Here is a 130,564-nt window from a genome sequence, read left to right as displayed (position 1 = left end):
ACTGTGTCTGCTTTTTCTTACATTTCAAATTGAATTTGAAAAATTTTTTTGTTTGGTAAAAAATTATAAAAGCTGTTTGTATCAGATGCAGCAGTAGCAAGGACGAAAAGCATGAAGTAAAAATTAGAGTTTCACTTGTATTAGATGAATCAGATCACCAGTAACAGTATTGACGTCTGTCTGATTATTTTCCAATCAAAGTGACTTTTAACGACGAGTTTTAATGGCAAGTTGCTGCTCTTGTCTTCAGCCTCCTCCAGGCATCAGGAAGGCTGATTTCATAGGCTGCCAGATATCAGCATGAAATTTTAACGAGGATGTCACCAGCAGATACTTTTAACTTAAAAACAATAGCTCACTCCGAGAACATACAGCCTTTCAGCCAGGTCATTCTTTGTAGGGCTGAATTATTCAAAATGTTCACCATCTTAAAGGATGGCAGCTCAGATGTACTTAAATAATGTAAGGCTTTGAGTCTGAAAATAATATTTTATTATTTTATTAACTTTTACATTTGGACAAATGGTTATTTAAGTTAGCCTTGGCTTGTGAATGTAATTTAAATCATGCACACATCTTCTGAACTAACACCTATATACAGTCATAAAGAATGTTATGACAGTCTAATGTTTAAATAACAATTCATTGTTCTAACTATTACATGTTATATTCCTATTGAGAAGGATGGATTCTGGGCTCTGTCACCTAATCAGCTGTCATTGTCAGCTAAATTTAATCCCTGCTTGTTTTAACAGCAGCAGCAGTACCATATTTTTGAGAGAGAGCTCTGTTTCTTTGTAGTTTTGACAGTTTCATCCAAAAAAATCTCAACCGTGTGAGTTTTATACACTTAGTTGTGCACCATAAAAGGCATGTCAGTCCAGAGCCTTTTGGGGTCTTGGTCTTCAGGTCTTCTATTCACCCAACCATGGCATTCCTGGTCAGCAGCACATTAGGATCAGATATTGTAACATTTCATGAAGTGTGTTTTCAGTGCTGCATATCTGGGAGTCTTCCTCACATTTTTAGCCATGCTAGATGGCAGAGTCGGTGCGTTATTCAGTCGGTACACCATTTTGATCCAGATATCTCAAAGAGTATCCCATAGAATTTTGTAGATTTTGTACATTAATCCTAATGACTTTGGTGATCCCCTGACTTTTCCTCGCCATCATTAGGTCAAATTTGCCCAATACTTTGGTTTATGACCAAACATCTGGGAAAGTAATTACATTTCACTTGTACTTTCGTGTTTAGTGCTAATTAGTAAATGTTAACATGCTAGGCTAAACTAAGATGGTGAGCCTGGTAAATATAACCTGCTACACATCAGCATGTTAGCTTTGTCACCTGTGATTAAAGCAGCATTTAGCTCAAAGTACCGCTGTGCCTCACAGAGCTGCTAACTGCGGACTCTTAGTCTTGTTGGTATACAGTGACAGCTGTCATGATTTCATTGCATCTGCATTAATGAAAAGAAATAATAAAACATTAAAATGACAGTTTGTTAGCTTACTTCAGTCAAAATGTCAGTCCAGAGCAGCGTTTTTTTAAGATGAGTCACTCAGTAAAATCGAGAAAGAAAGAAATGGTGTTGTTTCACCTGTTAGGATCATATAGTGAGAATGTCACTGTGGGGTTATACATTTCTCCACCTCTGCAGTAAATTAGGTCAATAAAACTCTACAAATCGAAAAAGCAGACCAACTTTGAAGATTTGTGGGTGAGATGTGATCACACCACAAGTGTAACAACAAATGCTGCAAATATTGTCCTCCAAAACACAACTGCAGTCAAACCACAAAAGCACAAGCTTGTCAGAGATGAAAATTCAGTGCTGTTTTTTTTTTGTAAGCTCCCCCACCCTTTTGTCTCTTAGGAAGCTGCAGCTTGAGTCAGCTTCTGGTGCTGTGACAGTCTTCTTCTATGATATACTATATCAGAGAGGGATTCACGCTGCAGGCTCATACATACTCCAGTCCTGTGAGTTAGGAACGCTTTTACTGATGTGGCTGACAGACTTCAGGCATGAAGTAAATCTCTCAAGATGTCGTAACTCCTCTCAGTCAGACGGTTTATCTCTGTCTGACCATAAATGGAAGGTTATGGAAGACGATGCCATGTCTAAATATATCTGCACTCGAAGGACTTAGAGATTGCTTGTAGCAGTACAGATGTTCTTTCCAGTTTTTGTGACATTTTTTTGGGCAACATCCATTTCTATGAGAGAGGATCAGCATGCTAACAATGGCGTGGACCCTCTCAGTGTCACCATCCTTTACTCTGGGTCAACACCTCTGAATTAATATGAGAGTAGAGGTGGAGATGCTGCTGTCGCATCCTAATCAGAGCCGCGGTTGAGTGGTAAGCACCATAATCTTTAATTTAGGGAAGGAGCTGGATTGTATACTGTCACGCATACTACATGTGACACACCGTGAAGAGAACTTTACTGTGAAGTTCAGCGCCTGTTTTTGCTTTTTCCCCACTCTTTTGTCTGTGAGTGTTGAGCTAAGCTGTGACTCTACTCTGCGTCCTGATGAGCTGGTGTTGAGTTATGAGGCTGTCAGGATCCCCCCACACTGAACATAACAAAGGAGAGGATCTCTGCCACGCTCAGAGCAGACAAGAGAAAGAAATAGAAATGGAGAGAGGGCGGACGGGGGTGTGGGGAAGGGAGGGAGCTTGTGGCGGATGTGGTTGATTAGCAGGATGCGGTGTTTGTGAGAGTGTGTCATACAGAGCCTGTCACTTTTCAGGCCGTAGTACATGAATGAAAAGACACTCTATGTGACAGGAAGTTTCTGAGGGGGGACTCTTATCTGTCTCTCCCTCATTATTAGAATCATAACTCAGCAAGCGTTTTCTCTGAGGGTGAATATGATGAGCAAAGAAGGCTTCAAACGCCGTTTCATACTGTTAAAAATGTAAGATTACAGATAGCGGAGAGAGACGGGCACGCTTTAAGCCCAGCAGCCTGAGCCTGGTTTTTGGAGTGGCTCCCTCTGGCCTTGGCAACCTTTCACCACGATGCCTTAAGCAGATCAGGAGCAGGCGTGACCATCTGTGTGTGTCTCTTTCAGAGAGGGTGTGGCCGCACACACACACTGGACTGTGTTTATATTTATGTAGCCCAATATCACAAATCACAATTTGCCTCAAGGGGCTTTACAATCTGTACAGCATCCAGCACCCTCTGCCCATAGACCCTCATTCGAATGAGGAAAAACTCCCCCAAAAAAAACCTTTAAACATGGAAAAATTGGAAGAAACATCAGGAAGAGCAACAGAGGAGGGATCCCTCTCACAGGACGGACAGACATGCAATAGATGCCGTGTTAGATCGATAGATTCACAACAGAAAATCATAGTATATACAATTATTATGACAAAATGTAGATCATAAAACATAAGTGAGGAGGATGGATCCATGAGGACTGAACAGCTTCAGGTGGTGCCCACGAAGTAGGATCTGAGCCACACCACCTCCTCTCCATCATTGAGACCTGGAAAGAGGACAGACCACACAAGACAACAGCATTCACGCAGAAAAGAGAACAATCAAACACAGAGAGGGAGAGAGAGCCATGATATGCAAACTCGGGAGAGAGAAGGGGAGAGGCTGAATCTCCTGGGCGACGAAGATCCAAATCAACGACTGGAGGAGGCACTGACAGCAAGGAGAGACAGAGAGGTCCCAGGATGATGGTCCAGCACAGAGAGGTCTGAGTGCAAGAGAGGAGAAGGAGTAGCGGCTAGAGAGAGAGAAGTGGGGCATGCACAGCTTGGCATAGACGTGGGCTGGCAAACATTACCCTGCTTGGTCAAGAGATGTACTAATGAATAATAGATCTCATGTTGGGATGAAGCCAGTTTTGTCTCTGTGTCAGTCCTGCTGGGTGCTGCCATGCTGACCCGTGATACTGCTTGAAGAATATATTTTAAGAAAGAAACACTTCTAGACTCTGTGGTGCCCTGATTCTGCCGATGGATTTGAGAAGTCCCAGCTACACTTTTCAGGGCAGAAGTAATAACTGGAGAAGGCGATTAATGACTGTGCCTGATAAAAGTCACAGTCTTTCACTGGAGAAAAGACTTTAAAGACTTCACTGTTTCCTGTGCAGTTGCCCGTGTTCTCCTCACTATGATGACTCTTCAGGCTTGGATAAGAAGCTGACTCAGACGCGGTTACCTCTGCTCTTCGATTGATTGCAGCCTGTTGAAGGACCTTATCAGCTCTGAATGACACAATATTGCATTCTTGTCTTCCTCTCTTATGTCGGCCCAGACACTATTTGGTGTTGTCGTCATTTCAAGAAGTTTGATTACTGAAAAGTGTGAGACAGCATTGATTAGAGAATGAAGAGAGCGTTCAGTCATCTCTGTTTGCTGCTGAAGAAATTAGATTGCCATTTAGATTTTGAGATCATGTTCATAACTGCTGTGCATAATAATTCATCTTCACACAAGTGCTCTGACTGAGTTTCAGAAAAATGACAACTGGCATTTGAAGTCTTGTAAGTTTGAAACGCCTTAAAGCTATAGTTCGACATTTTGGGAAATACGTTTATTGGCCTTTTTGCCAAGAGTTAGATGAGAAAATCGATACCATGTATGTGGGATGGATATGAAGCTACAGCAAGCAGCCTGTTAGCTTAGCTTAGCATAAAGACTGGAAACAGGGGACTAGCCTGGCTCTGTCCATAGGTATCAAAATCCACCTACCAATACCTCTAAAGCTCACTAATGAACACGTCATATCTTGTTTGTTTAATCTGAACAAAAAACAAAGTGTAGCTAGCTGTTTCCTCCTGTGTCTTAATGCTAAGATAAGCTAACCAGCTATAGCTTCATATTTAATGGACAAATATGAGAGTTGTATCAATCTTCTCCTCTTACTCTCTGATGAAAACAAATAAAGGTATTTCTCAAAATGTCAAACTTTTACTTCCCCTCCGAGACTTTACATCAGCTTGCTACTGCTGTCAAAGTAAATTATGGAATAATAAAAAGCAGGTTTATTGCAGTATTAAATTACAGTACTCAAATTATTTCATTATAATTATTTCATTGCGGCCAAAGTGTATGGTTAACATTGTTTTCTGCTGATTTCTGATCCCGCCCTTTCCTTTACTCCTTGTATGTCAGGGTTTCTTTTCCCCTTCCAAGAAAGAGCTGTTCTGCATTTCAATAATGGAATAACAAAGACTGAGTGGCACCATCCCAGCAGAGTAATGCACAGATGTAATAAGATTACTGATATTAAACTGGTAACTTTAAGATGCAGCAAATGAGATCCCAGTGTCTCCTTTGGTGGGTAGCAGCTATTAGAAAATGTTCTTAATGACTCTGCTGTTTCCAAAGCAAACAGGAAGAATAATCTGTGTGCTCATGACAAACCAGCTTCTGGTGGGTTTATCCTGCAGAGGAAAATTAAAGGTAATCAAAATTAAGCAAGGGCTTCTGATTTGGGTGTATCCTGATGGATGGATGGCAGCATTAGAGGAAAGGTAAATGACTCTCTGCTTTCCCCACCGGGGTTACCCGAGTTTGCTTTGTCGCTAAAGAGCTTTGTTTTCAGAGGAATGATCTGACACAGGGTGGCTGCTGGACTGCAGAGATAAAGTGGTTACCACAACACCATGTTAGGTGTGTTTGGTGAACGCAGTTTGTTTTGTCAAGTTTAGTCTGATTGTTCCAGAGCTGAAAAGACCAGAGAGAAGTTCAGAGCAGATTTTGCCTCTTGGAGCAATTCTAAATCAACATTGATTTTCTTCTACTTGGACAATTTGGTTTCATCAAACCAGCCCATCACATATCAAAAGGAGATTCAAGCTGCATTCAAGCTGAAAAGCCATTCTTTTTATCTGATAAAATAAAACTTTTTTTATTTATAGTCTTTCCCGCAGCTTTGTCTTGCTTTATGCATAAACATTGGCTATTTTATAAACATAGGCCTCTTAAACATCTGGAGCAACTGCTTTTCCTGGCTTGGAATTGGATTATAATTCAACTCTTACTGCTGAGTTTTGCATATGAAATGTTATTTAAGAGATTATATAAACCTCAATGTTCTTAAAGGTTATCTAAATATCATCTTATCAGCTTGGTAAAAGTCAATATTCCATCTATATTTTAAGATGAGTCATTTTTCACCTGGGGCCATGGCTGCCTCAGAAGTAGCTGCAGGCACACTTTCTCTCACCTGTCATTACTGAACACCCGCAGTATTGTGTCTCTCCTCAAATCAGCTACACTCTACTTTCACTTCATGTTTCTGAGCAGTGGGAGTCTGTTTCAGAGTCTGTGTGATTTACTTCAGTGTGTGCTGTCATTTTTGCAAACATTACTCTATTTCCTAAGAAAGCTGTACTGTGGGGGTTCAACCATGAGACGTTTATTCTGGTGAGTCACATCCTAATGATGCCTGAAAGCCTGTTAGGCTTCTCAGCCCTTTGACAGACTCTGGAGAGAGTGGAGGGACAGAGGAACATCTGCAACATGAACTGCAGAATGTAATAGAGGGCTTTCAGCTTCTGTCAATCTTGTTAGTGCAGCTTAAAAGGACATTAAGTCATCTACAACTTTCAACTGAGATCCATAGCTGACCATGGATTTGTTGACAATCCTCTGGTTCCTTAAACTGACAAACCAAGGAGAGTTTGTGACTGGTCTCCACCTGCAGACCTTTGTTCCATGTAGAGCTGAAACGACAGGTCGATTGACTATTTTGATAATCGTTCAAGTAATTTTACAAGCAAAAATGCCCATTATTCATTAATTTTCTCAGTTTTGTGTGATATACTGTTTTATGTTAATCAGACAACAAGCAATTTCAAGACCTCACATAGGACCTCAGCAAATTTTGTCAGTTTTCTGACCTGTCATAGATCAAACGATCATTCAGATGGTGCTTTGAACTAGATGCTAACATTGTCATGGTGACATACTCACCATGACAATGCTAACATGCTAATGTTTAGCAGGTAAAATGTTTACCATTGTCAGCATCTTATTGTAGCATTTGCTAATTAGCACTAAACTAAAACAATAGTTTGATGCTGATGGCAGTACATTAAAAGTCAGCGGATCAAAGCGATTACAATTCAACCTGAGTGAGACATGATTGTTGGCACCAAATTTCATGGCAATCTATCCAACAGTAAACTTGAAACCACAAATGTCAACCGCATGATGGCGCTAGATGAAAAGTCAGGGGATCACCAATGGATTCATCCTCTGTCAACCATGAATGTCTCTATGAAGTTCCATGGTAATCCATCAAATAGTTGTTAAGATATTTTAGTCTGGACCAAAGTGGTGGCTGACCGACCAAGAAACCGACATTGCCATCCCCAGAGCCCCAAAAAATGCTAATAGTTACTGCTTCCCCAGAACGATTTAAAATCAGAATCAGAAATACTTTATTGGTCCCCGGGGGGAAATTGTACAGTACCGGTGCTCCCATTCAAGAGTAGAAAGTAGCAAACTTTAGAACTAAAAGTATGTACAAAATATAAAGATAAGAAATAGAAAATAAATATAAACAAATATAAATATACACATTTACAATATTTAAGTGAAAAATACAAGTAAAAAATTGTATATATATGTATTGCACTGTTGTGTATGACTATATATGTATTGCACTGAAAATTTAAAGAATAAATAATAATGAGGTAGTATGTGTAGGAACAGGTCCAGTGTCAGTGACACTCAGTTGAACAGTTTGACGGCCACAGGCAGGAATGATTTCCTGTGGCACTCTGTTGTACATTTGGGAGGAATGAGTCTCCCAATGAACAACATTATATAAACATTTTGGATGTAGTCTTTTTTGCTGCTAGGTGAGAAAAGCAGGACAGCCAGTTTTAGTTTCAAGCTCCTGCTAGTTACACATCTGTCTCCTCCAAGTGTCATGCTGGTTTCTCATTATAGAACAGTTGCGGGTGCCACCCACCCACACTTTACTGGAATATTCAAGAGATTTCTGTCACCTCTCCACACAAACCGTTTAGCCTTTTGTGTAAGAGACACTTTGAAAAGAACATCTGCATGTATATCTGTTCCTTTAACAAAGAGATTACAGGGTGTAATAAGCGTGGCCTGCAAACTTGCCAGTAATGATTTACATGAGTGATTATATTATACTACAAACAGACTGAACTCAAGTTAGCTTGTCACTCAGATAAATTACAGCTTTACTGTAACATGCAGAGAGTCTGAAGAGATGTATAATGATGCCTCGCTCTTAGATATTTCTCTGTATTTACTTAATTAATTTTATCCAGCCCAGAAAATAGGTCATTATCATTGATCATCTGTCCAAATGATATTTGCATTGTGACAAAACTTCTCATTTGAAGATATTATGGGCACAGTTGTTTTGAATACTAGAGGGTATACTGTATAATATTCAGTTGTTGTCCACTAAAACTTCAGCACCAATTTACTCAATGTATAGAAAATGAATTTGACTTCTTCATATGTTTTTTTTTGCTGTGATGTGTATCAGAATGTGGATTTTGTCTATACTGCCTGGTAAATATTTAATTTGATTTAATGGGATCCATGAATCATTCTTTGTAAGGGTCAGTACCATCTTTATCACAAACGAGTCTTTTCTTCAAATACAGCAGTCAGCAGCATAAGACAGCTCTTTATTTATAATCGCTTTTTTGTTTTTTATCTTCACCATGCCAAAACAACACGAAAAGTGTCTGCTTCCATTAGATCAGTAGTCCTGATCCCAAAACCTTGCATTTGTTTGTACATCTTTGTGTTCATGTATATGCACTATACGTGTCTTTTTGTGTTCCTGCATTCGTACCTGAAAGGGAGGCCGTCTTGGTGACAGTAGAACTTTCCCTGTAGCCTGTGTTTATCTTTTTCTTTTGTCCTCAATAGCTGTCAGTGTTCATGTGATCCCCTCTGTTTCTTTGACCACTCAGCACTCACTGCCTGTCAGTGTCCCCCTTTATTACCAAGCTGTGGTCTCACACATGACTCTTCTGCTCATTAGTATGAACCACAACCACTTCTGTTAGACTACACTGTCTTCATGTTAGACTACACTGCCTTCATGTGTCTACTTTTTTCCAATATTCTCATGTCTGTTTAGTTGTGTTCCTCGGTCTGTAAATGACAGCAACAACTGTCAAGTGAAGTAAAAATCCATACTAACAGTAACCCCAACCCCTGCAGCACAACTCCTCTGTAATCTAATACAGTTTTATTGCAATCACTTACTGCATTTCTTCATTGCCATCGAAGCGCGTGTGCTGCTCAGTGTGAAAGGGTAATTGCTGGAGCTGTGACGTCTAACACTGCTGTCACCCCAATGAAAGCCCGAGAAGTGGTGTTGTTGTATCAGATGAAAGGGTGCCCTGAAGGGTGACAGTGGGACAGACCTGCGCATAGCTGGTGTGATCAGTGGAGAGTGGATGAATAAATCATAGGGGATGGAGAGGAGGATAGATAGATAGATAGATAGATAGATAGATAGATAGATAGATAGATAGATAGATAGATAGATAGATAGATAGATGTACAAAAGATGTGCTGTTGGAGTCCTCTGTTGTCCTGCCACTTTGATCCATTGTTGTGGCTGCATTTTGGGCGCCGTGCTCTATCGGTGTAAACCGCGGCCTGTAGTCCGCAGACAGAGCGGTGGTGGAGGGTTGGCCGAAGGACAGAGGTTTCACATGACTACGCCTTTGTCTCTCCAACACAAGAGGCTGTGGCCATTATGCAGCACAAAGCTTGCGGATGCAGAGCAGGTAATGTGATTAACCTTGCTGCTGCTTCAAAGTGGTTGTCAACACGTGGCGTGTCTGATTCAGTACAAGCCGGCGGTGGACACTGTTTGTATGTTTTGTATAGTTTTCACAGGTAGAAAGAAAATGGAAAAGAAAAAACTAAAAACCCTAAACCAAGTCCACTTACAAGGTTTTTAAAGCTTTTAAAATGTCACAGTCTTCATCAATGGATGGAGTTTGCTCAGTTGTCATGTAACATAGTGTTTCAACATTGTACCATATTGTGACAAAATAATATGTATTTTTATTAGAATATGCCAAGTGGTTTCTAACTCAAGCATAGACCAGAAGTTGGGCACTTTTCACTGTTTTTTTCTTTACCTTTCATATATTAAATGATTAATAGATTACTACAAAGATAACAATGATTGTTAGTTGCAGCCCTACATAGAATATAAGTGTGATTATTTTATGTAGGATGTTGCCATGCCATATCGCAATATACAGTATGTTCATATGGTGAAATATTCTTAATAATATTGTAGTATTTCATTTCAACATAAGAACACATATTCTTATTTAGCCACACCTAAAGCTATGAAAGAAAACATGGAATCTCACAGATGGTCATTTAATACAGCGATGAACTCAGTGCTGCTATGCAGTAAAGCTAAACTAATGACCTGCTGCTTGTCGCCAAGTGGACCAACATGATTTACACAATTGTGCCTGGCCGTTAATCAGCACTCTGACAAACTGCCACTCACAATGCATTAGCCAAATGTGGCTCTGTGTGCTGACGCGATAGACCAGGCGCATAATGATAATTAGTCTGTGTGAAGCGTGGCAGTTGACTGAAGGTTGCCATTTCCTGTAAAAGGGCCCAGTTATTTTCACACTCTGTTGAAGTGATGATATTACATTTCACAGATGATCTCACATCTCACTGCATCATTACATATGACACTTGCCTTTTATTCCCCCATCACTGAGCTGCTGTGGAGTCAGATCAGCCACCGCTCAGTGGCATTTACTCAAATACTGAAGCATGAGTTGAAATTCAGCTTCAGAAAGAGCTGACACCCACTGATTTGAAGAATACATATTCAATTGAGTGTATATCAGCGGTAGAAAGTTACTAAGTACTTTTACTCGAGTATTATTTAGGGTCTGAATACGTCTTCCAACACTGCTGTGCCTCGTACTTCTAGTGGGTACTTTAGATTCATATGATCCTTAAATGCTGACAATCCATCACTCTCTGTAAGGATAAAATATGAATTATTTAAACCTGCGGTCTCTTCACTTGCAGACCAATTTATGTCCTCCAGTCTTGTCTTGTCAAGTTCGTGTGCTGATGTTGAGAACTCTCCCGTGCAGTTTTTCTCATTACATCCCATATTCTGCTACATGAAGATGGAAAAACTAATCACTCTAAATAACCTAATGCATTTTTCAGTGAGACAGAGCTAAAAGGCTTTTAAAGGGCTTGCTTCTAAAAGCCGTCTTTGTCTCCGCCCTCTCTCCTCCTGACCCCTTCTCCACCACTTCTTCTCTTAGCAGAGGAATGTTCCTGGTACTCCAGCATTAACCTGCACTGGCCAGTCTGCAGCGTGATGGGCTCAGAGGAGCGCAGCTCAGCCATGTCACAGAAGATATCCTCCCTGTCACGCAGCAACAGCAGCTCCTCATCCAAACATGACAGCCGACAGGTAACACATGCCAGCTGAAGACACTGTAGGACATCACTAACGAACATCCGGCTTCTCCATCATGCACTGTTCACGGGTTAAATAAGTCTCTGTGATCACGTTATACTTACCATTCCCCTAGTATCACACATCCGCAAGGGGTAAAGTTTGAACTATTAGCTTCTCTGCAGTCTTTTTTTCTGATCATACAGTTTTTATATTGCAAATAAAGCAACTGCTGGTTCTCTGGGATTTCTCTGTGTCATGGGAAGAGATTGACCTAACAGTAAATGCCTTAACCACACATACTTGTACTTATAATACTTATACTACTCATAATAAAACCTGCGGTTTTAGCAAGGCTCTGTTTGGCTCTTTATAAATAACAAGCCTGAGGAGACAGCCTCATCTGAGCTTGTCTTTGCATTTTATATCTCCAGCAGCAAGGACTAAATGCTGCCAACTTGAGAGAGACTTTTTCTATTAGAGAGTTTCCGTCACTGCCTCAGTCCCAGACCACAGTGTTTTCTCCAAACATTTAGAGTGCCCTGAATTACTAAAATGCAATTTTGCAACAATTCCCTCAAAGGTAGTTCTCTCACACACAAATTGGGGAAGATATTAGCACCATGAACAAACTGTTCTTGCATTTGCCTTGAGTGTTTATCTGGAGGCTTATATTTTTTTCATTAGCTGCAACAGCTTTTCCATTTGGAAATGAAAGTAATAAAGTTTCTCACCAGTTTTGCCGACAGGACACAGTGGTCCATCACTTTAGAGTAACAACAAATACAGGGACTGAAAAAGGTTTTGTGTTTTCATTAGCAAAGAACCACTAAACAAATTAACAAATGAATATTCTCAAACCGCTTAAGCCTTAAGTGTGAATGCCATGTCAAAAAACTTAATGAGTCACTAATTGTTTCCTTTACACCCACTGATCTACACAGTGTGCTTTATACCGGACAGAACATAACATAGCTCAGTTTAGTGTAAAGACTGGAAACAGGAGGGAAACAGCAAGCCAGCTAAGTAACAAAATCTACCTACCAGCACCTCTAAACGTCAGTAATGTATAAATTGTTTGTTTAATCTGTAGAAGAAACAAAGTGTAATAACGATTTCTTGATGTAACTTCCTGGAACCCATAACCCACACTTCTTTTCTGTACGGATTAAAGAAAACAAGATATAATGTGTTGATTAGTGTGCTGATTTTTTGCAGATTAAGTTTAGCATCTGCTGGCTGTAGGTCTCATATTTACCACACAGATATGAGAGTGGTCAGTCTTCTCATTTAAGTCTTGGCAAGAAAGTGAATGAGCATTTAAACCTGGGTACACGTTCATGTTTTAGTTTTGGAAGGATGTTTTCATTCTTCACACAAACCATCCTAAAGCTGCAGCAGGACGTACACCATGTTGGACAACTTCAGGAACATTCTTGATTTGATTTTTCTAATACTGAGAGCTATAACTGTAAGTATACATGTCTTCTTGTCAGTTATGTCACTCCTTTCTCTATGAAAGTGGCTCGTGACCTTGAGGAAATGTGCTCAGGCAGTTTGTGACAATGACTCACTGTGTGACTGTGTCAGTGGGAACTGTGACGAGCGCTCAGAGAAAGGGAAAGAACAACCCACAAGCCACGCCCTCTCCATCCCCCAACCCCCGTCAGAAATGAGGGGTTTATTTTAGACGGCCTCACCTCCAGCAGTCAGCCTCCCTGACTGATACAGTTTGTTTAGCCAGAACTGGAACAGTCAGGGACACAGTGAGATAACAAACCCTGTGTCACCTCAAACGTCTGCCAAGAACCCAGAGTCCCTCTGGATAGCTGTGATGTGAACATCATTTGTGCTCAAATTTGTTTCCCACTTGGATACATTTATGAAGGTATAATCCTTAAATACTGCATTACAAGCATAATGGATTTATACAAACAAGTGGCTGCACCTTTGTGATTATTTTCATTATCAGTTAATCTTCTATTTGCTTATTTTGTCCATTCAGCAGCACCTAAATATATTCCCTTTACAATGATGTAAAACAGAGAAGATCTTGTTTGGTTAACTGGAACCAGGAAGTGTTTTTTGTTTTTGCTCCATAAATTACTCCAGCAGCTTATTATTGCACTTCCTTAAAGTTGGGAGACTCACAAGAAATAGATTTCCAGCCTTTGTTGCATATGATACCCCCCACCCCCCCCAATCTTTTCTGTCTATTCCTACACAGTCATGTGGTCAAAGATGAAGCAACAGAAGATGTCCTGACTTTTAGTCCCTAATAAGGATCAAGCTCCAAAAACACTGCATCCTACATTTCCCTCAGTGCAACTTAATAGTGTGTGTCATTTAACCCTCCCGCGCTCCAAGATGACGCCCCTTTGATTCCTAAGAAAGTTGTTCACAGGGTGTTTACACTGAAAAAGCCTATAGAGCAGATGTACTAGGGTGCATGCGCATTAGAGTTTTGCTTTGGATGAGCTCTTGACTTCCTGTTAGCTGCTGCTCCTTTTCTAAATACTTTAAAAAAGGTATTTTTGATCAGTGTGAATCACATGATACTGCAATACCAAATGTGACCTCTATGCCAAAATTGCTTCACAGCCCAGCATTTCTCCTGGGGGCTTGTCCTTTCCTGGTAAATACCCATGTCTTCTCCAACTCCACGCCCCCTATTTCTGTTAAAAAAGTATAATGTCCCTGCCCAAACCAAAAAAACCCAGATGACATCATCAGGGGTTCTTTTTTCAGACTTTTGAATGCTCCCTTCAGAGCCGAAAAAGACATTATACAACTGTTTTTACAAGATAAGTAGTATTACTCATGACGAGTAAACTGACCTTTATGTGTAAAATCGGTGGAGTGTCCCTTTAATAATGGCTAATTAATTGCTAATGGTAATTGATTAATCTACTAATTTAAACTAATATAAACTAAAAGCAATATCAACCACGAATGATGCAATATTCTCTCTGTCCACAAACATACTACAAAACCTTCTGTTTATGCTGTTTATGCCGCCTTCCTGGAATTCCCACTGCTGAAGTACACAACAGAGCTATCTGGATTAGTCTGTGATGAAATATCATCTAAATCTCTGTATTTGCGGGGGATTTGGATTTGAGCGTTTTAATCTCAGTCAGGAAATGATTATTGTGAAGCGTCAGATTAGACAGGTAAGCTAATTTTGTAAATGGGACCATGAGGTGAAAGTAGTGTGTGAAGCCGCACGCTGGACACCAAACCTCACCGGGCTGCATTTTCCCTCAGCAATGAAACTCTCGTCTCCCACTCCCACAGCCTCCCACTGACACTACATTGAAGGAGAGACTGAAAATCTAAACAGCATCAACAGCCGCAAATTACAAAATGCTTTTGACTCAGACCTTGACACTACTATGTGGATGATTCATTTATTTTGTGTTACCAAACCTCCCGCCAACTTTGATCTGCATGTGCGTGCAGAAGTTGAGCGTCTGCTATCGTCTGTCTAAAACATCTGTGCCCACAGGACAGCTGGGAAATAGTGGAGGGCCTGCGCGGAGGCTTCAGCAATGTCCTGGAGCCCCAGAAACAGGAGGGCTACATGCTAAAGAGAAGAAAGTGGCCCATGAAGGGCTGGCATAAGGTATAATCCAACACGTGCGAGGTCCTTAAATGACCCGTGTTACCTTCCACTGACTCATCTCTCAGAGTGACAGACTTCATGATGTATTTTTAGACATACTTGACCAATGAACTTTTCCATTTCCCGGTTTTATCCTACATTTTCCAGGTTCCTTCTACAAAAAAATCTGCTGACATGACTCATTTGTGTTTTAAACTAATTGAATGAGTTTATTCGGCGGAGGATTTCACCCACAGAGGAGTCACATGTGACCTGGGTCAGTGCCTGTCCATGCTCTGTCTAAAAGCTTTCACTGGGATGATGCCGCCTAAATATCTTGGTGTTCCTCTCCGATGCATTAGCTGATGGCCTGTTGGTTAACAGAGCTGTATACATTTAGTATTGACTTATAGTCAGAGCTTTTCAGCTCTTTGTGCTTTCAACAGTCTGATTCTGGTGATGCACAGTAAGAGCACCGAGAATCACATTCACAAAGAGAGTGGAGGAGAGAGATTGCAACAGAATGAGAGTAAGAGTAATAGAGACAGAAAAGAGCCCGGGATGACAACATCTCAGTGCAGAGACATTAACAACTTACATTAACAAGAGGCTGTCATGGTCACAGAGTCATAACAGTGACTTCAGACTTGCTGTCAGGGATGTTGCATATCATCCCGGCTGCATCTCATTCGCTCATTGTTCTCCCCTGTCCCTACAGAGATACTTTTTCCTGGACAAGGGCATCCTGAAGTATGGCAAGTGCAGTGCTGATGTGAGTACAAAAGCCTACTGGCTGCATTACAATGTGGGTAACAGAAGATTACAAAGGACGCAACAATGTTCTTGTTGTACTGCTGGCTGTCTTTCCCCAGCAATCTATCTGTGCCTGTAGAAACAAAATGCCATCATTCCCTCACAATCTCATTATCATTTAAGAAATAACATGGTGCAATGTACCTGCCAATCTGGGCTCTACTTGGCCAGGGCTGAGCCAATAAAAGGATTATTATTACTGCTTTCAACACAGAATAGTGCATTTTAAAACTGAACAGCGTCCTGTTGCATTTGTATTATCTCCAGTCCAACGTATTCATGACATTGTGTGTTGACTTGTGTTGACCGTGCAGATTGAGAAAGGGAAGCTGCACGGCTGCATCGACGTGGGTCTCTCTGTCATGGCCATTAAGAAGAAAGCCAAGTGCATCGATCTTGACGCAGAGGAAAACATCTATCACCTGAAGGTAAAACGCAAGGCTAATGAATATAAGGCACTCCCCACAGACTTACAGGAAGTGGGGTAAAACATTAGATTATCCCTTTTTGATTCCCGGAACATTAAAAATGACTTTAAAATGACCTCATGTGTTGTATGTGTGGGTGAGGGAGAATTACAGCACCTGCGTGTGTTTTTCAACCTTCACGCCTCCTCCACCTTACTTGTCCTTGTGTTGATCTCTGATTGTGGTATCTGCTCTGCAGATTAAGTCACAGGAGCTGTTTGATGAATGGGTGTCCAAGCTGCGTCACCATCGGCTCTATCGGCAAAATGAGATTGCCATGTACCCTAACGAGAAGTCCTTCTACTATCCCCACTACCCCTCCCCCAACTCCCCCAGCGTGGCTGAGAGTGCCTCTATCAGAAAGGTATACCTGTGCACTATACAACACACTGTTAATGAAAACTGGTCTGTTTAAAGTAGAAACTCACTAAATGCTTTCTGCTGTTTCTGCTCATGAATACCATTGTTCTATCTGCAATATTTATATAAGTTAAAGCCCCCCTACTGAATATTTTTATGAAGGAAGCAAATTGTTATTGGACTGACCTTTAGGCCTGTTTGCTATTGCAGTGCATGTCATTACGAAGGCAGTCCACAGTGCATTCTGCAGCAGCCTTCCCTTTAAGCTGCAACAGCCAGGCCAAAGTAGCAGCCTGGCTCCAGTCATCTGACGACATGGGCAAGTGCTCCAAAGGTGAGACAACAGAGCTGATGCACTCCTCACTTCTTTTGTTGATTTTATATCATTTCATTTGACTTCCCTCCTTTCTCCCTCAGTTTCTCAGCAAGATGATAACATGTTAAGATCCAATTTTGCTGAGATTTGGTTAAATTTTGTTTGGATCTTGAATTTCCAAAATGAGATAATTTGCACTTAAGCTATAAGATGCATTCTTGTGCTGGTGGATGAGTTAGACATCTGGACACTTCAAGTTGGATGCTAAAAGCTGTTTTGTTGGAAAATCAAACCTGAGAAAAATAATGAATAAACATAAACCCACATAGAGGTTGCTGCTTCTAAGTTGGAGAATTATGCAGTGTTCGGGAAGGTTTGTGCTAGAGTTGCCAATGACAGTGCGAGAGGCAGGAGATCTGACCTTGGTGAGTCCAGCTTTTTCATTTGTACATTTGTCAGATGCTTCAGTTACTTCCAATGAATCTGTTTAGACAGAACTGGCATGGTGTTGTTGTTTATAAAGAAAGGAGGCTGACGTTATGATTTTCTACACCAGAAAGCTTGGAAAATGTACACAACTGCTAGGTCATATATTTATAAACTTCTGAAGCACTGTCCAAGCCAGGGCTTAAGAGGGAAAGTGGTCTACACAAACAATATAAACCCCTCAAGGAAGCTTCCCCCAACCTGCTGTCTGTTAAGGAAGCTTTGTTGCTAACAGCAAGTGAGTGTCTTGTGTTCTCTATTAGTCCACCTGAGCCCCTTGGTCATCTGTCCTTTGTCCCTACAAACATCAGAGTCTCAAACAACTTGATACGTTCTTCTCTTTGACCCACCTTCTCCTGTTTCTGAGGCGGACAGAGTTGGGAGTTGTTGTGGTTGTTGTGCTTCAAAAGGATGCAAAAGCAGAGCAATGCCATCTTAAGCCTATGGAGTTTATTTGAACAAAGAATACATGTTGTAACCATGGTTCTATGTCACCTTGGGGCATCTGGAGTCACTTCATGTATGGAAGGTTAGGGTATATCAGCCCTTTGACCAGTCTGTACAGGGAGTGTTTGATGGGTCTGTCTTTATTGGCCAAACTGCTACATGCATTTTGTCTGATCATTTTTCTCTTTCTTTTACTATCTTCCCACATCTTAACCTTCTTATCTCAGTGTGGATCTTGTTCCTACTCTCCACAGATTTGTCAGTCTGTGAGGCCTACCTGCTGGAGCTCAACCACCTGCTTCAAAGTATGGAAGTCCTCCACCGTACCTATTCTGCTCCATCTATCCAAGCGCTGCAGGTCAGCACTTTCCTTTAGCTTCTTTTCACCTTTACATGCAGAGCAGATTTGTTCATCCAAATCAGATTCCAAACTACTAGATGTCCCAGAATTGTATGCAAAGTAACATGTCTTATTTCGTCTTCATCATTTTTTATTATATTCTCTCTACCAATCATTTTTGTTGCTACTACGTATAGACTATATTGCATCCTCGCTGACAGCGATGAAAACATTTCATATGAAAAGCTTTCCTTAAAAGAAAAACTACTCTCTGTCTTGAACATCAGTATCTTCCCTTATGTTCACCAGGCATCTACATTCGACAGCCCCAAGAAGGAAAAGAGACTTCCTAGGAAATGGCGCACTAAAAACTACAACAAAGATGTCAAAACAACTCTGCAGGTAATCAACGTGACAAAAAACGTGTTATAATGCTTAATCTTTTTTTAGAACAAGTCCCTCCAAGCTTTGTTCCTGCTGCTCTACTGTAGGTACCCAGCTGCATCTCCACAGGCTCTATCCGCCTCCATGCCTCCAACCCCAACCTCTCCACCGCTGCACTCGGCAATGACAAGGCCGACCCCGAATCCCTGGACTCCCCTTTTGACGTGGCCAAGCTGCAGGAGGACTTCTGCCGTGTTGCCACCAACTGTGAGTAGAATTTCATGAGCTGGTCATTTTAATTACACATTTTGTATTTGTTTGAGTATGAGTGACACATTCAGGATTTTATGGATGTGTTTTTGTTAAGTGAGAGAAACATTTGTCAGACGCTTCAGTTACTTCAAAATAAATCTGTTTGCCTGCTGTCTTATTAACAAGCAAGCTTGGACTGGCATGGTGTTGTAGTTTTTAGTGAATGGATGTGACAATAGTGCAGCCATGGCAGCTGTCACTACTGATAAACTATTTGTGTCAGTTTTCATTCATTAGGATTCTGATGATGTACCCTAAGTGAGAAGTTTACATTTTCTAAACCACAAAACTTGGAAAATAGGGGTCTTAATTTGTTTTCTGTCACTCCTCATTGAAATTATATTCAGATACCTGATGCTTGACATGACATAATGAGAATGATTTATGTTTTACATAATGGCATCACGATTCCCACTTTATCTGTAAAACTGGTTTAAAGTTGCCCTTGGGAACAGCTCTTGATTCTGCTGGCATCCAAATTGCCAAATTTATGCACATTCAAAATGATGATGCTATGGCTTTGTGATGGGCTTAATATAATACAGTGATGCATTAATATTGCCAGCGCCTTCAATAATGTAGCTTCCCAAGCACCGATTATGAAGTGTGTGGTAAAATGAATGTCATAAAACAAAGATAGTGGCTTGCTGAGCGATAGGAGATGATCACACTTCCTCACTTGTTTCATTTTATTAGAAGCGTGGTGTGATAGACTCACTGGATCTACTGTGACTGGATCTACATTCTTTTTCTCTCACAGTGTATGCGACCATGAAGTCGGCCGTGAGTTCACTGACATCTGAGAGAGAGAGATTAAAACAATGTCTAGACCACGAAACGTGTGCCCCTACCTCACCACAGGTTGTTGGTTTGAAGAACTCACTGACAACGGTACGAGAAATAACACACATTCACACACACACTCAGAAATGTTATCAGTCAGAAGAAATAGGTTAGGTTTTCCACTTTCTTTTAGGCTGTTATACACTCCTCTCAGATGCCGTGTCCTCCCACACCACTTGTCAGGCGTGACACATTGACTAGCCTCTTAGAGGGATTACTAGCTGCTAGTGTGAAGTCTGCCCACCTGAACCATGTTCAACAGTCATGTTTCCTGTGGCTGCTGCCTCCCACCCAGAGGCCTTTTCTATTTTCTGTCGTTTTGGTTGCACACACATTGTTCACGCTGATTTCTTTCGCCACATTAGAACTTCTGTGCTCTCTACGCCCACACATTCCTTTAACTTTAAATACCCTGCTGGGTGTTAGCTTTTCTTCCTGATTACTCAGCTTCTACCTACTCCACCTCGCACGGGGTCAGCAATGGGTGAGTAATTTAGTTTAGACTCCTGCTACCTGTCTGATGTCTGCAGTGATAACACATGCACATGTCTCTATAGTCAACATAAATGGCATGTTTATAGCCTGATTCTGAGACCATTTAGCTGAGGGGAAACACATTTCAGAGATGGAAATTTGTTTATTAGAGTAAATACAGAGCATTTTTGGGTGGGTGTGTGCTCTAACCAATGTTTACACTGGCTATTTTTCCAGGCTTTAGCCCAGAACTCTGAGCTGAGAGAGCGCCTGTGCAAGATTCATGCCGAGTCCCACATCGTAGAGCCCACACTAATAAATCTCTCTGCCCCTGCGCAGGTGGGTGCGGGAATGCAGTGACTCTACTCCCTTTCCCCCACCATCACGATGATTATTATTGTCTCCGTCTTTATTTTCATCCCACCCTGTCTAGAATTTGCCACAGAATGAATGAGCTGTCCTTTCCTTCTGATCCAGATTCAACAAATGTCGCTCTCCTCTCACCCCCTCACTTTGTTTTATAATGACAATGACTTCACTGCACACTTTTCAGGACACACTGCCCCCTCAAATAAAATGTATTTGCATTCTTTGGTATGAGAAAGTGCCTCCTCTCTCGGTCCTGTGGTTGTGTACACGCATCTCACCATCACACGGCTCAGGGGAAGACTTCTCACTACCTGCCACATTATTGTCTCCTAAAGGAAGCTTTTTGCTCACTTAATCAGATTTGGTGACCAGAGAGTGTGACCTGATCTCCTTAATCATGTCCATGGAAATTTGTTGAACACACAGTGCAAAACTAATGCGCCTCCTCTGGGATTATCTCCGGGGTAATTAATCAGCTTCAGCAATAACAAAGGATGGAGGGGCGTGCTCACTTCCATGTGTGGTTCTGTGGAAAATACTTTATGTTTGTAATTGATTATGTCATGTTTTGAGTTGCTTATGAGTCCCTTTTAAATGTGCACCTTGTTTTATGTCAATAATATCAACTTGTCAGACAGAATTTGCAATATTGCTCAAGAGTGGGTATGCACACTTGTTGCACTTCTGACTGGCTCTTAGTGATTAACACAGTAACATACTGTGATACAGTCTCTAGAAATATGTTTGACCTGTAGCAGAATACATTTTTTACCTTTGTCCACATTTTAATTCTGAAGTGTTCAGAAGGTCATCACTTGGCCAGTTTATGGCTGTTTTTATTTAAACTATAAGGTGCAAATGATGGCACACATGAACATGTTGCTGATTGTTAAAAAGAAAGAGACTCTGTGCTCTTTGTTGCACAATGTTACAATTCATATATAAATATCTATGAAACTGAAATGCATTTCATAACGCAGTGAATAGATATAGTGTACTGTAATTTGTAATATACCGTATTATAGATGACTGTCTTTCAATATATTGCAATCAAATTCTTGTGACGTGTTGTGATTCTCTCATTATCCACACATTGTGATTGTATCGTATTCTGAATGACCCTGTGATCGCCGCCCCTCCTGGCTATGATGATGTTGCCCTTTTCCTTGTACTTAATTATGGCTGCGAACACTGTGTCTCCTAGAAACAGAATTCTATAGACGAATCCCGTCCCCTCGTACACCAAGTGTCCAATGAGAGCAGAGCTTCAATCACAGAGTCTTTGTCTGAGTTCTTTGATGCACAGGAAGTTCTGTTGTCTGCTAGTTCCTCTGAAAATGAGGTAAGTCTGGAAGCTTAAGTGTTACCATTAGCAGTTGTACTGATGTGTCTGTCAACACTGGTGTCTAGGGCTGCATTATGGAATTATAATTACTTTTGATGTTTGGAGTGATGTGTTAATGCCATCTCTGCTGCAACTATTGTTTGCTGAGAAGAGCGGCATGAAAAAATTAAGAGAAAAAATTAATCCAGATAGTTGGGTCTAAAACAAAATTACCAGCAGAGGTTCTTAATTGATTTATTGCCCATCACCCGAGATTTCATCCATTCTGTCTGAAAAATGTGTTAAATTTTTAAGCACATTGTGAGAGTTCAGTGCTGTTCTAATGCAAAGAGGAAAAACATGCCTTTTTAAGTTAACATCATCTTAAAGTCTTGTAGCTAAAGTTTTTATGACGTGTGTCATAAAACAAGTCTGCCCTCTGTTACTTCAGTCTCCTCTTCCTTCAGTGTTCATACAGCATGCCTGATCAGACAGCAGCTGAAGCGGAAGCAACGTGAAAATGAAAGTTAATTACTTTAATCTAAAAATACAGCAAGCCAAAGTGCAAATTTGCCACCAGGTCCTAAGGGACCATTCATCTCTCTAACGCATTAGATCTTCTGCTGACGTGACAGGATGTTGAAAGAGACCTGCCCAGTCCCCTGCTGCAGGTGGTATTAAAAATATTTCTATTATCTGTTAGCTGAAGTTTGGATGTTTTTTTTAGGTATCAGAGGATGACTCATACATTAGTGACATTAGTGACAACATATCCATGGACAACTTCAGCAACGAGACAGAAAGTGAGAGACCAAACCCAGGTAAACTATGGGACATGTACTGTAGGCTACGTTCAATGAAAATGTAAATACAATACTTCAGTACACTAATAGCTGTCAGTGTCTTTCCTGACCTCTTGTGCCATCTGTGCCCAGGCTCTGTGGAGGAGGGCACTGTCCTTTGTCAGCGTAGATCCTGCCTGCCCTCGTCCAGCCCCAACAACAGCACCATCAGCCTGTGGAACATCCTCAGGAACAACATCGGCAAAGACCTGTCCAAAGTGGCGATGCCTGTCCAGCTTAACGAGCCACTAAACACCCTGCAGAGACTGTGTGAGGAGCTGGAGTACAGCGAGCTGCTGGACAGGGCTGCTAACACGCAGGACCCTTTTCAACGGATGGTGAGAAGGCAAATTTACTGTTTGCTCTTTGAGAGTCAAAGGCTTTAGGATTTGTCAAAACGGAAACTAGTTTTCAAAGATGTAAATGGATTTTCTTTGCAGTTAGAAATGAGGGAAAGCCTTCATCACATCCTGGGCCAGAAAGAGCCAAGTTTATACTGTAGAGTATATGCTGCTTGTGCATGTGATGTGTCCATGTTAAATGAGAAAAGTTTATAGTTAGTAACTTTATTAAAAGAATAGTTCGACATTTTGGGAAATACGCTTAAGCAAAGCTTGCAGAGAGTTAGATGAGAAGATTTATGTCATAACTTTCGATTAAGTGTAAAGCTGGAGCCAGCTTAGTTTAGTTTAGCCTGTTATACCTTCTTTGTTTAATCTGCACACAAACAGATTTTTTAAACATGGGATAGAGCCAGGCTAGCTGTTTCCCCCTGTTTCCAGTCTTTATGCTAAGCTAAGCTAATCACCGGCTGCCTCTAGCTTCATATTCAGCACAAAGACATGAGAGTGGTATCAATCTTCTCATGTAATTCAAGCGAATTAGTGTATTACCCATAACTGTCAAACTATTCTTTAACTGCAATGTCAGAACCTAGAAAAGTCCATCAATACAAAAAAACGTGTACAGCATCTATTACAAGCAATAACTGACAATTACAGCAGGCCCGAGGCAGATTTAAGTGACTATTAAGCACGATTGTAGGAGTACCCATTACTTGCTGGCTGTTATTCCTTTAGGCCAGGGACTCCAGCAGCCTGCTGGCTGAGGTATTGTCCAGTGCTATAGGTCTTGCCAGCCCTAATTATTACTCTTCATGTGGGAGAAACCTGAATCTCTGTCTGTAGATTTCCAGCATGATTCTGCCTCTTTCACTGTTGCTAGCATTTGCATTGACTGACTTTGGAGTGATGGAGTTTGTTGTTTGTGTGGGAGGTGTAGATATACAGCCTGTGGAGTTATAAAGAACAAGTGTGCAATATACGGTAAATAAATGTGAAATGAAAAGCAGCTGAAGTCGTTGTCAGCTCCAATCTGTGACCTCCCAGTATGATGTTGAAGTAATTATCAGTGCTCTCTTGGCTCAGTGCAATTATTAGAGGAGTGTTCAGACAGTTACTCTGCTCATTACAGTAAAATGAAGAGGAAATTAAAACTGCTGAGAATCAGAATGTCATTTGAAACACATTATGAACCAATGATAAATGGTACTTTAATTGATGATATATCTCAGACGGTTCAATGATCTGGTGGTCTCAAGGATCTTTTTGTATCACAAGATATATTTTATGTCTCAGTTATGCTTTTTGCTCCACCTCAGCTGAGGTGACTCATTATTCTGTCATAATGACAAATAAAGCACTACTAACTGTATTGGCTTCTCTTTGTGTAGATATACATAGCTACGTTCGTTGTATCTGGCTATGCATCCAGCTACTACAGAACTGGGGGAAAGCCTTTTAACCCCATCCTGGGAGAGACATACGAATGTGACCGTCCAGATAAAGGCTTTCGATTTGTTGCAGAGCAGGTGAATACCAATTTCTGACAATCACAGTGTTCTAATAAAAACCCACTGAAAGCATTCATTGAATCACTTTACTAATCTAGCTGTTTGTTCGCGTTCACGTCGTCAGGTCAGCCATCACCCACCGATCTCAGCTTGCCATGCAGAGTCTAAAAACTTCATCTTCTGGCAAGGTAGTGGAATATAGAAAATAGTTGGATCCATTGTCAATAGTCGGTCGTCCAAGCTGAATGTTAATGTGTACAATTGCTTTTTTCTGATTTTGTAGATGTGAGGTGTAAGAACAAGTTCTGGGGGAAATCAATGGAGATTGTTCCTGTTGGTACCACTCATGTAACTCTGCCAGGGTGAGTCTCTGCTGCCTCATTTAGTGTGGGACTTGACACACACACATACACACAGATTGTACAAACCAATGACCATATCACATTCAGAAGCAATATCTACAGGTGTCAAGTTAAAAGGAATGATCTCAATTCCCTTTTTGTAGATTCGGAGACCACTACGAGTGGAACAAGGTGACGTCCTGCATCCACAACATTCTCAGTGGACAGCGCTGGATTGAGCACTATGGGGAGATCTCCATCAGAAACTCCAGCAGCGATATTTGTCAGTGCAAGATCACTTTTGTTAAGGTGAGGCAAACATGTGAAAAAGTCATACTTAGTATAGCTTTAGCTGTTGTGGTTGCAGTAGATGCCTTGATGTGTTTTATAGTTCAATATATGATTTGACCTTTGACTGTCGTAGCATTTTCACAACAGCAGATAGATTTGTAATGCATTATCAGTTGGTGTCTTGCATTCATTATATACCAGAAGTAATTGTGTTTGCATTCACTTTGGGCTGGAGAGTTCTTAAACTTTGTCCATGTTTACTTCACTATCAACAAACACGCTGGCTCTGTAGACATGGAAACATATGGAAGCCCAACTAGACCAAGAACAGTTACATTTCTGAATTCCGCTGAGAAGCATTCAGCCTTAAGGACTGATGTCACACCTGCATACCACTTCCATCAAGTGTATCCATTACTCTGAAATATAGTGATACATAAGACACAATGTCTAAGTATATTCTTTGTAGTGTAACGCTCTCTTTCTTTCCACCATATGTTTGTGTTGGTAGACATCCCTCTGTGAACCCCAGGGGGTTTGATCAAACATGCTTGATGTATGGAAGCCTTCACTGAGAGGAGAAGGTTAATTGGTTTAGTGTGTGCCCATTTGAAAGACCTCCTGAAGCTGTGCAGGATATCAAGTCAAGACATGTCAGAAGTCATTATGCATCCTCATCTCTGGTTAAACACACCAGCCTAGTAACACACACACAAGATGGTTCAGGAAGGTTTATGCAACAGCAGCACCTGCTGACTGAAAGAGGACATTATCATGATCTCTGCATTGTCACTTGTAATGGCATACTCCTCTCTGTGAGCCAAGGACATACCTGTTGTCTAACACTATGTTCTTCTCACAGGCCAAATACTGGAATTCAAGTGTGAATGAGGTGGAGGGAACCATCACAGATAATAAAGGGAAGGTCATCCACAGACTCTTTGGAAAGTGGCACGAAGCAGTTTTCTGTGGAGACCCGCCCTCAGCCACATGCATCTGGAGAGCACGTATGACAAATTGTCTTTCATGAGAACGCACTGAAAGCCTTTTTACAATGCATATCTCCCTATTACAGTGTCTGATGCAATGGATGTTATTTGTGTTCAATGTAGATGCAATGCCAGTAGACCATGAGCAGTACTATGGTTTCACCAAGTTTGCTATTGAACTGAACGAGATGGACCCGTCCTGGAAACTGCTGCTACCACCCACAGACACCAGACTACGTGTGGACCAAAGGTAAGAGAAAAAAACATCAGTGTATTAGTATATAATAAGTAACTGCAGAGGCTTTCAGATTCATGAAACTAATTTTAGCTCACATTTTTAGAGTTTAAAAGTCTGTAAACTGTAATTTATTGCCACAAGGCGCCATAGACAGAAGAAACACTTTGCCATTAAAACAAAAAATGACTCTCTGCTTCTAGTAGAGTTATGTGTTTTCCACAATTTATCCATAATCGGGTGATCTTCCTGTACTGATGAGTAACCAAAAAAACATGAGTGAAGATTAAACATGAATATTGAAGATGAATGTTTTACCGTGTCTGCATAATGAATGTGTCTGTGTCTCGCTGGCAGACTGCTGGAGGAGGGGAACCTGGAGGCTGCAGAGGAGCACAAACAGAGGATTGAACAGCTGCAGAGAGAGAGACGGAGAGTCCTGGAAGACAACAACGTAACACATCAACCTAAATTCTTCAGGTAGTCTAAATATCCAGATGTGTTAGCTTCCTACTAAGAACGTCTTTTATGGGAAAGTGAGCGTATCACTGTAACAGCAGCCTGTGTCACAATTTTCAGTTTCAACACACTCAGCTATCTTTCACAGTGTTCACTACTCTCTTGCTTTTCTTCTGCCTCCGCAGGAAGTCAAAGGATGACACCTGGGTGAGCAACAACACATACTGGGAGCTGAGGAAGGACCCTGACTTCACCCACATAGATTTTCCTACACTGTGGTGACCCCCTGAACTGCAGATCACACACACACACGTCAACCTGCACAGCCTCTACTGTGAACCTGGCTGGTTCTGGTGATGTCTGTATCCCAGTCTTACCATCCACATTCAGTATTGGTCTTCTTTATTGCAGTTCATCGAAGTTATTGCCTTAATAGCAAGTGCTTATATAAGTTGTGTAAACATGTTTATGCAAACATATTATGAGAATGTTGATACATTTTGGCAGATTTTGCCCCTATTTTAACCTGATATGTTTCACTGTATCACTTAAACTGAGAAAAGGAATACTACTTGGTATAATAACTGGTCTACACTGGCTTAAAATGTACAGAACAACTGGTCACTTTAGCTGTTGTCTTATCATGGACATTCTCTACCTCTGAGATAAACTGGCTTTGATATGCCATTGACTAAGTGTACACATCCAATATTTATTCTGCACCTGCCTGATGCCTTACTCGTTGTACTCATACTGTTCATACTGTTATTTTTGTTGCATCTCTGAGATCTTTTTAAAACAAATTGTGTTTTGTAAGGAATGCTTAAGACCAAACAAGAACAGTTCAAACGATCTTTAAATCCTTACTCACCTTTTCTTTCTGTCTCATACTGTAACAGTAATTACTGCTTTTTGCTATGACGGTGTGAATGATTGTGCAACTATGAGCAGCAGTAGCAAATATCAAATCCAGCCATTTTTCACTCTATCCATTGCACCATTGTCTACCTGGACCCTGGGCTTTGGGACCAAAAGTGTCCAAAACTACGCTCCATGAGCTCAAATAAAATCTCTAATGCTTTCTTTGTGTGGACTCATTTGTGATTGTTTTTTCAAAACACTGAAAGCAACAGCTATGAAGACCATTATGATCATTTTCATCGCAAATGTTGGTTGAATTTACCAACAGGAAAAGCGATAACATGTGAATCATCAAGTTTAAACCTCACATGTCTACAGAGGAGGAAGTACATGTTGTGCCTTCAGAGCAGCCCCATTCTTCCTCTCAATACCCCATGAAAGTTAAGTTATGTTTGCGCTGGTACTGTGGGAGGCACTTGCAAAGTTCAGTGTATATGGGAGCATTGTCAGCTTGAAAGAGGGCTTTCCAATGAGCTGCCTTGGTTGTTACACAACTATACATGTTAATTATCTCATGTAACAGCTCTCTAAGGTGAGTCTCCATAACATTATTGATCCACCACTGGGTGTGGGACAAGGGTGAAAGATCACTCAATAAATGATGCAGTTTTCACTCAAGATCTGCAGGTTTTGGGCTCCTCCCACCATGGTGATTTGGGTTGGGCTCAGATAGTGTTTTCCAATGCTGTTGAGTATTTCTGACTACTTGTCCATCCTGCTGTATGTTTTGCTATAATATAACCAAAGTCCAAGGATAATATACCAATTATTCAGCCTTGAAACAAGTAAAGGGTATCAGACAAGTCAAAAACGTAACTGAATACATCAATAAATAATACTGAATAAAGTAATGATAAATTAATGATAATCCATGTTACACTGATGCCACAACACTAAAAGAGAAATATATCACCAGTGGCCCCTAGAGCCTGCAATGTTTATTACATCCCACAGTACAAAAGTTTTAGACAGAAGGAACAAGATGCTGATGCCAGAGCCTTTTCCAGTTATGTGGTAGGAAAATGTAAGGTTTGTCCCAAATGATAGGAAAAGGGTCATTAAAATCAAAAGAATCTGCACAGAGTTAAATAGTAACTACTAAATCAATAATATGTGTACACAATGCAATGTGTAAAGTGAAGCTGGTGCACCCGAACCAGCCACTGGGTGGCAACAAACAGCCATCAATGGTGCACAGATTGTCTGCAAAAGTCCATTTAAACAAAACAGTTGACCTGCTGTCCAACATGAGGTCACAGTTTTCTTTAAAAAAAAACACATAACCCAGGGGAGGCTGTTATAGTGTAAATAACGAGCATTAATTAATAACATTAATGTGGTTAAGACCAGCCATTCACTGATGATTTTCACTTTAGCATGAACAGTCAAAGGAGTCCAGAACAAAGAAAGACATTTAATACAGCTCTGTCTGCAAATCATGCCTGTCTAAAAATACAGAGAAAAGTATTATTAATATTATTATTATTATTACTATTATTATTATCATTGTTGTTGTTGTTATTATATATTTTTTTATTGTGGTGTTCAGTAACACACCCACAGCTTCCAGTGGAGAGGAGGCGGAGCGTCTGAGCGCCTTTTGTCCAAAACAGAGAGATCTCCACTGTACAGCTGAGACTGATGAGGGGAAACGTTGTCTGCTCTGAAAGTCTGGCCACAAAGTTCCTCGTTTGGTTTATTACTAAAACAAGGACTTCGGGTAAGCCGTAACACATGTAGCATTTGTTTCACTTGGGATGGTATATTTGCTCTTCGAGTAGACGAACTTTCGACTGAAGGCTAATTGTGTTTTGCTGGCGCTACTAGCATGTAGCTACTTTACAATGCGATGATATGTTTGCTAGTGGCTATATGCTGTAAAAGTACAGTAAGTGTCAGAGTGAACCGCTGTAGTGTTATGAGGACTTTTTTAAAGAAAGGGAGGGATGATGGATGGACAGTTGAATCAGCAGCCGCACCAGTTTTCAGTCAGTTTTTGGCCTGACGGAGGAGCTCACACGGGTGGCACTTTCTTCTCTAGACTGATGAGCAAACAAGTCCTCTCTCTAAGCTTGCTTCATTATCACCCTCACAGGTTTTTATCCAGCTGGGAGATGTTTGCCACAGCTGCCAGGAACTTTGTGGAGGAGGTGGATCAGGGAGGTTTGCTGATCCCAGTGTCCAGCCTGAATGACACTATTGGTCTTCTGACAGTGGTGGTGAAGCGCAAGCGTTTCTGGTTGTGGCAGAGGCCCAAGTATCTTCCCACTGATTTTAACCTCAGTGATATATTAACAGGAGACGCACCCATAAAGCCAGGTAAACATCTTCAGTATATTAATGAGTTGTGTTGATTTATTCTTTTAAGATCACAGAAAAACCTAAATGTTCCACTGTCCGCAGGTGTCATAGAGACAGACTTCATCAAATACAATGGGACATATGGTGACAACATTCAGGGAAACCTGGATGCAAATTTTGTCCACTCCAACGTGAGCCTGGAGGGTAAAGACTCTTCCAAACTCCAATCATCCTTTGGTAGTTTGAAGAAAGAGGAAGTGGATGTGCAGAAGCTGCTGCGAGACTCCAAAAACAGGTTGGTTCCTCGTCTGTTTCCACTGTCCAGTTTCATGCAGTTAAAATGAAAGAAAAATTCTGTATTTATCACCTGACAATCAGTTCGTTAAAGATCTGCTAACAGCAGGAGTGATCTTTGTCCAACCCTAAAGTTGCACCCACAGCACGAGGCTCGGTTGAATATTAACGCTCGCAAGAAGATTTCTTGTTTTGTTTTTTTGTGTTTATTTGTGCCTACTAATTTTAAAATTCACTTCCCGTTGTCTGTGTAAATTTCATATTTCCAAGAATGTTCCCTGTGAAACATAACACCGGCGTTTTTGTGAATTGAATTGTCTCAGGTTCCTGGACATGTCCCATGGTCTGGTCCAGCAGACGAAGGAGAAGCACAGACAGGTGTTTGGGATTGTGAAGGAGCGTATTGTGACCACTCAGCCCTGTTCGGTCATAGAGGAGGTGCAGCAGGGAGCACAGTGTGGAGGAGGACTGAGCCTCTGCGGGCCTAAGAGCCCAAAGGTGCAGTATTGGCACATCACAACAGAAAATCACTCTTTCACTGTTATATAATCAACATCTGATAGTCCTGGAGTTACTAGTGATGAAATAATTTTGTTATGCCTACTCTCCCTCACTACGTTTTGGTATTTCCTCCTCAGTTAGTGGTATCCTACTTTTCCCAGAATGAGTTTCAGTTCTGCATGCAAAGCTGTGAGCAAACACAGCAATATTCTTTCTAGTTAAGAAGTGACATTTGTGCCATTTTATACTGCACATTCTTGCCAACTGTTGGTGGAAAATTAGATTCCTCTTCCTCTTTAATAATTTGGTTCCTCTCTTGAGTTGTGCTCAATTGTTGTTCAGCCTAGGGAGAAACCTTTTTGATTCAGAGAGACTGAAATCGAAACTGGGCGTTAACTGTTCATGTCTGAGATAGATGAAAAGGTTTCTTATTTTAAATTCCTTTGTAGCCACGTGGGAGATATCAAATCGACTCAGATACACCAGCAAGTCGGTCTACAAATGTACCACGCATCTCCAACAACTATTATTCAGCAGTAATACATTGTTTTAGTGGATATTTCCTTTAACACACAGAGTTTTGTTTGAATGTGTGTGTTTGGTCTCACATGTCTGCTGCAGGTTTCATTGAAGGATAATGGGAGCTTGAGTAAAGACAGTAACGTTACCATGGAGATTCCCGTCCATACTACCATTGCCTATGCTCTTTTAGAGCTAGAGATCAAACATGATGGACGCTATGGTGAGAAATCATTCACTAAATCCACACATTAACTGGCTAGTCTTGTGCAGATTTGACAAGAACTGTTGGTTAAACTGCTGTTACATTTCATATGTGGGTATTTGAAATGCAAAGTGTTGTATTTTCCACAGATCTGTGTCTGATGTCAGACACAACTGGAGGTTTTGAAGTAGATGGCCCTGCTCAGACTGGACTGTCCCGTGTCTCGGGAGCTTCTGCGTACGCCTCTGAAAATAGCCGCCTTAGAGAAGGTAAATTACTGTTTTCTCTCTGCAGCCGTAAAACGTCTGAATGCAGATTATTATTATTATTATTATTAGTGTTGTAGCTGATGACGTGTTCAGAAAAGCATGTTGTTTTCAAGTCACAAAGGGCCTCTAGAGATTGGAAGTCCAGTGTTGTCTTATCAGAACAGTGTGATAACTGTCTTTGTGCTTTGACCTACATTATAAAGTCTCTTTAAACCAAGAATTCATGTGGTTTGTCTACATTGTGCTGTTAATTTTTTTTGCCTGGTTCAGTCTCTGTTTTTAGTGACCTGCTGTATAAAGTGTGTCCATTTAGTGTTTTATTTTTCCATTGGCAGAGCTGGCGCAACTGAGGGATAATTTCCAGCTGCTTTCAGCTCTTCCTGTCACCACAAGGTCCTCTCTGCTCCAGCAAATCACTAAAGTTATGGAGGACCGAGGGGCCATCAGTTCACTTCAGTGTGTGGTAAGCAGGACAGAGAGGTCACTATTATAATGTCAAGTTAGCACTGGGAACTTCTGTTAGATCGGCTTTTAAATATGGGTGTCTTCCTCTGTCTCAGCTGGACCAGATGTGCCTGGATAAGAGACCTGCCCTGGGTGATGTTTCAACGACAGACTCTCAAAAGCAGAACTTCCAAGCAATTCTGGACCTTTTGGAGCAGTCTGGTCAGGTGGAGTCAGCTCAGGCAGGCCAGTCCACATCAGTTCTGACAGCCCTTCACCTCATTACCAGCGCCATGGATGGTGAGAAAGCTGTGCTCTGTGCAGCCTTTATTACTTAGCCCATTACTTAAGTGAAGTCCTCAATCTGTGAAGAGTTCCCACTGCATGCAGAATGTCCTGAAAACCTGATTTCCTTAAGGTCTGTTTTTATCCCATATCTGGGTCTTTGTCTTTCAGAGATGACAAATGATTGTCTTGCTGTCTTGGGAATGTGCTGCAGCCTCACAGTGTTACAGGCTCTGGAGCTACTGGTTAGTGAAGTCAGTTTTTACAAAGATGAATTAAACTTTTTTTTTCAAATTATGCATCACATTGATTTAGCTGCCATTTTATCTTCCTGTCACACTTGTTCTAGGTGCAGTGTGTATCGGGGAAGGGAGAGATGCCTCTAAGCAGCGCAGGCCTCGCTGCACTGACAGACGATGTCTATGAAAAGACTGAACATCTGTTTGCGTCCTCTAACGTGTCCCTGAAGAGAGACGTGGACACGGTGGAGACAGAAATAAACCACCAGCCAGGAAACCTTCCTCTGGTCCTGTGTATCGCTGTTAGAGGTCTTGCCTCATTGGCCCACGGTGATTGAACTGACGACGCCATTATATCCACTGGAAACTCTAACTACTTCACTGGAATGAGGTAAAGGGGATCACATCGTGTTATTTATCAGTATGTTTTACTCTTTTTGGTCTTCGAAAACACTATTGCATTTTACTGTAGGTTAATTATATAAATGTACTAGTGTTGAAACAAGTAGTCAATTAATGCTTTAGTCAATCAACAGACAAAAGTCGATCGACGACAAATTCAAAAAAGAATTGACAATTAATTTAGGTCAGGGATTTTAGACTGTTGGACAGAACAAGCATTTTGAAGACCTCACCTTAGGCTCAGGGAAATTTTGAGGTTATGTCAAAAAACAATTAATTGATTATAATTTTGAGATTATTCAAGTACGGGATAATACCCAACAAGTTGTGCATTACTAAAAGTTAATCCACACCATCAAGTCAATCAAAACCTAGAATTTTCAGTGGCCATGATGAAAAATAATTAGCTGCCGACCTGAAATATACTATGATATGGTCACAACCGAATTCTGATTCATGTCTTTGATGCATAACTTTTGATTAAAATATTCAACTTTGTATCTGCTGGTGGCATCAGCTTCAATATACACTATTCAGGATTTTAGACTGAATGAAAATTACCGTCTGATTTTGGGTAATGCCACGACAGATGAATGTGCCTAGTATCTGAAAGATGCATCACTTTTTTATTATGTGCTCCTGTAATTACATTTTATCTACAGTAAGATTTGTACAGAATTCTCATTTGTCAGTGTCATGAAAACCTCATGTTTTAAAATATACATTAATGAATTATTTGATGTAGTGTCATGTCTGTGGGATATCTTGTACCACATTCTTTGTGGCTTCAAATTGTCTGTTATAATTTACTTCCTCATTTTCCTCTGTTAAATATTTGTTTTTGTTTCCACGCAAAACCATGGCATTGTCCTCCAAAGAGATGAATCTTCGGAGCTGTTTTTAATGTAAACTACAAACCTCATTGTGAACCACTTGAGCACATTGGTGTATGTATATTTAAACTTTAAACGTCGTTTGATTGCACACCCGTCTTAATGCACACTGAATGTGGATTACTATTTCAAGTTTCATATTGTGAGCCTGTAAACACTATTGGAAATGGTTTGGCTTGGTGTGTCATTTTTGTATGTTTATCTTTATGCAAAAGAAGGAAAAAAACATCATTGATTGTTATTATTTTTTTCTCTGCAAGTTTGCAAACAGTCAACACAACAAAGCAAAACTACAGCGGATCATTAGAAAACACCAGTTATTTATTTGACATCTGAAAATACAACTTTTCTGAAATCTTGTAAAATATACCTTTTTTTTAAGTCAATATGAACTTTATTTAAAACAGTTAAGTTTTAGTAATATCACATCAAAAGGGATGGTTCGCTGAGATGCAGTACCCTGTTCAAGAGTCCTGTGGAAAGATTTTCTTCCAAACAAACACACACAAAGCACCATATCGACGGGTCTAACAGTCAGAAACATGTACATGATCGAAATGTCTGACAAACAATCAACACAATTAATGTAATCTGTTGTGCTTGACTGAAAGAGAAATAATGGGTGAACACTACAGTATTACTTTTCTTTCTGTACAACATCGAACAGTGACTGGCATGACATTTCCCATTTATGAGGTTTAACTGCAAAGACGCCAGGGCATAACTGAAGCCCTGAGGAGGAAAAAGATCTCAGAAATATGAAGCAACTCTACATGAATGAGTTTGAAAGTTTTTACAGTGGTGACAAAATGAGATGAATTATTGGAGGCATATGCACTGTAAACTGTGACACTGAGGTATCTTTCTTTTCAATGAGCAAGCCCTCCTCATTTCTTCACAATAAATAACCTATCTTACATACAGATGTAAAATTAAAACGGGACATGACAAAAAAAAAATTGCATTTGCTTTTAAAACATCCTGACACAAGGGGCCAGTATTTTCTTCCAATCCACATGAATAGAAAGAATTCTTTAAAAAATATTTTGCCAATAAATAAGTACACTTCCTGTGTGTTGTGAGTTGCATAGTGTGCTAGAAAGGAATCTGGCAATTCATATCAAGGTGACTCAGCTTTATGATGCAGCTTTGTGCGAAAACCAAATTCACACAGAGCTGATGTCCAACACTTTGTCCGTGTGTGAAGTACAGTGTTGAATCCTCCGTCCCCTCAGGTTTCCCCTTTCATCCCAGGCCTTGCAGCTTGGACAGCCACGTCTGCCCAGCAGGGAGTGAAACATCAGTAGACCCAGCTCACTGGAACCCACTGCGGCTCTATGAATAATCGCTCCACCACCTCCTGCAGCTTGTCAAAGGCCTTGTCCAGATTGTCATTGACAATAGTCAGGTCAAAGTAGTGGCTGTATGCCCGGCGGATTCTGGCACTCTCGTCCACAGTCTTCTTCAAATCGTTCTCCTGTTGCAGAAAAGAGATTCAGCCCGTTTGGACGATGGAAGCAACAGCATGAGTAAAAACCACTGAAATGTCCATCAAGTATTTATAAATCCTCTGAAAACTTACCGTGAGTAGTTTGGTAGTAAGTCCAGCATCTATCACAGCTTTGTGCATAGCTCTTAGTGTGTCCAGTTCGGGAGCAGCAATAAACACCACAAATGGCATAAACTCAGCAGTCTTCAACACTTTCAGGGCCTGGGCAGAAAATATAGTGTCACAACCAGAGCTTTAGGGAAAAAAACATCTATACACACAATCTATGTGCCTTTGCCTAACCTGGGGGTTCACATCCAAGATGCAGGTACGGCCTGCATCCACCACTTCATGGATAGAGTCGATCTTGGTGCCATAGAGGTTGCCATCGTACTCGCCGTGCTCCAGGTAACGGCTCTCCTTGATGTCCTTCTCCATCTCTTCCCGCGTCACAAAGCAGTAGTTCTGGCCATCTCTCTCCTCTTCCCTCGGACGGCGTGACGTGACTAGAGGTAAAAGGTAAGGAGCGGTGTTACATGTACCCTGGCAGGAAATCTACTAGTTACCTCAGCTGTCTGTCTCATACTCACAGGGTACAGTGGTTCCATATCGTAGAGGGTTCATGACAATAAGTCTGTTCTTCAGGCTCCGCCTCCCAACTCCCTGGGCCCCAATCAGAATCAGCGTTTTCCTCTGAAACGGCGGCATCTTGGCTACTTCCTCATAGATCTGCAGCTCATAACGGTCAAATTCTGTTCAGGGCAATACACAGGCTGGATGAGTACCATATTGTCATCTATGGACCTGCAACTTTCCAAGAAAGATTAGAACTAGTGGTAAAACACACCTGCATTCTTTGAAGTGAGGTACATCATTTTTTTCTTCTTTTTCTTGGAAGTGCGAGTTCCGCAGAGCATCCCTGAGACAAATAATACAAAGTATCACCACATGGTGGTGCTAAAGGCAAGGGTTTTCTGACTGTCATGACAACAAAACAAGAGCAGCTGAGGGCATGGTCTGAGTGTAGTGACCTGTATCAGAAGTGTCCCATTCTTTTCTCACAAAAGCTTTCCTCTTCTCCTCCAAGAACTGACTGGGGATGAGACCAGTGGCTCCACCAACAACTTTGCGTGCCTACGTGGAAGTAGTTGAGAGATGATTGGTTTAAATATTTCACATAGAAAAGGAATACCATCACAAACATCTTCCTCCTCATCTTTAGCTGCCTCTTGCAGCTTTCAACAGTCAATTTTTACACCCCACTTCTAATTAGCTGTGCAGCTCTGGTCAAAGCAGCACTGTCCTTCATCACTGCTGAGCAAAATGTGCCTACTCACCTGCCACCAGTTGGGGTCCTCCTTGTTGACTACATGAAGGATGTCTCCCTTGGAAAAGGCCAAGCCTGCCTCTTTACAGGGGATCAAGTTGTCTGTGGCCGGATTATAGTTGAAGTGTGGCTTCAGATAAACCTACAATTTAGGTTGTCAACAAGATATCAGACAACTAATTTATACAAACAGCATACACAAGATTGAGCAATACCTTAAATCCCTATTAAAATATATTGTCCCGTATATTGGTTCCTAAATGATGTCCACTTCCCTTTACACTCGTCATATTCAATTAGGCAGTTATATTTCAAGCTCTCATGTTCCCTTTCCCAACTGCTGCCGTTATCTGTGTTTACACTGTGCTTTTTTTCTGTGTCACGTTTGATGATTATTAAACAACTCTTTCAGTATCAGATTTTATTGTCTGCTCTGTATTTGTACTTTCTGCAACTTTGACGAGAGACCAGTGTGAGCAGTCAGGAAGGTTTTTAACCAAACAATGACATGATCAAAATACAGTTGTTGACAGATTCATTGCATGTCTATCAGTGAATTTTTACTACCTGGGCGTAATTCACAAGAACTCTAACCCTACCTGAAAGCACACAAACAAACAGTAGAATTGGATCATTCGATCCTCCCCTGCACAAAGGTCAGTGTTTGACATAACCCCACATACTGCTCCTCAGTGTCAGCTGCTGTGTGTGCCTGTTACTGTAAGAAGGAGAGGGGGTGTCCACTGCATAGAATGGTGTATGCCCCAGATAGTGTGTGAAGTGTTATTAATAGACCCTCTCTGGGCTCAATTTTCAGAAGCCTGGTATTCTGAGATCACCCAGGTCAGGCAGCTCTCACCCAGTCCCTGACAGGTACAGTACGACTCCTAACAGCCTTGTACACCCCTTGACTAACACATCAACATATCCTGTACACTGAGCAAAAACACCTAGTACTCAATATTACAGATTTTCCTGTGTAACAAGATTATTAGTTTCCCGCAGGTGAAAAGCATGACAGGAACACATAAAATGCAGCCTCCTTTGTCCTCACCTGTGGAGGTGCCGGTGTGTCTCTGTAGCTGGGCAAGACCTTGAGTGTGATGCTCCCACTGCAGTCCCTCAGCAGCTCCTGGAGTTCATGGGGTTTGCTTCCGACCTCACGACCGTTCACCTCGCGGATTATGTCCCCTGTGTGCAGCATGCCCTGCCTGTCAATCGAGCTGCCGTGCAAGATCCGTGCTATCACCATCTCTCCCCGCTCCACGCGGAACGTCACCCCCTGAAAGAGAGTAAGAGTCATTTAGTATCGTACATCCGCACTTCATAAATCACACAGGAGGTCTGTTTCATGGGTCGGTCTGTCTGGTTGCTGTGAAAGAAGCAACTCATGTTGAGTTACTATATAAAACTGAGTCACGCTGTAATAACAGATGGCCAGTGAAAGAGGACATGAGTAAAACACTTCACAGCCCAACAGTAGCATTACATGTTTCCTCTGCAGAGCTGTGGTGGATATAAATGCCTGGCTAACTTACCAGTGGTTCCCCAGCTTTCTTCTGGATGCCAATCATCCTGACAGCATCAGCTGGCATGAGTGAACTCGTCAACAAGGCATCGCTGTTCACCGCAGCGTGGGGCATTTCATAGCACTTTGCAGCCACTTTGTCATGAGCCTCTATCAAAGACTGAGGCATAAAAAAAGAGGAAGGAGAGTGAGACAGAAGTAAAACTAAGTCTGGTTCACAATCTCTGTACTTTAAAAGTACATTTCCGAAACCTTTTTCTGAGCAAGAAAATCAACAATCACCGCTATCATCCACCAAAATAATAAATGTGACTGACACTGCAACACGCATTGGATATATTACCATGAAAGACATAAATCACTTTACCATACACATTCCTTTATAAAAAAGAGACTGTTATGACCGATGACAGATGACTAACTGATATATAGAGAAGATAAGTCAGTCTTCTTACCCTAGCAGCCACAACATAGCGTTAGCACTGGTCAGAGACTACAAACTGCATCAGCAAATGTGAAGATTTACTGAAACAGTAGGTGACACAGTTTTCTCCCCCTGACTTTACCCACATAACTCAGCCTGCTATTGGCCCAAGGGAATACACCCCCACTCTCCCATGTCACAGCTTATAAGTGGTCGAGAATAAAAAGGGCGACAAAGAAGCAGAGCTGCCTGACTTCCTGAGCTGCTGGCACTTCAGAGAATGTCAGGCAATGGTTGGTGTAAAAAGCTCCGACATCCACTCCCACATGATTAGCACACAAACTAGACCATTCACTCTACAAATCTCTGGTCTGTTCACCCCCATTAAACCCAGCAACAACTGTATACAAGATGAATGATGTCCAAGATACCTTAAAGTGAGGCTCCTGAAGCAGTTTGACAAGCTCAGCAGTGGCAGCATCTTTTTCTGGCAGGTTGTTCAGGGAATCCAGGATCTCTGTGACCAGCTGAACATTATCATCCCGCACAGCTTGTAACTTGACTTCCTCTAAACGCTCATGGGCCTACACACACACACACACACACACACACACACACACACACACACACACACACACACACACCAAACAAATGACCACTTTATCAACCTGTTTGTGGAGAGCTTGAAGCCAATCAACCTCTTCATTTGTGTTAGGGATGGGAAAGATTTGGTTAGAGTTACAAATCATGATTTCTGAACCCCAGATCATATGGTTTATCCTCAACTGATGTTGCTATTGTTGTGTCCACATACTGTACATCCAATAACAGAAGCAAGACACATTGAAAATGCCATGTTCTTGTGACTTTTATGCTACATAGTAATGGCTCTTGAATCAAACTATTCCTGTGACAAAAGGAAATTAACAGCTCAATATACAGTTTATATTACCACATTCAAGGGGTTCTATTTGATTTGACATTACACCAGAAACTACATACAGGCCCATCTAACAGGGGAAAAATATCTATTAATACCCAAGGAAAGCAGTGCCCTGTTTGTTAGAAATGAGGACAAGAGCTTGCCTTTGTGACAGGTTTTCTATGGAAATCATTCTATTCATAGATTTAGTAGATGAACCTAATGACCTCAATCTGCAATCTGATTTTTTTTTACTGTTATGTAAGCCATTTGCTCATCATGCTGTCAACCTCTTTTAGCTATGTGAAACATTGATTTAACTGGTGTTAAAAGGAACGTTTTTTGGAGGAAGAAATACTACCTTACGTTCTGGAGAATGTTTTACATTCCTGGGTAAAAACTACAGGAGGTGTGCTGTACCACCCTGCACAAAGCAAATCTGCTTGTTCCTTCTTCTTTTTCTTTTTTTTACAAATTTTTGCCTTTATTTGATAGTGACAGCTGAAAAGAGACAGGAAAGGCGGGAGAGAGAAAGGGGATGACATGCAGAAAAGGGCCCGGGCCGCTGCAGTAAGGACTCAGCCTTAGTAAATGCTACGTGCTCTACCAGGTGAGCTCCCAGGGCACACTTGTTTCTCTCTTCTAATGATAAGCACAGTTATGCCTCACACTGGCCAGGAGACATTTCCTGCCTGTAATTTAAACCTCGACACCAGAACAGAGGGCACACTGCAAGATTAGTTAACGTCCCACGGTAGCACATTACAAGATGCTGTTTGTTTGTGGTTACACAAGCGTGTTCAAAAATCATGTGTCTTAGAGAGAGAGAGATCTCGGCCTGAAGTATTTCTCAGTCCAGCCCACAAAAAATAAGCATTTGCCCATTGCCTACTTAGTTGAAACATGTTGTTGAGCCTCATAGGGTACACTGCCAGGAAGAGTTAAGTCATATTGGACGTGTGGTGACATGTGACACTTACTACACCTTCATTTCCTCTGGCTCATAGTGACATTTGCGCCTCTTCTTGACTAGAGCTTGATGAGCAGCTAATGAGATTACAACTGTGTGTCTGGGAGAACAACGTAGCTCTGGAGTAGTTTAAGTGAGTGTGTGTTACCTTGGCAAGGGAGCGGACGATGGGGCTCTCCATGATGCCTCTGAGGAAGATGAGGTCAATATCTTTGGCTCCTGTGCCTGATGGCAGGTCTTTCAGGTTGTCCAGTACCTGCTGCATGGCTGAGGGGGAAAAATACAGGTCAAAAACTGGGCGAACAGAATGCCAACCACTCTCTTTACTTCTTATGAGCTTGCAAATTACTGCTTTGTGAATGCAGGCAGAAATGTTATGACAAACAAAGTGCATTGCCAGTAATGAAAATAATTAAAATTCTGAGCCAATGAAAACACTGGTGAAAAAAAACAACAACAAAATGCGACTATAATAAGAGCTTACAAAGCAAGAACAATAAGTGGACAGTCAATCAATGGGCCAATTCACAGAGAACATCCCTTATTTCCATTGCAGCAGAAACAAGCACACAGAGTGACAAAGGAATTGTTCTACTAACAGATCTGCCTTGTAAGGCTGAGAGCACACAGCAAAAAACTGGAGCCAAAAATCCTGACACATACAGCCAGTTGTTTGATTAATTAGTCATCTTGACACAATAAAATTAATAATATCTTTATTATTGCTTGCATCTGCCTATTTTTCCAGACAGTTTGAAAATAGAAGTAGAGAGCAAGGGAAGCCAAAACATTTGGCTGTTCTGCAAGTAAATCACATGTAAAAAATAAATAAATAAATAAAACATTGTTTTTTTTGCTATGTGTGGTTATTGTATTTCACAGGGAAACAAATGAGACGGCTCAGAGGCAGCATCAAAAACACCCACACAACAATCTCTGGGTAGTGGGCGCATTACCATTCAAATGGTAATGAAATGTCAAATATTAATTTCTGTACACAACATTGCAACAGTTCCTGTGCGAAAGATTAGTTAGGACGTCTGTCTTTGATAGCTTACCTGTGCCAGACTTTGCATTGGCCACAGTCATGTTAAATATTCCTCAGGACGGTGAAACTCTCTTAACACGGTCAAAAGCCGCCCAACTGCCCGCTTACAGAAACCAGAGCAACTGGATGGCTGGAGAAGGTAGGAAACCCGCTCAAGTCAGTATACTGTCCGCTAAGATCACCACACTGTACAAGCCATGTCATGACATGAAGCAAGCTGACATTTACTAACATGTGTTGTTGTTGAACAAAGGCAGATACAGTAAGAAGCATGAGACACAAAATAGCACAGAAAACATTTGCCTGTCTTGGTGTTTTTTGTGCATGTTAGCACAGAGGGCTCTTATGAAAGAAGGGAATGACAAAGAGGGCCATTGAGTGACAAAGGATGAGTCTACCATCCTTCTGGCTTAAGTTTGTGCCAGCCACACACATGGAGGCCCCTGGGGACTCTACAAACATGATCTCCAAACAGACAGAGTCAAAAACAGCCCTGCCAATGCCTTAGTGGATAGGTGAACAAACAAATGTATGGGCTTTTTGAGCATAGGCAGCCCCATTTAACTGTTAACTGTATAAACAACACAACACACAATGTCAAATCCACTGCCAAAAAGAAATAAGAACGACACAACTCACCTACGAACTGTGTTCAAATCATTAGTGCAGCACTCCGACAGGGAGCCCCACGTTTTCTACAGAACTCATCTGGCACTTCTGGACTAAAAAGAAAATGGAAAGAAAAAAAAGATAATATTCTCAGTAATTTAGTGAAATTGTTGGCAGCCTACAAACCCTCCTAGGTATTAATAAAAGCAGCTCATGCAGGTAAGTAAGCGCCTTTCTTCCACAACCTGACTTCATTGCCCAGACTTCTCCTGTTAATTCAGTAGTATTGTAATACAGCCATCATGATTGGTCAAGTCAATCACATGACCAGTGCCTTTTTAAAAAGATGTGTTCCTTCCACCAATGCAGATAAAGCTCAGCTCAGACAGACTGGAGTATAAACAGTGTTCTGTGGATTTAAAAAGCTCAATGTTGTTACTAAAAGAACTTTTACATTTTATGGTACAACATTTTGTGGCTTATTTAACTGAATTACTATGAAGTAGCTTTATACACAGCATATTCCAGCATATATGCAGACACATGCATGGTTTTCAGCTATTTGTGTCTAATATGTCAATGTTCTCAAAATTTATTTAAGACAACAGTTTCCAAGTTGTTGAAGTACATCAAGAACAATTCATAATTTAAATTACCAACAATATTCCTTATAATTAAAGAATAACATTGAGTTAAAAAATAAAACATAAAACAGGCAAACTGGGTTTTTTTTTATTTTGTCCTCTCTTCTGCAGTCATCTCGTCGTGGATCTTACAAAGGCTCCCTCTGCCTAACGCCGATAGAAGTCATCTAACTTATAATGAAGGTCTAACAGATTTAGTTTATCCTCCTCACCCCGACCCCCACTTGGAGCTCATTCACATGTCCCCCGAAGAAAGGGGCTCAGTTTGGGCAAAAAGCACACAGTTGTTTGAGACAGTTAACGTTACACCGCATATCAACCACACGAGGAGCAGCCAGGTGGGAAGTGAACGCTAGGTGCTCATGGTGGCAGATAAGTTACTAACTAGTAGTTCTTGCTTCATGGAAGGACACCAAAGTAACCTAACGTTACAGTGGAGCTAAACCAAAATCAGCCTTAAAGAAACGTGTTGGCTGCGGTGATTTATATTTGCTGTCAAGCTACACGCGGGGCACTGGGCACGTGTAACCGCTTCCAATGTGAGGCATTGGTATGCAATTAGCGGTGGTAAACACTAGTTTTAGCAGTAACACACAACGATCAGTTATTATTTGATATATGTTAAATTGCAGCTACATGTTGTCAGGTCCTCATTAGCGTTAATTTCACCAGTGCCCGTCCCGTACCAAGTTGGTGCTAGCCGTTGCTAGTTTGTGGCTCATATGTAGGCAAGTTAGCAATGCTAATGATTGCTAGCAAACACTGGCATGCGCTTACACATTTAAACTATCTTTGAGGCTGACAAATATCCTTACCACAAACTAAAAATGAAGCCAACTAATTTCGCTTGTTAATGTTCTTTTGTGAAATGGTAGTAGTGAGGTACAGTTAGCTGCAAGTCCAGTAATTAGCTAGTAGCTAACAGTAACATCATGTGGTTCCGACTAGCTAGCTAACGTTAGCTTGGTGAGCAGCGATAACCGAGAAACTAGAGGGTCCCATGATGAGACTGTGGCTTAAGTGTCTGGTAATGAATGAATGATACTTTACCTAATTTATTCATTATCATCCGGTCACGCTTTCATTCTTCCCTCCATTTCAGAGCTTCCTAATTCGCTGATCACTTGCGCAATAGTAACTTGTGCATTTCCAGTGAGCCTGCCTGCGCCCCTTGCCTCAGTTCCCCGTCCAGACAGACTGTGCCATGCTAATGACATCCAATGCCTTTCAAGTTATATGTAACCCATTGAAATCCTGCACAACCCAGCCATGTAATTTACTGAAAACTTGACCATAAATAAATACCGGTAGTTAAGAAAAGGTGTGCTCAAATAAACTGCATCCATGGTTTCATCAACCATTGTTTCCCCATCAAATCCAATGACCCCTAAACATACATGTGAAATACCCTCTGGCTGCTTTTGATTGTAGACTGTACACACTCACTGCAAATTGTGAATTGACAGACCAATAAAACTATTTGGTCCCCATAAAATCAAACATACAGGAGCCCTTTGACCTTTTTCTATTTGTCCAGTTACAGGGACTTCAAATCTGTAGTTTTGAAGTTGAAAATATGCCAAAATTAGAAAGCTTTGCTGATTCTACTCATTGTCAGTGGAGTAGTGCTCTGGCAAAACATCATGCACCATGTAAATAGCTAGTATTGCATGGTAAACTACATATTTAAGAATTCAACTTTGAGGATGCACTTACCCCATGGGGAAGATATACTGTAGATCTTGCTACCATTAATGGCACCTGTAATATACTATCCCCCACATCTGGCTACAAATAATCTCATTTGGACCATCCATCAACTGCTGAAGCTTCTTTATAGAGGACCAGATTTGCCAGCATGCACAGTTATAGATAGCCAGTAGCTTGGACCAGGTGTCATAACAGAGTTAACCAAATTCTCAGTGCTGCGTGATTCGCTTTTGATGTATCCAGGTCACTTGACAGGATTAAACTGTTAATCTGTTTTCAGGCAGGGTGCAGGTACATCTCAGCAGGCTTGATATAACAGGTGAAATAAATGCAACACTGGTGTGCTCAATTTACAGCTAATTTATATTTTACTCTCACCCAAATGGCACATTAGCAGCTAACATGAATTATAAGCTATTTGCCCCACTTGAAAAAATCTCAAAATATCTAGATACTGGACTACCAATAGAGAGCGCTGTTACTCCATCAGTGAATGACACACAAGACATTGTTCAATATACCTATACTGTAGATACTAAACAGGCTAGGTAGTAATAATAAGCGCTTGTCAAGCCAAGTGAGTAAGATGACGGGCACACTCATCAAAAGTGTGTTTTAGAAACACTGGCAACATTACACACCAAAGTGTATGCATTACACAATGTTTATTCCATGCAGCACAAGTTCATTTCATGTCAGTAACAGACATGGCCGCACCTCCGTGGTAAAGTCAGCCTGGATATGACAGCTCCGGCAGCGTCACCACAATGGCAGCCCATCATACCTGCAACATAAGGAAGTTAAGTAAAAAGTGTGTTTTTGACAAACATTAAAATCCCTGTAAGATGTTTTCTTGTCCCTATTTACATATCAGAAGAAGTATAAAGAGTATTAGAAACATCTCATCTCGTAGTAAGATTCAATCAAATACAGTACCACCACGAACTACAACCTTAGAAATCAACACTTCATTGACTCAGTGTGAACATTATCAGCTCATCTCATTTTACATGTTTTGTCATGCAAATCTATACATTGCATAAAACTGACATAGACAACACAAATTAGTGTAAAAAAATGTATAAAAAGCAAGCTAGCACTGAAATGTTGAAATAATTTACCCAACATAGTTTGTTCCTGGAATACTCTCTGTGCTCTCCCTCACCAACACATCTGAAAATACTGTATCGGGGGTGTCTCTTTTCCCATACCTATGCATAAAAAAAGAGTCAAATGTCACATGTCAATACTTCTTTGCATGTAAGTTTAAAACTTTCTGAACCTACAGCATTTTATAGAAATTCAAGAACTAACCTCTGTCTTGTAATGAGATTGATGTAGTGTCTTAGTGCAGAATAATATTTGGCAAGCTCCTCAGGTGGTGCGCCTTCCCGGGGACTGGCAGGCTTGGCTGGATATGCATTTATGCCAGAGTGAATACAAGCCAGCAGGCAGAGAGCCAGAATACTCAGCGACATCACAGTGCTGGAGCGAATCCTGGATCACAGGGAAAATGAATAGTCAAAATGCATAAAAAAGCGATATCACAATACCAAAATCAAAAATAGAAGCTCCATATTGGATTTATACTCCACCATTAAAGCTGCCAGATCCAACATTACTTACTGACTTTAGATTTAAAAAATGTGCCTTTAAATTAAACAGTGAGAAATAAAAAAAAGTTTGCTTACATTATAATGCAACACTTGAAATTACTGCTGTAGTCGGTTTTCTCGCTGTTCAAGGCACCTCTGTCAGATTCCCAACATTGTCCGTGTTTTATACAGTGTGTGTCAGATGGGGAGGGAGGGTGATTCCATTCACTTTTAGGGTACTCCTGAGAAATATCTACTGCCTCAGTAGTTTAGACATCCCTGCATGTCAAGACATTGAAACAAATGGAGACACTCAGTTATTGTGAAAAGACCAAAACATGTAAATTGTCACGGCATTAGATTCATTAAAATGTTCATTATTTGACTTGATGGTGTACATGTTCTAAATATACAGCAGATGGTCAACATGTGCTTTGAGGATTTAATTATTCCTAAATTACATTACCACAAATTTGACACAATCTACTCCTTTGCAGCAAACAATGAGTTTAATTATACATAAACTCACAGAGGCGCACATAATTGATTCATATCAATTTGCAAAGTTGTTATTTTATCTTTAATCATTCTTGTTTTTACATTAAGCACACTAGGAAGGCCTTAAATGTTTGAAGGGTAGAAAGCAGTACACTTGATCGCAGCAAATTTCCCTTTTGTTCAAAATAAATAGATAATTTTAAGTGGAGTGATGTTGGCAAAGTACTGGCACAAGCGGAGACAAACCTTTATTAAGTTGGAGAGTCCACTTCTCAACCAGCATGACAAGTCTCAATAAAACCGATGGTGCATAACTTCAGATGGCTGATGATGGTCTGTTGGTTTCACATTAAGATGAAATACGTTCCCCAGCTGTTTGGAAAGATGGTGTTTTTGGTTTATAGAGAAAAGCAGAGGGGGTCTGCATCAAGAAACAAAACTATTCATTAATTTAATTATGCATAAATAATCTGAAATGTATAATCCAACTGTTAGAATTAAAAGAAAGGGCAGCTATAGTCCTTGTTATCACGTGATGATAGAAGTGTCTTTTTCTGCAGGGTCTTGGTATAATACTTAGAATACTTACTTGTACTCAAACTCTAATAACTGTTCCATTCTCTTAAGATTGCATCTTATGTATCTAATCTACATGAATGCAAGACAGTGGCACTGTACCTCCACTTCACACGCTACTGACTGACATACAGTTGTCTTAAGACAATAACTAAACCACTTTGTCCAAACCAGCAAGCAAAGCTCCAAATTACACCAAATCCTACAAGAATGGGCAGTAAATCGCTCAAACCAATATATTTTCAATTCCAGCTGATAGAGGGCACAAAAAGCTTTCAGACCCTAAATGGTGAGATGACTTTAATGGCAACCATTTTCTTTGAAGAGCACTCCACTGAAATTTGACAGTAGATTGGTGCTGTTGTTTCCAATGACAGTCATATGAGAACTCTATTCCAGAGCTTTGCAGAGAGTCTTTGCAGGGAAAGTACACAAACTAAAAACCTTCACATTATACACCAAATATCTGGATCTTGCTAGAATTAGTTCTTTCATTCAGCAAGAAGTGTTTGTATTTAAATACATTTATTTCAATAGACAGCACAAATCAGAGTATCACTCCCAGGCTATCCTGTTGATGGTCAATCAACAAATCTGTCAACATGAATGCTCCAAAATGTCTAGAGAGCAAAGTAATGAAACACTTTCAAAACTGAAATGAATTGGATATGCAGTGAAGAATATAATTTCCCTTTCTATTCCTCCACAGAAGTGACTCCTTGTTCCTACATGAAGAGCTTAAGGAGTAGAATTATCAGTTTGCATGCTTGTAACAATAAAAACAAAAGAAAAAAATAAATAAAAATATGCAATTATACTTTACTGTTATATACTGGTCATACATGATGAAGAACCATTCAGCCTTTATTTCTGAAATAATGGATGTGCTGTATGGAGAATGGAATTATTAATAAATGCCTGATTTAAATACTTAGTTGCATCAGCCTGCGCAGTATCTTGCTGACAAATGAGGGCCAGGTGGATAAAGCACAGAACCCTTCAAGTGTCATGTCTGATACGGTTGATGTGCTCTCTGGTAATAGATGTCATAAAACACCCTCCACTGAGAGAGACTGCAGCCAAGTGCCGACCCAGCTGCAGGACACAGACCCATATCAAAGAACCTAAATACTCACTTCTTTTACTTGTTTTTATACTGCAAATACAATGGTGGAACGCTAACAGCATAGAGGGCAGATGGGCTCTTAGCAGAGGATTGCAGCTGAAAGTCTTGGTTGGGGGTTGTAGAGATAAATGATTTATTCCCAGCCAATTGCATACCAGGGAGTAATGAACAGCTACCGATTAATTTGGTCTTTTCTTTGTGCAACATATGATTGCCATGCACATCCACAGATGGAATTATATCTGCATGCGGGATAAGCTTTATACTGTATGTTTCCACTTTATTAAGCACAATGAAATGAACAGTTTTATGCCACCTTGTGTTACCTTATACAGCAATGAATCCACTATGCAAGACAGATACTCTGCTACTGCAGTTTCCAAAAGCTAACTAATCTCCCTTTTATGCACAAGCTCCTCCATCATAGAGTATATTAACACAATGGCCATTAAAGGCTGCACAACAGCGGGTAAAATGGCTGTGCAGTTAATGAGAACATTAGCCACAGTAGCAACTTTTGAGTCCAACACAGAATCTTTTTAACTTGTTTCAATTTTCCCTCTAGAGTCATTTTGCCAGTCCATTAGAAAGCAGCTGGTTTCATACTGTGACACTAAAGGTCCAAAGGTGAAGCAAAGGATTGCAATAATTGGTTTTGTCTTCATCTCACACGTGCCACCATTATCTCTACATAGCTGCAAATAGTGCAATTTAAAACAGTTATTTGACTGTCTTTTTGTTCAACTATAAATGTATGATTAACAATAGTTTCTGTGGGTTTTTGATGGTTGTTAAGCTGGAAACTCTGTTGTGAAGCAGTTGAGATTCACTATTATCCTATTATTGTGAATCATTATTCATTTCCAGACCATGTAAGTACAACAACACAACCGCAAGGCACAAAAACATTCAAATAACAAGTCCTGTCACGCTCTGCGAAGACATCTCCTGCTTCATTACATTTTTACATTTAGCTAATGTTCTGATCCAGTATGACTTACAACAAGTCAATGAAGCGGAATGGTCATTTGCTCGGACGTTATGAGGGTATAGTGTGTGAGTGTGTGTGTGTGTATACACTCATGTAGTATCTGTGCTTGTGTGACAGTGGTTCCACCTTCAGGCTCTGATTCTCCACAAAAAAGCAGGTATTTGGAGCTTCAGTGTTTATTTCAATGTGATGTCATGACAGAAACGTCAACGTTGTACAAACATCAGTGATGGAAAAATGTTCACCCACCAGTTTCATGATGTAATCAAAACACACAGGACATTTTTTTAATAGCATAGCACGGTATCCTAAATGCTGGTTATTTGCCAGCGAATAAACAGTTGCAGATTGTAGAAGCTCTTTGAGTTGCACAAGTGCTGACCGACCCACCTGTGAGTTACCAATTCACTGAGCAATCTCCTTCCAGGAAGAAGAGAACTCAGCACTTACATGTGCTAAGTTCTCTTCTTCCTGGAAGGAGCAATTGGCTTGTTTGATTTGGTTTAAAGCATCAATTGGAATGGGCTTGTTTTGGTGACCCCACATAATCATTTCTTCGGAAAAATGTTCTTAAAACTTGCTCTTCACAGACAACAAACTGCTCAGTGAATGGGAACCACAGGTGGACGGTGAGAGAGTGCACTTACTGTAGTCATGTGCTTTTTTGAAAATTCCCTTTTCATGAGACTTTATTCTTTATCTCCACATAATCTCACTTTTTAAGTAAATATATCAAAGATGTATAATAAGAAAAAGTGACCACTCTTTGCCATGAGTAGTATTTAGCTACTGGTTGGTTCAAATGTTAAAAAGGCTCTAAAACACCAATCTGTGGCTACAGCAACATCATCTTTAGATGCAGACACAGAAAAGTAGTTTGTTGTTATTGTGCCATTTTATTTCATTTTATTTTGTTATAATTTACTACCGATGTCTTTTACTCGCCATTGTTATGCCGTTCACTTCATTTTGTACAGCACTTTGGTCATCTCTGGTTGTTTTTAAACATGCTATATAAATAAATTTGATTTGATAACCTTTTGATAATGTTTTTAATGCCTTTATACAACTAAAATTAATCTTAACAGAGCAAATGAGCAATTATAAAAACCCTATCATATTACAAGGAAATATTTAGAGAAACATTTTAAGATATCTAGAGTGGTATTAAAATATATATTTTTTTTACCATCAAAATATGTTAAAACATACATATTTTATTCAGCAGACTGAAAAATCATTCAAACATAATGATGTCCATTTGACGCCCTGTGATGGTCGAATAATATGAAAAAGAAACCTTTTACTTCTACTCAGGGATAGGAAAGGATGCATCCAAAGTTACAAAGAAGTAGTAAAGTCTGTGTACAAGAAACGATGACTCGTCTTATGTCGTCACTTTGTGACTTCAACATCATATATAAAGTCCTCTGGTAGCGTCTCAGCGGGGATGCTCTTCAGCTGCTCATCAAAGATGCGCAAAGTCCAGAGTTTCTCCAGTTCATACACTTCTCTGGTCTCTGGCAGCATGAAGTGGACAACCATGTTCCCTGAGACGGGGAAAGGAGCAGGAAAGTGAACACCAACTGTCTATCTATCTAAATTGGACATTAGAAGAAAGGATCTCTAAGTTTTACATACCGAAGTCAATACACATCCAGTCCTCTGCATCCTTTCCCTCAATCTTGATATTCGGCTCTCCGTCTTTCTTCAGAAACTTGTACTAGAGAAAAAATCATCCTTTGTGTAAGTTTTAAAAACAAACACAGGTCACACATATCAACAAAAGAAAACAAATGATAGTTACCACTTTGATGGCATAAAGTGCCATTGCGCGGAGGTGTCTCGGTGATACTCCGCTGACAACAATGAAATACTCTGCGTATTTGATCTGCTCTGGTACTTTAATCACACAGATGTCCACTGCATTTTCCTGACGCAGTAGAGACACCAGCACGTCCAGAGTGAATTTCTCAGAGGATCCTGGAGAAAACAAGGGTGGAACATTTTGTCTGACAATATTCAAGCAATAAATGTGACTCAACATTTATGAATGCTACAGTATATCTTTTATTCTCATTACATGGTAGCTAGTGAAATGCAGCTCTAACAATTTCCCAGAGCCCAAGGTGTCTTTTTTATGCTTTATTCAACAAACAAAAACCCAAGACATTAAATTTAGGGTTGCTACAAACTACTATTTTCATTATAGATTAATCTGCCAATTATTTTTCTCAATCACATATCATTTGGTCTGTTAAATGTCAGAAAACAATGAAGACAAGCAGCAAATCCTCACATTTAAGAGGATAAAATCCTAAAATTTGATTCTTTTTTTCCTCCCTTGAAATTACTTCAATTATCAATCGATTAACAAATGAGTTGCTGATTAATTTTAAGTCAACTGACTAATTGATTCCTGAGTCAAATTACTATAATATAAAACAAGGAAAAGGAACATATTCTCACATTTAACAAGCTAGAACCATCAAATCTTTGGCACTTTACCTTTAAAATTACATTACAAAAACAGATAACGAGAAATATGTCTGTCGATCATTTAATATATTAGTAACTAAAAAAACAGCTAACAGTTACTTACTTTGACTGGGGGCACTGCTGACACTCTCATGTAATTCCTCTTGACACGAGCCAGTGCTCCTCTTTGAATTACTGCTTTCACTACACATCTCTGAATAAAATCTTTTTGCGTCTAGGTGATAGGTGGATACATGATTCGGATATGAGGATACATTTGTTGTAAAACGTCGAGGCAAACACTGACTGTGACAGCGAGCACTGGGGAACGAACAGACGCTTCTTAAAACACCCGTGTGCGCCAGTAAAACGCTGCTTTTAAACACCGAAGATATCAGTTTCTTGGAGCAACTGAGAATACTCATGATTTTAACTTTTAAAACATCACAATATCACAGGTAATGCTATCCACGAGTCTATCAAGGGCTAAAAACAGGAAGTGACTCTCGTCCTTGGCTTTTGATTGGTTCGTACGGCTTCCTCGTTGGTTTCTGGGCCTGCAATAAAAGAAGAGTACCCCCTATAGACCACAAAGGATATTGACCTCAGAACTCAGGTCGTTGATTTTGTATACGAGTGTATTGCATACTGAATTTCAGGATTAAGACTTTGCCTTAGCCTGGTGATACTGCTTTAAATCTGTAAAACAAAACCTTAATATTAGTTATAATATATGATATGTCATTCACTCATGTCATCTGGTAATGCTTGCTCATCCTGCTTTGTGAATTGTTCCTCTGAGCAGCAAACATCTTTGACAATCTTGCTCTTAAGACAGTGACTGAATTGTTTTATGTGGTAAATTACTTCTCCTGTGTCACTGTGTCAGATGGGCATAGTCAACTCATAATTGATGGCAAATGAAAAGCAAGAGTCATGGTACAAAATTAATTCTTTACATTTATTTCTTTAGGAAAAAAAATCGGAATAGAAAATCCTAAAAATGTATCATTTTACAAAGGCAATACTTCTGCCCTGAACAAGCCATAATGTATAAAATTGTAAACATTATAAAACGTCAATAAATCCATATAAATTCCTGAGGTACAATCTCATTGGTCAGTATATTTTCATTGAAATCACAAATTCAATTATGTAAACAAAACATTGTTGTACCTGAATAGATCAGAGCAATGTACATTTTTGTATATTTTGTTCCCTTTGTTTGAACATGACGCTGTGTTCACTTTAGTTCTCATTCATCAGCACAGTCAGAGTCCATAATTACATTCAGTCTCAAGCCAACAGGAATATGGTCCGTGAGGCCAGCCAGCTGGGTTATAAAAGTCATCTCTTCAATTTCCTGGATGGAGACAAAGAGAACATGATTTTTTTTAATGACACTTTATGCTTCTTAATGCAGGATAACTTGTGTTTTAAGACGTTTTCTATAAGAACTGACTGTCAGTAGTTTTGCCAAATGCAAATGTTTCATGAATTATTTGCGGTATCTCAAAGTAACTTCAAGGAGACAAAAGTAGTTGAAAAGAGGGAGAAGACCGAGTAACGGAAAGAGTAAAAACACACAGGGACACGTACTGTTCTACAGTGCTTTGAAATTGAGTTTTCGCGGTACAGGATGTAGTCGATCCGACGGCCAACCCACGGCTCGCCAGTCTCAGGGTAAACCAACGGGAAGTCCTCTGAAGGAATAGGAGGGGAGATATACTGCTTTCTCAGCTCCTCTATCTCTAAAGTCCTACACAGAAAAAACAGACTGGATCTTTAAATCAGCTTCAATGAATCAACAGTGAGTGAGAAGGTCTGGTCATATGACAATAGTAGAGCTGTGCGACAGAGGCTGAAGGATGTACCTTTGTAGATTTTCTGGGGTGTTTATGTCATCCTCATATAACGTGGGCTGCTCTAGCAGAGTACCTTAAGATGCAAATGACATACCCAATGAATTGTCATCATTTGTCTTGTATGTATGCAGTATTATACTGTAGTCTAATGGTTTAAAATGGTATGCACCAATGACCCAGGGCCTCTCTTTTCCAGGCCCTGCCCTGCAAGGATCTCTGTATTCCTCAAACAGACAGTGATTCTGTTCCAGGGTGTCATCTAAACAAACAGAGAGAAACATGAATAAATCCCCCCAAAAAAAAAAAAAAAAAATATATATATATATATATATAACAAAAGAATAGAAAATTGCCAGAGACACACCGGGTGAGCAGTTGTCAAAGTTGAAATCTCCACAGAGCACATCAAAAACAATGTCCTCGTCGTCCTGTCTGTTGGCAGCTTGAAAATCTCCAATCCACTTGGTTACCATGTTCAACTGCTCACAACGAATTTCCCCTTCACCTGAGTAAAAAGCACAGACCAGCTATCACAGACCGAGCTTATCTTTGTTCTCTTAAAAGGAAAATACCAAATTTTGAGTTGTCTGAGCAGAGTGGCTTGCCTTCTGGTGCATGAAGATGTGTACAGTTAAAATAGCCGACCACCTTCTTCTGTTTCTTATTCTGCCCGATCAGCACCTGAGAATGTTAAAAACATCATCATATTTCCACTGTGACAAAAGCATGAGTAATTAATATGAATTTTGGAACACAGCAATAACTGACAGCGGCTTAATTTATGATATTAACCAAGGTACCTTAGCAGAAAGGAGGCCCTTGGCGGCCAGAGCGTCTTCCCCACGGCTGTTGGGAAAGCAGTGGTACTGGGCCTCAAGTACAGGGAATCGACTGGCTAGGAACAGGCCACTGTTGAAGAACTTGAAAGAGGAACAGCAGCACGGTGGTTGGCAAGCATACACACCAATGTCATACAGTATGTGTCCAAACACGGGCTTTAGTGCCTGGGTGAGCTTCTGTGCTGCCCTCTTATCAAACACCTCTTCTAGGCACAGTATGTCCACATTGGCTGGAAACAATGACGACACTTCCCAGGGTACATTGTCCTGCTGGCGGAGACCCTGGGAGAGCAAAGCTCGGGGAGCACTCCGGTGCCCTGCTCGGCCCTGCTGATTGGAGTTCTGATTGGAATTGAGATGGGGAGAAGGCGGCTCAGTCGAGGGCTCTTCTGTATCATCACAGGGCACACAAACCACGTGACTATTGGACTTTGGAATTGAAACATGTCCTTCAGCTGAGTCTGAATGGTGACCCACTGGGGGCTGTGCCTGTCTATCTGTAGCCCCATATGTAGATGAGTTAACTGAGGGGAGTAAGCTGTTGGAGGGGCTGAGAGTCCCACAGCTGCTGGGGGAGTCAACAAAGATGCGGATATGGGGTCGACACACACCCTGCACAATGCGCTGACCAATGACAGCCGCCCTGTGCTGGGTGTGCCCTAGGTTGTTGAAACGAGCCAGGCTGTCAGGCAACAGACAAAGGTTGGCTGTGGCAAATCCAAATGATGCCTTTCCTACCAGCTCAAAGCCCCTGTGTGTCTCCTTCTCTGGTGAGGATGGTGTCTCTCTATGGTAGTGAAAGGGCCTGCGGCAGGCCTGAAGAGGTGCCCAGAGCAGAAAGCCCAGGAAGGCCAAGGGAACTGTGGCGAGAAAAAGAATGAAGAAGGTAATGGAGCCGAAGAAGACCTTGAGGGGATGGAGGTAGCATTCCTGCTCCAGTTGCTGGGTTTGCTCCAGGGTGGTGGACTTGCACACAGCAATGAGGCGATCAAGAAACCAGAAACAAGGCAGGATGAGTGCCCATCCCACAGCATGGATTCCTGCAACAAACCCATTAGGAAATGGAGACACCTCCAGGGCCATGCCTCCGTCCCTTCTCTACGCAACAATCAGGATAAACAACATCAGGACTTCCTGTTCTGCCCTCATTCCTGTCTCTCCTTCATGGGCTCCACTGGGCACTAAGACAGGAGAAAGACATTTAAAAAGTTGTGACATGGCTCTACTCTCCCCATATAAACATTTACACTGTGGGCTCTCAGGAATAACTGGCTTTTACTCTCACATTGACTTCATGTCCAGACATGCAGCTGTGAAAAACATGAAGCAACTGACAGCTGTACTGACATGAATGCAATGCAGTCAGATGCAGAGGGAATGACTGGCTTGTATCATGATCACTCTTAAGGAGGCAAAGAGAAAAACATGGTGTAAACAGCCTTTAATCCAGCTGTCACCATCTGCAGTGTTGCTAACCACTGGCTATATGAAAAGCCTGTCTGAACACCACACCTTTTTATATATTTACAGATTAATTATAAAGTCATTGGGTGTGTCAAAGGTAAAACCTTACACAAATATGTTTCTAATCTTGCACTGATACACTTAAACATAATATCTCAAATATAATACATTTCCAACGTGTGATACAATTACATCAATCCAAGGAGTCTGGATACTATGTATTTTACTGTGCAAAATTAGACCATTTAAACACAGTTTTTAGTGTGGATTAGCTCTTTAACGTTAGTGCGTTGCATTCAAGCGTCCACTCCCATTGCAGACCGAGACACAGCTGGACAAAATAGTACAGTCATTCACAAAATACAACCAGGACGTTGCAAACCCCCTAACACCGCGACATACACATGCATGTAATTCAAAGCAAGCTACCATAACTTCAACCATCATGTAGTCTCTAAATACTCATGGGATGCGAGCTTCTTGTATCATTGAGTCTGTTCAGTCGACACTCATACAGGTAGATTAGACTTCAGCAATGGTACTCTGTTCACCCGTGCGCAGGTATGCTAAGCTAATAGTTTCACTTTTTTTTCCACTTCACGATTCAGAAAGACTTTCATATCTACATAAATGTTGGTGTGCATGACCGGATAGCGTTGCTGTCACATTACAGCACCTTGATATTGAAATCTCACGCCTTACATACATTTTAGCTATTACAAATGAAGGCTGCCACCTGTCCTGTTGCGTAGCTAGCTTAAAACACTCAGCTAACGTGGCAGCCCAGATGGTCTTACCTTAGCACGGAAACTGGGGCAGTCCGTCTGATGAAGCCATACAGCGAGCAACCTACTAAAGTACTTATTGTATTACATGTATTTATTAGGTTGTCACATGTTCAAAGGAAATGTACAGTTTTTGTCTTGAAAACAGTTCAGCAAAGGAGTTCCCTTGAAGATACACCGACCCTGCTCTTAGCGGCTCATCACACTGGCATTATTAAGCCACACCCTAATGGCGTTGCCATGGTGTCGGGCCAGTCTGACACGTGACCTCACCTGAGGCGTCCTGTCACAGGTTATCCTATTAGGATAGTCACTATAACTGAAAAAGTGAGTACTTTTTGAATATTCTCAGCTTTTACTAAATTAAACACTAAAAGATAATATGGTTAAAGACTGAGTCACATCATTAAAAATAGTTAATGTATAATGTTTTATTTCCCATCCCTGTATTTTTTGCACTGACTGCTTGATTTACACATGGTTGCAAGCTAAATACATGTTTATATTGTTTGTTTCTGTTTTGACAAAACGTTCATTCATTTCTTGCTAATAATCTGTAACTTAAGTTAAGTATTAACCAACAGGTAATTTGTATTGTTAAGAAAGGCCAAGGCCAAGACAAGAATAAAGTACCTGCTGGAACAATTAGGTATTGTTGTGAGAGAACAGGAAGGCCCCTCAAGTTATATTACTCCAACCCTTGACTAATCACTTGTCAACTTAACAGCATTTTTTCCAAATGAAGATCCATAATAGTCTGGTTCAAGACCTCTGAACTGCCGACCAAATCTGTTTCTCTGTGTGCACAAAATCATAGCCACACTAAAGTTATCATGTCAAGTCATTTAGCAGTGTTTATTTCCAATTTGTGGACGGTGTTGGTGCGTCTTTGGATGCAATCACATCTACCAGAGAAGGAGATGCTTTCTATCCATCTTGGCCATGTTGCAGAGGCAGGTGAGCACAAGCAGCAGGTCCGTCTGAAGTTTTCTCGGAGCTGTGCTCATTATCACCTTCCTCAGAAAATCTGGATTATTGAAGTCCAATGCCTGGGTGCTGTATTCATCAGACCTATCCCTCAGGATCCCATAGGTGTTGACAATAAATTCAGAGAAATGAGGATGAAGTGTTGTTTTATACCCGAGCTGGTTCAACCTCTCCATAAGGCTAGCATGCCTCTGAGTGAGATGAAGCCGATAGCCTTCATCTACCTTCCCTGTCAGAGGGTGTGTGGTTACCTGCAAGAGAGGATAAACGTGCTTGTGACTTCCTTCTGAGTCACATGAATGGAATATTTATACTGATAATGGGACAGAAAGTTACAGTTGAAACAATACTCAGATTTCATCTCTTATCTGTGCACTGCAAAGTCAAAAAAGGAGTATGTTTTAACAGTGCACAACCAGTTTTTTGATAAATAAATACAAGCCTTTCTTTCTAACCTCTGTTATTTTGTCTGGTATATTGAGCAGCGTGAAACCATAAAGCCTCTTATGGCCCTGGAAGATGTGGGACAGAATCCTCCTATCCAGTTGGTAGGCAATCTCTCCCAGCAGCCTGTCTGGACCTGCAATGAAATCATTACAATAAATAGAAAATAAATCTGTTTCTTTTTGGCAACAGCAAGGTTTCTGGTCTAAGATTTCTGCATGTCAGGCACCGCTCACCTTTGACCTCAAGAGGAACGTCAGCCTGGCAGCTTTGAAACTCTGCTTTCTCGCTTGTGTCTGTGTACACTGAGCTTTGGATGAAATACTTGAAGTCGACGGGGGATGAGGTTCGGTGGTCGTGTTTCAAATTGGTTTGAGACAATTCTTTTCTGAATTGTCTCTCATCAAAGGTGTTTTGCCACAGGCTGGATGGTTGTCTTCCTGAGGGAGAGCAAACCGATAAAAATAAAGTGAAGCTCCTCATTTGAATAGACTTAATTTTATAATTTGTTGATGTTTTGCTGATGTGGACTTTGTAACTTAGGTTTTTGAAAAGTGCTCTCTTAAAATTACAATTACTGTTATTACTGATATGTGAAGATACATGCCAAAGTGAGTGGTAATCAGAATATAAAATAACACAATACCTACTTTAACAATTAAGCATTAATTAATTTTACAGATCTGAAATATACTAACAAAATAATATATTCCTATTGATGATTTGGAGGAGTTACCTATTGCAATGCTCACATTGAGGAGCTTTGTATGAAAAATAGCATGGCTTACAGTATTTATATTCTGCATAACCAACAAAGTTAAAGAAATTAATTTAAAAATTGTTTCCAAAATATATCCCTGTAACAGTATGATTAGAAACTTTACTGACATTGATAATATTTGAAGAATCATTAATACATTTATTCTATGATTATGACTTTACCCTGAAGTTTTAGAAAGATTTAGAGGGATATTTAGGTGATATAGGTATATGTTGTATACAGCTAAGGAATATCAAAACCTTTGCTTACTTTGATTGTAATCAAAGTAAGGTTGTGATTTGTTGGGTCTGTTGATTTCCTTGTCAGCTGTTATTATAAAAAGCTTACACTTTACTGTATGTCACAGAGATAGGTAATTACATGATGAAAGCAGTACACAATGCAAATATTACTCTGGTTTAAAAACAAAAGCAACCAGAACTCAAACACTGACCTCAGCTCATGTGTTTTAACACCTAAGTTAGCTCATTCGAGTTAATCATGTTCAAATTCTTTGCCAATACACTGACAACTCTGATCTGCACCCTGGCTGCCATCTAGAGGCAGAGAAAAACACTTACAGTACCTGTTAATTCCTCCAGAGTGTCATTGTTGAAGCTGTGCACCCTGGCTCTCAGGTCTATGTTTTCCTTGGCTACACTCAGCATCGACTTCAATTGATCATTTTCCTGCCCGAGTTGTTGGTTTTTTGACAGCAAGGCAGCAATGGTTTGGTCCAGGTCCATTCTGGGGCTCCCAGTTTCACAGCCGAGACACAGACACCCAAAACTTTCTGGACACTGACGGAATCACATATCAAATCAAAACAGAAAAGTCCTCTGGGGGGACGTGATTCTGTTAGGATTGTTTTGCTCCATGAAAAGAACAGAGATCAGGTTTAGAAAACAGCCTTTATTCATGGTTATTCTGTGCCTTGGAAATAGTATGACAAAAATCCCAAATCAAGGTCCACTTTACTAGCTTTGTCTAGGGCTTTCAACCATATCACACAGTCTTCACCATGTAGTTTGCTCAGTCGTCATGGTGATGGATTTGTTGACGTGTAAGTTCAGCAGCTGTTATGATTTCATCCTCTGCACCTTTTTTAAAATTTTTCTTTTTAGCTCTTCTCAGCCTTGCTGGCTTGTACAGACGAGGGACAAATTAAATGGAAAACCTTAATGACAGAGTGGAGAAACATATCAAATGCAGATGCTTCGGGGCATCAGGGCTCACTGACTGGTTTGGTGAGTAAGAAAATGATGCGAATAAAATGCTACAGCCTTTACAGTCACCAGATCGCAACCCAGTTTCACACCTATGGAAGATTTTGGAAGGCAATGCTCTCCACCACCATCTCCATAACGCTCACTCCATAGTGACATAATATAAACTTTCATCTTCAAATCTCTTTAGTGATGTCTGTAACTGTCTCTGATGCTGTATGTCCTTTTGGTATGTCTGTCTTTCTTTGTTTTTCTTTCTATCTGCTGTTCTCAGGTCTCTCTTGAAAAAGAGATCTTGATCGTGGTGGCCTGACTCCATACTAACACACTTCATGTTAGTTTTTCCTTTAATTTGTCACCCATCTGTAGATTAAGGGTGAAGATTCAATCTTGACTCTGGAAACAGTAGTTTGACAAAACAATCCCAACTCAAGGTCCACTTATAAGCTTTTTCCATAGTTTTAACCACATAATGATACAGTGGAAAGCCCTGGGGAAAGCTAGTGTCAAATCTTTACAGCGTTTAATGAAATGGCATAAGATATAATAAAGTTTTTTACAACAGGTCATATACCCCATAGAGCTTTAACAAACCCCCAAACTACAACATAGACAATCTATTTATATTATCATAAAAATAACATTTACACTGGGTGAAGCAAAAAATTCTTGAACTACGTGAGTGCACACTACAAGACAAAATAATAATCAAGACTATGGGAACTCACTTCTAGACATGAACTCAAAACAATTTTCCCGTCAGAATTTCTATCTGTTGTTCCTCCAGCTCAGCTCCCCCTGGCTCTTCCAATGAACGCAAGAATATAGAGGAAGATGTTGATGATATCCGTGTACAGGTTCAGAGCAGCAAAGATATATTCTTCTGGACTCAGGGCCAGTTCCTTGTTGCCAAGCAGCAGCTGCGTGTCCACCGCCAAGAACTGTAACATAGAAGAAATTTGCAATGGGTCAAACATGTGAGTGCGTGTTTTAATTAGTGAAACATGTTGTAACTCACAAATGATGTCAAATCAGTCACAATCAGGTTTTGAATCATTTGGCATGTTCTTGGCTTTAAGACTTGGCTCACCTAAATGGCAAAAATCATATTTTCTCACTTATTTCTAGTAATAGTTTGGTTTTATTTGTCCAAATTTCATGCTACTCATACAGCTCCTCTTGATTTCAATGCATTTCAGAATTACTTTTAACAAGGCCAATACTGATGAGTACTGTCGTCGTCATCATCATCATATACAGTAAAGCTGGTGGACAATTGTTTGTCAAAGAACTTACACAGGTGAAGAGCAAGGCTCCCAGTCCAGCATACACAATGTGCAGAATCCTGTCACGGATGAAGATGCAGAGGAGGCCGAAGATGACCAGGACAATTAAACAGACGAACAGCACACCATAACAGGAGGTGAAGTCGTACTTGGTCTGTGGGAGGAAGCCAAGAGTGACACTTTCACATCAAGAGTTACTTTCACATCAGAGTACGACTGTTGTACATGAGGCAGCGACTGACGGACACAAACCTGCAGAGAGAAGACGACCACTGTGAAGCACACGACTGCTGTGATGCCCACTGCCATGACCACCGTGTCAGTGTCATGGAAGCTGGCGATCATTCCCACCATGTAGGACATACTGAGAGTCAGGACAGACTGAAAACAAGAAACACAAATAAATTAGCATTGCTGCACATGTTTGAGTGGAGATCGGTTTCATGGCATAAGTAAGAAATGGAAAATCATACAACTAGCTACAACTTTGATTTGAGAGGCAGAATTTGAATCTAATCTGTGCAACCTTTTACGAATAAGGAAGTATTATATCGTAACTGTAGGCTGAAAACAAAATGTCAGCTTTTCAGCAAGGAAGTAGTCTTATCTCACTTTACTATGGCAGAACATGTTGTTTATCCAATTCAATAGAAAAATTTAAACTTTGAACCAGAACGCCCACACAATGATGATCACATCACATCACATCACATCAGATAACACGGTACTTCCTGAGCAGGAACTCCTGTTTTCCATTTGGAAAAAAACAAAGTCTGAGCAGGCTTACTAATGCAACCAGGTTCCAAGGATGTCTTCGGCGAACACTTCCACAGCAGCTGATCACACAGACCGACACAAAGAATATCGCATAGGACACCACATAGGTCCAGGTGTTCACCATGACGAACACCTTGACCTCTTCCACAAAGGTGAAAACAGCCACAAAGGCGAATGTCACCATCAGCTGAGCAGTTAGCACCAAGAATACCTGGAGGGAAGAGTACATTATTAGGCAGCAGACAGATATTTTTTTAGATCTCAAGTTGTACCAAAATACATGATTAACTCCACCAAGGAGGTTATGTTTTAGGTTTTTTGTTTGCTAGTCAGCAGGATATGTCATAAACCTGAGTTTAATGAAATTTGGTGGAAAGCAGGACGAGATGGCAAGACTTATTTTGGTGCAAATTTCAGTAATTCTTAGAGGTTTTTTTAACATTAAAAGATTGTGCACTACTGCACATACATGTATGTCATGATAAAGTGGCCTAATCACTACATGCAGTAGATGCAGATTTTATTAGAATAAGTTTTAAGATAACACATTTGGAGGATTGTACAGCACTGGCAGGAAATAATGTTATGAGGTCTCTATGTCGGAGTGAGCATTATGGATCAAGTCCTCTGTCATTGTATATACAACTTCATATCGCAATATCGATATATATTGTGGTGTAGTGCATACAGACACTGTTAATGGATAAAATATAAAACAGGTATAGCTGTTGTTGACAAATCCAGAAAATGTACATGCAGGTACTTCATTGCTTTGCTGAAAAAAAATATATTAATAGAAATTCAGTCCTGCTCACTGCCTACAATGGCCTCACACACCCATCCATGTTCATTTTTCCCTTTTCTTCAACGCAACACAGTCTCCTTACCTTTCGGATGAAGGCTCTCCTTATGCTCTTGTTATCTAATCCAAAATCAAAGTTTTGATTCTCATGAAAGGGTGGCGGATCCTCCTCGTTATGGTAAACATCATCTGAAGTGGCACCAACCAGAAACATCAAATTAGTTCAATTACACTAAGAATCCAATCACACTTTTAAAAAGAAATACCACAACGTCAGAAATACTAACCACTGAAGTTGCCATTGAAGCCCTGGCCTGGTGGAGAATATGGTGAAGAAGAGGGGTTGGGGCCATATCCTGAGCCACCTTGAGGGTTCATAGGCATTCCGAAAGCTCCAGGAACACCCGGTCCAAAAGCAGTCGGTGGAGGGAAAGGGGGACCAACAGGAGCAGGGAAACCACCAGGAGCAGAGAAACCACCAGGAGCAGGGAAACCACCAGGAGCAGAGAAACCACCAGGAGCAGATAAACCACCAGGAGCAGATAAACCACCAGGAGCAGATAAACCACCAGCAGCAGGGAAACCACCAGGAGCAGGGAAACCACCAGGAGCAGATAAACCACCAGGAGCAGATAAACCACCAGGAGCAGATAAACCACCAGGAGCAGGGAAACCACCAGGAGCAGGGAAACCACCAGGAGCAGAGAAACCACCAGGAGCAGAGAAACCACCAGGAGCAGGGCCTCCGTACATGTTTGGGCCTAGCATGTTCGTGTCAAATGCGACAGGAAACGCTGGCTGTCCGGGGAGCGAGGGTGGAGAGGGTCCCCCCTCCACGGGAGCGTATGTAGTCTTCTCGGTGGTCATCTCTAGCTTAGATCCGGAACAGAGACCGACTGGAGGGTTGGACTACTGGGATAGATCTGAAAAGTATAAAATAAAGAGGAGAAGTCATATGAATGGTTGTTAATGGTAAAATAAACAGCACTGTTTAGATGATGACGCTTGACGGACGCCGTGAGTGAAGTCCACAGAGCGTTACGCTGTAACGTCACATGGCGTTGCTGACTTCCGGTAGATATCATAATTGATATGCATCGATCGACACCTGAATTAATATGTACATGATTTATACATACTGTCTGGTTTTCTATCACTAAAATCACGTCACTATTGTGATTGTGAAACGAAGGTTTACATCAATGAACAGCATTTACATTTCCCCGAGTTTCCACGGAGACTCGCGAGGTTTTAGCACATAGGCCACAAATTTCACTTTCAGCCTGGAAACGGCCATTTAGCCCATAACACCTAGCCACATTCAGCGAACCATTTGAGTTAAAACAACAGATAGGCTTACCTGATAAGTTGATAAAGACCGAGTAAAGATGTTTTTTGTTAAATCGCACAACACAATATGGCCATGTTTTTCCACCAAACAATAACGGTAGGCAATACTGCTGGACAACGGAAAGGCAACAGAGATCAACGAAGTTAGGATAGCTAAAGTCTTTCAAAACTACTCACATTGCCTGAAATCAACGTTTCAATCCCAGCTGCTTTCCTGTAAAAAAATATTTGTGGTATTTTATTTCAGGTTCCGTCCCACTTTCATTGTTTTTTTTTGTCCACTCTCACTGCCAGTAAACTCCGTGCGTCGCCGCCCCCAGGATGCGGAATGCCGCATTCAGGCCACATGAAATGTGAGAGATACTCATGTAAACGGCGTGAGATCGTTCACTTCGTCGGGCACCTCACGGTTGTATGATTATGATTGATGAGTTGGTCGTGTGAAAAATAGTGTGCATTAACAATATAGCACAATATAGCACAATATCCACTAAACAAGTGCCAATTCGAATATATCAGAGCTTTCAGAAAAGTCCGACTTTCCCAGTGGTCAACTTGGATGTTTGACGCTCCTCTGTCGTACCCCAGGTCACATCACAAGTTTCTTCACCGCTGAAACACAGGTGGTTGGGACTGTAGTGAAGGATTGTAAACAGGTGAACAAAACAGGGCATATAGAAACATTGCAAACATGACTAACACTTCAGGTTATTCAGAGGTTGATTCCTTTCATTTGGTCAGAGTGATGAAACCTGGCAAAAAAACAGCTTCTGTCCACTAATGGTTATGTAACCTTGGAAGAGGAACTTCACCTACTTACTATTTTGGAGTCACAGCAGGCTGGATTCATGTTACACAAACATCTTGGTTGATTTGTAATGTAAACAGAGACAAGCATCAAACTCTCCAGATCAATTCCCCAAAATGTGTAATCAATTATTATTATTAGATATATGTTGCCTCACTGCACACGGTCTTTTTGGCTGCCATTTACATGCATTATTTTGTATGTGTGTGTGTGTGTATATATATATATATATATATATATATATATATATATATATATATATATATATATATATATATACATATTTCATCAAACAAAGGCTGTGAGCAACACAGACATTACACATACCACAGGAGAATTAAACAAGTTGAAGGTAAATTTCCTTTTATTTCACATATTAAATGTTTGCATTATTTTGACTCATGCATGACAAAATGCAAGGTGAAACAGGTGATGCCCTTGCATTAGAAAACATTTCATGTCTAATGACATAAAATGTAGAAAATTTAAAAAGTTAACAGTTCTCACACTGCCCTTTATCAAACTGGTCAAGTATAAAAAGCGACATTAAATAATTAAGAATCTATTTGAAACAATAACATTAAATCTACAGAAAACAGAAAATGGGGTTGGACTTATTGCTACCTTTCCACTCATATTTTGTTCTTTATACACAGTGTATTGCTTCGTTAAGCCAAGTTTAAACATCCATCACATGCTCTTGATCATTATGCAGCAGCACATGTGGACATGTTCTATAGTAGGCTTCATACTAACACAAGGACACAAAATAAAGGGTTTATTGCTGTACGGCTCCATAATAAATACATAAATAGCATAATTCAAAAGGCACATTCTGTCAAAATGAAAGATTCACATTCAACGATGTTTCTTCCCTTTTGCTGAGTTTACTTGAGGTGCAATTTAAAAAGGGAAGATAAGTGAGTGCTCTTACCAGCCTCAGCTGTCACTTGAACATTTTGTCTTATATCTGATCAAGAAAATACATTTTAAAGGGAACTAGTTGAGGGTATCTAATCTAATTTCACTCCAAACAGTTATGAAAAAAAAAAAAGAGAACAATCCTAACAAAACACTGACTTCTATATCAATGTCTGCATAGCTTTTAACAAAATACTGGTCCAAAACGATCAAATACTGAAAACTGCACACACTGTTCTCATATGTGTGCATGTGTTTTGGTTTGTTTTCAAAGAAGTGGGGAAGAGACCTGATCATAAGACGTGAATGCACTTGGGAATTTTATACAAATTCCACTGTAGTATATATACAGAATTCAGCAATGGTCGACACGAGGTCCAGTGAGTCTACTTTAATTAACATTAAATATTTTCCTGCTGAATAAATATTAAATATTCATATATATTCAATAGTGACAAAATACTGATCTCACTTGAATAAAACATACAGTAATTCCTCTCCACATTTTTGGTGATTTTCTTCAGACTCTTTGGTAGAAGGACTGCAAAGTTAAAACCTGGTAATGACAGCCATCATTCAGCCCCTATGGTCTTCCCCCTCCTAACTTTGTTCTCTTCATGGGAGGAGGTGACCTCCCCTGCTTTCCTCCTTTAAGGTAGTTTTCACAGTTTCACTGCATGCGATCTGTCTGGAGCTGCTGAGGTTGGTATTGGCTGAAGGCGGCAGCAGCGGCGGCAGCTCCTGGGGTGGCAGCAGTGGTGAGTGGTTGCTGGACAGCGTACCCGTACCCTGCTGTAGTCATGTAGCTTGTTGGTGCTGGTGAGGCCGCATATGGATACTGCTCATATGCAGCAGCGGCAGCGGCAGCGGTGGCAGCCGCTGAGTATTGGGCATATGCTGCTCCAGTATAGTCAAGGTATGGGGAAGTGGCAGCAGCAGCTGTTGCTGTAGCAGCAGAAGGTTGTACATGAGGGATCACCACGCTGGGCTGGACAAAGGCCTGAGGGTAGACGTAGTGGGCAGGGACTCTGTAGGACACAAAGACACATGGGGTCAAAGCAGAGCCTCAGCCAGTCATCTTTCCAACGCTGAAACTAAATTCTGGAAAACTGAAAAGCAAGCGCCACAAATACATCAATCCAGTCCTCAGAACACAGCAAATCCATTCATTAACAACTGAAAAACCCTACCTAGAAATGAAAAGTTAAGGAAGCAGCAAAACAAGCGCAGCTTTTAATTTCAAAAAGCACTTGAATCTGAGACACAGTAAGGCATTAAAAGAAGACACAGCCCAGCTCTGCACCAAAAGTTTCACTGAAAAGGGTATTTGACAAAATGCGAGCTTATCGCACAACAACACAACATATCAAGAAAAGAAGTGGACATCCACATGTCTGTCCACATACTGTCACACCAACACCACACATACTGGCATGCCCACACATGTTAATAGGTCCTTAAACACAAACAAATAGGGTGAAGAAAGGATTTTGGTTTCTTTAAAATGGAGCAGCTAAAAAATGCAATAAATTGCAATGCAGTGAATTAACCATATGATATCTTATCAAGTGGGATCTTTGTTGTTTTAGGTTCTGCAGAGGCCCTGTTGGGTATATTTGTTCAAAAAAGAAATCCATTTAACTATTTTAAAGTGGAAAAATTGTGTAAGAGTAAGAGATCTCCATTGGAAGAGCAATATTCTATATATAGAACAGGGTATAAATGGATAAATACAAGCCTGGGTATCTGGGTAAATTTGGCCCCACTTTAAACTTGTGTTAAAGTCACCCTCAGTAAATATATTGAGGAGCAGGTGTGAAACTGTTATATCTGTCCATAGACAAGTGCCCCCTCCCCCTCTTACAGACATACACCCCCACACAAACATACACACGCCAACTTGACTGACAAGGGAGTCTGGAAGCATGCTATTTTTGCTCCTCTTGTCATCTCCAAAGGACAAGCTGATCCCCTCCTTCAGTAACACATGGCAGGGCACTCGTCAACTGTAATGGCTGCCTGTGCCACTCTACTGTCACAGTGACTTTCCTGAATTGACTTCTTTATTATCAGACTGGAGGTGTCCTGGCTGATCAAAGAGTGTTGCCCTTGTTACGAAGTGGGATGCTAGATCCACTGCTGTAAACAAGAGCTAACTGTTCTGTACTATAGTTGCATAATGATCACAGAAAATGTTACAATTCTTGTATTAAACGTGACAAATTTCCGACTTGACAAGACCGACATGCTGGTGTCCTTTCTCTGTGATATGACCTTGTTTTAATATCAACAGTTCAAGCACTGAAAGGGCACAGCTGACTTAAGCCACCTCTATTGAAAGAGATGGGTTGAACATTTTGTGGTCCTGCGAGTCGAGAGCTAAATAAAGGTGCTTTGTAAATCACCAGGACACATGGGTAATCCCCAGCACATAACCAAAAGGCTTCACGGGGCACATGGCTCGGCCCACCTGTTGTCCGCAGCCGAGCGGCCTTGTCTGTGCCATACATTATTAACAGCGCTGCTGAGTGACTCCCATTTTCCATCTGAATTTGAGAGGCCGTGGAGATCACTGTAGCCAACAGCTGCTGCCTAAGAGACCGGCTAAGATCTCTGTCTCCAACCTATAGTGCAGTGAACACTGGAGTGTGTCTATGTATAAAAAAAGACTGGCTTTTTGGGGTTATTGCAATCTAAACCTATCACATCTAAAGTTAGGTCACATCTAAAAATTGTTTTATACAGACAGTGATCCACCTTTAATTTGGAGCCTCGATGTTTTCAGTTTACTTTAAACTGAAACTGTAGCTTTGCTAATAAAGTACCAACATGGAGGCAATTACACGTATTCTTCTGTGTTTGTTTTCATCCCCCTCGAACATTTTAATGTTATTCTAAATGACAGCGGCGGGAGTGATGAGAGAAATACAAAACAAAGGATGTTTTGGGTTTTTCAGAAATATGCTCAGTATCGTGTACCTGTAGATGTAAGCTACAAGTGAAAGCAATGGGTTAATAAAAACAAAAACAAAAAAAAACACAGCATCATGGGTAAGGAAACGGAAAAAGAACTCCCACATGCAAGCCAGTGTTTGTTTTGTTGCAGGGGATCGATTTTGAAATCAACAAAATGAGTGATCATCAGCCCCCTTTTCACAACAAAACACAATCAACTTGATGTTAACAAGAAACCGGGGAGGGGGAGGGGGGAAATAAACCACAGGCTAAAGCACAAATCAATCATTAAAAAAGGGAAAAGAACCAGCACCCCATTACAGTTACAACTCCCTATCGAAACGCACAAAAAGTCTGCACAAAAACCTCCTGCACCCCCCATCTCCCCCACTGCAAGTATAAATAAGCACACAGTTAAGCTGAACACCACATCATACTGAAAACAAGGCACACACAAATCTATGTACTATGGAAAACTGGAAAAGAAAAACAGAAGACTTCCATGCATCTAGTCACCATTTCAGTGCGTTTGTGTATGTCAGAGTATACAGGTAACACTTTAGTGCTCTGCCCAATGCAGACTCAGCTATTCCTCAAATCATCATGTCCCTTCATCAGCTATTTTAACCGTTACCGACCCTGTCAGATCAGAGAGAGATAGACAACATGAAGTCAAGTCCAGCAGTGGCTCTGGGACAAACGTTCACTTCCTTCACAGTCAACGCCAAGCAGAGGAGCACACATCAACACTCACATGTCCTCATTCAGGATATAACAGGTGGAGGCAATGATAGATGACATGTTTACAACAATAAAAACAGATTATGCAAAAGATCATAAAAAGACAATAGCTGATTTTTGCCATTTCATACAGACAGGTTTTGTGAAAGAAGTGTACATTTCTGCAGCTTAACATACCCATAAGGTCTTTGGATGAATGCTGGATGGATCTGAGGAACACCAAATGCAAACCCTAGAATGAAAACATACACTTGATGATTAAAGTGATGATTGGTGATTTTAAGACAGTGCTCTGATCCTTTGCAAGATGGCTTGTCATTTCCTAGAGAAAAAAAACGACAACTGACATGTCAGTCTACAGTGAGCTTTCATCACCCTGATATCAACATGAATATCTACTTATTCTTAGTTCTGTCTTAGATTTACTTTCATCTAGTCATTTCATTACATCCTGTTATATGTGAGCATGAAATAAAGCTGTGGTCCAGTGCCTCACCTGGCTGTATGACCCTGGGCTTGGCCCCCAGGTAGGCCAGGTTCACATTGGCTTTCCTGCCGTCTATTATGGGGTTAGGGTCCTTGCAGGCCCTGTCAGCAGAGGCCCGGTCTGCCATGGTCACCTGAAGGAAATAGCACATTTTCCAATGACCTCATGGAGACTTCATGTTGGACAGTGTGGTCACAGAGATTTAGATCACAAATGATGGATCATTTAGTTTATCTTAGAGTAGCCTGGTCATATTTAACTGAGGGTAACTCCGTGGTTTGATTGTCCAATAAGTGCTAACAAATGAGCCGTTTCTGTCCTGGCTGTCACACAGAACAGGAGACCGTATAATGGACTCTCAGCCTTTAGGTGCCGATACTGCCTCAATTGACCTCGCACGTGTGCAGGCAACTTTAAAATGGCAACTCAAAAACTGGCTGCAGGTTGTTACTCACAAATCCATAACCTCTGGACTTCCCCGTCTGCCGATCAGTGATGACAACAGCCTCCTCGATGTCTCCAAACACCTCGAAGTATTTCCTGAGACTTGAGTCCGTTGTGTGATAAGGAAGACCTCCCACAAAGATCTTAGTGTATGTGGTGTCTTTCTGTGCCGAGTGCATCATTTGTGTATATATATGTATATATATATATTCAAGTGATTTCCTGGAAGTTGTAAGGTCAGATAAAGTAGAGAAACGCGTTCGTATCGGTTGAGGGAGAGAGTCTGCGGCGCGGACAGGCAGCCCCCCGGTGATGTGGACTGAGGATCTGAAGGAGGAGGAGGAGGAGGAGGAGGACACCTGTTAGTTTGTTGCGGGAGATTTCCCAGTTGTCAGTGTGTGACACACATACTTAACTCCACCCAGATCCAGACCACCACCCTGCGCTCAGGTTGCCTACTGCCGCACAGCTGCTAAAACAGTGGCAGGGACTCACTGTGCAAAATAAGTAAAGAAAAAACTCTCTGTAATAAAGTTTACGGCAACCACAGGTCAGGGATATTTAGGCTTTGAGACTAGATGATGTAATGTTTTGTACTTCAGTGGAAAATCATGACTTGATGATTTCCTGTGCATTTTACTCCCCAACACGAAGGTCTAAATGTTGTTTTAAAGTCCCCACACTGCCAGGAACCACATCCTGGAGGGACATACTGAAATCCTTATTCATGTGTTTGGCCTAAATGTGGTCAGACATAAAATGATCTAAAATGACTGGAATCATCCTGTATAATACTCATCATTTGTCAGTTTTTTAATTGTACAATGTAGCTCCCCCTAGGTTGCTAAATGCTAATGCTAGTTACAGCTCCTACAAGTCTCTTATTAGTTCAGTAGTCTACTGTATACAATTGCTTTATAGTCTGTGCTTATCTTTAAAACTTTGAATTTAGGGCTGACCTGCAATCATCAAAAAAAATGCCCACTCATTGTTGACACATGAATATTCATTTATGTAATATAGCACACGTTTCGAAAAAGTGCACCAGTTGACCCATGGGGGCACTATAATTACATTAAATTAACTCAAATGTCACATTTGAGGCACCACCGGCCTAATTATTAGAAAACTGGGAAGGACCATGCATTGTGGCAGTGTTTGCAAAACTATACGCATTGCTACAACTAATAATGGGTCAAGATTTGAAACAATAACAGGCTTTCAATTTAGTGGCACATCTCGTGCATGGTGCAGTCTATGATTGGCCTACATTGTGGGGGACAACATGTTTACATGTCTGCATTTGCCTGCAAGTTCCGGGGGACCACAAATCTGCAAGTGACAGGAGACATTTTTGCCCCACATTAAGATGCCATAAAGTGGAACAAACACCACTGTTGACATCTCTTCCTCGAGATGAAGTAAATAATCACACTCCACTGTGATGTTAATGTTGGTAGGATATTTTTGTTCATAATCAAATTTCAGTAAGAGCAAAATCCACTGCAGACCTATTCCCTCTTTCTGTACCTTGGAAGGATCCAGGAATACAACCCCCGAGCGACAAAGGTAAGAGTAGTTTTGAAAAGACATTGCATTTAAAATGACATATTATTACATTTAGATAAAGAGTAATTAGACAAGCATGTTTTCCACTGAGAAACGATCCCCTCATGAGTAAATTATGGAAAGGGTTTTTAATAGCAGATGTTTCTATTAAAAGAGATTTTTAGGCCTCCTTTAAAATCTTAAATTTACCTTTGACCACAAATTCTTCACAAATGTATTTTGATGTTGTTTTGAAGCACAAGAGAATGAATACTGCGTATACTCAGTGTCTGCTGTACTAAAATACTATACTATACTCCTAAATCATACTAAAATATGCAATCAAGGTCAGCTCGAACGAGCCAAATGAAGAGTCGACACAGCACACTGATTGTAAATGTTCTATTCTAGAACATTTTGTACCAATTACAACAGTTTGAGATACATTATAAATACAATTCTGTACATTATAATAGTGTAAATACTATGTTCAAATACATTTCTATTTACAACTCCTTATGAGGGAGAGCAGCTTTGTTCTCTTCTTTTAAAGTAAGGTCTTGGGTTTGTTTCATTTACTCAAAATTACAGCTCGGATATAGAACTATTTCTAGTCAGCTCCAAAGTTCAACACGTCCATAAAAATATAAGTTCATAGGACAAGTCTTCTACTTTTGCACCGTCTTCTGTAACCTGATACAGTCCGTCACCCATTCATCCAATCCGCCATGTGAAAAAAATGCATTATTGAGTACCTTTTAACATGTAGTGTTATATATCAGTTAACATATAAAATGCAGATGGACAATCAGTTAACAAGGTATTCTATCAGTCAGTCAGCGAGGCTGGGTGGCATTTTGAATGCATCGTAATATACATACACAGGTTTCAGGTCCACACAGTTAGTTTAAAACTCAGTGAACTTGTTATGGAGTTCATTAAGTGGGCTTTATGTGCCTGCCTTTATGGACAGGGCATTAAGGCATCAGTACATCCAGGCCTTGGACAAAGCCTAGCTGCTTTGTTCCCTCAGGTTAAAGTGATGATGCACGGTTCCTCAGTCACTTCAGTTAGAAAATATTCAGAAAATATCAGTCCAATACGGAAGACAGTCGGCAAACTCTCTAAGAATCCTTTCCAGTGCAAGCAATCAAACAGCAACAGTCTCATGCTGGATGGGGATTATTTCCTCCACAGTGTTACAGTACTTCAACAGGATAATTTAACATGATAACTGCAGTAAAAACACTGAAAGCAACTCAGGTTTGGCAGATTTGTCCTTTGTTCAGGGTTTGTGGCATTACTCCTAGAGATATGGCACTAAGCTTTACTTGGACACATAGATATATATATATAATGTTTACCTCCACATATTAAAAAAATAACAAATTACTCATAACAGCAGATATGGAACCGTAGTTCTTTGGTTACCCCTGACATATCATATTGATGTAAATATCAATGTTTATTAACAGTAGTACATTCTTAATCTTCATATCCCAGATTACTCCACTATGAGCCTCAGGGGAAGATGCATTGTCTTACAAAAATATCATACATAATGTTCAGAAACCAATGTAAGAAAATGTATGTGAGTAATATTTCCATATGGACTCCCAGTTAAAAGTGAACTTCTCTATCAAAAATATCACCGTATAGAAAACTCAGACATGTGCATAGTGAATTTTTCAGTGGACAGTAATTAGGATATACCTTCATTAAATGCACAGGTCAGATATGCTTTAGGAAAGCAGACACGGCTGCAGAATACATCAGCTCAGAGATTTGTGCGGTCAGAGGGATGGAAGGAAAGGAGCCATACTGAAGTCAGCCTGTGGTTCACACATAGGCACTGGATCTGAGGACTGCCCTTGGGTCCCTGCCATTCTTCAGAAAGCCGGTCCTTCTTTGGGTCCTATCTGATCAGAGTCTGGGGTTCTGTGTCCATGGAGGGCGGCCCTCTAGTGAGACGAGATGGTTTCACAAACACGCCGTGGCCTGGGGGGCAGCGGAAGTACACTCTGCCCTGGACAGTCCCGTTGTGCTTACCTAAAGGAAGATCAATCATAACAGATATATCGCTCTGAACCTTCATGCTATGTCACATTTGGACCTTTCATACACAAGGAATCTATATTAAAAAGTAGAGCCAGAGGAGTAGTGGATTTTTGAGGCTGATAACCAGGGCTGAGCGGGCAAAGCAGGCAACTACCATGATTACCTACTATATATTATGTGTCAGTTGGTTTACAGTTATGTGATTCATAGCAAGTTTCCTCATAAATAACCATAAGTCAGATGACTACCACACAACAAAGCTATGATGATTAAACCTAACCCTCCTACATGAACCTTTTCATTATTTGGTTTCTGTGCCAAATCAATCACTTCTTATTGGAGAATAGGCACCGCTAAAGCACAACATCATCTGAACTGGAATGGCCCTGCATCATTACCTGTCTTGTAGAGGGAGCCTGTGTTAAAATTGAAATAGTGTACATTCCTGTTCCTATAATAATATTCCTACAGTAACTGTGGGGGTGAGTATGGGCCCACAGTCACTTAGCCACTTTTTACCCCATTGTGAGTTAATCTGGCCCTGCTGGTATTGACATCTATATTTGAGGGTTAAATACATCTTAACATAGACAAACATTTCTTATAAGGATCCCTAAAATGTAGTTATTAGAGACTTGTGACCTAGATCTGTACTGAATGGAACTTTAACAGTTGAAAAATAAACTTGTGCTCTCTGGTGGACAAACTGTGTCTTTAAAGGGACTCACCCACTGCCATGTCAAGCTTCACACCAATCCAGATCCCCTTAGCAAACTCCACCCCTCCGACATAGTGGACCGTTCCTCTCCTCTTCCCCACCCACACCTGCTCCCCGGGGGCCATCCAGTCAGGAAGCTGAGCGACGGGCGTGCTCTCGTCTCCGCTGGAATCGCCTGAGGGCTCTGCGCTGCTGGGGTTTGGGCTGGGACAGGGACTCCCGTGGGGCAGATCTCCCTGGGCTGGCTCCTGGATTGGAGGTTCTCCTCCTGCTCGTGGAGTCGGGGTAGAGGATGGGGCTGTAGATACAGGTGTGACCAGGGATAGTGATGCTGGAGATGGAGATGGCACAGATACTGGGGCTCTGACTGAAGTGCAAACTACAGGTGTGTTCGGGCAGGACACAGCTACACTAACACAGCCTGTATCATCTGGACACTTGCATATAGCAGTTGAAGTGTTTTCAGGAACAGATCTGTTGATAATACCAGAGACATCAGAGGAGTGTTGATTGCCAGTGTCACATGTTTCTACGTTATCTGTTTTCTTCTGCTGGTTTGCAGGGAACTCCAAACCCTCCTGCGGCCATCCCTCTGTAAAATGTGCTAAGTCACCGTCTCCAATACTGTCATCAGCCCCTTTAAAGTCCGTGAACTCTTGGCTGGCACTGAGAACACAGTTGTGAGGCAGAGGGAATGTTTGCTGCTTGTCTGTGCAATTAGGGCCACTGACAGGCGAGGAGGCAGGAAGCAGATCCTGAACCCTACCTGCTGAGGGAGGAGGCTGCTGGGTGTCACTCCCTGCAGAAACACTTTTGGTTTGGGTGCAGCCTCTTCCGGCGGGACAGCCGAGAGAGTCATGGGGGTCTCTGGAGGTGCAGCTGAGGTGGTCGGAGCTCTCGCTGGCACTGAAAGGCATGTCAGACAGCGTGGCGTTGGAGGCACTGTGTGAAAAGTAGCCACTGGTGCAGCTGCTGGCCGTGGGGCTTCGAGGCACCTCTCGCTCCCCGCTCCCACCTCCACACCGGCTTCCCCTCAGGTCAGAACGGGAGGATAGAAACCCCTCCTGGCTCTCCAAAGTGGCATTGTAGATCTCAAAGTTTGCAAAGTCCTCTGGGATGTAAGGCTTGAAGCCGCCGTGGTCCTGAGGGCCCCGATCAAGATTCAGGGCCATGTCCACATCTGCCTCCTCGTCCTCAGAGTCCTGCTGATCAAAACAACAGCAGCAGGACAAAAGACATATCCCACCAGACATGATGTCAGCTATAGCCTGTATGGAGCATTAGCCTGTATAAACACTGTTTTTAAAGTGAATGAAGACAATGGAAAAAATGATGTAAAATGTGATAATGGAACATGAACATATGAATAATGTGGCACATTTTGTTTTCTTAACGTTAGTTTAAGGTGTGTACCATTGTACTTATGCATGGGTTTAAACATACTGGTCTCAAAGCACTGGTGATGTTGGGGTTGAGAGAGGTATATATCATAATGTGAGGATAGTGCAAAATATGGCAATTAGGCATATTAAACATAATAATTATTAGGACTATAATGATCTCATACTGTACTCATTTACTGTGACACACACTCATTTGGTTTGAAACCTAACATGATACATAATATAATGTATGTATGTACACAATGTGGCGGGTCCAGTGTATGGAGCAGGAGGGGTTTCATCTTGTGTTCAGTGCTATACAGACTACAAAAACTACAAAAAATGGCACTGCATAGTGCAATACAAAGATTAGAGTGAATTTACAAACTTTTTGGATTCTGAAAAAAGACCAAAATCAGTTGACCAAGGAATTACCCTCATCAATGATCTTCATTTTTCACCATTATGTAACTTTGTATTTACTATTTAAATATTTATTTACTGTTGGAACTTGCGAAAGTATGTTTGTTGCAAGGGAACCTTTACAACAATTTGTCAGAAAGTGTCTGAACCTCAATGGAAACTCTGCCAATTCACGGAAAGCGGCGTGTGTGCTGGTGTGTGTAGCACTTACAGCAGTGTGTGGCAGTGTGTGGCTGAGCTGTCTGCTGGTGGGAGTGGAGGGAGTGGAGGTGGAGGTGGAAAGCTTGCAGTGGCCCTCGCTGCCTGCCCTGGGCCGGCGCCAGGGGCAGGGAGGGGGGAGCAGTGCAGGGCTGTCCACACATGAGCGCATGCTCTGTGGATGGGTCAGAACAACAGCACACACTTCACACACACACACACACACAAAAAGCATGCATGGAGCTGGGCAGGCCAGTTACACAGTTAGTGCCATGCAGTTTAATATTTCACAAAAAACAGTGCTTGAAGTGTCCTACATATGGGTAACTGTACATTTTATTGCACCTTCCTGTGAGTAGTAGGTCCATATGTTTGTAGTCACTATTGTAATTGTCTAAGCTCTTGCTATCTTTTAATATCATACAAAAGACCATTTTGATCCAGACTGCAGCTATTAATGTACCACCGCAGTCACACACTCAGAACTCTTATTCCCTCTATTTTGCTCTAATCCTGCTGCCTACTGAGCCAATTATGCTGCGAGGACTGATTCGTAAAGTACCTCCACCTCTTTTAGTCCACTTCAAGCATGGAATGAAAACAAATATGCAAGGTTAGTTTAAATGGTTGGAACAGCCACAAACTACCCGAAAAATCCAATCATCACAAACAGCGTCAGACATGAGACTTTAGAGCGAAGCTTTGTCTAATTTAGTGTTGTGGCTCTCCACAGCTGAAGTCATGCTCCTGTGAGTCATGCTCTTTCATTTCAGTACAGTGACATAAACACAGTAGATGGTGCCGTCGCGTCTTTTTGTTGTTGTGCTTTTTCCAGTCATACAACAGGAAAGCCATTTTCACAAAAATCTTCAGGCAGCTTTGGACAATTAGTAATTTTGGTCAATGTCAATATATTTGATGTGGAAATGTAATTTGAAATGATAGGCGGCATGGTAAAATGTAAAAATGAGGTTTGAGAGAGGACTGACAAAACAAGGATATAAAACATGAATACTCCCCTCCTGAGAAAGTGAACCTAACTCCTTCCCCCTTACCTCTTGTCCCAGCAGCGGCCGGGCCTCCAGGACTTTCTTCGCCTTGTTCTCCTCTTTGACAGGAAGCAGAGACTTGAGGAACTTAGATGGCTGAGGGGAGAGGACTTTGAAGGGGCTGGAGTTGAAGAACGTGGGGCTCTCTGGAACCAAACCTGTGTGGGAACATTCAGTGGTTATAATGTAGCAACACAAACACTTTTTTGTTTCTCACAGGAAAGGACGTCAGGACACAATGCAGCTGCTACACATTTGCCGTTTCTGTAGTTTACCTGGATTCTCCTTGCTTTTGATGGGTGTGGTGCAAAGCGAGCCTTCCTGGGGATTGCAGTTGGTGCTGTCCACATGCTCACAGTGGTCCTAGATAATAATGCACAGGTTATATTGGAAAGTATTATGAGGTTAAAGTAAAGTTGCAGCTAACAGACTCTTCTGCTGTATTGCACACTACATTTCACCATCTACATGTACAAGCTCTGGGCTCAAGTGGAGACCCCTAGTGTCCAGGTGAGAGAAATTCCTTGTAAAACTTTAAAAAGTGAGATTTGTATTGTCAAACAAGCAGCATTTAGCTATGATAAAAGTTATGCGTGTAAACAAGGCTATTATAATCAGATACATTCTTATTTTTATGATGACAGAATAATTACAAATGTGATCTGCAGCCAAGAAAAGTTAACTGCAGTCTAACATCAGAGTTTAGTGATTAACGTGTTGTTGAGACACACCTGACTTACCTTACAGTCTTCATCCTCACAGCCTGTCAGGTCTGTTTTACTACATGAAGACTGGAGAGCAAGAAACAAGACGTTATCAGTGTCATATTATTCAATAACAATTATTTCCATATGGCTCAGTGGGTAGTGCAGTGAGTGATGTATTCATTACATGCTGTACATTTGGTGTGCTGATACTCCTTCTTAGGTGTCTCCCCTTGGCAGTGAGCGCTTCCTTCACTGTCACAGCCTTCAGGGAAAAAACAGACAGATGCATCTTTACCCCCAAAAGATGAATGATTTACAGAGCACTAAATCATACATTTTTACCAAACAGCACCTCTGACATCAGCAGATTGTGTTTCAGGATGTCAATATGCTACTGTATAAAATACCTGTCGTAGCTTCTCCAGACTGAGGATGTTCTCCACCTCCAGAACCCCCCGTGTGTACTTCTCTATATAGGTTTCTCCATCCTGAGTCTCCTCGCTGTCCCCGCGTGCAGCCATGAGGGCTAAGGTTTCCCTTTCCTCCGGCTCCTCTGAGGCCTGGAAAGGAAAGAGAAGAAACGTAGGGCTGATGATGATAAACACCAAACTGGTTATTTGTCACACATCCGGAAAGCAGCCTTTGTTAGATACAGTGGTACAATAACATATTGTACTTTATCAGAGAGGAGCTTTACCTTTGGTATGTTGGAAACGATCTCATACGTCACACCACAGGAATAAAGTGTGTTCTTTAAGGACATTCTTCGCTTGAGACTCTGAGTGAAACTCTGTTGGAAACGTATCAAAATTAATGTTGATCATTAAAACTCAGTCCATCGCTGTGAAGCCCACCTCTGCTGTGGGCTGACCTCCTCTGATTAAATCTGATCCCTCTTGTATTAACCTGTTTGTTGTAGATGTTGACAGCGATCCTCTTGCGGAGCACCAGCTCCATGGAGGCAGGGTGGCTGAGCTGCACTGTGGCTTTGATGATCAGGTAAATGCGTTCATTGGGAGACGTGACGCGGTTGAGGTGCACAGAGTCGTGGATGGATGAGTCCCAGGAGCACACTGCAGACACCTGGTGAATAAGAAGAGTTGTGTTTTATCAATGTAGCTCCACAATCGTCAACAGAGAATCTGTGCCGCCAACAGAGACATGGATTACAGTCATGTAGGTGGGCTGTAGCTTTGGTTTTCATCAGTTGGCTAATGAGCAGAAAAATCACCATCTCATGACACTTCAGCACAATAAAGAGGGTGGTGATTACTGTGGGGTTAGTGCTGCTGCTCAACATCAAAGAAAAAGAAATTAAGATGACTTTTCTCTTGAATGCTCGCAATTACATGACTGTGTAATTGTTCAATTATGTACATAATTGTCGGAAAGAAATGTGTTGTCCCAAAGTGCTCTTGTCTGTGTGCGATTATCTGAGAAAAAAAATAACTTCTAGCAACAATTAAACATGATATGTATTTTTAAAATGTACGACATAGAACTGGTAGACGAAGATGCAACGGAAAAGCCAATACTTTTATACATAGTCTCACTCAGCTTTATAAGCCAAGGATCATATGATGGTCATATGACAAACCACATTGAAACTACACCTACATTTGTATTTGTATGTTTCCCAGAGTTCCCTTTTTGGCCACAGGAGGGCAGTGAAGTCAAACCCATTGCTTACCTCCTCATCACTGTGCCGGATGATGGGCAGATAGAAGAACTGGCTTCCATGCTCCTTGGGCAGGATGGAGTTAACGCCTGCAGAATGGGGGCCGGTCAGCTGCTCATTTACTGTCAGATTATCCGCTGGTGGCATAAAAGACAGTTAGTGTTTGTGCAGCCTGAGAGGGAGCTGTGAAATGTCAGTTATATAAAGGATGTGTCGGCGTCACCATTTAAATCCAGGAAGAGTACAGGGATGTGAGCTTCCATTCCTGCAGGTGGGGTCCTGCAGGGAGTTGAATATGAGATTAATGGTGATAAAAAAGCAAAGGGGTGTAAATTAAGTGAGTGTGGCACATGCATGGAAGTGTGTTTGTGTTTTTTACCAGTCTGCAGGAGCTCCAGGGATGCCACTGCCAGGTGCAGGTACCAGCACTGCGTTTCTCTCTTCAGTCAGGCCAACCCACTGTTCCACCAGCCGAGCCTCACGCTCAATATCCTCCTCTGACTTCTCTGGATACATAAATGAGGAGAGAGGTGTCATCACAACACACGGACAAACATACTGGAAATTCAGACGACACACAAAAGCCCCCCCCCCCCCCCCCCCCCCCCCACCACCACAGGTCCTTCAGCAGGTGGTAGCTGTGACAACGGGCCCCGGACTCACCGTGTTTGTTGATGATTTTCTTGATTTGTTCATCAAGGTACTCCCGGCGTTTGATCAGGGCCTCCGACCAGCGCTCTCGAACACAGTTGAGATCTTCCTCCTGGAAGCAGACAGAGACCAGAATCAGTGGCAGCTGGCTCGGTAGGGCAGAGGATCTGCTGCAGGGCGAGGTGAGGGTGCACAGGGCTGATATGTCTGAGGGGGTACTGTAACTGCTCCTTAAGACCATCACTCCTAATAAATTAGCCAACCCAAGTAAAAGCTGGGCCTGATATAAGTTCCCAGACCCTAGGTGTTAAAAATCAAAGCCTGCATTTTTGACTGAAAAACGATTGTGGTCAAATTCTCAAAACACACCCTTTTGCAACTTACACACGTGCATTCACACACACTTTCATGCACACACTAACATGTCCTCAAATGCAGCCACAGCCACCCAAAGTCCTACCTGGATGCACAGCAGATCACTCTGTGAAGGAACCACAGAGAGCAGATTCCTCTTTGCAATGTCCACAGTAACCAACAGACCTCAAAGCCAACCGCATTATGCCTCTGACATCAGCACACTTCCACCATGCAAAGTTGCTGTAAATCATGCAGCCATGCAATACCCGTGTGATTATGTGAGGCTTATTATTCCTGCAGCAAACAGTAGCATTAGTGTGTGCAACCTGAGGGGAAAGGCAAGAGAGAGCGGGACAAGATCCCTGGCAGACAGACTGCCGGCTGGGAGCTCAGCCATGGGTGGAACTGTGTTTTGCGTAGAGGGCTGCCAAAGAATGGTTGGTGTGATCGATAATTAAAGCATCAGAAATCATCCGCATGTGCAGCTGCTGTTTAATAAAGCACTCGTTTAGCTGGTGGAGGCCCTCTGCCTCCTGCCTCACATGCCCTCAGCAACAGGCCTAGTCGCAAACACATGAACAGTTGGGTTTCCTTCATGCTGCAGAGTGAACTACAGGGGGAGCAGCAGCAGGAGGAGACTGAGAGGGTACCTGATAACTATCCACATCGTCTTCCACCTCTCTCTGACAGGAGAGAACACACTCAGTCAAATGTGGGGAACCAGAAAAGGCCCTGACATGACAGCTCATAGCTTATCATTCAATGCTCATGTAACTGTCTAGGAATCTCAATGATGTGAAAGAACAATCTGTGTTTACATGCGTTTGAGTAATGAAACCAGCCCTAGAATTTACTCTTTAATTATTCTGAATGTGGAAAATTAAAAAAAGGATTCCGTGACTAGTTAGAGTTTCTCAAATCGTCGCTTCCTTTCTACATCAGGGCACATCAGTGCATGTTAACAGAACAAACAAGAGTACTAACGACTTTGTACATTCCTTGGCCTTCTTTAGACTCACTGCCAGCTATCCAGATGAACCAGTCATGGCACGACACCCGAGATGGACTAAACATACTTTGGCTGAATCAGCGTAACATTGTATATGACTGGCATGAAACAAGCACACTGTTTCCAAAACTCTGTTCTGTTCTCAGAATCAGTTACATACGAATCATCATCCTATTTTTGTTGTTTAACACAAGGGGTTCATAGTCTAAGTACCACCTGAGTATATGCAAAAATGTGTATCTGTGTTTCACATACCTGGTAGCTGTCGAGTGGTCTCTGTAGTTTGGTGCAGCGAGCAGACACACAGCCAATAGAGACAGACAGCACAGCCTCCACCAGCAGAGGCAGAGTGCCTGAGTTTTGGACCGGTTTCACACACACCTGCAGCCTCCTGGAGTGACCCTGCTTGGACAAATCCTCATAGTTCAATATCAGAGTGCTGCTTCCAGCACTGCACTCTCGAGGTACTACATGTACAAATTGCTCTTTAGAATTACATAATTAGTTATGATCCTCTTAAGTGTGTGTTTGATGTAGGGCAGCCAGGGAAAGTAGTTTGTCTCTGACCTGTCGAAGTTGGAAGACTCCTCCTGTGCTGATGTCTTTTCCAGGACTCAGCTCCACAGATGAGTACTCTCCCTGCTCGTTCAGCTCCTGGATGGAGATCCACAGCTCGATCCTGCGAGACACCTCATTCCACCTAGAACACACCACAGCCAAGATTAGCGAGGCATGAAATGTCAGTGTCTGTGTGGGTCTGTGTGTGCGCAACATGTGATACATGTACCTGTCTCGGAGCGTCTGGGTCTTGGCCTCCAGCGCGTCCAACTCCCAGAGTGAACGTCCGTTCCCAGCACAGCGGTGACCCCACACTTCTATGGCCAGCGCTCCATCTGATATAAACTCCAAAAACTCATCTGTCACGTGCACCACGTAGTCCTGCACAAAGACAAGATGTTTGTGGTGGAGTTGAAAATAAAAGTAGTTAACAAAAGTTACAGGAATTCAAAATTCTGACTAATGCTTCAAGGTAAGGCACTAACAACCAGCTTCTCCTTTTCACTTACTTTGCAGTGATCAAACTGGACAGTAAACTGGGCATCTGGGCTTCGAGGGGAAGGTCTGTCTGGGCTGACCATGGGAGGAGCCACAGTGGGCTCACCGTGCTCCCAGAAGGTGTACTGACAGAAGACAAAGTTGGACAGGTTGAGCGGCAGACCTGTAGCCTCCCTAATCCGCACCTGCAGCAAAGAGACAAGCAGACAGGATGAAGCTGAGTTACTGAGTGCTGATGTACTGTGACAGTTATCAGTTTGACTCAGAAGAATATGATAGAAATATGATCTATCTTTGTTAAAATCCAGTGACATGTGGCTTTTACCCTGCAGGTGAGCCTCTTGGCCATGTGGACGATCTCCCCGTTGGTGTCCATCACTTCATAGCAGCTGCTCTCACTGGAGTTCTCTGACGAGTCGTCTCCCCCAGACAGGCGCTCTGGTACAGCTCCACTCACTCGCATCAGCTCTATGTGCAACCTGCCTGCTACCTGTACACACAGGGCAGGGAGACGTCATCTCCCCCATTCAAAAAAATGTCTGCGATAGTCTACTGCCTCTGTTTTTAAATTTTTTTTTTTTTTTTTTAACATTATGTTTATTAAACTTTTTCATTTATACACACAATTGTCACAACCATATAAATATGTGCTTCAACAAACAGCACACTTTTTGAGACATATGTGTGATAAACAAACAAAAACCACAACAAAAAGAAAATCAGTAAAGAAGAAAGAAACATTATATATCTCAGACATCTATGTATGTATCTCAAAAGTGCAATATAGTCAGGGCACCTCATCACTCACTTATTGTACTGCATCACGAGGTTTACATCACAAATCAGTCATTCCCCACGTCCTCGTCCTCCAAATCTACAGATTTCACAAACTCCTCAAATGCCCCCCATATTTTCTCAAAGAAATCCTGCCTCCCTTTTTGTATATATGTCACCTTTTCTAAAGGAAAGGTCGATAACATTTGTCTCACCCAAAATGTAACGTTTGACACATTGGTCTTTTTCCAAAACAGTGCAAAAACTTTTAGCATGTAGAAGACACATATCGATCATTATTTGTTCACTTTTGGTGAATTTGGAGTTCTTTGGATAGATTCCTAATATATAGAGAGCAGGATTCCTTGGGATATGCTTTGAGATCATTTTTTCTATTGCTTTACTAACCTCCTCCCAAAAAGCTTTCACCTTATTACATTGCCATACACAGTGAAATAGCGTCCCTTTCTCCTCAGTACATTTTATACACAAATCCAGAGTATTCCTATTATATTTACTCAAAATAACTGGGGTAATATATGTTCTCATAAGCCATTTATGTTGTAACAGTCTAAATCTTGTACTGATTGTGAGCTTTGGTACATACTCTTTCCCAGTCCTCGATGGTATATCCATTTCTAAGTCTTCCCTCCATGCATTTCTTTTGTTTTTAAAGTTTTGGTGATGAATTTCAAGCAGTAAATTATTATTTTTCTTAAATTGTCCTTTCCATCCTTTCACATGGGCCTGATGTGAAAAGAATATTGGAGAGCTGCAGCATGAATAATTTATCTGAGTATTAATCTGTGTATGCTGGTGTACCCTTACCTCTCCCTGTTGGCTGATGATGGGCACAGCATATTGCAGTTTGACATCATGGAAAAGGCACTCCAGAAAAATGTTGGCCACCCCTATCAGGTTGTGGTTCTCTTGCGCCTCATAGAATGGGTCACAGTGATTACCGTTTGCCTTATTATTCTGAAAAACAAACAAACAGGAAAAAGCCATTCTTTTAATCTTTTCTACTTATCTTCTCCTGTTTCTGATCGTCTGTTTCTTACCATCTCCTCTGAGCCTTCCTTCCAGTCCCTGTAGTGGTCTCTCATGTCCACCAGTTTGTTTTCCAGCTTCTCAATGGTCCACACCTGGGTCCCCTTCCCTTTTCTCCGCACCTGAATAGCCGGCTCGCTCACTATCACTCCACGCTACATAAAAACGGTTCAACAGATTTAGACGCTTCGTATATTTCATTAGCTGATCACACCTTGAAATATCACGCCTATCACCCCCTTAGTAAGGTGATGTGGTGTGTGATTGCTGGGGGGTTCAGAGGTCTGACCTTGCGGTTGGCGCTGAGGTTGGCTGCAGGAATCTGAAGGGTGACCTGATAGTCAGTCAGTTTGTTCATCTCCTCTGCCAAAAAGTTGGCTTCTCGCACCAAGGTGTTGGCTTTCACGACCTGCTCCCTCAGTCGAGAAAGGCTCTGACGAAAAAGCTCATCCCTGACACACACACACACACACACACACACACACACACACACACACACACACACACACACACACAGACAGACAACAGAACACAGAGATGATTCAGTCAGAGTTGAGAGGGAAGTTACTGATGAAACTTTGTCTGGAAAAACGCGATGTTTAAGTTTAAGTAGAAGGGTCGCTGATCCCTGCATCTCAGATTTGGCTCGCTCCCCGCAAGAGTCTACCAAGGATGGCAAAATATAACACTCAGGAAGTAAAAACTCAGTCAGGATAATAGCTAAAGCTAACGAGCTATCAGTTACTCTAATATCAGCTCAACGACGTGCAGGAGGGCCTCGTTTCTCTCTGTGAAGCACACAACGTCAAGGCTGAATCTAGCATAGAACATGTTGCCATGCTGTCAATGTTTCAGCAAAGTTTTGGTGTTGTAGTAGGTTGGATGTGGCAAATTTAAACTCCCTTTGGGATACAACTCTGTTTGAATGCCGCAGTGTACCAAAATACTGATAGTGAACCAGTTCATCACTTCACTGTACCATTTTTCAAATGATACGTTCAGCAAGAATGAGTCTAACATCAGGATTAATACAGGAAGATGACGAGTAAATGTATCTTATTCCAGATCCCCGCTCACTGTCTAGGCCTGATCTCAATTCCACGTGGCATCTTTAAGGTGAGGAGGAACTTTATAGCATCATGCCTCACGGATAAACCTGCAGGAACTGACTGACTCAGAGTCAGCAACAAAATCCTTGTAAGACATTTCAAACACTTAACTGCTTCAAAAGTCTGAGCATATTCTGGGAACACATTTGGCTCCTACATGTTCATATAACTATGTATACCAAATAAGTTGAACAACATGAATATTTCATGCAACTCTGGTTGAAGCAATATGCTTTTGATACATGGTAGCATGTGTGCACTCCACTAACCGCTCCTCTGTCCACAGTCGCAGCTTGCTGTGTGGTGTGTGCGTCGGGAACGTGAGGCGGTCACTGCTGCTGCGGTGGTGTTGCTGTGTTTTCTCGGGAGACAGCTGTTGCCGTAGTGACTCCAGCTCTCGCTCATACATCATCCTCTGCTCCTCCAGAGCTGTCCGTTTCTCCTCCAGGTACTGCTTCTCCAGCACCTGGACCACATTCTGCATGGGGTCTACAACACACGAGAAACAGGGTCAGGGTTAGGGTTAGGGGAGCGAAGCTTCTACACTGAAGGACCAAATAGCAACCACCACAGCTGATAACAAATATTTAATATTAATATAAAATTTAATTTAATTTAATTTAATTTAATATTCAGTTTTTAAATAAAATACAATTATATTGAGAAGATGCAGATCCTCCCATGGACTCTTGGGAAAATCTGCAAATTCTCTTTATGGTTAGAAGTTAGGGTCTCGATAGTAAATTATTTTCTAACTGCAATGTGTGTTGTTGGTGATTTAAAAAAATATTAGTGCTAAATTATAATTTAAATAATCATTTAGTCTATTGACTGAAAAGTCAACGTATTGACAGAAAAACAAAAAAAAAAAAGATGACTAAATCAGGGAAATCAGGCCCAGGGAGAGCATGCAAACTCCACACAGAAGGGCCACAGCGGGTTCGAACTCAGAACCCTCTTGCTGTGAGGCGACAGTGCTAAATATAATCATTACTTTGAGCCCTAACTTGTCTTGTCTTGTCTTGTTGTGGTAGTTTGTTTGTCCCACCTCAGCTCCACCCACATTTTGTAACAACAATCAACTGAACAATCAAAAAGAAAAAATAGAAAATAATTGTGCATATCAATATTCAAGATAAATAGATAAACAAAGACCGGAGTATTGTGTTACAGCAATGGCATTTCCAAAAGATGTTGCTATTTGGTCAGAGTAGCTGGAACAAGCTGAAGTGTCAGGATCCTGTGGAGGTGGAACACACACTGTATACAGCTGTGGCCTGAAGGACTAAAGGATCATGTAGATTACAGAAGGCAGATTATCCTAATCATACCATTGTTCCCCAGAGTCTTCATTATGACCTCCATCTGGGCGAACTCGTAGCTGTAGTCCTGCTCAGAAGAGGCCTCGCTGGCAGTCTCCACGTCCACCTCCACGAAGCTCTCTCTGGGAGAAGCTCTGTCCAGCTCCTTTAAACGGTCCCGCCGCTTTCGTTTAGGCAGATTAATCCTGCAAAGCAACAGCTCTTCCAATCACTGACATTTTAATTAAATTCCACACACATTTGAATGTGTCACACTATGACAAGTCTTATACCTGAAGAAGTGATTGTTGCCCCATAAGATACGATCTCCGTGCCACAGGTGCACCAAGGAATCAATCATTGCTCCGTTCACACAGGTCCTGTAGAAAACAGAGGAATTAAATTCTAATAATGGAGATGTCAGATGGAATTATGATCTTCATCTTTAAACAGGGAAAACTAATTGAGAAGGAACAATCCCTTTGTGGTGGGAGGGAGACATGGCTCTGATATCAAAGCGAGGAGCTCAGATCATAGATTCCCGTACAGTGAGGTCATGTGAAACACTGAGGTCCAGTCATCCATGAAGGAGAGAAACAACAGAGAGATACACAGAGACAGACTGAGAGCATGTTGGAGGTAGTTGTATAGTAGCTCACCTGGCATTCCCTATGGGCATCAGGGTGACGTCACCATCTGGGCAGAGCTCCAGGACGCAGTGCTCCGGCTGGATACCGATCCCAAACAGCTGGATGTCCTGAGACGTGTCCGCGCCCACACGCGTGTGCACCTACACACAGGTGGAGGACAGATTAAGGAAACTATAATGACAGATCTGAACATAATTACACCCAACATCTTCTTCCAACTTTCAGGTCATAACCTTAACTGTTGTTTACTGAACTAATCTGCAAAAAAGTATTGTCATTTGCAAAAAAATATAACTCCGTAACTCTTTAATTTCACAAAGCTCAAGAATAAAACCAAAGCAAAACCAGGCCTGAGTGAAAAAACTTGCATCTTTCTCATTGCAGAGTGGGCGTTGTTAAACAAACATCCCAGCTTCTAGAGGATGTCCTACCCTGCAGCGAACTAACCCATTTCACTCATTCCACACAGATATGCCAGGCTGGCCTGCAGAATCCAGACAAAGGCCTGTTGTTCTGCACAGGCTGCTTCCTCACATGCCTCTGCTCTTACAGGTCCAGCTAACTGGTTGGTTGTTCCACTTCAGTGCTTTGCAAAGTCCAGACCTGCTGCAGTGCTGTGTTTCAAGGCCTCATGATGGTAAATATTACTGCTATGGTATGTGGGGTACCAAGGTAGTGGGTCTGTGTTATTAGCAATAAACTGTAATATCAGGAAGTCGATGACTTTTTGGCAGAAACTAATCCCCAAAATGAGACAGTTATTAAGAGCGTTTTTGACGTCTGCACAAACTTTACGAGGTGTTACTTACTTACTAGTGTGACTTTTGCAAAAACTATAGACAAAAAGTTACAGCATTTGCAATGAACAACATGGCAACATGTCACCAAGACCTTCCATCCATTCAGGGCATTCACCCGTACAATTGTCTTTAAAGTGAGGAGAGAGACAGAAATTGTCTGTTTTAACCATGTATAGTGATGAGGTAGACCAATGTACCTTTAATTGTGACAAAGTGAAAGGAATTTTCTGTAAAATCTACAACATTTTATTTAGTTAGTTGAAAGTGGGACAGATGCAGGTTCAGATGTTAATAGAACCATATCCATTAAATAGACTGGTAGGTAAACACTGAAAAAGTCGTCATAAATGCATTTAACTGTTTATGTTACGGTATGTTCCCATAAATACTTGCCAGTATTGCATGATCACATAGTAAAAACTATGTTACCTTCAGGTAGTAGACCAGCAGCTCATTTAGGGCAGGATCAGCATTCAGGTTGACCAGGAAACACTTGTCTTCACCCACTTTAATCCCAGATGTCTCCAGAGAGATGCCCATGCTCTCCAGCTGCTTCTGGCGTTCCTGTTAACACAGACAACAACAGTGTAACTGTACATGTAAATATGCTGAATTAGAATTCAAAGTTTTGGAGTTTTGGTCTGTTTATGACTGATATGCATACTGTGGCAATCTCCTCTGTCTTTCTCAGTTTCTCCTCCCAGGTGACAGTCATCTCCTGAATGAGTTTCTCAGACTCGTGCAGTTTCTCCTTCAGCTCAGGAGCCTTCATGGACTGATGGGAACAACGGAAAAAATAATCAGCATCAATCTGGATCATCATGATGGATGACAAATCTGGCACAGATTCATTCATGATTTGTGAGCCTCTTCGTTCCACCCAATCCCTTCTCTCACCTCGGCCTGAGAGAGCTGAACTTTGAGCTTCTCCACCTCCTCCCGGAGCTCTCTGATGATCCGAGCATTGGGGTCTTCATTCACCACGGCGTGGTTGACGATTCTCTTGGCTCTGTCGGCATAACGTAGCGTGGACAGAGTCTCCTCGTAGTTATCAGCCGCTGGACTCACTGTGGCTATCATGGCTGTCTTGCTGTTGCCGCCAAGGTTGTCCTGAAGACAAGAAAACACGTTGCGAAGAAGCATAGCTGCTCAATCTTTCCTTTCAGTTCCTTTCAAAGATTGCATCAACAAAGGACAATGGATGATCACATTTCAGCACAGCTAGAGCAATCACATATCAATATAACAACCAAAACAGAAGGCAGTTATAAATATGAGTAATGTGTGTGTCAAACCTTCAGTAGCCAGGTGAGGACTGAGTCTCTATATGGCACAAACTTGGCCTTCCCCTTTCCTGCAGACTGATCAGCCAGAGCCGAAATCACACAGCCTAATGTGGTGAGAGACCTACAACCACACATACGCACAAAAAATCTATTTGAGCACCCTCAGTGTTAACCTGTAAAATGATTATTGGACTTCATATATTTGTACGCCTTTGATATAAAAAAAAATACACCCACTTGTTAATATTGCTGCCCTCTTTGAGTCTCTCTCCAGCAGCTCCAGTTTTTGACACTCGCTCACTTCCTGCCAGGTCAACCAGACTCAATTTGCTCACTTTCTCCCCTGAATTCTGTTGACCATCACAACATGAACAAACAGTCAGACCCATGATAAGACGAATACACTAATAGGATGAACACAAATGAGGTCATTAGTTTCAGTAAATTCAAGGAACGTGGGTGAAAAGCAAGAAAAGACTGACCCCAGACTGTAGATCATAAAGTGTTTGTGTGACAATGATACTGAAGACGGCATGTGATCGACTGCTCTCCTCGTTCATGTTGGTGGCTGCAACCGTGCGAGATTTGTTCCCCTCTGACATTAACACCTCAATGTCCTGAATAGATAGAGAGTGAGGTCATAAAAGGAAACACGCTTTAAGAAAGTTTGAAAACAACAAGAAATAATTTCACAGGATTAAGTCAAAACTTGCACATGGATCATCGTGATAACAGTAAAGACAGACGGTATCCACACATGGCTGTGTGCCATGTGATTTGGCTGGGTCACAGCAGGCTGTGGGCAATCCACTGGACTAATATCAGGCAGAGCAGAGCACAGAGGAAGAGGGTGGAGATGTTTAAACTTAATTAAGGAAGGCCCTGCCAAGGCTTGGCATATTAACTACATGAAACCCCATGACTACATCCCCACATCAGGAATATGCGTCATTAGAGTTTCTGCACTTTGGAGGGTTTGAAACTAAATGGTTATTCCGAATGTAAATCAGCGGTTTGACAACTGGGGATTTGATATTAAGGCCTTTCTGCTGGATGCTATAAATCATGTCTATGCGTATGTGAAATGTGAGGCCTTTGGTCAATGATGCAGGGTGGATGCAGCTTCATCCTCCGGTCACAGTGTGATGACAGAAGGCTGAAAGACACACCTCAAAGCTGGTCACAGCCAGCTGAGACAGACCGTCAACGTATGGACCCAGGACTTTGTGTTCCCGAACTTTCAGGGACTGTCGGCTCCTTCAAAAAACAGAGAAATCAACACAATGATTAAAAGAAAGAGAAGAAAAAAAGGGAGGAATACATACCATTTCCAATTAGGGACATTATATGCAACAAAAGAAATGAACAGTGTTTTATAATGCACCTTTGATTTGACATTCCTCTCCCTATGAAGTCCTTTTCATGTAACACTTTTTAACAGTTATGGCAGCTGAACAAATTATTTCTTTAGAGAAGCTAAAATCATCTCTTCTGACCTTCAGTGCTTGATCAGAATACATGAAAACATAAATGAATGCTTCAGGATTTTGAGATACTTATATGACTTATTAACCCTCCTCTTGGAACATTAATTCAAATTCATTTCTGGGAAATTAGAAACAGCCTCCTATTGGTATTTGGTAACAATGCTATTTCAGAATAACTTCAGCAGCATAAACATCTCTGACAGGATATCTCATTTTAAAAAGTTGCATTTATTATTCTTACTATACTACTTGTGGAAATGAATGGAATGGCATGCAATATTGAAATAATTAAGTCTTCATCAACATCCAATAAAATGTTAACAGGAGTTTGATGCCAAGTTGTCACATGAAAATTCACATAAAAAAATTCTGAAGGACAAGGCTGGCCATTTTTTATTGTCAACAAATCTTATTAAAAATACCAACACAAACAATGTGTTTCTCAATCTCTCAATACTTTCTGACTTACCCAGCCTTCACCCTACACTTGATTTACCCTAACTACTTACTACATTTTAAAAAAGCTACATACTTTTCTCAAACAGCTGGGACTGTAGTTTTTAACAAGCGTTACTAAACAGGGTTAGACAGCGGAACTATTTTCAGCAGCAGATGTGGGTCCTCTAATGTATATTTGGGGGAATAGGACAATGTGTGTGTGTGTGTGTGTGTGTGTGGCATTGACTCAAAATGATCCACAGTGCCCATGTTCATTGCAATGAAGGAACATGTCACCCAGTTAAACAGTGTGGCTCATTGATATGTTTTTGACAACAATGGAGGTCTATGGGACGGAGGGATAAGCTATTTCAGGCTTCAAAGACATAAAAAATATATATATTACCAGACTTATCTTTTAAAACAGTGCATGCTTTTTGTTAGGATAGACTTCCCTGATCAAAATGTGAACTACATCCTAATAAAATACATGTGCCGTGTCACAAATTTAAACTAAGGGGAAGCTAGGTGTTTCACTAGATGGTGCAGGTGGGTAAACTGAGATCCTCACCTGGCGGCCTGCCACGTGTTGAGGAATCATATAGATCATTGAGAGTCACCGAATCCCTCTCTATGGCTACAGAACAACTGAGGTTGGCAGAAACCAGGTTCCCTGCTTCCACTCTAGTGAATCGACCACCCACTGCACCAAACAAGAGGATGCAACCACTAGAAAGACTATGGTCAGCTACCAACTCATAGTGTGACAGAGATCCTATTTACACTTATCTCACGTGTATATACGACAGCCAACGTTTAATCCTAAAAATCACAGAGGCAGATAGAGAAGATCAAGAGAGTGTGAGGCTTGTTATATAAGCGAGAGGAAGTTGCCATCGAAATGGGTCTGGCTGCATCTTCAGACATCTGCAGCACACAGAGCACTCTGCTGTAGTCCCTCTCTGGGGCTCGGCTCACAGGCTGCTCTGACCGCTCTCCTGCTCCCAGCTTCACTAACAGATGTCCCTGAAACACACTCTTTCACAGTTCGCTCTCCCCTGCAGTCTGTCTGCCAACCCACATCAGACCACGGAGGCGAAGAATGCAGCAGTGTCAGAGGGAGATGCTGGCTGCTGTTCTGCAGGAAATGACTGGGTTGAGCTTCCTACTCACATCGTTCTGTCGCCGTCCCCCATTCAGGCTGCTAGACACAACAGAGCTATAAACCGAGATGCAAACTAAGACAAAGTGTGAGCTGACGGAGAGGTCACTGGAGCTGGAGAGAATCAAGACTACGAGTTTGTGCAACCAGCTGTGTCTGTCACCCCCAGGTCAAAAACATTACCAAAGCATTAGCTCATTAAAACAGTGAGGTTATTCAAGGTCACATGTGCTTCTTCTGAAGAAAAAGTACAAGACCACACGTCAGACTCACCCTTTGGGATCGAGCAGGTCACGGACCTTCTCATTGTAGATCTCCATGTAGGACACCTCCACCTTAAAAGTATGGGCCTCGTTCCCCTCTCTGTGGACCCTCTCAAACAGCGAGCAGCAGAGTCGAGGGATTAAACCTGGCTGCTCACCATTCCCCATCATGGAAAAGGACTTGCCTGAACCTGGATGGACATGGCAGAGTCACACATGATTATTTCCCCCTCCAGAGAGCGATGTATACAGTGCAGTGCTTCAACAGTAAAACTTAATGTGAGTCTCTACAATGACCACAAACTGTCTGATTTCAGAAATGATTTTGCAAATTCATATTTTAGCCCATTTGCAGAAAAACGGCACAGTGGAGCTAAATGCTAACATGCTGATGTTTAGCAGGTATAATGCTTATCATGGTCATTATTTTAGTTTAGCGTGTCAGTATGCTAATGTAATAATAACACAAAGTACATCTGAGGTTGATGTCATGTCATTAGTTTTGGTTGGTTACGTATTTGGTTATAAAGCAGTGTAGTATTGGACACATTAAACTGAAATATTTGTGCTCTTCTCTTCAAACGTTTCAGTAGGTGTGTCTCTTTACCAAGTGTTTCCCTCTAAGACAGGAAGTGTAATAAAGGAGCTAATTTGATTCAGAGTGAGGAAGGATATGAGCTAAGTGATTCACCAGTGTGATCAGAAATACAAGTCTTCCTGTTCTTTAAACCTTCTACGGACACATCTGGAGACAACTCAACCTGCAAATATACTTAAAGACGCAACGTTGAGTATAATAGAGGCAATTCATTATTTATAAATGATTCAAAGACAGAACGGCGTAATGGATTTAGCAAAGAATAAAAAAAAATTCTACATGAAATGTAGATTTCATCTGGATTTTCATTTTACCTGTTTGTCCATAGGCAAATATGCAGGCATTATATCCCTGGAATGCATTTTCAAGTATTCCCTCTCCAAGGCACTTGAACACCACCTCTTGACCTTTTAGACAAAGAATCAGTCACCATGGAGATTATGGTAAACAGATAAACCATTCAGTCATATAAGAACGACTAGTTGTCTGGTTAGCATGCTTAAATTAGTGTAGTGAAATGAATACAGAGAAAACTATCTACAAGGGCCACTAAACAAGAAACAATGAAGAAGAAGATTCATGAAAGGTGACAGATTCCTGTCTGTTCGTGTGGAAAACGCTGGGCTGTGTAGAGAAATCTCTTGTGTTGCTCACTGTCATGCTCCTGCTGAATGGGACAGCTGTTTAATGAGCTAAATAAAGCCTTGGCCCGGGCCCTTGAGGCAGCCCTTCACTGAACAGATTTCCTTGTCGGTTGAGCACAAAGCAGATGTAAGCATTGCATTTCCATCACAAAATGAGAGTGATATGACGAGGAAGATGTCTACAATGATTATGTAAATCGGCCTCGGACTGGCAGTAATAACCTCTTTTCTATAGATGTTACAAAAACTGTAGCTGTAACCTTTTCTGTGCTGCACTCATTAGAGAAATGAATGGAAGAAGAGAATGAATGGTAGCTGAATAAATTGAATTTACCATGTGGGTGGGTACATAAGAAGTATAGCACGTAGCACAATATGATACAAATACAACTGTCCAATGTTTTAGTACATATTGCACAAAACCCCAACCCTAACCTTCACCCCATGATGATTTCAGTGTTTTGAGACAATACAGAGACAACTACCTCGATTGCATATTTTAATGTATTCACTCAAAATGCAAATTACAGTGTATGGACCACACTGTGCTTTGCTTTGCATGATGCAAAAACAGCTTTCCATTTAGTAGGGAGTTTCCCTGTGCTATTGCTGCTCAAAGCTCAGCAGGTCTTTACATGGGACATGGTTTAAGTTCTTTGGTGATGAGTGAAGGATCAGTTTCAGCATTTATGACTCACCAGCATATTTCGGAACGTTGGACTCATCCATGGACCAGAAACAGTGGTCAAAGGCGAACACCTGCAGAGGAGTCAGCACAGGGAGCGTAAACACACACTTCTCACACCTGTCCAAGCATGTACAGTACAACAGCAGTGGTCTTACTCCTTCTGTGGTACAAAAAACAGGCTTATTGTGCCGTACCCTACAGTAAATCAGCAGGACTGAGCTTGTCTGAGTGAGTAAGACAAAGTCTAACCGAGTATTGTTCGAGGTAATGCTCGTTAAGACCTCGCCATGACTGTCTGCACAAATCCACTGTTAGCTGCCGCGTGTTTTGTCATAGTGACTGGAGTTAAATGAATTCATAAATCAGGGTCAGCGCTCCCCAGAAGAAATTCCAGCACCCGCTGACCCTCGTCTCCAAGGAAACGGGGCCGTAGCTTTTCCCGGTGGTGCCGGCTGGCTCTCAGCCCTCTGCGCTGGGTCTCACAACGCAGACTTCAGCAGCAGAGACCTCTTGTGTCCCCCAGGCACCTGCATGAGCTCTGGATGGATAACGCACAGAGAGGATGCTTTCTGGGAGAGAGCAGCGGCCTCATTTACCAAAGACCCCGACTCCCCGCAGACAGAACCGCTCCTGTTACTGTATATGCTGTATATGCTATCCACTCGAATGTTCCCCTTCAAATAGTTTCGTACAGAAATGTCTCATATATATTTTGTATTGTATTGTATGGCTTTCTTAGTTAAATTAGGGGTAAATAAAAAAGTAAAACCAATATTTTTATCCTAGCTCAGCTACTTTTTAAGATCAGAGATGCAGAAACAATCACAGCATGCACTGTCATCCTGCAGTGCAAGCACAACACTGCTGCACATTACTACTCCTGGCTTTCAGTCCACTGCTGCTGCTCTGCCAAAGCACTTTCCTCAACACAAATACCCCAAATAATTGAACTCCCTTCTAATCATAATAAGGGCTATTGGCCAGGGAACCACTGGTTGCACAGTCAGCATGGGAAGCACTGAGATCACTGAATGCTTTGAAAGCAAGACCTCCTCTTGTGACTTCACACAAGTGAGTGGGTGCCATTCAAAGGAACAAAAGTGCCATCATTCTCAATTAGGGCTGGTTTGGTAACTAGGGCTTCATTCTCCTCCAGTCCGTCTCTGTCCAGCCTGAGGGTGTGACTGCGCAACAAATTGTTCTTGATTGGACAATTACTATTAATCAGCAGTACAAATAATGATGAAGCGGAGAAGCACAATGCCCTTTTTGTCATTTCTAGGATGAAAACTGGTTGAAGGTGATTGCACTGCAACCTCGGTTTACCCTTTAGAATGCAGGGAGACTAATTTGAGTGCCTCTATAACTTAGCAGACAGCCACGTGCTCGTCTAGCTGAAGGGTATTACAGGGTAACTCAGGTTCACGGGCCCCAGAGACCACGCACGCCTGTGGCCCAACGCTAACGCTCCCCTGGTCCCGTCAGCGGCCGAGTGCACCGAGCACAAAGCCCCGTCCCTGGTGTGTGAAACATCCCTGAGCCAGTCACCAGCGTGTTGTCAAGGGGGGAGGTGGGGGTGCACTCCAACAATGCAGCTTTGAATGCGCACACACACTGCCTCAGTGTCCGCGCTCATCCCTCTCTCATTGTAGAGCCTTTGTGGGTGTTCACGAGATCTTAGAGCGCTGACACATTCACACGGACATCTATCCGGCTCCTGCTGACCAACCAAACTACTAAAACACTCTCAATCATGTCCCTAGAAACAACGCCACAATTGTAGATCGACCTGTGCAGGATGCCTCTCAGCCCCTCAGGGGAATAGTGTTGCCAGTGCAGCATCCTGATTCTGCGTGATTTCAGCATCTGTGATACCAGGACAGTTATTGAGAAGTCACGACAGATTGGCTACTTGCACTGAAAAGAACTGTTTCTGCTGACACTGCGCATCAGCTCTGTTGATGGTGGCCAATTTTTTTTAATGTAGCAACAGAAACAGATGAAACTTACATACCTTAGGTTGTTTCCTGCTGAATGAGAGGGGCAATCCATCATAACAGAGGAAACCCACGGGAGACAGAGGGAGAAGAAATAACATGGTTAGCATTGATACAATTTAACAGTCAGAACATGTTCACATTCAGTGAGATGCAGCTGCACTTCTCACAGTAGGAAACGTCCCATTGTCTGTGTCGACACAAACAGCTTTTATAAACTGAAACATGAGCATTGAAACCCACAGCAACTTGATTTTTTATGATGCCTCAGACTCCTTTCTAACTTTCTACATTTCCTAAATTCCTGGCGTGACTTCATTCACTCCTTCCCTTTTTTATTCACTCATTCATTCACTTCCACACAGTGGCGTTTCCTGGTGGTAGGTGCTGCTGTGATTGGGTTCATAATTGGGCCAGTGGAGCGTGAGGAAGGGAAGAGATTTAGGATTCAATGTCCCACTGACTCTGTTGAGTAAATAGCTCTTACGCCTGTGGACTTAACAGAGAGGCCAGGTTGGGGAAGCCGCACTCAGCATTAGCAGCTGCCGGAACTAAGGACAAAGGGGTAATATATATGGCACTAAGTTATGTAGGATTATTCTCTTAACTGGAGAGGGAATTCCCCAAAGTAGAAAAACAGTCACATCAAAGTAAGCCCCAACAACTCCAAACAAATGTTACATGTCATTATAATGTATGGCTGGGAAATTGGGACTATTTTTTGCAGTATGATGCAGTACAACACGTGTGCCACCCTAGTGCTTCTACATCTGCCACAGTCCTGTCCTTCAACAGTCAGCAGATCCCTCCTGCAGGCGTCTCCTGGCACAGAGACAGAGGTGGGCATCACCTTCACACAGTAACTAATACAGGGCAGGGTGCTTTAGGGAAGACTGAAACACTGCACCAAGTGTCTCACACAAACTGAGCTGAGTCACCAACAATAGCGCGCCTGGAGAGCTGTGCGACAATACCCACAAAAAAACTCTTCTTCTTCTTCTCTTTCATTTTTATATTAAGTATCAAAAATCAAAAAGCAGAAGTGATCTTCATAAAAGAAGGGATTATGAACAGATTTCCTTTGAGAACTACAGTCCATTAACTGTGGTTCAAGCTCATTATAATTAGGGACAGAAAGAGTGGGCAGAGGAGAAAAAGGAAGAGGGCCTCGTTCAGACTTCATACTCTGGATCTGAATCTGGGCCACTGACAACCTCTGTGACTCGGTCTTAATCAGAGAAGACAAAGACTGCAGCAGGGCCCTGTCCTCTAGCCGGGCCCTCCACACTGCAGAGCAGAGAGGGGAAGTCTGTGAGGAGCCGTGAGATATGTATCAGCATCAGACAGCAGGGAGCACACATCTAAGAATTCCTATGGGCAGACTAGGAGGCGTGATCAAGGACCACTGACCAGGTACCAATGCATGTTAACTTCATAGGTCAGTGTTGCTATAATGTGGAGATGTCAAAGATGAAAGAAACACGTGGGAGAGTTATCATAACAAATAGACAGCAGCTACAGCCTGGTGAAGAATGCGTGGAAAAAGACAGAGAACAGATGAATCCACATGGAGAACAAAAGGACAGACACAAGACCGGAAAGAGAGACACACACACACATATCAAATGTGCAGACAAAAGACATACATTGATGGAATGAGTGCAGGCTAGACATTGTAGCAGCTTAGGACACTAAGCAGAAACAGAGCTGCTGCAGTGGTTTGGTGGCTCTTGCTCATTGTGCCATATACTGTATGTCCGGTATATGCAACCAAATCTGGTATGCTGGGTATGCTGAACAAGACAATGGGGGGAACTGTTTCCAACTGGCTATATTTAGGATTTCATGGAGCTATGGAACTATTTCCTCACAAAGTCTCCTAAGGAATTCATTTAATTCCAAAAATTGACAAATCATGTCAGGCTTGTAGTCAGTGCTATAGTGTCTTTTCTTACCTCCTCCCCCCTATCACAATGTTAAGACCTCCCCCTCAACAAGTTAAAGTACATTAGGCTCCAGTTCTCCCACTCTGCTTTAGACATAATCTCTTTAATCTCCCCAGAAATCTGTGTCCTTCTTAGCTATTCTGTACCTTTCTTGTTGAAACCATGTAAACTATATTCATCACTAGCCAAACATCCTGTATTTTTCAAGGTATTAGGGTCAAAAATATTAATTGAGATTGTAAGACTTGCTCATTTAAAGAACAAAACCATTTTATTGCACTTGACGTATTCAAATTGCTTGTTTAGTCCAAGCAGCTCTCTAAAGCCCAAAGATATTAAGTTACCAAAGAAAGATGAAACGCTTAAATCATAATTACAATAACTTAATTTGTGTCAATGGCACCAGTGGAAGCTTGCTCATAAATGTTGTAGAGTGCAGCTCCAAATGATTCACGCATGAAGCCCACAGGCTATTTGCTTAATAATCAGCATGCATGTAGTCATGGCTTGAAGGCTGATTAAAGGCTGTGTTGTGGCTGAACAAGTATATGACACAGAAGTGCCAGATAGCATCAGATCCCCCCACCACCACTGCCCTCAGAGGCAGATGCAGGCGGACACTGCAGACCCAGCAGGGCATGGCTGAAGTCTAAAAGTCCCATTGGGGGCTGGTTCTGCGTGCCTCCATGTGTGTGTCATCAAGGGCACGCTCAGGCTCCCACGCCTCCAGCTACCTGATGCCAAGGCACCCATGAATGATTTCAACTTGGCCATGAGGGTGGAAGTTGGCCTCTCACACTACTATGATTCTCCCCCCTCTGTGCTGATCCTGTGTCATGGCAGACAGATTAGAATAAGACATTTCGATCTTTATAAAATCCTTATTTCTTATCACTTTTAGTAAGAAAAGGCCTCCTCCGAGCCAGACTGCGATCATTTTTCAGTTCATTGGTGAGGGTCAGATTCACTCAGACTGGTGAAAACATGGCATCTTCCTGTGCCCTGCAGCTCAGACCCATGTGTGCTGGTGCCCAAAAGGAAGGTAGGAAGAGTGGGAGAGCAGAGTGGAATCCCCCCTGTGGTTGTGGAGCCGGATTAAGGCCACTGGGTTATTATGCCACCGAAAACTGCACTCTTCTAGCCCAGTAGGCAACACACCAGATTAATCTACTGTATCATCCACCCCCTGAAGCATCTATCTACCCTTAAAAAATTACACTGCACGCCCACGCTCACAGACAAATAGATATTTCGCATTTTTATATATAATCTAATTTAATCTGACATCCCTAAACACCCCTTCAACTGACATATCCGGAGCAGGCTGGTTCAAATTACCCACCAGAGATGATGCAAGTGGTGTTACCTTCTGAAATCAGGGTTTGACCACCCAGAAAACCAGTTTCAAAATCCAAATCCCCATTTTCAGATGCATGAAGGATATATCGTCAGATTCATCTGCCAGCTTTGCAAGAGTTTCTGATGATATAATCCTTCTGCTCAAATGGAATATATAAATCACATGGATGAGGTTCACCCCCCATTGAGATGACATTCACAACATGCTGTTCTGTGCACACACACACACACACAGTTTTTGTGCTGGCACACCACCCCATAGATTCAAATTCCTCTTCTTGATCTGTTGGTGAAACTATGCCTCCCCCACCCTTTCAGCCTCCATTTAACTGCACATATGACTCTTTGCCCTGTTTGGCTGTCAATGTGCTTCAGACAATTACAATTCAACAATCTCCAGAGCCAAGCATAACGTTCAGAGCTCTCTCTCTCTCTGTGTGTGTGTGTGTGTGTGTGTGAAAGTGTTGGGTTACAGCGCACTGTGCTCTCACAGGCGGCAAGCTAACATTTCAGATGGTCTTCCAGTATGTTTAGAACTGAACACGCCTGTCCCCACCCACTCAAAGCAGAGGTCACCCTGCTGCACAGACAGACAGGAGAGAGCAGGAAAATGCCAAGCAGAGTTACAGTTCCTTCTCTGACCAATAACACTCAAGATGACTCCAAGGAAGCATACGGCCTAACCTTTTATTAGCATGAGTGATCCAAAAGTAAACATGACAAGTGGATGAAGTCAGAGATTTACATGCGGGAGATTCAAAAGTATTCAAAAAACAGCAAAAGTATTATCAGTTAAATTTACTTCATTTTAAAATAAATAAATAAGTAAAAGTACTATTTTTTTCAGGAAATAGGTGACTTATATTTCATATATACTGATATTTTAGTGTTGTAGTTGTTTCCAGGCAGAGATAGTTGTAAACTATTTTATATACAGTTTGGTAGTTTAGTCCAATGTTTCCCAACCTATGGGCTGGGCCCCTCCAAAGGCTCACAAGATAAACCTGAGGGGTCATGAGACGATTAATGGGAAAGGAAACAATAAAAAAACAATGTTCTGATACATTTATCTGTTTTTCCTTGTTTGAACTTTTCTCTGTGCTTTTTCACGAAACATCTGTAACGTGACAAGGGGCCCCAACTAGACACTGCTTTTTTGTTGGGGGTCACAAGCACAAAAGGTTGGGAACCACTGATATTATCATATGCAATGCCTTGTATTATAAACTTTTCATGTAAAATATTTTTTGGAAAAGTAACTAGTAACTATGCGTGTCAGCTAAGCTTAACAGTTTAATATTTCCCTCTGGACTGTAGTGGGGTAGAAGTATTAAGTAGAATAAAATGGAAATACCCACGTAAAGTACCATAACATTGTACTTAAGTACAGTGCTTGAGTAAATGTACTTTTACCACCAGTTAAGCATTTTTTATGGTCTTGGGTGATTGTTCTAAATGCTAAAAATTAGCTTCCTATGAAAATATTTGGGGTGGCTGGGGATATCACTCATTAGGTCATCGACATAACTCCAGAACGTTTCTGTATCTTGGCAACCGCTGTCGCTAAGCAACGGTGGTAAACATGGAGGCGAGACAACCTACCAGTCTCATGAGTCAAAGTTCCAATATGAAAGCCAAACTCAGGATCTCAAAAACAGCCTTAATGAATAGCACTGCCATCAGCGGCGCACATGATGCTCACACCGACTTCTGTGTGCACTTCGAAGTTTCCATAACAAATGCTAACAACACAATATATGATGCAGCCACGGTCTAATTTAATCCTGTCTGGCATTTCTGACACCACTGTGACGAGCTGGCTCAGCAGGCTGTGGACCAAGTCAAGTGTGTGTGTGATTGCTGTAACACAGAGAGGGATACTGACCATGTCTGCTCTAAAAGCCTTAAATCTGGTGAGTTTGAAAGGCAGCAGACAAGCCAGAAAGAGGTGAAGTTCATCAATTTGTTCAATATGGTAAGGCTTCCTCCTCGGGGGGGAAATTAAGTGACACATTTACTACCAGGACACACCTCCTTTGACCCTGTCTGCTTGCTAGATGTCACTTATCTGAATACATGTGCTGTGTGGCTGCTAAGGACAATAGACAACAAAAGCCAGCTTGTGAAGTGCAAAACATATCAAAAAAGTCATTAATTGCAAAGAGAAATATGCCAAATGGATTTCTACAGTAATTACATGCTTGAACATAATGAGATCTAATGAGCGGAATCTTTCTTTCCAGACAGACAAGTTAAAAACTTGTTTTTTAAGCTTTTGTTAATGTTGCCTGGCTCCACTTCCCCTGAATGAGGACTGAAAGTGAGTCCACAATAAACCTATCCCACCATGAAATTAAATTCGTGTAAACACAACAAGCCGGCTTCAAAAACTTCAAAAAGGCCTCATCTGAGAGAATCATGCAAGAAGGAAAACCAGCATCGTTACGGAAGAAATCTCTGAGAGTGGATTTTTACATAGGCTGCTCACAGAAAGAGAGGCCACATCTGAGATTAATGAGGCACAGGCTTGACAAAGAGGGAGGACGCCATCTTTTCTCAATTCCGGATCAAGATGTAAACAATGTCCCGCCCTCTAAACAAACAGGGAACAGTCCTCGAGGGAGAGCAATCGTTTCATCAGCGACACACAACACTTTCTCCTAATAGCATGCATGAATAAAGCCTTAAAGAGAAACGTTGGGCTGATAGTGTGAAATTCAGGCCAACTGACTCTGAGAACAACATCTTACTGAATGGAAAGGTTGATTATTGGCACGTAGGGAGCAAAATGGAAAGACAAAGGAAACATTCCTGAGGGCAGCCATTAGACAAGGCAGCATTGTCATTTGGTAAAGGCCTGTTTTTGGAAAGCATGATGATACTTGGTCATGTGTGACTTGGGAGAAAATGTGACCAACCTCCAAAATGTCATGTCTACTCAACACCTTTTTGAGTCTTTGACATCTCTGTATCATAAACAAACAGACAGCATCAGAGGCTATCTGCAAAGGCCTTCACAAAACACATGTTGACCACATTGGGTTGGTCTCTGTCTGTCAGCAGGGAAAGACTGTAGAGGAGAGTGCAACCAAATTCAAAAGGAATAGTTCGACCATTTTGTAAATATGCTTATTTGCTCTCTGAGAGTTACATGAGAAGATCAATACCACTCTAATTATCCGAGTGAGCATATTTCCCAAATTATAGAATTATTTCTTTTAAACAGCAGCAATGGAAGTAACTTTTCTTTCCTTTCAGGTTGTGAGAAAATAGACACGGATGACCTAACCATCTCTGAAAATACTGAAAAATATATTTGTTTTAGATAATTTAAAGATGAGTAGCACCCTCCTAGTGGATGACGCTTTAAATGAAGCTCCTCTCAACACAATTACAATATCCAAGAAAGCAAGACAACTCAGTCGACTGGAGATAAACCCAATTGAGCTCTTCAAATCATTAGTGACACGGAGGAGATTGAAGCGGGAATTACAAGCTTGGTTACGGACATCATCAGATAAAGACATCAGACATCATCTTGATATGCTGGACTGCAGAGCTCCAGTAGCATGAAGGATAAGACAGGAAAAGTTACATTTTGACCCCTACAAAGGCATCCTTAGTTAAATACATATTTTAAAAAAACTACACGTTTTTAGTTAGCGACAATGAAAGGAAGTCAGCACCTTTCTCTTACTTAAACCAGACTTGTGGTTAGGATTTGGCTTTTAAAACAACTGCGTGTATTTAGACTGAAACCTACAGAAAAGGTGGGTTTTACATAAAGAAGACTTTCCAGGACTCAATGGCTCTGCATTCAATTGTTCCCTGTTGACGGACATGCTGGGGCATGATAGATGTAATATGGCCCCATTGTGTGTGAGTCGAAGGGTATTTTCTTGTCATGATGCTCCACCACTCATCCCTTGTTCAGACAGCAGCCTCAGGTATTTCTCTGCCTCTCCACCCCCCACCTTCATTGTGTCTAAACCCCAAAGGAGGAGCAGACTGGCGCGTGAAAACAAAACTACTTTCCCAGATTCCCATTTCAAATATGCCATACGTGCCAACTTAACAGGCAGATGAAAGATAAAACTTAAGGAAACTTAACCTGTCGCCCTGAAGTCACAATCCATGTTTCTTTTGCCCACCACTGAGATTATTGTTCATTTCTCAGGGGAATGGGGGGGGGGTTATGGGTCACGAGTGTTGCTATAATGCTCCGCAGTGCAAAGAATGAGGCTTAGCCATCAAAGGAAATCCCGTATATTTCTTCAAATTCTTTAGGTGACTTGCATGTTTTCGCAGTGCTGTGTGGTCTCTCATGCAATTGCGATTAATATTCAGACACAATCTGGAAAGTTTTCAACTCCAGGTTCACTCTAGATAGTTCACTAGATAATTCATTTCTGTATTTCATTCAGACTGAAGTCACATTTAGTATTTTTAGATATTGAGCAAATCGATTGGGGAATAAAGGAGTTTTACTAAATCCAAACAATGTTATGTCATTTCCTTCCATTGTTTAATCCTGTATTTTAAAATCGACAGCCAAAGAAATAAACAAGAGCTCAATTTATTTCAGATGTGTCTACATAAAAATATCTCTTACAGTTGTGCATGAGCATTCCCATGAGAGAGGAAAAGTTCCCATGATCTCGGCTCTGCAGCCATATTTGGCATGCTAATACCCACTACATCCGACACATCTCGAACACACAGGAACAGGTGTCTTCACAACAAGGCAAAGTCCTAGCCATCAGGGTATCCCCTTCTGCGGCTCCACAAGCAGCCGAGAAGAAAATTATATGGTTTAAGAAAACCATGGCAGCCTAAACACAGAGACCCAAAACACACACACACACACACACACACACACACACACACACACACACACACACACACACAGCACTAGCACTGAAATGTTAACAAGTAATTATATGCCTGGACTGCACTATAGAAAAGAAATGTGACATAACAAAATCAAACTGAATCAAAACTGCTCAAGAAGATGAATGTAGAATGTACCACCTTAAGAATTACACTTGATAAAATTTTATCATTTCGGAAATAAGTTTGGCAGAATAAAAAAAGGACCTTGGATAAACCCAGTTAGAGTGAAAGTGAATCCAGCAGAAGCTGAAGACATCTTATATCAATGTCTAAGTCCATGAAAGGAATCTCTGTGCAACTGATACAACATCTAAATCAGATATGGAAACCTCCGCTGAATTAAAATGTGAAATGTTTTTGTGTCTCGCTCGACAACATGGCAACAGGTAGCAGCGGAAAGATCTGGCATCAGATCCAAATACTCACTGGGAAAATACTGTAGTCTGAATGTCTGTACACTTATCGTCACTCCTCCGACCTCTCCCCCCACGACAGCTTTTTGTTCTGCTGTTGTGCATCCTGCACCACTTATGTTAGCTTTGAGCGTGATTTGTTTAATTGCCTGGAACGTCGCCATTGTGTGGCAATTCCTGGTCTGATAATTGCCTTAAATACAGGTTAATGTGTGGACCTGAGCTGCTGGGGGAGCAAACTCATTACCATTTAATGCTGACTGTTGGTTACGTGGAACAGCAGAGAAAGTGTTACTCCTAACAAGACTGGATGTGGGCCAAGAGAAAAGCCTTGACTGTGGCACGTATTTGCCTCATATGACTTCATTTTCAGCAGTCACACTGTGGACTTTTACTGCAGCCGGAAGAGTTGTTGTCCATGAAATCATCAGAAATAACCTTATTTGAGTGCTAAATCAAAGGAATGGGTTTTTTTGCTAAATGAGCATCCTTTAAGGTTTATTTGTGCCTGTGGGTAATCAGGTCAGCTGTTCAATCATGTGTGACACCAACAGCAGAGGAGAGCAAACCAACCAAACGCTAAATTGTAGAAAACGACTTCAGCTATGATGGGTGAAATAATGTTAATATAATCTCTGGCATGACATTTCAAAGACTTCACAAGCGTACAGCCATCATTAGCCTACATGCTGCGTGAGTCCAGACATCTCCTCATTACAATCTGAAAGCATGTCAGATCACAAGCCAGCTCAAACTGCAGCCTTTTTTTTTTTGCTGACCCTCAATGTGCAGGCAGAGTGTGAAACATTAGAGGATGCTTAGCTTTCCCCTTTGTCGCAGCTTTTCCTCCACTTTTAGCCCAAAATTAAAAAAAAAAAAACGCCTGATAAAGACACAGTGTGGTCTTAACGCCACTTTGAATGCTACATAAGTTAAATTAGTTCTGACTCCGGAGATTTACGGTGATACCCTGAGGCTCGACATCAATCTGTTCCGTCTAACAGGCGTCTTCATGTGTCAAACACGCTCAACCACATGAGGGTATTATATTATATGGATATGTATTATTATGCCGAGGTGATTTGCATTGGAAAGTTCACATGAATTGCATAACATAATATCATGTTGCAAGCAGGTGGGTGACAGACATCATGTCCTCAGCAGCAGCAGTATTCCTGCTTGTCTTCTGCATCTATTTACTGGCAAAGAAATGGTTTGAATTCAAGATACAAGTTCAATCCTCACGACTGTGTATCAGGATCATGTCACGTCTAATGATCTGACTTCAGTTCAGACTTGTGGTGCAAGCTTGAGTGTTACTGTTACTGTATTACAAGCAGGGTGGGATGAAGTTATTACAGCGAGAGTGCAGTCTGCATTTTTCTGCACTTACATTAATTTCCAAAACACCCGCAGCCCCCATATGTGCACTGCAAAGACCTTTTTTTACTCTATTGCACCCAAACTAACCAAAGTAAGGCCAAAGATGCCGTAGCTACAACAAGCTAACTGCACTATAACGCTTGCTATAATGTAGCATGTCTGTATTCAAATACAAACACAAACTGTTGGCAGTGTTTCAGCTTTGTTTACCTGTTCTCTCCTTTAGCATTGGAGGGTGGTGGGAGCAGAACTGCTTGGTTGTCCTCCATATCCACGACACATTTTGTATTCAGTTCAATTTCTGTAAGAGAGAAGTGTGTTGGGGAGAGTAAAGCAGAAATGCGGGGGTGTGAAAAGTAAAATCCTGGCTACTTTGACCGTCTTCAAACTGTAACTCAAGTCTGGCTCCAGGGCTCCTAACTCGAGCTGAGAGCAGCAATGGCCGAAGAAATCAAAACTTTATGATAATGTTAGCATGAATCCGAGGAGACAGAAACGAGAGTTTGCAGACAGAAATCATCGTTAATAACACTTACCCCTGCGGTTCATGGGCCGGACTCTCACTGCAACTTTTACCTTTGTATCCGACATTTTCGTACACTTCTCACTCCCACCCTGTCTATGCGCCGAGCTATCACTGTGTAACGTTTAGTCTGTGAATCCCCGACAAGAAGCCCGGATCTCTGCCAGAAAAAAAGGGCAGCGGGCTTTAGTTAAACAAGCCCACAAAGAGTCCAGATTTCGAGGAGAAGAGATAGGAATATGTTCATTTCTTTTGTTTTTTTCCTTTATATCCATCCGTGTTCGCTTTTTGTGCAAATCCAGCACTCTGCTCCAGCCCCAGACAGCATCCCCACCGCCATCTTCCACTGGGAGCACGACTGCTATCCTCTGGCAGACTGGAGACGCTGTGCCAAAGAGGGAGAAAGGATTTACGCACCGCGCCGCTTATCGGGGGGGAAAAAAACCCAGTGGACGAGAAATGTGAGGGCCGTCTGACAAGTGGATTTACATGCACCCACGATAAGCATCGTTTTAAGACATTGTGGAGGAGAGAGAGTTTATCAAAAAATAAGTTTAAATATGTCTCTTTCTCTCTGACACACACACTAATTGAATTGTTTTATCTATTATTTATTATTTTTATGAACAAAATTAGATGAATAATAATAATGAATGATAATATTAAACACTTGTATTATGTACTCTAGCAGCAGGGCTGTAGCCAGGTTTTTAGAAATACTGAGGGCAGGAGTCCTCAGCATGGATCATTTTGATCAGTCACCCAGTATTTATTTATTTTTATTTGTGTCAATGGGAGTTTTCCTTTTTTTCATTGCCCCAAAATAGTCAAAGCCCCCCCCACCCCCACCTCTCTCCACAGGTCATGTCATTTTGACCCAACCAAAAAGAGTCTGGTCATTTTTTAAATATTTTTTTAATATCACAATATAACAAAATAATTAAGAATAATTAAGTTTTCATATATCTTTTCTTTGCACAAAAATATAGCTTATCTTACATTTATGTTTATCAGTTTATCACAAAGACCTTTGAGGACCTTAAAAAATGCATTATGTGTAACTATCAATTATAGTGTGGACACTGCACTTAAGGGGACTCAAATCTCCTATTTTACAGTGAAAAAAATACTGAAGATATGACCTCAGTGTAGCTACAGCTCTGTATAGCAGTAATTGCCCATCTTTTAACTCCATTTCTATTTGTTCCCCTCATCACAGGTTTATGGCCTGTTTCATTTGAAGGATTTTTGTGGCCCCAAAGGGTAAAAGTATCTAGTATTTCATAAGAAAACCGCAAAAATCCGCAAAGATCAGAATATACTTTACACCTGACCCCTTGGTTGGGAAACCAATGTACTATGTACTGTATTACTAAATAATATAATTTTATTTTCAAAAGCTGGGACAACACGACAAAAACACTAGTTTTAACATGACTGCACAACTGATACTCTGTATAAAAACATTTTCAATGTAAATGTTTACTTATATTTATAAATAGTATTGCCAGGTCACCTCATCACTTATAATAAGGTACATTTCACATCCCGTTCATACATGGGCTATATCATGGCCCAATGGCATCTGATTTAGCAGAATAAATCTTCACTGTATGATCTCCACTGTCCAGAACGACAACTGCGTTGTTCAGTGACACCAGTCCAACTGGGCGGATCAGGTGGTCTCCTACAAGAGGAGTCAGGGCCGGGCCATTCTGGAGCTTCCCCAAACTCCAGATCATCCCCTGATTGGAGTCAATCACGGTCACATCTCCATCTCTGTCGAAGGCCACGACTGACATGTTCAGCCTCACTGTGGACTGCAGGGTCAGGCTGAAACTGTCTGTCTGACAAAGGAGCTGGAAGTCTTTTGTAAACACTCTCAGCCGTGTGTGCCTCCCTGGCGGATACGTGTCGCCAGGTGGATGCTCCATCACAGCAGTGTTCCCAGTCACCCGACAGCAGGCCACCGCTTTTGGATGCTGGAGGTCTGAAATGGCTGTTAGATGCTCCAGAATGAGACCATGAGCAAAATCCACTTTTACCTGGGACAGCGTACCGGCCTGGACGTCCGAGACCAGGATGTGCCCACAGCTGTCTGTGTCCACACCCCAGGGCATCTGGAACGACTTTTTGACCGTCAACACGTGGCTCCCCCTGGAGGTGAAAAGCTTCACAGCTTTATTCCCTGCATCGGTCACCACCACGTAACCACAAGGAGTCACCGCCACATCCACTGGGTAACAGATCTCCCCACTGGCTCGTCCTCTTTGCCCAAAACTGTGCAGCTTCTTGCCCTGTGGACTGAACACCACCACCCTCTTCTCTCCATCGTGCACCACCACTATTGTCCCTGAGGACCCCAAAACGGCTATCCCAGTGGGGTTGATGAGAGTCCCCCACCCACCAAAGGTTGTGCAGAGGTGCAGAGATGTGGATGCCAAGCCAAGGCCTCCCTTTGCCCTGTGAGGAGGAGCAGAAGATGTGGGACTCCAGGACAACAACAGCTCCTGCAGGTCGCTAAGAACCTGGCAGTGGGAAGTGCCGTCAACGCTGCACAGCTGTCGACAGAACGGGCACTCCAGCTTCCTCAGGAGAGGGTGGGACAGAGCCGTGATGCATTCCAGACAGAGTACATGGCCACAGGAAAGGTTCTGTGGTCTGTGCTCCCTCTGCTGAGTGCTGAACTTCTCGAAGCAGACTTTACACTCCAGTAAGTTGATCTGGATCTCTCTCAGAATCCCCTCAGGACTCAGGTTGCCACGACTCGGGGAACCAGGACTCTTGGCCATGACTGAAATGTCCTGATGTTCTTAAAGCCTACCAACACTGATAGAGGCTACAGGAGGTTCAGCAAACCAAAAAAGAAAGACCTGTAATTTAAGTGAGATGGAGAGAATGATGAAGAGAGGGCTATGAAAGCAGAGCACTGCAACATTTTTGTCAACACACTCATGTCCCGTGCTGTAGGCCCAAATGGTCACGTGACATTTTGCCCATCACTGAGGCTCTCTGCTGCCCTCCTTTGGAAATCAACGTACACACAAGTTATAGAGATTATAGCCCGTTATGTTTTGAACACAGGCAGCAGAAGAAAATCGCAGAAAAAAAATCTAATTCCGTATCTTATATGTATATAAAGTATTAAAATAGAAAAGGTATGTGGCTGGATTCAAAGCCAGGATCTCCAAGAGGTGTTACATGGTGCTAGTGTCCTGAATACTCACTGGGTGGTGACAGCTGCTGATAACTCTGAGATGTATCTCTGCTACCACTAAAAACAGCAACAAAAATATGTATTGTCCTAAACTCAAGGGAACATCAACCACACCTTGAAAAACATGTTGTTATAGGTCGGCCTGAGGCAGCTATTTTAGTCTGAGTTTCATGGTGTGCAGACTGAGTGAAATCTGATCCGAGACGGGCAGTGCTTGAGTCAGCCAATCCGGCACTCCTTTGCTGCAGCGGGGCACTCTTCAGGGGTCAAGCAATGTCATTCATGATTTCCTATTGTTAAGTATTCAAACAGCCTCCTACTTACATGAATGTAATAGCAAGTAGAAAAATAATCAATTTAGTAATAAAGGCATTTTATTGTTGAAAGTAGGGTCCAAGTGTAGTGCTGCTGCTCTATATCAAAAGCCAAACACCTCCAATAACAACTCACAAAGAGTTTAAGAGGAAATGTAAAACAGTTTAATATGTTTCATTATTTCACAGTGAAAAAGAACAGCACAAGTCATTCTCAACAGAATTGCTTTTGGCAAATGACATCTAAATCCAGAGACAATGTACCATTTATAGTTTCTACTGTAGCACGGGAGCCTGGTCCATTCCACAAAGGTCAAACGTCTGGATTGTCGAGGATTACGAGGGATATATCTGTACTGAGATGATGCTGACCAAGCAAATGAAAATAAGCCTTCAATAAAGCACTCGAAGTACAGAAGAATCAAACACAAAAAGCACAAATTTAGTCTTAGTACAAACGGAGAAAAGTTGGTAATAAAAAAAGAACATGCAAACAGGCACAAGGAGTAAATTAAAATGTTACGACAGTGAAAGACATTAAAATAACAATACTGGCATCCTGGTGTGTGGTGTAATATAAAGATCTGTTGACTACTCTTATAACATTGTCCTACAAAAACACTGGATTTGATTTGACACAGCCATGCAATATATGCAATACCAAGAAGTTTCGACAGTAAAACAAAGCCACCTGCGCACAGACAGGTAGAGCCGAGCCTGACAACACATGCAGGAATTTGAATAATTGCCCTTCATTACCAGTACAGTAAAAAGAAAAAAAAGATAGCAGCCACAGATGGACAGGAGAGTAAAATCACTCAAGGTCACAATGAGTCACAAAATACACACACATTACAAAATGTACAGTATTTGCAAGAAAACATTATGAAAAGTGCTTAAACTGTGTGCTTTGCTTTGTTCCAGGTCAAACACAAACCTCAGTCGGTGACCCAACAAGCTAAAGCTGACTTGCATTGAAATCCTGCCCACATTCAAGCCCACAAAACAAGTGTGAACATATATGATGCAAATAGACAATCAATGACAGATGCTAAAAAAAGACTTCAGCCTTTTTCTGTGCTATAAACATAGAGGCTCCAATTAATGTGATAAATTCTACATAATGGCTTTTAACATTGAAATGTGTTGAACCAACATACTGGAGTTGAGGCTGGTGTAAACCAGTCTAATGTACATTAACCATCAATGATATACTGTATCGTAGGATAAATGTTTGTAAATTATAGTTTATCAGCTACAATGATCATGCAGTCACATCTAGAATGGGCAGTTTTTATTGCCACTTCTTTTTCTCTCTCTCTCTCTCACACACACACACACAAAATACCACTCTTTCTCTCTCTCTTCACACACACAGAAACCTGTGATCAGTGGTTTAGGAGTCTTTTTTTATGACTACAGCACACAGTTAAGTGTGCATCCCTGTAGTCCAAGCCTCTGTGCACTCCCAATAACACTGCATGGACCTGTTCATGCTCTTAGTCTCTCCTGTCTCCACTCCCTCTACTGTATGTGGGGGACTTTCTAGACTTCAATTACACCAGGAAGTGGTTGTATCTTTACCCCCTTTTCAACCCGTGATCCTTCACACCTGGCTCCATGGAGTGAGTTCAGGAGTCACCCACCAGCCTCCGTCTCCAACTCCTACTGGCTGTCCAGGCCGTTGATGGATTTGGTCTTTCCCGAGGCCTTCCCTCTGCGTCTGGTTGTCGGGCTGTCGTCGTCCCCCTCTGCCTCTCCTGAAACATGAGGGTCAAACACTTGGAGTGAGTCTATAAAAAGAGGCAACTGAACTTGTCACATTTACAGAACGAGTAAAACACCATTCCAAACACTAGGGGTCAGCCCTTTACAGGATTCCAGATGAAGATGAATGTTTACTTTTATGAGCTTTTTTTGTGTGTGGTTGATAAATTACAGTAAAGTCACTGTACCTTTAAATCCTTCTGACACGTAGTCAGCAGACTCTGGGTAATTACTGTCTTCACATTCTGAGAGGCTCTGTGAGAGGAGAAGAGGTCACACATACCATTAAGTGGACAGGGAACATATAGCGGCTACCTGACCCTGCACAGCGTTCATAGTACACTAACTGATGAAGATCTTTAAAGGGGATAGGTCTGAAAGTTAAGCTATTATTATTGTGGTTTTCCTGCACAGTGAAGGGAAAAGAGTGCTCTTAATAGGGCAACGAGTGTTTGAGTATTTAGAAGTTTTACAAGGTCGATCTTGCTGACTTTTACATAAAAGTGACTCAGGTGTTTATTCTGACATGTGACCAACTTGGTAACTGCTACCATATTTACACAACAAGATGCATGTCCAAAGGGGGCTTGTGTTTTGACACTTGTGCAGGTGTGTTAACCGTCATTGCCTTAGGCTTTGAAACAAACCCATCATAAACTAACACGTTACTTCAACAAATAGAGTTTCTATTAATCCCTGACAAGGTTAAAGATCAACATTAGTTATTTTTTGTTAATAACTATATAACATACTTTACAAGGGCAAAAGATTTGAAGCAATAAACATACCTTTTCTCTTGGACCATAATTTTCAGCAAACCACACCATTCCATATAGGCACAGGAATGTAATGAAGGCCTAAAACAGACACATAACAGAGACTCATTCATGGAAAATCCATAATCAATAACTTGCAGCACAAAGTTTTTGATGTTAAAATATGTAATGTTATGTTGAAACAGAAAGATATATCTATGATAAAAACATTATGGTGTGTTGGCAGCAAAGTTGAGGCACATGATTTCATGTCTTTTAAAGCATGATGAGCCAATTACTAACTGCAGGAGACCAGAGTAATTCATTTTGACACAGAATTGCAACAGTAACGTGATCCTGATCTTACCAAACACAAGAGCCAGAGGATCACATAGAGGATCTGTGTTTTTGAGAACAAGTCCTGTCCAAACTTAATACATGCCAAGGCCTCCAGAAAGGCTACTGCCCTGTGAATGAGGGGAGAAAAGACACACACATACACTGAACCCTGTGATCCACTTTGTGAACTTTCAATTTAACAGCAAAAAAAAACCTCATAACAAATATGTGGCTTTTACCTGATAGCAGTGGTATGCTCACTGACCTGAACATGTTAACATTTGCTTAGTGAGTCAGTTAACACTTCCTTTATGTGCTCTTACTGCTTGTAGCTATCTGATATGCACACCGCAGTTCACATGTAAATATATGGTGGAGTACAACTAATTTAGGTGGTCTTTCTTGAAAAAATATCAACTTCAGTCAGGGTTACAGTTTAGATTTCACTTACCCAAACACCCAGCACTGGGTCCCAACTCTCTTGCATTGCGTGTCTGTGAGGTACGCATAATACTGCCTAAAGCAAAATACAAACACAATGCAAACATTAGCAAAATTCACCTGCAGTTCTAGCCAGTTACTTGCCCTACTGAACATTTGTCAAATTGCCAAAACAAGGAACTGGATGTAAGCACACACCAATACCAGTACTAATAAAATCGTCTCTTGTGTTTTCACCTCACTGTTGGAGCTGTGATGATACCAACAAACAGGATCCGACACCAGCTAAGAGCATGGCTTGCAGGAAAGATGAAAATGTGCTTGAGGAAGAATGTGTTCAACTCTGTTAGCTATGGACAAAAAGGGAAACAGACAGAAGAGAACAAAGATTATGTTAACTATATAACACAGAGAAGTAGCACTGTTGTTTTGGTTCTGTATTCACGCACGTTCAGTTTGAAATTATGAGCGTTGGTCCGTGAATTAAAAATATTTAATGCCTGGTTCCAAAGCTTTTATTGCGCCCTACAAACCTACTGGTTGTTTTGGCTTTGTTTACTGTTTACTGTTTGTGCTGTATTGTTGTAAAATGACTATGTATGGAAAGGGTAACAGTTCCTACTATATTCACCCAATATGAATGTGAATATCGTTCAAGTCAGCATCAAATCCGGTGTGCTTGAGTACAGAGCTGAAACGAAAACCGTGTCACTGTTCTGCTACTTATGGACTGCGTTATACTTATAATTTCTAGGCCTTTTTCACAGCAGACAGTAAGCCATGGCAGTGTGACAGTCTGCAAGCATGCAACATACCACAACCCTGAAACTGAAGCAGCTAAATGGAATTCAGCTATCATTAATGTTATGATTTGCACTTCTACTTTTCCTACTGTGAAATGTCAAAATGTCGTCAGGGAAAAACGGCATTTGACACTTAAGAGTGGTACCAAAGATATTGTAGACACATTTAACTGAGGAATTGTTTGTGACTTTATTTTACTACAAATAATCTCAATGTTTTGAGATTTTTGAGAATTTTTCAGCAAGACAAACTATTATTATATAGCCTTTTCTCTGTCTTTCTCTGTATGAGTTCACTTTTGTCTCACATGATGATGATATCCAGTGGCTTTACCATGCACCAGTTTTGTTGTTTTTAGGGACCATAAATCAGAATCACAGCAGACATTTTGATGTTATAGGAGTTCAAGCACGTGTCCCAAATAACATTTCATGACAGCTCCATTCCATTAACACATGCCAGTGAGACTGCACGCACAAAAGTAGGGTCCTGTAACTGGCTCACCTACAAGGAATGCAGCCATTATTAATGTTATTAGTTGCACCTGTGTTCGACAAGTCAAAATTAGACTCTTTAATTAGTGCTTTATTACAGGCAGATGCACTGAAAAGATCAACCAGTTCAGCCTGTAGTTAAAACATGTAGACAGAGCTAACCTTTGTGAGAGAAAGATACAGTATGTTACCTGCCATAACTTCACATTTTTACAAATGAAATCTGGGCCTCTCTAGGTGATGTCCAGTAAAATAATGTTATAATTTTTGTTGTGTTTTATGGTATTTATAATGAGTGAATTACTTGAGGAAAACGTTTCACTGGCCAAGTACAGTATATGGACTGTTATTGAGGTTAGGACCCTAACAAACAAAGATTCTCTTACAATCCAAGTCACACTTGGATTAACAAATTGGCAACAATACCAGCAGTTAATTTTGGGGGACACTTTGTCCCTCTCATCCGCACTGGAAGATAATGAGAGGGAGGCCTGCTGCCGTGTCATTCGCTCATTTGGCCTGGAGCCTGTGTGGTTGAACCCGGTGAAGAGCAGCTAAACTGTCACCAGGCTGAGTAGAGCTGAGACGTCCCCCATCTCTTCAACTACTTGTCAAAGACTGGTAATTACTATTTCAAGTGAGTGAGGGAGAGGGGAGGACAATGTTGTTTCATCACCACACAAAAATGAGAGAAACAGCATCTTTCATCGCGATAGCAGCCAGTGGCTAGAAATTTGGCAGCCATAGTTGCCTCTTCAGTAGAGAGGCAATGGAGCTTACTCAAGTTCTCCATCCATGGTTTTCTCATTACCATAAATTGCTCCCAAGTAATCCAGCCTGTCTTTCACTCTCATGGGATTAGCTGTTAATGTGTAGACAGCAGGACACTCATGCATTATATGGATCCACGTGAGACAGGTTTCAGATTTCAACAACAGAGGAGGCAATTAGATTACCCTGGATTTAGCGCGCAGAGCCCACCAGATGATCCCCGACTAGTCAGCACTTAGTCACCATGAGATGGCGAGAGAGGATTTCCCACTGACCCACCTGCCAGATGATCATGAACAGATAGACTCCCGTCACTCGCTGCAGGGAGGACTTTGGGTCAAGCCAGCGAACGTAGGTCCAGCTTGCAGGGGTGAATTGTAACACGGCTCGTTTGATCTTCCCTGTGGTGGTGTGGATGTCCCTGGATGGGAAGCACAGGAGAAGGATTATTTATGGCAATAAGCATTATGTTAGTACAGTAGACAAAGTCAGATGAAAGTAATGCCATCACATTAATTATTGAAGTCCACTCTACCTTGATGAACTTGTGAGATCATATTTCAAAACAACAATTTGTGCATCTTAAGATGGTATGTATCTATCTATCTAAACTGGCTTGCTTGAGTGGAACAGTCTTTACCGCGATGTTACAAAAGAGAAGAAGCTAATTCAACGTATTAGATAGAGCTTATTCATCTGAATGTACATGTCTTACTTGTTCTGACTTTAATTACATCTCTCTTAAATATTACACACAAAAGTTTTCAATGAAATATTACAAAACACTTAAGATGAATAAAGTAAAGCTACCTTTCATTGTGCACACAATTAAAAAACTTGAATTTACATGATAAAGAATAAAGGCCAACAAATAAAGAACTACAAACACATTCTTTAGCTTTTGATATCATCCTTTAAGGCAAGATTTTATTATTTATTAGTGTAAAGTAACTTACAAAAGGCTGATAATGTCATATTTAGAGATGTATTGTTACTGACTACAATAAAAACCCCACTTCCCTTTTCACAACCTATAAATTACTTTGAAAGTATACCTGAAAAATCTGGGTATGTTAAGGATCAACACAAAACTGGACACAATTTTAAACACAGTTGTAGTTAATTTCCAGACTGCAAGGTCATACTTAATACTGGCCCAGTGGTAGGTCCTCATCTCCAAAAAGCGGCAGACAGTCATGCCAAGCCAGATGCCTCCACCATTACACAGCAGAATGTCCAGAATCACTTGGTCCCACCAGCACTCAGCAAAGTTAGGTAGCAGATGCATGAAGAAAAGCTACAGGAACAGGAGATTTGTGGGCTATGAAAGTCTGAAAAACTGTGAACTTTTCAGCCTACTATAATATGCAATATATGTTATATAAAATAATTGAGAATGGCCAAAACCCATCCATTTCCACAAGATAAAACACTTACATTACCAGCTTAGATGCCCTTAGAATTTTTCCAGTATAAATAAAAAGAAACCAAGGGAGAGGCAGACAGAGAGAAAGTGATAGGCTACAAGATGTAAAGTGTGTGATAACCTCATCTGGTGTGTGCTTTCTTACCTCAGTAAGCTCCCAGGTAATACTGATGGTCCAGCAGAGGCCATAGCTTCGAATGAGCAGGGCCTTCATACCCCAGCCCCAGAAATGGCTGAATGCAAAAATGTCAAAATGGCTCAGGATTCTCTCCCAGGTGATGACATGGCAGTTCACAGCATATTCCTGCGGAGAGCAGCACAGATAGCCTCATTGCAATGATTAATAATCCCCTGGTACTGAACGCAACTGGTGCATGCAAATCAATCTGAAAATTATTTTCTGTGTAAGCCTGCATCCCTCACCATTATGTCCGCCTCTCTCTTGGCGTAACGCAGGTTTGGGTCCAGCCAATACATCAGCTGCTTCACTTGCTGCCAGTTGAGGAAGATGATGAAAACCAGGAACAGGAAGTAGAGGACACTCAGACCTTAACAGCAGAGAGACAGGACATTAGGAAGGGAAATATAAGGTCCAAAGAAAAACAGTTCAGAAACTTTTAGCAATACTCACCAAAAACTATCCGCCATATTGCTGGATGTGGTCTGGTGAATGGACCTACAGTGAGGAACATAAAGATACTATGTCAGAGATATAATCTACAACAGGTTTTCTCATTCATACAGTCTATATTCTTAGTATTCCTCTTATAATGAGGTGAGGTCCTTATCCAGGCTCCTCCTCTAACATGTGAAGCAGTCATTATTCTTTACTGTGCTAACATATGTCTTTTTATAAAGCACCTTCAGGCTGTAATTAAGGCCAATGCAAACCCCACCTGTGTCCTTTTTTTGCTCACCGTTAGGAAATGCCAAAACACTGATGACAAGGAAGAAGGAGATGACCAGGATGAGCCCCACCCAGAGATTACTGTCAGGGTTTCCATCATCTCTGCAGGCAGGGTAAAACAGAAATGTCCCAGGAACAGTTAATATCACCAGTGATACCGTGGTATATGTTTAACAGCCCATTTAAGTATTTCAGTATTTCAGTTGTCTATGCTTTAACGTTTACCTGCATACATATGTATATATACATTTTTTTCAAGTTTTAAAAAGCAACTGGTAAAGACATTAACTTACATATTAGATTTCGTAGGGCCAATTGTGATTTGTGCAGCAGCTAATCGCTTGAAAAGCACCGTTATGATTCGTTTCCTTGCTAGTTACATTGTTGTAGCTAATGCCAGCACAGGAAACAGTGGTCATCACTGGACTAACGTTATATAACACAACACTTATTTTTATTAGCTTAGGTGAACGATTAATAAGAGCAAAATGTAGGCAGTCCTCCCTGAGGAAGTTATTCCAGTGCTTTCACGCGGATGTAAAGTTTCTCTCAGTGAAAGAAAATGCATTAAAGATTAGCTAAAGGCTAGCTAACCTCCCAGTGTACCTGGCACTGTCACAGCATCACTGCTCCTGTTAGCCGTGCGCTAGCTAACTAAGCTAACCCACCGAGCTAACATTAGCTGCGAGCGACTTACCTTGTGAAGGCGAAATACATCAAACTGAGCACCGTGCATGTCAGCAACGTTATCGTGTGCGGCCTGTAGAAAAACTCTATGGTGATATCTTCAACCTGCTGCTCGTTTATCATTCGGAAATGCATTCTGTAATTCACATCATCCTTGCTCAAGGTATGAGATCCGCTGTACACGGACGCCATAGAGGAACGCAGCAGCAGGCAGCAGGCAGCAGCTCCTCACTGTAGCATGAGAAAGTGATCCGCCCGTCAAGCAGCAACAACCAACACAAACTGTTACAACAGACAGGAAATAGTGCTGAAATAATTATAAAAACATTACATAGCTGGCTGGCAGGGTTGCAAGTTAGTGGTGACAGCCGGGCAGAAAGAGCACCAGAGGGTTAAAAAGAGGGGAAGAGAAGTTTTAGAGAAATTGTTCACTTTTGATTGTGATTGGTGTGCATGTTTGTAGGGAGTGTCCCAACGCGGAAGAGTTCATGTGCCCCCCTTCATCATGTGCTGCTAGGATTGTTTTTAGCGTGACCTCCATGCAAGGACTTTAAAGCAGGACAAATGAACAGAGGGCTCACTCCTCAATCGACCTAATTAATGAACTATCTTAAACTCTGACCTCCTATATTAATATAATATATATATATATATATATATATATATATATATATATATATATATATATATATATATATATGTAAAACGTTTAAGCCTACAAGTTTTGAGAACGTAGAACAACAATTCAGTTATTTGAATGTCAAATGAATGTGTTTCCTAGAAAACATCCTTCACTGGAAGATGCACGTACTTGACTTGATTTGATGTGTGTTTATCTCCCCCATGTGGCCGTTCTTGTGCTTCACATGTCACTGATACCAAAAACATCCTCAGCTCACAGCAGGGGTCCCTATCAGTTTTCATTAAGAGCAGCAAGAAAGACACCCACATGGGCTCTAAGTTTCTGTTGATGTAATTTGTGGTGGTTTAAGAAACAAGCGGCAACAGATTTGAAAGATTATTTTACACATAATCTCCCCACTTTCAGTAAATTGAGTAAATGGGTAAACCTAGTGTAGCTATACATACAAGATAAGTATGAGCAAAAAGGTTGCTAAAAGCATGTTTTGTACTAACCTCCACTAACCACTAACCCCTACCCTGGGGTGAGGATCAGTTTCATTGACTTAGCTGAGAAACAGGTTTGGATTTACAAAATTGCCTAAAAGCTTTAAGTTTGCACAGCAATTATTTATTTTTCATGTTAAGAAAAAAGTGTCTTTTTCCCTCTGGGAGTACATTGTTATATGCTCTTACTACTTCTTCTACTTGATTATTGTATCTTATGAGTCCATACAACATTTCATTTGTAGTTTGTAGCAAATGTATTTCCAAAATGTGTTTTTTTTCTAACTGATACCAAATATAGAAGTACTATTTTGGGGGTCATTTTAAGACAATTCAAAGTATTTGCAATGTTCCTGAGGTCATGACTTGACTAACTGTTTGATGTTCCAGACGATCTTGTGGCAGCTCGACTGGCAGCTGGGTAACATAACAATCAATAATCTAAAGTGATTGAAATGCAGAAGTGTATCAAAATGCGGCATGATAGTCAAGCAGCACTAAACCATCACCTGCACCAGCTTTCACTAAGGTGAACTTTTACAACCTTAAAAAAGACAGTTTGGATGATGTGTCACTGATAAAAAAGATAGAAGTTTTAAAATATGATCTGAACTTCCAATAGTTGAGAAAATACAATGCTCTCCAGGATAAGATAAACTTTATTGAACCCATGCAAGGAAATGAAAATGTCACGGCAGCAAAAGAAAGTACAAGAACAGATGCATAGTATAGATAGTATATAGAGAGATATAATGTTCCCTATCAATCTAGCTAACTGTATTTCCGTTAAGTAATCAGTTTTCACAGAATCATCGAAATGGTAACGTTCTCCAGGACTTAGAAATGAAAGATAATTTTGTTCAGAAACATCAATACCTATTTTTTATTCATGGCATACTGTATATTTTTTTATTATTAAGCATAGCAATATAAACAGACAAACTAAAATAATAGGTAATCCTATATCCAAGAAGTGGCTCATTCACATGCAATCTGCTGTTAGCACTACTTCTGAAATGAAAACGATAGGTAGTTCTTTGTATGTTGAGGGGTATGATATTGATACCCTACTGGTATGTAAAGAGGAGGCCGATCATTGGTTTGTTGAGCGCCATCAAGCCCTTCAATTCAGTCTCCCTGCTTCAGCAGTATGATGGGCTGCAGAAAAAAAACAATTACCACTATTAGCTACAAATAATCTTATTCCTCATACAGTATGTGTAGTTGCTGTGTGTATAAACAAAATTACATACCAAAGTGTTGAAATGTTGCCTGCATACAGCTTTACTCGACCAGCAGATCAAGTATAGGGCTATAAACTTTTCAATAACCAGCAGAGTTATAACCAATCCCTTCATTCCTTCATATATCTATGAAAAAGGTTGAGACAGAGGTGGAAGTGAATACATGTTTGCTTTGTGTTTCAGAGAGCTACAGGATAAATGTTGTTTTCCTTTACCTGGAAATTGTTCCACATAAATAATGGATAATGAAAAGTGAGCCCGCAGATACAGATGGCCACAACTGACCAGAAGAAGCTGATGATGTTCAGAGAGAATGACAGTTTTGTCTGGAAGATGAAAGAGGCAGTAAATGGTAAATGGACTGCATTTATAATTCACACACACACACACACACACACACACACACACACACACACCGATGGCGGCGGAGCAACTTGGGGTCCAGTGTCTTGCTCAAGGATACTTCAACATCTGATAATGCAGTTAAACAGCAGTAATAGTAATAATAATGATCATTTGTTTTCTTACAAATCAGGATCAGACATGTTGTGATGATTTTGAGCCCTCAGACAAAATTATTTAATTTCACAAATGCAAAATTATTCATATCAAAATGTTCTATATTTTATCTGTTTGAAAAGAAAATCTAAAAATATGTTTGTTAGTTACAATCATTCACTTATCGGTGCAAGTCTACAACTATTAAGTTGATCATCACACTGCCAACATCCTTAAACGCTGCAAACAGACGCTCTCCACCATCTGGAAACTCAGGGCCTTCTGCTCCCCCTATACAGGAGCGTCATTGAAGCCATGCTCACTGTCACCAACAGGGACAAACTCCTCAAAATCACACACAATGCCTCTAAAATCATTGGTCTCCCTACTCCCAACCTACCAGCCCTCACTGACACTGCTATCACATGCAAAGCACTCACCATAGCACGCGACCCCAGACACCCCCTGAACTCATGCCTCACACTACTCCCATCCAGTCGCAGATACAGATCTCTGGCCTGTAAAAAAGCACGCTCCAGTAAGAGCTTTGTGCGCTCTGCCATCACTGCCCTCAACAAAATGTAGCAATAACACACAAACGGTTCTTGTGGCTGTACTGTGTTCCTTGTGGCTATGTTGTTGTGTTAGTTCCTTATTGTTCTTGTGTGTGTGCAGGCTGTGGGAACAAATGTCCTCTTAATCTATCTTAAATTATTAATTTAAAAACTAATTGGAAGGCAAACATAATTAAAACTTCACTTATGTCTGAAAGTCCTTTTAATTTCTCATCTCACTTTTATTGCTGACATTAAATAATATGTTAACTTTGAATACTATGTTATACTATGTCACTGTGTTTTAGTACGCCATATTAAGCATTTGGGTTTGGACTACCGTATCTAAATCTCAATCTATCTGAAATTAATTTTATTACTTAGGTTAAAAAGAATACAGAATTTTAAAGGAGGACAAATATCCTGTAAGAAACATAACATCCTAAAATAAAATAAAATCCTATTAGAAAGAAACATTAGAAATATTGCACTATTATATCCAGAATAATTCTATCCAGTCAGCACATGTTATTATTTTTAAATCAGAGGGTTAATTCATCTATTGTCGTTAAAGTATGAATTTTCCCCCTGTGCTGTGAAATTTTATACCATAAGAAAGTTTTCACAGTTTCACTTTTGCCACTTTGTGGATTTTTCACTGGGAGAACAAAGACTTACCACTCGCATGTTTGGATATGTTCCAGCAGCATAGGACAGCATACCAGAGACCACATACTAAGATATTGATAAAAACATATAAATGATTATATACAGAAATACAACACTGAATATCATGGAATATCGATGATATAGATGATTTATCGATGCCGTGCAGAGAAATTGAAATGTCACAGCAGCAACAGGAAGTAAGAACGGATGCGTAGTATAGTTATACTATTCACTATTAATTATTAACAGTATATAACCATGGGAATGCCTAAAAAGTGGTTTCTAATTGTATTTTCTTTAATTACTTAATTAATTAACAATTATTCAGATTGTTCACAGAATCAATGGTAACTTATGGGAGAGAATTAAATGTTTAGTTTTGTAATTGTATTTACCAGAACACTGGGGAGAGTGTAGATCCAGGTGATTTCCCTGGCGAAGGTCTTTGGAAAAATCAGACCGAGAGTGACAATGAACACACCAGTGATGGCCTGGGCTGCCTAACAAAAAAAGAGGAAAATACTGAATTACAATGCTGCATGTTTTGAGTGTGAGTTGAAGCCAAAAATATACATATAAAATATAAAATATACATATAACATGAAACTACAAAAGAGTCTGTGATCATGACTCTACAGTAAGAGACAATTCAACTCACTCCAAGAGGTTTAGGTTTTCCTTTAATGACAAAGACCTTGTAGGAATCTTTGAATACGCACTGAAACTTCTCCGGCATCAGTCGACCCTCTCGAGCATCCCTGAGATTCCCAATGGGAATGGTGATGATCATTGTGTCATCACATACAAATGTTTTCTTCATTCTCCTGTGAACAAGAACAACAAAGCAAAGACCCTTAAAGCAGTTTTTATTAGTGGTGATCTGTTAAATAGGTTTTCAGTAACTTACCCTTTTTTCTTCCCGTGTCTTGATTCAGACCTGAAATGATCAAATGAGTTTGACAAGGAAATGAGATGGCACGTCAATTGTCTTTGTCTCTCACTGCCTGTCTCTCTCTCTCTCTCTCTCTCTCTCTCACACACACACACACACTCAAACCCACAAAATGCTTGCGTGCAGACTGATTTGGCAAACATTTAAAACGGTGAAGACCTAATATTTTACCGTATTTGTCTTCATAAACTTAAAGAAATGTGATTTGTTCAACCAGAAATACTGCAGCATCACAAACAACTTATGGCAATGAGGAACTGAGGGTTGAACATGATGATAGTGTTGAGACCACTGGCAGAGTGAGGAAGTTAAGGCGTGAGGTGTATGTATAGGAAGTATTTGCAGGGAAGTGAAGATCATGCCTAAAGAGTGAGGCAGATACAGAGTGTGAAATAGATACTGCTCAAGCCAAACGTGGTAAGAATCCCAATCTTTATTGAATCACACTTTAAAAAGTCTTTGTTGTACATATTTACAATAGGGAATATGAATTTGCAAGCATCTCAAAAACTTGGCATATGGATGTATATGTACTCTAGTGGATCGGATGTTTTTGTGCATGTTAATCGTGTCATCTAAGAAACACTAAAGTTCTGTTAAGTATTATTGTTGGGAGCTACAACTGATATTTTGTATCACAACTTAAATTCAAAGTCCCTTTTTTCTTGTCAGTTTCTGTGGTAATGTTCTCTTACAGGTTGTTGCAGGATTGAGGAACTCACATAGAATGACGTTGCATTTGACGCTGCCCGAAAAAGTTCTGCCATGACAAAATAAATGTGTAATACATTATTATGTGAAATTTAAATATCACTAGTGATTATCCAGTTTGTTCGACAAAGACTAAACTGATTTCAATAATCATGAAAAGCCAGTGATGCTTAATTCTAGACCCTGAAATTCTGATGTTGCACTGGACAGTAAATGTATGAATGTGCAAACACCTTCAAAAATGTAAAATCCTTAATTTGACAACACAGTGAAAATTTGTTAGTGATCTTTCAGGCCAATAGCTTCGCTGTTATTTCATTTAATGTATTGTCTCCAGTTTGTTGCAAAACTGCTCCAAAGAAAAACTACAATAAAACACTGTCATATTTGGTATCAACCATATATATAAGAAAAACAGAAACACCTGTACAATGTGTTACTGCATACTGAAGTGCAACCCAAAAGCCCTGCAATAAATACTGCCTTTTTTAATACGTTTAGATGTTTGTGTAGATTCTATTGACACTACTCTTTTAATTGCTTGGGTGTTTACTGAATTCCATGGTCCTTTTCAAAGCTGTACCTTGTGGTGATGATGTGTTGGCTTGGATTATAGTGAAAGCTTTAATATCTTGTCCACCTTATTGACATAAATGGTCATGAAAAATATGACACCTTCCAATATAACATAATCTAACAACAGCAGTCTCAAAAATGAAGTTGAATCACCACCTCACAGTGTGAGCAACTATTAAAAATCCTCATTTTCACAGTTCACTACAGGACTGTTGCATTGCATTACAATGTGCAAGGGTTTCTATTTTCTGGTCACTCACTGTTTTTCCCATGTTAAGACTAATGAGAAAGGATTCACACTATAAACATTTAATGATTTTTAAATCATCATATTATTACACACCATGCCTGTCCAGACCAGAAGCACCATGGCCTGTGCCGACGTTGACATGGACATCCATGGAGCCGACGAGGGGCCACACAGAGCCGACTGGAGAGAGCCGCCGATAACACGACAATACCAAGCTTCAGAGCTCGTGCCAGATGACAAGGGGCCGCTGCATGACCTGCTGCAGAAGCAACCTGCTGTGTTGGGGGTAAGAGTGACAAAACAATGCAACAATGCAATAACCAAGAAACAAACCCTTTGAGGAGGCCATATTGTTAGTGTTATTGTAGAAGGTGTCACAGAGGTGTTAATTCAACTTTATGGTAATTTCTGGTGTTGGTGTTGTACTCTGATTTTATTCTAACCCCGTCTTATTGTAAGAAAATCATGGCATTTTATCCACTGCATTAAAGCAAGTTTTGTGACCCCAATTACAGTCTAATCCAAACAAATACTGAACATTATAAACTTCATGTGTTAATGTAATTGTATTTGTAATTGTAATGTGTGTGATTCATGAAAAAAAAGGAACTAAGATAGTGGATATTCATTATTACTTTGCATTATGTGCAATACTTTTAGCCAAGGCATTAGTGGTCAAAGTGGTTTAACTCATTCCTCCCTGTGACTATGTGATATAATGTCTAAAAATATTTACAACTCAGTTAATGCAAGATATCACAAACAGATGAGAGGTGCAGTGAAGAGGCGTCCAAAATAACTTTTGCCCATTGTGCAGATTTGGACAGCAGCAACAGGAAATGCTTGGCTGTGGGTTTCTGTGGTATTCTACCTTGTTAGTGTGAAGGCTGAAGTTTCACATAATCCAGTTTTAAACGATACTGTGAAAATGTGCACAGTATTCTGAAAGGTTAAATCACTGGTCCATTATCTGATCATTTAGACCGTGTTGATCTATAATTATGATTTAATACATCTCATTTTGGGAACAAGATTCGCATTTTCTTGCTGTAATAATGTTACAAAATTTCAGTTATTAGTTTTATGTCAGGGTGTTTATTTGGTAACAATTTCCAATTAACACACACACATTGTCAAGAATTCATGCATGAAAATCATACTTCATGAATTATCAGACATGTGCAAGAACAAATCTTGTGCATGTCTAAACGCATGGACAATACATCAATCAATGCAGATATCACCATTATCACGACTTGCTGAGATTAAATACTGTCCATGTCTTTCTCGCCTCTGCATTGTCGTTTGCATCAGTACACTCGAGCACATGCCGAGCTGAGATTATAAATGAACTTGTGAATATTTACTGCAAATATTAACAGAATTTACATGGATGATTGTACATTTCATTATTTACAAATTCAAATCACAAGTATTACTTTTACTGGCATGTGAGTCTCCGTTCCTCTGTCAGTCTCTGCAGATGGTGAGCGGCCTCCTCAGTCTTGGAATGGGAATTGTTTTTGCTGTAACCCAGAGGATGGGAGAGTCCCTTTTCACTCTGTTCAGAGTTTCACAACTGACCGGAGCACTCGTAAGTCTCTGCTCAAAAATTGCTAAAAATAATGTTAAAAATCATGCACTGAGTAAAGCTTCAAGAACGAGTTAAAACAAATACATATATGCAACTTCAATATAGTGACTCATTACGTCAAACGGTGTGAAAACCTGCTGGTGTTTTCAGTCAGCTCTAAGCTGCATTCTTCTCCTCTGCAGTTCATCATTGCTGGAGTTGTTTCCAACCTGTTGTTCAAATATCCAGCATTACTGCCTGTAAGTGCAACTCAATACAAGCACAACAAGCAACTCATTACAGTTGGTGAAGGCGATTGTTTGCTGAATCCCATTAAATAATTAATAAAAAATGATTGTGTGGCTTATGTTATTCCAGGTGTCCCTCATGGTTAACTGTGGCTGTATCATTGTAGCCATAGTTGCAGCTTGTCTGATAAGTGTTGACCTGGTGCACTGGCCTGCAGAAAATGATCAGCACTGGAGGGTAAGACCACGTAAAGAATATGACAAAATGAATTAAAGTGCTTATTTAGCAATAGATATTTACATATGTATACTAATATAAAACTAATGTAAACTCGATGGTCTTTGTGTTTCTAACAGATGGAGGCGCTGGAACTTTGTGTGTTGGGACTGGAGGTTTTTCTCTCTGTAATCCTCTGCCTCTGGTTCTCAAAAGAGAAGCGTGCAAAATCAAAATGATCGAGGTGTTGAAATGGTTTGAAGAAATTTGAGAATGTAATACTTTAAATTAACTGTTTGTGTATGGAGGACCAGGTGGCTGCATATTGCTTAAAAGAAGATAAGTGACTGTATTAGCAAATGTTTTATGTTTTTTTGTGTATGAACTGAGACTTTCTGTTCTGTCTCAATTGCCTGTATTGGAGTTGAAACCCCTGCTGAACAGGGCTGCGGTCTGCCTGTGATGTTTGACTCGGACTGAGAACACAAGACTTGTGGTAAACAAATGTCAGCTTCTCTCGTGAAAAAACCCCCCACTTCTTCATCCTCCTCAACCTCACCATCCCTGAGTATAACGGTAGCATTCGCTCTCATAGTGCTGCTTTATCTGTCGATCTGCAAGGGTCTCTGTGTGTGGTCTAACACTCGTGCTTGGTTATCAGTGGAAATATCTGACACTTTTCAGCTGCACACACACTTTTTGCTTAACGGAACTATGAAAGCCTAGTTATATATTTAGCCACTAGCGGAAGTACTTAATTTCATGTCAAAAATAACTGTGGCAAAGAAATGAATACAACATGTTTTAAACATTTTAATCGTCTGTACAAACTTGACATAACAGGACTGGCAACAGAAGGAAACAAAAGAAATATGACAGTACGACATTGTCTGGATTGATCTGCCTGCTATCTTTTTTTGTTTTGTAAAATACATAATATAAAAACCTCATCTACAATATAAACACTGATTCATACCTAGTTCATTAAAACAAATGTACAGACCACTGACGTACCATCGAGGCAGTGTATATTATGTGTCAATTTCCAATTTACAGTGTCATAATGAAGTGTCATATAATAGTTGAGCTTCATCCGTTAAAGTCTTAGTGCTCCGCAGCTGGACTCCTCTTATGTTCCTCTCTTTGTCCTGATATACAAACTGCTGTGGCATTCAGCTTGAGGACTTCACAGCTATGAAGAAAGAAGGAAAAAACACATCAAAAACATAATTTTCTACTTTTTTATGCACTTAAATGATTTTACTTAAGTCA

At 41.2% G+C, this 130,564-nt stretch overlaps 13 protein-coding genes across 19 annotated transcripts in view; 2 read left to right on the top strand and 11 right to left on the bottom strand.

The window, feature by feature from the left end:
- The first annotated feature begins 11,374 nt into the window (after nt 1-11,374).
- osbpl3b (oxysterol binding protein-like 3b) lies at nt 11,375-28,068 on the top strand. Of its 4 annotated transcripts, XM_070911255.1 has the most exons (22): nt 11,375-11,470; nt 14,964-15,080; nt 15,778-15,831; nt 16,187-16,300; nt 16,539-16,703; nt 16,910-17,033; nt 18,203-18,306; nt 18,598-18,690; nt 18,780-18,939; nt 19,745-19,875; nt 20,539-20,628; nt 21,875-22,012; nt 22,722-22,858; nt 22,967-23,174; nt 24,569-24,706; nt 24,813-24,876; nt 24,972-25,050; nt 25,194-25,338; nt 26,183-26,327; nt 26,433-26,559; nt 26,902-27,024; nt 27,189-28,068. In XM_070911255.1, exons 1-22 carry the CDS (start codon nt 11,375-11,377, stop codon nt 27,283-27,285), a joined length of 2,649 nt encoding a protein of 882 aa, XP_070767356.1. In that variant the 3' UTR covers nt 27,286-28,068. The 4 variants fall into 4 exon arrangements, with proteins under 4 accessions (XP_070767356.1, XP_070767359.1, XP_070767358.1 ...); XM_070911258.1 differs by lacking the exon at nt 18,598-18,690; XM_070911257.1 differs by lacking the exon at nt 20,539-20,628.
- Nucleotides 28,069-29,542: 1,474 nt separating this feature from the next.
- On the top strand, nt 29,543-34,446 carry gsdmeb (gasdermin Eb). The gene is made up of 10 exons (XM_070912000.1): nt 29,543-29,644; nt 30,020-30,243; nt 30,328-30,520; nt 30,843-31,017; nt 31,642-31,762; nt 31,894-32,013; nt 32,349-32,476; nt 32,574-32,757; nt 32,914-32,987; nt 33,092-34,446. The coding sequence occupies exons 2-10, from the start codon at nt 30,039-30,041 to the stop codon at nt 33,317-33,319; spliced, it is 1,428 nt and encodes a 475-aa protein (XP_070768101.1). The 5' UTR covers nt 29,543-29,644; nt 30,020-30,038; the 3' UTR covers nt 33,320-34,446.
- Nucleotides 34,447-35,576: 1,130 nt separating this feature from the next.
- pals2a (protein associated with LIN7 2, MAGUK p55 family member a) lies at nt 35,577-42,697 on the bottom strand. Its single transcript, XM_070911532.1, has 13 exons — nt 42,624-42,697; nt 41,995-42,114; nt 41,085-41,203; nt 39,476-39,628; nt 38,631-38,780; nt 38,147-38,374; nt 37,103-37,234; nt 36,797-36,899; nt 36,613-36,684; nt 36,356-36,517; nt 36,069-36,271; nt 35,859-35,987; nt 35,577-35,753 (listed from the first exon to the last, which is right to left on the bottom strand). Exons 2-13 carry the CDS (start codon nt 42,023-42,025, stop codon nt 35,577-35,579), a joined length of 1,659 nt encoding a protein of 552 aa, XP_070767633.1. The 5' UTR covers nt 42,026-42,114; nt 42,624-42,697.
- Nucleotides 42,698-50,994: 8,297 nt separating this feature from the next.
- malsu1 (mitochondrial assembly of ribosomal large subunit 1) lies at nt 50,995-52,670 on the bottom strand. Its single transcript, XM_070912560.1, has 4 exons — nt 52,336-52,670; nt 51,541-51,716; nt 51,375-51,456; nt 50,995-51,283 (listed from the first exon to the last, which is right to left on the bottom strand). Exons 1-4 carry the CDS (start codon nt 52,634-52,636, stop codon nt 51,129-51,131), a joined length of 714 nt encoding a protein of 237 aa, XP_070768661.1. The 5' UTR covers nt 52,637-52,670; the 3' UTR covers nt 50,995-51,128.
- Nucleotides 52,671-53,200: 530 nt separating this feature from the next.
- Nucleotides 53,201-57,335, bottom strand: smpd5 (sphingomyelin phosphodiesterase 5). Its single transcript, XM_070912711.1, has 8 exons — nt 57,177-57,335; nt 54,877-56,096; nt 54,682-54,757; nt 54,441-54,581; nt 54,246-54,335; nt 54,086-54,149; nt 53,811-53,970; nt 53,201-53,574 (listed from the first exon to the last, which is right to left on the bottom strand). Exons 2-8 carry the CDS (start codon nt 55,996-55,998, stop codon nt 53,467-53,469), a joined length of 1,761 nt encoding a protein of 586 aa, XP_070768812.1. The 5' UTR covers nt 55,999-56,096; nt 57,177-57,335; the 3' UTR covers nt 53,201-53,466.
- Nucleotides 57,336-58,045: 710 nt separating this feature from the next.
- On the bottom strand, nt 58,046-60,101 carry LOC139290162 (speriolin-like protein). Its single transcript, XM_070911856.1, has 4 exons — nt 59,942-60,101; nt 58,832-59,035; nt 58,607-58,731; nt 58,046-58,402 (listed from the first exon to the last, which is right to left on the bottom strand). The coding sequence occupies exons 1-4, from the start codon at nt 60,099-60,101 to the stop codon at nt 58,070-58,072; spliced, it is 822 nt and encodes a 273-aa protein (XP_070767957.1). The 3' UTR covers nt 58,046-58,069.
- A 38-nt stretch (nt 60,102-60,139) lies between these two features.
- grinab (glutamate receptor, ionotropic, N-methyl D-aspartate-associated protein 1b (glutamate binding)) lies at nt 60,140-65,029 on the bottom strand. 3 transcript variants are annotated; one of them, XR_011597507.1, is made up of 8 exons: nt 64,974-65,029; nt 63,734-64,369; nt 63,532-63,635; nt 62,655-62,855; nt 62,120-62,248; nt 61,878-62,021; nt 61,310-61,522; nt 60,140-60,227 (listed from the first exon to the last, which is right to left on the bottom strand). XR_011597507.1 is itself a non-coding variant. In XM_070911479.1 (7 exons), the coding sequence occupies exons 2-7, from the start codon at nt 64,311-64,313 to the stop codon at nt 61,370-61,372; spliced, it is 1,311 nt and encodes a 436-aa protein (XP_070767580.1). In that variant the 5' UTR covers nt 64,314-64,369; nt 64,974-65,029; the 3' UTR covers nt 60,248-61,369. The 3 variants fall into 3 exon arrangements, 2 of the variants coding, with proteins under 2 accessions (XP_070767580.1, XP_070767581.1); XM_070911479.1 differs by lacking the exon at nt 60,140-60,227 and having other exon boundaries at nt 60,248-61,522; XM_070911480.1 differs by lacking the exons at nt 60,140-60,227; nt 64,974-65,029 and adding an exon at nt 64,807-64,945 and having other exon boundaries at nt 60,248-61,522.
- A 2,166-nt stretch (nt 65,030-67,195) lies between these two features.
- rbm24b (RNA binding motif protein 24b) lies at nt 67,196-71,334 on the bottom strand. Its single transcript, XM_070912320.1, has 4 exons — nt 71,164-71,334; nt 70,718-70,841; nt 70,399-70,453; nt 67,196-67,553 (listed from the first exon to the last, which is right to left on the bottom strand). The coding sequence occupies exons 1-4, from the start codon at nt 71,332-71,334 to the stop codon at nt 67,196-67,198; spliced, it is 708 nt and encodes a 235-aa protein (XP_070768421.1).
- Nucleotides 71,335-74,436: 3,102 nt separating this feature from the next.
- kif13a (kinesin family member 13A) lies at nt 74,437-108,863 on the bottom strand. The gene is made up of 41 exons (XM_070912319.1): nt 108,764-108,863; nt 108,438-108,528; nt 98,251-98,266; nt 96,247-96,307; nt 95,219-95,311; nt 94,317-94,497; nt 92,126-92,213; nt 91,439-91,573; nt 91,194-91,306; nt 90,966-91,077; nt 90,568-90,780; nt 90,335-90,445; nt 90,100-90,234; nt 88,880-89,010; nt 88,514-88,600; nt 88,251-88,426; nt 87,189-87,408; nt 86,100-86,262; nt 85,822-85,965; nt 85,589-85,738; nt 84,312-84,476; nt 83,998-84,171; nt 83,718-83,869; nt 83,498-83,630; nt 83,186-83,332; nt 82,572-82,604; nt 81,577-81,676; nt 81,293-81,419; nt 81,137-81,192; nt 80,926-81,050; nt 80,142-80,318; nt 79,933-80,025; nt 79,643-79,795; nt 79,420-79,497; nt 79,269-79,319; nt 78,804-78,891; nt 78,535-78,686; nt 77,493-77,654; nt 75,879-76,681; nt 75,487-75,788; nt 74,437-74,749 (listed from the first exon to the last, which is right to left on the bottom strand). Exons 1-41 carry the CDS (start codon nt 108,816-108,818, stop codon nt 74,616-74,618), a joined length of 5,880 nt encoding a protein of 1,959 aa, XP_070768420.1. The 5' UTR covers nt 108,819-108,863; the 3' UTR covers nt 74,437-74,615.
- A 1,455-nt stretch (nt 108,864-110,318) lies between these two features.
- Nucleotides 110,319-111,542, bottom strand: LOC139290161 (E3 ubiquitin-protein ligase NHLRC1-like). The gene has a single exon (XM_070911855.1). The coding sequence runs from the start codon at nt 111,540-111,542 to the stop codon at nt 110,319-110,321; it is 1,224 nt and encodes a 407-aa protein (XP_070767956.1).
- Nucleotides 111,543-113,368: 1,826 nt separating this feature from the next.
- ptdss1a (phosphatidylserine synthase 1a) lies at nt 113,369-120,870 on the bottom strand. Its single transcript, XM_070911995.1, has 13 exons — nt 120,683-120,870; nt 119,996-120,087; nt 119,710-119,754; nt 119,502-119,626; nt 119,224-119,382; nt 118,798-118,949; nt 117,932-118,073; nt 115,821-115,933; nt 115,594-115,659; nt 115,171-115,270; nt 114,837-114,905; nt 114,237-114,303; nt 113,369-114,041 (listed from the first exon to the last, which is right to left on the bottom strand). The coding sequence occupies exons 1-13, from the start codon at nt 120,862-120,864 to the stop codon at nt 113,947-113,949; spliced, it is 1,407 nt and encodes a 468-aa protein (XP_070768096.1). The 5' UTR covers nt 120,865-120,870; the 3' UTR covers nt 113,369-113,946.
- Nucleotides 120,871-122,441: 1,571 nt separating this feature from the next.
- Nucleotides 122,442-125,585, bottom strand: LOC139290160 (membrane-spanning 4-domains subfamily A member 4A). The gene is made up of 6 exons (XM_070911854.1): nt 125,424-125,585; nt 125,161-125,265; nt 124,775-124,831; nt 123,260-123,370; nt 123,054-123,170; nt 122,442-122,958 (listed from the first exon to the last, which is right to left on the bottom strand). The coding sequence occupies exons 1-6, from the start codon at nt 125,583-125,585 to the stop codon at nt 122,929-122,931; spliced, it is 582 nt and encodes a 193-aa protein (XP_070767955.1). The 3' UTR covers nt 122,442-122,928.
- Nucleotides 125,586-130,092: 4,507 nt separating this feature from the next.
- LOC139290415 (pleckstrin homology domain-containing family G member 4B) overlaps nt 130,093-130,564 on the bottom strand; it is a 16,693-nt gene continuing 16,221 nt past the window's right edge. For both annotated transcript variants that reach the window (XM_070912189.1, XM_070912190.1), the window contains exon 21: nt 130,093-130,484. In XM_070912189.1, coding sequence (XP_070768290.1) covers nt 130,479-130,484 — 6 coding nt within the window. In that variant the 3' untranslated portion in view covers nt 130,093-130,478. The remainder of the gene's footprint in view (nt 130,485-130,564) is intronic.

The sequence above is a fragment of the Enoplosus armatus genome, chromosome 9 (assembly GCF_043641665.1).
Source record: "Enoplosus armatus isolate fEnoArm2 chromosome 9, fEnoArm2.hap1, whole genome shotgun sequence".
In the NCBI taxonomy this organism is placed as follows: Eukaryota; Metazoa; Chordata; class Actinopteri; order Centrarchiformes; family Enoplosidae; genus Enoplosus; species Enoplosus armatus.
The sequence above is the reverse complement of the archived record's forward strand: the minus strand, read 5'-3'. Positions and strand labels throughout refer to the sequence as shown.

Coding starts and splice junctions, on each gene's coding strand:
- malsu1 (XM_070912560.1), bottom strand. CDS start 52,636: ATGAGTATTCTCAGTTGCTCCAAGAAACTGATATCTTCGGTGTTTAAA. Junction 51,717..52,335: donor CAGCAGTGCCCCCAGTCAAA/GTAAGTAACTGT, acceptor TGTTTTCTCCAG/GATCCTCTGAGAAATTCACT. Junction 51,284..51,374: donor CTGGATGTGTATTGACTTCG/GTATGTAAAACT, acceptor TCCCCGTCTCAG/GGAACATGGTTGTCCACTTC.
- gsdmeb (XM_070912000.1), top strand. CDS start 30,039: ATGTTTGCCACAGCTGCCAGGAACTTTGTGGAGGAGGTGGATCAGGGA. Junction 32,477..32,573: donor TCAGTTCACTTCAGTGTGTG/GTAAGCAGGACA, acceptor CCTCTGTCTCAG/CTGGACCAGATGTGCCTGGA. Junction 32,988..33,091: donor TACAGGCTCTGGAGCTACTG/GTTAGTGAAGTC, acceptor CACTTGTTCTAG/GTGCAGTGTGTATCGGGGAA.
- ptdss1a (XM_070911995.1), bottom strand. CDS start 120,864: ATGGCGTCCGTGTACAGCGGATCTCATACCTTGAGCAAGGATGATGTG. Junction 119,383..119,501: donor AGAGAGAGGCGGACATAATG/GTGAGGGATGCA, acceptor TGCTCTCCGCAG/GAATATGCTGTGAACTGCCA. Junction 114,906..115,170: donor TCCTCTGGCTCTTGTGTTTG/GTAAGATCAGGA, acceptor TGTCTGTTTTAG/GCCTTCATTACATTCCTGTG.
- smpd5 (XM_070912711.1), bottom strand. CDS start 55,998: ATGGCCCTGGAGGTGTCTCCATTTCCTAATGGGTTTGTTGCAGGAATC. Junction 54,150..54,245: donor AGAGAGGCCCTGGGTCATTG/GTGCATACCATT, acceptor TTGCATCTTAAG/GTACTCTGCTAGAGCAGCCC. Junction 53,971..54,085: donor ACCCCAGAAAATCTACAAAG/GTACATCCTTCA, acceptor TTTTCTGTGTAG/GACTTTAGAGATAGAGGAGC.
- pals2a (XM_070911532.1), bottom strand. CDS start 42,025: ATGACTGTGGCCAATGCAAAGTCTGGCACAG. Junction 36,900..37,102: donor AGGACCCCAACTGGTGGCAG/GTGAGTAGGCAC, acceptor ACTTCCACGTAG/GCACGCAAAGTTGTTGGTGG. Junction 36,685..36,796: donor ATGGGACACTTCTGATACAG/GTCACTACACTC, acceptor TATTTGTCTCAG/GGATGCTCTGCGGAACTCGC.
- grinab (XM_070911479.1), bottom strand. CDS start 64,313: ATGACCACCGAGAAGACTACATACGCTCCCGTGGAGGGGGGACCCTCT. Junction 62,249..62,654: donor CTTGGAACCTGGTTGCATTA/GTAAGCCTGCTC, acceptor TCTTGTTTTCAG/TCTGTCCTGACTCTCAGTAT. Junction 62,022..62,119: donor TGGTCGTCTTCTCTCTGCAG/GTTTGTGTCCGT, acceptor TTCCTCCCACAG/ACCAAGTACGACTTCACCTC.
- LOC139290160 (XM_070911854.1), bottom strand. CDS start 125,585: ATGAAGAAAACATTTGTATGTGATGACACAATGATCATCACCATTCCC. Junction 125,266..125,423: donor GAAAACCTAAACCTCTTGGA/GTGAGTTGAATT, acceptor TTTTTTTGTTAG/GCAGCCCAGGCCATCACTGG. Junction 124,832..125,160: donor ACACTCTCCCCAGTGTTCTG/GTAAATACAATT, acceptor TCAATATCTTAG/TATGTGGTCTCTGGTATGCT.
- osbpl3b (XM_070911255.1), top strand. CDS start 11,375: ATGGGCTCAGAGGAGCGCAGCTCAGCCATGTCACAGAAGATATCCTCC. Junction 16,704..16,909: donor AGAGTGCCTCTATCAGAAAG/GTATACCTGTGC, acceptor TTGCTATTGCAG/TGCATGTCATTACGAAGGCA. Junction 20,629..21,874: donor CCACACTAATAAATCTCTCT/GCCCCTGCGCAG, acceptor TGTGTCTCCTAG/AAACAGAATTCTATAGACGA.
- LOC139290162 (XM_070911856.1), bottom strand. CDS start 60,101: ATGGACCTGGACCAAACCATTGCTGCCTTGCTGTCAAAAAACCAACAA. Junction 59,036..59,941: donor CACTCTGGAGGAATTAACAG/GTACTGTAAGTG, acceptor GCTCTCCCTCAG/GAAGACAACCATCCAGCCTG. Junction 58,403..58,606: donor TACCAGACAAAATAACAGAG/GTTAGAAAGAAA, acceptor CCTCTCTTGCAG/GTAACCACACACCCTCTGAC.
- LOC139290161 (XM_070911855.1), bottom strand. CDS start 111,542: ATGGCCAAGAGTCCTGGTTCCCCGAGTCGTGGCAACCTGAGTCCTGAG.
- rbm24b (XM_070912320.1), bottom strand. CDS start 71,334: ATGATGCACTCGGCACAGAAAGACACCACATACACTAAGATCTTTGTG. Junction 70,842..71,163: donor AGTCCAGAGGTTATGGATTT/GTGAGTAACAAC, acceptor TATTTCCTTCAG/GTGACCATGGCAGACCGGGC. Junction 67,554..70,398: donor TTCATCCAAAGACCTTATGG/GTATGTTAAGCT, acceptor TGTGTCCTACAG/AGTCCCTGCCCACTACGTCT.
- kif13a (XM_070912319.1), bottom strand. CDS start 108,818: ATGTCGGATACAAAGGTAAAAGTTGCAGTGAGAGTCCGGCCCATGAAC. Junction 81,051..81,136: donor ACTCTTCCTGGATTTAAATG/GTGACGCCGACA, acceptor TTATGCCACCAG/CGGATAATCTGACAGTAAAT. Junction 74,750..75,486: donor GAAGCTTGACATGGCAGTGG/GTGAGTCCCTTT, acceptor ATCTTCCTTTAG/GTAAGCACAACGGGACTGTC.